The 144179-nt window shown below is 37.5% G+C and overlaps 2 protein-coding genes across 2 annotated transcripts; one reads left to right on the forward strand and one right to left on the reverse strand.

Annotated features, from left to right (window-relative positions):
• Positions 1-6236: 6236 nt before the first annotated feature.
• On the reverse strand, positions 6237-63196 carry LOC150084055 (uncharacterized). Its single transcript, XM_090376103.1, has 7 exons — positions 63141-63196; positions 36710-36962; positions 34540-34610; positions 31073-31142; positions 22021-22263; positions 13210-13284; positions 6237-6323 (listed from the first exon to the last, which is right to left on the reverse strand). Exons 1-7 carry the CDS (start codon positions 63194-63196, stop codon positions 6237-6239), a joined length of 855 nt encoding a protein of 284 aa, XP_090232229.1.
• A 5728-nt stretch (positions 63197-68924) lies between these two features.
• On the forward strand, positions 68925-87495 carry LOC150084056 (uncharacterized). Its single transcript, XM_090375874.1, has 3 exons — positions 68925-69114; positions 81394-81690; positions 86467-87495. The coding sequence occupies exons 2-3, from the start codon at positions 81474-81476 to the stop codon at positions 87291-87293; spliced, it is 1044 nt and encodes a 347-aa protein (XP_090232000.1). The 5' UTR covers positions 68925-69114; positions 81394-81473; the 3' UTR covers positions 87294-87495.
• The last annotated feature ends 56684 nt before the right edge of the window (positions 87496-144179 follow it).

A 144179-nucleotide genomic window follows, 5' to 3' on the forward strand; every position in this document is an offset into this window, starting at 1 on the left:
CAGTTTAAACTGTCATGAGTAGTTTACTTCCCAGTTCCATGAATTTGGTCTAACTGGCTGTTACATAATTCCAAGTCCATTTATCTTTTAAAAAAATAATAAAAAATACCACATGAGGTTACTTCAGGACTAAACATTCTATCTCAGTAGGTTCAAAGGATTTCCAGGTTCCATTCATACTCAGGTAGGTTTTAATTTTATTTCAATTCTTTAATTTAACATTTTCAAATCATTTAAATGATTGTTATCTATATTAACATGTTAGAGAATGTACTAGGGACAAGAATATTCTGGACTTGATTATCATCTTTGATTCTGATAGTACAGGAATCTTTAGTGGGGATGGATTATGGAGTTGATGTGGACAATAACAAGTGACGGTGCAGTTGTTAAAGTTAAGTGCAGAGGTTTTTAATTTCAGGAACAGGGACTATGAAAATCTAAGATGCTACATGCCCTATGTCAACTGGGAAGACAGTGTGAGGAAGGAGAATACAGTTGAATCATGAAATAACTTTAGAGCTACTGTAACACAAGTTAGAATGCAGTACGAAAATATAGTATAGGGAAAATGCTGAGGTGGATGAATAAGGAACTGGCTAGTTTAATAGAACAACAAAAGTTAGTATGGTGGAAAGTTGGGCTGTAATAATTACCGCATAAATGGCTAGGCTGGCAAATGCTGAGTATGACAAGTTCTTACAAAGGAAAATGCAAAGAAGATAAAGAGCAAATTAGTTCCCCACAAATTAATGGAAACTCACTGATGATCCAACCGATAAGTTAAACAGGTACTGTGAATTAATCTTCACAGTGCGGAGAAACTGCACTGCTGGACCGGAGTACAACAAAATCAGTGATGCGAAAATGCAAGTAAGAACCCTGGATATATTTGTATATATTCAGTTATTTTAAAGGAATTGGAAAAGAAATGTATCCAACCATTACAGTTATAATCACTTAAGGCTTCATTAGATTTTGGAGTGATTCCCTTGGACTGGAAGAGGGCCAATGTATTGCCAGTATATAAAGGTGTACGAAGTGGTTAATTACAGACCAATCAATCAATCTGAATCCACTAGTAGAGAAAATGGAGGCACTGATTAAGAATGTAATACATGGTTATCGAGATACAAATGAATATCTCAAGGTAACAGTGTGATCTTTCTTAGGGAAATTTTGTTTAAACCAGGTATTATGCCGGCTTATTTGGACTTTCAACAAAACATTTGACTTAGACTTGTGATAAAGTGCTATATAAGCTAAAACATACAGGTTTTAGCTTATATAGCAGGCCAAGGTCATTAATATAGTGGTGGACAAAAAAACTGCATCACCTTAAAAAAAAATGTAACATTTGTAATGAAACGTATAAGATATTGTTTGATTACAGTCATTTTGTTTGTCACAAAGCAAATATATTGCATCAGATAACGTTTCTATTGCATCAGACAGTAATTGCAAGGTATTGTGTCAGCCGTTTCTATAAATAGTGTTGGAAAGGGTATACATGCTCATTAGTATCCTGTTTTGCGGAGGTGTAAGCATGGCTCCATATGTTCAGTTGACACTGAGAAAAAAAAGTGTAGCTGTTGCTCTGTCCCAGGAAGGGTTTTCTACGCGTTGCTATTGCTGATAAAATAGGCTGCCACCAGTCAACAGTATCCTGAGTACTGAAATTAAAGCATGAAACCGGTGACGAGAACACCTGGATCAGGCCGTAAGAGAATGACTGTGATCTCAAGATCAATATTTGAAATGGCTATGCCTTCGTAATCGCCATGCTAGTGCTCCTGATCTAAAACTGGACTTTGAGATGGCCTCTGGTGTTGAAAAAGTGCACGAACTATCCAAAGATGGCTTTCTTTCATGCCTATCAGCCCAAGAAGAAGCCTTTGTTGACCCAATAAATGAGGAAGAAGCGACTTGCTTGGGCTAAAACTCATGTTTCATGGATAAAAGAGAGCAGTGGGACACCATCTTTTCTGGTGAATTAAAATTCAACCTGCATGGCTTGGATGGGAAGCGATATGCCAGAAGGCGAAAATCAGAGGCATACCATCCTGACTGCATAACACAGACTGTAAAGTTCTCCGCCTACCTGTCAGATGGTCTGGGGATGCATAACAAGCGAAGGGGTGGGGTGAATTAAGTTTATTAACAGAACAGTGAATGCAGAAACCTACACTGCTATCTTGGAGGAGTGCCCAAATATCACCACACAAACATCCAAAACTGCATTTTTTCAACAAAGACTCACCACCATCATTTAATGATGAGTTTGCCTTCTTGTCTCACAAGGCTTAAACATACTTACACCAATGTTTTCCCCCATCTTTCTCCCTTAAGGTGCAGTCATAGCTCAGAAATGCTGGCATTACAGTGTTGGACTGGCTCGGCAACAAGACAGATGTGAACCCTATTGAAAATTACTGGTACATAATGTCATCTAAAATTGCTCAAAAGAAGCCAACAAGTAAGATTCAGCTGCAGGAAAGCATTGTAAGGGGATGGTACCACGAAATTGGACAACCGTATATCCGGAAGTTGATTAACTCTATGCCAGATCGTTGCAAGGCTGTAATTGCAGCTCGAGGAGGAACAACAAAATATTGAGGACTTATTTTGCTGATTTACAGTACATAATACTATTACGTTAACTTGTCATTTCAGTTTGTACACGTAAATGGAATAAAATGTATGTTTGGTTGTCATGATTGCCATTTGCATGATTTCTCATATTTCCATTAATTACGTATTTTACCCTTTGGGAAGATATTTATGGCAATTAGGTATAACAGGTGGAGCCTTTGTATTGGATTTCATTCACAGAGATATATATTCCATCTAACAAATGCATTTTGAACATTTCTGCAACCCACAATGCAGTGCAAAACACATTATTTGCAAAATTCACAGGTGATGCAGTTTTTTTGTCAGCCACAGTAGTTGCCTTCGGAATGAGCTAGGGTTAAAATTGGAGTCCCGGGATAAGTGCTTCAACCACACCTATTCCTAATTTCTTAAACGAGCTTCACAAAGGAAAACGGTGTGATATATAAATTTAAAAATGTGAAAATTGGTTAATGACCACTGTCAAGTAGCATTCTTTAAGGATGACTGCTGGATAGATTTCAAGGATTGCGAGATAATTGACAACTGTTTTAATGCAAAATAATGTATAGTTGGAGAGGATTAATTAAAAAAAGTATATTTGTTGGTCAGTGTTACCAAAAGAAGCTTTGAAATTCAAAAAAGTTTGTGAACACTTTTTTTAGGAACAACAGTGCAGACAACTATAAAATCTTGAATGAAAATTTATTAAAAGCCTCCCATAATCTTTTTTTTAGGAACAACAGTGCAGACAGCTATAAAATCTTGAATGAAAATTTATTAAAAGCCTCCCATAATCTCGATTGCAATGTCTCTAAAATACACTCCACTTAGAATTTTTCATAGATAACCTTAGACATGTCAGTGGGGAACATTTTCACCAAGTTGGTGGAGTGTTACCAGGGAAGGTGGAAACCGAGTATGCTGTCACAGACTACTGCTAGACAATGATCAGAGAGGTTCCTAGTGATTACCAAGAAAAAAGCAAATGAAAAAAAATTTACTATATTTTTACTCTATTATAATAATCATTGAAATTTTAACCTTCCATTGCTAACGCGGTGTCTGACAAGTGCCACTTTTTTTTTTTTTTTTTTTTTTTTTCAAATTTATTTTTAAAAATTTCTAAATAAAATGATCCTTCCATGGACCTTTGCCCACCGATATTCTTTAACTGGTTATACAGGGTTTTTTGTTTTCATTTCAATATACTGAATTACAAGACAATTTTTTGTTTGTCATTTAACAGACACCAGCACTAACTTTCTTCTAAGCAACTCACATTCTCATGTGGCATCTGTGAGATACCAGCAACATGCGTGTAATTTTGACAAGGGGTTCAAATTGCGCTGGCTAAAAATAAATAGCTGACAAAATTACAGATATTCATGTTGCATCTGCCTGATGCCATGCAAGTGTCTGGGTTTCAATCTGGGGAGATCTACAACATTAAATTCTAAAAAATATATAAAAACTTTACTGTTATTTGTTTATTTTCATTTGATATTTTTAAAATTGTTTTAGCAAATTTGGAAAGATCACCGTTTCTGATTTAGTAAAAAAAAAAGCTAAAATTAATTTGTTATAATTAAATAGATGCTATATCATACAGATACCATTAAAATTGAGGGCATGAGTGATGGAAAGCTAATGAAATTTTAACAAGCGTAACCTGCATTTCTCTTTAAATCTTGTGGGTGCTAGGCAATCTATGAATCCAACTCATCAAAATCTGCATTTTAATTGAAATTAATTGAAAAGATTGATCTGTAAGCCTCTGTCAGAAAATCAAGTATGCAACATGATACAGCAGTTTAAGGTGGTGGATTGGTTTTTCCATCTCCATGGCAGAGGAGGGCAACCAGTTTTTGAGAATGTTATTGATGAGATTGCAGTTACTACACAACTGAACCTTTCATAGCCAATTGCTCCACAGGGTTCTGTGAACTGTACTACACTAGTACCCACATAAACTGCATGTCGTGCAGCAGCTAACTCCAAGTGATCCTCAGAAACATTTATATTTTGCTCCAGTTCTGATTAGGATGAAGATGGACAGTACAGGTAGCATTGTTAACTGATTAAGGCACACTTTCAATTGAATGATAATTAACACCCATAATTGTCGTATATATAGCAAACGTCATAGCTATGGGTAACCAGATAATTCCACTACAAGATCCTGTAGCATGTACAATAGACTTTCAGAATAACGGCACCACTGGGGATTCAAGGTGCCATTATTTAGATTTTTTTGTTACCTAGAAAGTTTTATTTTTAATATATTTAATGCAGAAATAATGAGGATAAATAAGAAATAGAGATTAAGAATGCAATTTTATTAACTGCACATAAAAAACAAACACATTGATAATCCAATGTTATATTCTGCCATTAATACACTCCTACTTACACCCTGTTCTATTCTTTATTATATCAAGTTTAGTCCACCCAGTAGCACAGTGATATCGTCACTGACCTCCCTACACCGGGTGGAAAAGGCCAGAGTTCGAATCCCATCGATGACACAAACTTTTATGGGCTTTTTTTCACTCTGTGGCTGAGTTAGTCAGTCTTGGGCATAGATAGCAAGGTTTTTTTCCCTCCATAAGCAGTAAGTGATGGAGCACCATCACTTATTGCTCATCCAGTAACATTACACAATTAACATTTGTTTCCAACCAATGAGAATTTTTTGCCTTTTCCCACTGCTTAGCCAACTCACCCACTTAACCCATAGAGTTTCTGGTTGTTGGTTTCTTTGAAAGACAAAGTATACCAGATTAATGCTGAAACACTGACAGGTATAAAGGAGAATATAACAAAGCATGTTGGGAGGAAAAGTGGTTCAGAGTCCAGTATATTATTGACATCACATTGAATAGTTTGACGTACATGTTGCATAGCCGTGTGCCATTTCTGTTCATCAACATCTAAGTATGGTGCAATAATTGCTCACATACAGACTTTCATTCATGCTAACCACTGACAATTCATAGGCTTGCAAGCAATGTCAGCATATTATATAGCACTTGCCAATCCATACCCCACCAATGATTTGGGTATGCAATGAGTCATATAAATGAATCAATTTAAGAAGTCTGGAATTTGTTTTTAAAATTACTGGAACAGCGATTTTTTTTTTTTTTTTTTTTTTTTTATGAAAACCCCAAACACGAGAGGTATTAGAACCTATAGTACTTAGTACCATGCATGGGTTGGAGGTTAAGATTAAATCACTTTCTTATTTAACTAAAGATGATTCTGTATTACAAGATAGCTGAAAATGTCAGAATATTGGGCAAGTAAATTTAATTCTAATTTAAAAATCATGAAATCCTTAATTTTCTGCACCTTGAAACTCTCTTTGAAAGGTAAAAACATGAATTCCATAGTTTTTTTATTTATTCTCTGTATTTATTCTCTTTTGTAAAGATATGCTACTAGAAATTATAATAGTAAGTATTAATTATTTAAAGTCTCATTTTCATGGAATTTGAATTAGCCCTCAGTGCTGTAATTTAGTGATAAATAAAAAGAAGAAAATAGGTTTCATAACTTAGAATTTTTATATTTGAAATAAAACTGAGAAATATACAAGTATAAAAAATGTACAATCAACCTTAATCACCACCACTTTCTTTATTTGTATAGACCTTCATTTCTTGATCATATCTTTCTTTTTCTTTTTCATACATATCATAGTAAATCTAAAAAAAAAACAAACAAAAATTTATTATTGGGACATTCCAACACTTAAAATTACAATTATATATTTTAATACTTTTTCTATGATGGACCTAATAAAGTTTATTTTATTTTTATTTAAAAAGCTTTTTTAAATAAAACTAATATAAATAAACCATTTTATATAAAAAAAAAAAAAATTTAAATTAACTTCATTTATATTTTGATGTTATTTCTCATTTCATGTCACAAAATTGGATATTATATGGATATTCAGTATACATTTCATGTATACTGAATATCCATATGTCAAAATCTAAAATGTTTTGCAAAGTGTATATGATACAGTATTTAATTTATTTCTTTGACAAGTAACTGCATGCTTTCAGTCCTGTATGACAATATAGTGGCATTAGTGCTTGTCACTCATTTGAAGATACCTGGATTTGAATCTCACTAGAGGAATTTTTAAGGGCCTCTTCAATTGGGAATGTTAGCCACTCTAAGTATTGGGGATCCCCCCCCCACATTATTCCAGGTTTTTGCAGCCCACACAATATGAAAATCATCATCTTTAACACATGTGTACAAACATAATATGCATGGTAAAGATAATGCCAATATCTTTACCTCTAATATTGATAGTACAGTAAACCCTCCATTTAACGGACCCCAATATTTCAGATTTAACGGACCAGACAAATAATAACACATTAATGTACATATTAATCTCGACCATATTATTTTTTTTTAGGTTATACAAAACTTCAGTGTTATTATTAATTAAAAATTAATAATAATTACTTATTTCCATTATTGTTTTGACAATTACCTACTTTTATTTTTACAATCAAATTTAGGAAATTGTTTTTTATTCTTCCTGAAAATGTGTTCAGATAGCTGTTTTCCCAGATAACAGATAAGAGCAGGCAGGGACTTATGAGCTGAACATGACTCGGGACATTAAACTGCAGGTCTACCAACTGGCTTTGTTTCGGTCCCGGTTTGCATCAACCTGTCGTGTGGTCAGGTCGTATACAGAGTGTTTCTGTGATCTCTGAATTGTGACTTTATTTATTAAATAATTTGGCATTCCTTACAATTTAAAATGGCATCAAGTGTGATAGAGGAGTTAAAAGAAAGTGTGTGAACTTAAATGAGGCAGAGAAATTAGAACTTAAGCGTTTGTGAAATTTACGGCATTAAAAAACAAACGGTTTCTGATATCTGTAAACCAAAAGCCAAATTGCAACATAATTTTATATTGTACAGTACTGTATATTGTATTAAAGCTTTTTTTTTTTTTCCCTTAAGAACAATAAAAAATGCCCCCCCCCCCAGGTTACATTCGATTTAACGGACTTTCGGCGTTAAGGACACCCCCTTCTCCCCTATTAGTCCGTTAAATCGAGGGTTTACTGTACTTAAATCCCCAGAAAGGATTTTTTTGTTTTATACAGGTAATAATAAAGCGGTATTTATACTGCTCATCATAGAATGGACCACAATAGTTGTCATTAAATACAAATAATAAATATGATAACTTTGAAAAAAGATACATACATTCTAAGCAATAAACTAGTATTTAAAATTACAATAATATGATTCCTGTCTTGGAACTTAGCTCAGTGATGTTAAACACATATGATTCCTGGTGATGGCCAGATATGATTGCTGTCTTGGAACTTACCTCAGTGATGTTAAACTTTAGTTTTAAATAAAAACTAAACTTTAGTAACTAATCTATTTATCAATTTTTTCTAAGAATAAGAAGGAATGCATTTTTCACAAAAACGATATTACTTTGTTATTAAAAGGCATTATCGTGCCTTTTAATGATGATTTAACTGGTGACTATGTTACATTGGTAGAAATATTGGGATGCAGACTTCGAATACAGTGACTATAACGTGTGTAGAACATACATAACAGGAAAGGGTGGGGTGATGCTTTTGGTTAAGTAGCCCACAGACTCTAAAACAGTGCGAACAGTATAGACACAGATTTACAGTGTGGCATTCCTTTATATATTTATTGTAATGCCTTTTAATGACCATATTAAGCTGGTAGAAATATTGGGAATGCAGAATTCAATTATTCAAGAAACACAAAATCTAAGGCAGTGCATCCAGTTGACATTGGTGGACAATGCACTGTTGAGTCAGTTTGGTGTGAGATAAGCACTGCGAAAGGAAAAATAAGAGTAGGAGTGTGTTATAGGCCTAATGATTCTGATAAGTACAACAAACAATTGTACAGAGAAATAGAATGGGCCAGTACATCACAATGTCTTATAATGGGGGGTTTTAACTTCCCAGGTATTGACTGGAACTTGGGGTTGGTCACTCGCACACTAGCAAGATTTTGTGGATTTACTGGATGATTGTTTTCTACAGCAGAATGCTCTAAAGGCAACAAAAGAGAGTAATACTTTTGACCTGATTATCAGCAGTGATTATTCATGCATTAAGATTTTGCAGGTAGGTGGCAGTGATCACAGTGTACAGTGTGGGAGTTACTTAAAGATGTAACTACCATCAGGGGTAAAGGGAAGGGTTTTTGCTTCCGTAAAGACGACTACAGTAGTCTCAGACAGTTTTTAAATTCCATACAGTTGGACCAACTGATGATGTTACCAAGAGCAAATTCTAAATGGAACCATTCAAGGAAGTAACCTTGGAAGCCACTAGGCTTTTTGTTCCAACTAAGAAATACTGTTTAAGGTTTAGGCCTAAATAGATATCAGATGAACTACTGTGACTCGAGGCAGAGAAGAAAAATGCATGGGATGCATATACATTATTACAAGACAGAAGCCTATGGTAGATATAAGCAAGTCTGTAATCAAGTCACAAAGGAGGTTAGGCAAGTGAAGACAGATTACAAGAAATCTTTAGAAAATGATGCAAAGAAAAACAGCAAAGACTTCTTTACTTATGTAAACTTTAGAAGGAAGGGAACGAATCAGATTGGTCCACTATCAATGGTTCTACTGTTAATGATCCTGCTCAGGTAGCTAACAAACTAAATGCATTTAGTTTGTTAGCTACCTGAGCATCTACATTCACACATGAGGAATTCTGTAGGGATGTGGAGACCAGAAGCTTATCAAACTCTAACAGGGAGCTAAATGATTTTGTAATAAATTAAAGCAAAGTGGAGGATAAATTGTTGAAGTTAAACAAAAGAAAGGCACTTGAGTGGATGGGATCTATCCAGTTATATTAAAGGAAGTAAGCAAACCACAATCCAATCCACAAAGGGGAATCAAAAGGTGACACGTGTAATTACAGACCCGTTAGTTTAATCTGTGCTGGGGAAAATAATGGGAGTCACTGGAGGATCATCTAGACAAGACTGCAGCAATAATTCAGACACAGCATGAGTTTATTAAGAGGAAGTCTTGTCTGACCAATTTGATTGAATACGATGAGGTAGTCACAAAGGAACTGGATGCAAAAAATAATTTTGATATCATATACAGGCATACCTCGGTTAACATTACCTCTGATAACGAAGCTTCGATATAACGAAGTCGGCAATTTCAAGCCCCATTTAACATAAAAAAATATTCCAGTTTAATCACATGAAATCTAAACAAACTGAAGAAATTACGGAAACCTTTGGGGCTTCTCGTGGTTGGTTTGAGAAATTTAAAAAACGGGCCAGGATTCATAGTGTAAAATTAACAGGAGAAGCTGCAAATAAGTTTCCAGAAAAACTAAAGGAAATAACTGAACGTGAAAATTTTCCAAATTTGGTGTTCAATGTTGACGAAAGCAGTTTGTTCTGGAAACGGCTACCAACAAAAAGCTTCATTTCTATTGAAGAAAAATCAGTTGCTGGGTTCAAAGCAGCCAAAGACCGTTTAACGTTACCCTTTGGATCAAATGCCTCTGGCGATTATAAATTAAAATTGTTATTAGTTTACCATTCAGAAAATCCGAGGGCGTTAAAAGGTAACATAAAAATGAATTTACCTGTAATATGGAAAGCAAATAGAAAAGCATGGATTACCAAGGAGTTATTTACTGATTGGTTTGTTAACCACTTTTGTCCTGAAGTAAAACGGTATTGTCAAAAAAAACAACTTTGAAGAAAAAGCTCTTTTGTTGTTAGACAATGCTCTGGGACATCCTACTGATCTTAACACGTTGGACACATGCATTCCTGTCAAAGTTGTGTTTCTTCTAGCAAACACAACTTCCCTGATTCAACCATTGGATCAGGGAGTAATAGCATCATTTAAAGCTTATTATCTGCATCGAACTTAACTGAACTACAGGATAAAGAGGAAATGACAGTTAAAACTTTTTGGAAAAACTACACCATTAAAATCGCAATTGAAAACATTGATAGTTCTTGGAAAGAAGTCACTAAGAAATGCTTAAATGGAGTTTGGCGCAAAATATGGCCAGAAGTTGTACTAGAAGAAGAAAATAACATCCAAGAAATTAGAAATGAAGTTATCCAGATGGCTCAATCAATAGGTTTTGAAAATGTCGATGAAGAGGATGTTAGGAATTTATTGAATGCAGAAGATGATGGTCTTTCAGTGGAAGATTTAGAAAACCTTGTTAGCAACGAAGACAAAGATAATGAAGACGAAGTTAAAGAAGTTCCTGCCGAAAAAGTGTTAACAACCAAAGATTTAAAAAGGTGCTTAAATGAATTTTTTTAGTTTTTGTTAAATGAAAGAGGAAAAAAGCATAAACAATCAACTTTAGACTCATATTTTAAAATGTGATTTCACTTTGTATGTAAGTTGACTGTTTATTTAATAAAACTTTTCTTTGTTCGAAAAAAAAGCTTTTCATTTTCTTTACGTAGGAACGTATCCCTAATTCTGGCCATAGTATTTTTACCTCTGAAAACGAAGTAATTTCGTGGAACGCATCCTATTCGTTATTCGAGGTATGCCTGTACTTTGATTTCAGGAAAGATTTTGATATTGTTACACTTGGAAGACTACTGTACAAATTGGAGCAGTATGGCATTTAAGGGCAAGTTGCCACAATGGATAAAAGGATGGTTGAGTGGGAGAAGGCAGAGTGGTAATCAATGGACACTGCTCTTCGTGGGCTAATGTTATTAGTGGGATCCCACAGGGTTCGGTGTTTGGGCCATTGCTGTTTTGGATATATTTATCAATGATACTGATGAAGGCTTAATATCTAAGTCTGCAGATGATACAAAGGTTGGCAGGGTTGTTATAATAGCAAAATTCTTGTATATCATTGACAAGACACCATGACTTGCTCTGGCAGTTTGTCTGCATTGCTCAGAAAACTTCATATCTGACTGCACAATTACCCCCAGATCTTTTTCATTCTCCACTACCCTGAATGTAGTACTGCACAGTTAGTATATTAGTCTGGGGTTATTGCTACCCATATGCAGTACTTTATATTTGTCAATGTTAAATTTCAGTTGTCACTTCTCGGCCCATCTGCTAGAAGGGATATGGAAGTGATTATCCCCTTGTATAAGGCAGTTGTCAGGCCACACCTTGAATACTGTGCACAGGTCTGGAGGCCTCATTTTAGGAAGGATATAGAGTTGCTAGAATGAGTATAGAGAAGGGGAACAAAGGGTTTCTCTTACCAAGAATGACTTAAGATCTGCAAATTGCAAAATCTGGAGACTAGACATCTGTGAGATGATCTGATTGTGGTGTATAAGGCCTTGAATGGTTTGAGCAGGCCCAATGCTGATGGCATTCTTGCCGACCGGGCTAGCCGAGTGGGTAAAGTACCTGCCCGGCAACCCAAAGGTCGCGGGTTCGATTCCCGCCTCGGGCTTGGATCAAAGTACTGCAAAAACCTTGGGAGGTGCAATATGGCCACAGAAGCCGATGCGCCAACAACTACCAAACCAAAAAAAAAAAAAAAAAAAAAAAGATGGCATTCTTCCTCTCGCTCAGATTTCCAACCAGGGGGGCATAAACTCAAATTGAGGAAAGAGAGTTGTAGACTAGATGTGTGGAAATTTGCATTTAGCCAGTGAGTAGTTGATTGCTGGAACAAACTTCCATCTGTCATTGTGGAAGTTTGTAATTTAAATAAAGTCAAGGAAGAACTGGACAAACTTTTGGAGCAAATGAGAAGTGGGGTTTTTTTTTTTTGGCTAATGCTGTATAAGCTTGCTTTCTTACATCATATGCTTCTTCTAATGCTAATAACATAGCAAGTGCATTTTTACTCAAAAAGAGAGCCTTAAGAAATTTTTTACAGCTGTTCTCCAGTGAAAAAAGTATTAGTGATGCGAATGTCAGAGGGAGCTCTTACTGTACTTGAGGAATACTGAAATTTTGACTTTTTTTTTCAAAAATTCACAAGTTTTTCTCAGTTGGTTGATACCTTACACCCACTCATTTTTAAGAAAATGAATACTTGAAGTAAGCTTAAATTAAACTGAAAACTATCAAACAGCAATGCCTTACCAAAGCTATTATACACAAGCTATGAATGCCATGTATGTTTGTGAGCTAAGAGATTATCTCTTTTAGAGATAATCAACTAAGTCAATGCTTTTTGGTTGACTGTGCCATCACTAGACCAGGTATTAATTTAAAATATGGTTCTGCAAAAGATAGTCATTTAAATATTTAAATAAAACTTACCAATCTAAAGGAACGAGTAGTGATGATAATTATAACATCAACAAAAGAAAACATTCGTCACTATAACTATTTCAAACCTAAATCAATACAAGATTCTCTCTATCGTTAAGTTGTACTAAATTTTATGTGAAAATCAAATGTTTTCATAAATCATAAATTACTTACAGACATCCTTGCAGGCTGCATCATAAAGAGAAAGAAAATTCAAGTTATTTTTAATATGATGTTGATTAAAGTAAATATTAAAATAATATCAAAGGCAAATTTCTAAAATAAGTGTATCATACCTTTTTATCTTCAGTTGATAAACTATTCCAGTTTTTGGCTAAGGTCTTTGTTAACTCTTGATGTGATACCTCCTCCTTAGGGGAGAAAAAAAAAATGTGTAAAAAATGTTAACTAATGTAAATATCAGAAGATAAAATAATACGCCACTTAGAAGATAAAATAATACGCCACTTAACAATTTAAAATAAATGGCATTAATATTAGCCATGTGGTGCAAGGGAGCCAAGCCTTTGCTGCATCAGAAAAAAAAAAAAAAAAAAAAAAAAAAATGCTATTCCCTCCTTCCATAGTTTTGAAGGAGGAAACAGTGGCTGGCCTTTGAATTTCCTCAAGAAATGATGGAAGATTAACTAAAATTGTGTTCACAAATTAACCAGTCTTAATAAGTCAGTCTCAAGAAGACTGATAAGCATTAGAGAAAAGAGGACTTGTTCTGACTGATCAGCAAGAATGGAAGATGCTAATCTAGAATAACTGATTTTTATCACATTGACTTGTGCATCCATTGGTTATAACAAATTCAATTATTTCAATTTTTTAATAAGCTGCAGCTTTACCTGAGTATGGCAGCAAGTTGCCATACTAAATGTATGGTTTAACATACAAGGTTTGATAAAAGAGTTTTGCAAATGTTGCAAAAAAAAAAAAAAAAAAAATATATATATATATATATACTAAATTTTATTCAAAGATAAACAGTTACACTGTTAACATTCTTCAATATGTAATCTGCAATCACACACTTGTTCCATCATGCCTGCCACTGATCTACAAAACAATTTTAGAAGCCTTTCATTGATGTTTTAGGTTGAAAGTGATTTAAAATCCACATCACTTGTGGATTTCAAATCACTTTCATGTCCCATTGGGAATAGCCAAAAGTCACATGGAACCAAATCAGGTAAATAAGATGGATACAGCATGATACAAATGTTTTTTGTTGTTTGAAAACTCGTGGACAGCATGTAATGTGTGACAGAGCATTGTTATGGTGAAGGAGCTAACCATTTTGCCTTTTTTCAGGTTGATTACAGTGGATTGCAACTCAACCATTTTAAAACTTCTGGGTAGTAGGTTCATTTACAATGACATCTCAAATCTCATCTCATCTCAAATCTGAAGCAGCTCACATGAAATGATTTATTCAAATTGTGTTATTTGCAGTACAAGTGACAAATGAAAAAACTTTATCAGACTACATGATCGGGATATAAATTCAAACTGAAGAAAGATGGTTGCAGGGTAGATGTGTGGAAGTTTGCCTTCAGCCAACACCAGATGGAAAAAACTTCCATCTGGTGTTGTGGGAGTGAGTTTGAATAAATTCAAGGAAGAACTAGACAAACTATTAAAAGGGATGGACAGGTGATGATATTGTTTTTTTTTTTTTTTTTTTTTTTGGCTAATATTGCATTGTTTGCTAATGCTAATACTAAATACTGAAAAAAGTATTCACTCAAAGCAGTTTTCTGCTGGGAAGTAACAAGTTAAAACTTGTTACTTCCTTGTGGTGTGTGTGCATGCTCAAAAATGCCATTGTAAAGCTTGTTTTAGCTATTGTTATGTGACTGAGGATTATAACATTCACTTAACTTTTTGATCAAATCTTGTACATAATAAATGAATGAAAATGCATAAAACAAAACAAAATGCTATTATTCATCAAACTCAGCTGTTAGAGAAGGAAAACTCAGAATATTTAATAAGTAAACAAAATACACATAAGGAATTGGTAAGCAAGTAATTATGTTTGGCAAAATGAATGGTAGTTCCATATATAAAAAAAAAAAAAAAAAAACAGATGTAGCACAAGAAATTTCAAGTAGTGGGCAACAGGATAAATTTTCCAATTTAACAATAAAATGCTAAAATATTATTTTTTGATAAAAAAAAAAAAAAAAACCCAACTCTAATAGATGGTTGCAAGTAAATATAAATACTGGAAGGTTTGGTTAAAATAATGCTCAATGCCAAATGCAGAAGTATAGAAAAGATCAAGTGTAGTAAAGAACAGGAGTTCACAACTATCAAATGGAAGGCTGAAAACCAAAAAAAAAAAGTAACTACAGCCACTCCCCGACTTACATAAGGTTGTATTCTGTGGAACTCTACATAAGTTGGAATTTTATGTAAGTCAGAATTTCCCTAAATGCTTATGCAGCACTCACAAATTTGATTGAAGCAAAAAAGAAATGTTCAACGAACATGTAAATAGAACTATTCATTCAATTTTTTTATCTCATGCACAGGAAAAATTACAAAAGTACAAAATTATTACAAAAAGAGGGGAGAGAGGCATAACGTCAGCAAGTTTTACCTTTCGAGCATTGTTGCCAGAATTAACTCTTTAGCTGATAAGCACACCACTGCAGAAGTTGAGGGCTGTGGAGATTTAGAAGGAGTTTTTTCCAACACATCACAAAATTTCTCTGCAGCTGCAGAATCGGCACTGGCAACTTCACCACATACTTTAATGTTTTGGAAACTAGCACGATGCTTGAACCACCCATTGCTTGCCATGAACTTGGCTTGGGGTTTGCCGTACTTATCCTTAATATCTTCATAAATACTTCTTGCTTTTGCTTGAATAGCCATTGGACTTGGGTACTTGCTTCTGAATCTGATTTTCCATCCATATTATTAATAGCTTTTCCATCTTCGATATAGCACCTGAATGCTGTTTTGTGATCACTGGTGATCTTAAATGCTTTGATCCTTCTACACATTCTTTTATACACGCACTGTCCCTTAAAATAGTATTCAATGTTGAAGCAGCGAGACCTAATTCCGTGCAATACACGACAAACTTTGTCCTACTTCATACTTCTTAATTAATCATCTTCATTTCTAAATCAATTTTGTTTCCTAGCACTGCCAGCACTTGCACTTTCCGTTGGTCCCTTCACCATTGTAATAAGTAAATAGGAATGAAGAGAAGATTCTGAAAATGTTTTTTATATGATTGAAGATTTCAGTGAAGGAACTCATTTCACCATAATACCGTAACGTAAAAACCCACACGATTCAAGTTATCGGTATTATCGCAAATGCATAAGATCGAGTTTACTACCCGTTTATAATAGATTGTGCTAACAGAAAAGCCCAATAAACCGGAAAGTGCAAATTGTTTTATGGTAGTTACCTCCAGAAATGTGTTTTAGAAAAATATCACAAAGGCATTCAAAATTGATTCTTATAATGGAACATATGATAACGATGAAAGTGTAGTGCAATTTCCATTATAAAAATGACCTTTTAGAAAGATAAATAGCTTAGTTATATAGCAAAAATTTCAACTTTAAAGGTCTTGGAACGAATTACCAAAAAAAAAATGTGTTATTGGGTTCACATTACAATATTTTCAAGATGCCTCCATTTATTACTACAGGATGCAAAATACGTTTCCACGATTTTTTTAAGTTTGCACCAGCCGGCAAAAATTAACATAAAGTCAAGTATTACGTAAGACGGGGAGTGGCTGTATTTTCTCTGTTACTTAATTTGCAATTTTTGTTATACGCTGAGCCTTTCATTTTGAAAGAAATATAAGAAATAAATGTGGAGTGATATTAATTTATGTCCTCAAAGCATTTTTAGATCTTGATATTAATACAAAAAAAATTCTATTAAACCATATATAAACAAGTTTATTGAACAGTTACAAGAAAACAATAACAATATTAGGTAGTAGGAGACCGGAGGAATTACTTAACAAGTACAGATCACTGTTGAAAAAAGCCGTGAATTAGGGTTGAATTTGAAAGTGTCTGCAATTCTGCTCAGACACGATAGGGGGGAGTATATGATGAGAGCCTTGTCGATCAATTCGGCCCAGGAAAGATTGTACAAGGCTCAAGGGGTAGAATTTTTTTCAGCCTAGTCTGTACTTGTTAACAGGAGAGACTGCTTCTACAGGGATGGGATACACTTAAATAGAAAGGGTGCAAGAATATTTGCTGATGCTATCGAGGCAGTGTTAGGTGGGTCGGAAAACTGCCAGCTTGGGGGGGGGATACAGGGACTGATACATTAACAGTAGCCACTGGCAGAGGTGAAAGTGATTCTTGCACTGCTTCTATTGGAATGAGCAGCAGCCTGGAAAACAAGATGCAGGATATTTCAGCGACTGCTGGGAGTCATTGTAGTACAAGTAAACACATGGGTTGTGTTAGGGTAGCTAAGAATAGGAACAAGTGCATGTATACTTGCATGTACACCAATGCTAGGAGTTTGGTAAATAAATTTGAGTTATTGCTCAAAACATCTAAGGCGGATATTGTTGGGATATCAGAGATGTGGTGTCACACAGATATAAGGAATGCAGAAATGGAATTTGGGGAGTACAATGTGTACAGAAAGGATAGGAAGGGAGGAGGGGTTATTTAAGAAACACATAAAATCCAAGGAAGTGAAGCCAGTCGACATCGCTGGACAGTGCAGTGTCGAGTCAGTTTGGTGTGACATAAGCATTGGGAGATCAAAATTGAGCGTAGGACTGTGCTATAGGCCTAATGACTCTGATGAGTATAATAAGAAACGGTACAGAGAAATAGAGTGGGAAGAGAATCTTATAATGGGAGATTTTAATTTCCCAGATATTGACTAGAATTTGTGGGTTGGTCACTCATATGCTAGCAAGGCTTTTGTGGATTTATTGGATGATTGTTTTCTACATCAGCATGTTCGGGAGGCAACTAGAGAGAGTAATACTCTTGATCTGATTATCAGTAGTGATTCTTCATTCATTAAGAATCTGCAGATAAAGGAACCACTAGGTGGCAGTGATCACAGTGTGGTGAAGTGGGATTTACTCAAAGAGGTAACTACCATCAGAGGTAAAGGGAAGGGTTTATGCTTTTGTAAAGGCAACTACGATGGTCTGAGACAGTATTTAAATTCTATACGGTGTGACCAACTGATGATGTTACCAACGGAAAATTCAAAATGGGAAGCATTCAAAGAACTTATCTTGGAAGCTACTAGGCTTTACATACCAACTAAGAAATATTGTTCAAGGTTTAGGCCTAAATGGATTTCAGATGAACTAATAAGACATGGCAGAGAATAAAAATGCATGGGATACATATAAATTAACATGTGACACAGAAGCCTATGATAGATATAAGCTGGTTGTAACCAAGTTACAAAGGAGGTTAGGCAGACGAAGGCAGATTACGAGAAATCTTTGGCAAAGGATGCAAATAAAAACAGCAAAGAGTTCTTTACTTATGTAAACTCTAGAAGGAAGGGGATGAATCAGATTGGTCCACTTAATATCGATGGTTCAACTGTTGATGATCCTGCTCAGGTAGCTAAAAAACTAAATGCATATTTTGCATCGACATTCACACTTGAGAAGTTATTCAGCGAAGGAAATGCCAGAGGTGTATTCAACTCTGGCAGTAAGCTAGATAATCTTGTAATAACTGAGAGTAAAGTGGAGGAGAAATTGTTGAAGATAAACACAAGAAAGGCATCTGGAGTGGATGGGATCTATCCAGTTATATTAAAGGAGGCAGCAAAGGAAGTAAGCAAACCCTTAGCCATAATTATGAGAGCTTCCTTGGACTAAGGGGAGGTACCCATAGACTGGAGATGTGCAAATGTGACCCCAATTCACAAAGGAGGATCAAAGGCTGACACAAGTAATTATAGACCTGTGAGTTTAACTTCTGTTCCAGGAAAATTAATGGAGGCACTGGTTAAAGAAGCACTGCAGGATCATCTAGACAAGACTTAAGTTATAGCTCGGACACAGCATGGTTTTGTTAAGAGAAAGTCTTGCCTGACCAGGTTAATTGGATACTACAATGTGGTTACAAAAGAACTGGATGCAGGGAATAGCATTGCCTCCAACGTGGCATTGCCACATTGGAGGCAATGCCACACAGTGTGGCATTGGAGTCAAATTGCTGCTATGGATAAAGGGATGGTTGAGGGGGAGAAAGCAGAGAGTGGTAATCAATGGACACTGGTCTTCGTGGACTAATGTTAATAGTGGAGTCCCTCAGGGTTCAGTGTTGGGTCCATTATTGTTTTCTGTATTTATAAATGATATTGATGATGGTATATCAAGCTTAATGTCCAAGTCTGCAGACGATTAAAAGGTTTGCAGGGCTGTTAAGGACACTACTGATGCTATGCTGCTGGAAAGGTTGAGCAGATAGGCTGAGAGGTGGCAAATGAAGTATAACATTGACAAATATAAAGTACTACATATGGGAAACAGCAACCCCAGAGCAACATATCAACTCTGTGGTACTACACTGACAGTGGTAGAGATTGAAAAGGACCTGGGGGTAATTGTGCAGGCAGATATGAAGTTCTCTGAGCAGTGCAGACGGGCTGCAAGAGTAGCTCATGGTGTCTTGTCAATGATATACAGGAATTTTTCTAGCAGGGATAAGGAGGTGATTATTTCATTGTATAAGGCAATGGTCAGAGCCTCACCTTGAGTACTGTTTACAGGTCTGGAGGCCTCATTTCAAGAAGGATGTAGAGCTGCTGGAACGAGTACAGAGAAGGGCAACAAGATTAGTGAATGGAACAAAGGGTTGCTCTTACGAAGAGAGGCTTAAGTTTTGCAAATTACAGTGTCTGGAGACTAGGCACCGGCGAGGTGATCTGATAGAGGTGTATAAAGACTTGAATGGTTTGAGCATGCTCAATGCCGATGGGATTCTTCCTCTTGCTCAGAATAATCACCTGAGAGGGCATAAATTCAGATTTAGGAAAGACAGATGTAGGATAGATGTGCGGAAATTTGCCTATAGCCAGCAGGTAGTTGGTTGGTGGAACCGACTTCCATCCCTTGTTGTGGAAGTTGATAGCCTAAATAAATTTAATGCTCAGCTGGACAGGTATTTCGAATGAACGGAGGGGTGAAATGGAAGTGTTTTTTTTTTTTTTTTTTCTTTTTTGGCTGATGCTGCATAAGCTTGCTTTCTTGCATCATATGCCTCTACTAATGCTAATGTAATAAGGCAATGTTTTGAAACTCAACTGAACAATATCACTAAACCTGGGGGTGGGATGGATAAAGTTAGAATGAAAAATTACAATTTATAATAATAATAAATAATAAAATGAATTTAAAATTACAATATTGGGATGTAAATTATTAGTTCAACAGACATTTTAATAGAGAATAAAATGTTGCACTGTAAGTTAATAAAAAAATACTTTATAAAAGTGCAGTAATTGCAAAAATATTGAAGTTAAAGGTAAGCGTGGAAAAGTAGAAGTTGACAGTAATAGCTCTGGTTTTGGGTAATGTAAGAAGTGCCTGGAGTGAAGGGGGGGGGGGGCCTTGCATCAGGACTACACTGCAAGGAAGGTGTCAGAAGCTGTGGATGCAGGTAACACAGCTTTTTTGGATGTTGACCATGATGACCTCCTGAAAACAGCCTGAAGTATAACTGATCAACGTCTATTCCTTATTGATTATTGCCGAGTCTCTGGATGAAGAACACTTCTTTTAAAGTCCTTCTGTGATATGATGATGATTCAATTGAGAGGATAACTGCAATTTTGCAAGTCAAGTCCCACTGCAGCAGAGTGCATGGAATGTCATTTCTGACTTTACATCTTTGAAGTGTTCATCAACCCTGGTATGAAGCCACATATGTGGAGTTGCATAAGCAGTGCCAATATACTTATTGTAATGAATAGCCAACAGTGTATGGAAGCAAAACTTACAATGATATGCTGTTTGACTGTTATTAACAGTCAGTCTGGCATATATTTGCTAGTAGAGACTAACTGCCAGCTGATGAGAAGCCAGTAAGCTTCAAAACAGCTGTCCTGGCAGTATCTCAGATTTTTAACATATAGTAATTCACCTATTCTGGTGATTCTATATGATTTTAAAAATATTAGTAACTTAGACAAAACTGTGGAAAATGGTATTTGTCTCTAAGGTGAACATAAGCCCAGGCCTTAGCATGGAGAACTTGGTGTTTGGACTGCAGTGGGAGTGGAAAGTCTATCCACGAATGAAATAAAATGCAGTTAAAGCATTATGAAATTTGATTTGATTTCAGTTACTGGCTTAAAATACCCCTGCAATCCTATAGTACTACTGTACTGCATAAGGCAAACATGGCCCAATTCTAAAAAGTAAACGTAAATGGTTATGTTTTTAAATGGAAGTTTTCCTTCCATACAGCACTTGGCTACTCACTTAGACAAAATATATTTTTCACAGTTCAGCATATATTCATATTGATCTATATGAATATATGCTGAATATATGAATATATATTCGATCTTACTGGTCTCTCATCAGCTGATGAGAAACCAGTAAGATCAAAACAGCTGTCCTGGAAGTGTCTCATTTTTAAATGTATAGTTGATTCTCCTATTCTGTAATGTTATACAATTTAAAAAGATATTAATAACTTATGCAGGACCATGGATAACTCTCTAAGTTGAACATAAGTCAAGCCTTAGTGCTGAGGACTTCATGCTCATTCTCCACCTGATCAAAATTGAATGCATGTAAAGCATATGAATTCTAACTTGAATACACTATTTTATTCTGTATTAAAATACCTGTATTCAATTATAATGAATTTACATCTCGTTATTGTAAAATTTAAATTTATTTTGTTATTTATTATTTTAAATTGCAATTTTACATTCTAACTTTGTTATCCCTCCCCCTCTCAGGCTAGATGATTTACTTATTAAGTAAATTAAAAAGTTGTTAAGTATAGTGGTGATTACTGAATGTTAAGTGGGTTCCAATAAACATACTTAACATTCAGAGGTGGTTTTAATAGATCTTCCCCTGAACACAATTTCTTTACCTTCTGTTCCTGTCCAAATCTTTCCATTACTGAACTCCTCTGCTCTTGACAAAACAGAAAGAAAGGATTTGCAGGTCTTTTAGGTGCATTAGGATCTTTCTCTTTTTCCTGACGGATTTTCTTCTTTGTAGTTAAGCCTGTACTTGTTGCTACTGCATGCTTGGATTTAGTAGGAACTGTGCTACTTTGAGAGAGTTTAGATAAACACAGGGATCCACTTGAGTGTATTGCTGTACTATCTTCCTAAAAAGAAAAAAACAATTAAAAAGAATGATTGATGAGGAGCAGGTTTCAGTTATTAGCACACTTTCTATCACACTCAAATATATAGTAATTCAATATTTTTGTATTAATTTATGCAACAAGTTCATATAACTTTAATAATATGGGACTTGGAACTAATTCATAGATTAGAACTGTAATTCATAGATAAAAACCTCCAGTTTTTATCTATGAATTTGGTAATGAGATGACTAATCATCGCATATTAGAAACACTATGGTTATCAAGCTATGTGGAAAAACTGCAAAGTGATGCATTTATCTTGATCTTTGCTTAACAGAACTTAGTGAAAATTTTTATAATCATAAGTAATCCCTATGAATTAAATTTCTTACTTTAATTCTCACAAAAATTTCATAGCAGTCACATTCTAATATGTATACACTGACACACAAATAAAAATCTATTCCACAAGGAGCAGTATTTGGGAATGCCACTGAAAAGGTAGCTCCAATTGCTTTTTAAGATCTAAAAAAATAAGAAACACTTCAAAGTTCCTTCAAAATTTAATTCTTTTTGGCAGCATCCTTGATACTATAAATTTGAATTTGTCTATATAAAGAACTTCAGGTGATACACTTAACTTGAATTAGAGTGCTTGCAGTAAACATGGACAAAATTAAGTCTTATCTTCAAAGTTCATAACGTGTCATCAAAGCTGCTCTTGTATTTATTTCATTATAGGATTTTTGTGATGCTTGGAACTTTCAGAATATCATATTACAAACTGACCAGTTACTTACTTTTATATCTCAAACTTTGCAAATATTTCTGAATCACTGGATTTTTGAGCACTAGGTGATATTTTACAGTGGTTATCAGACTTTGGAAGCCTACTGAATCTTTAGAATACATATTTGTCAATAAAATGTTCCTTTTCTCAATTAAAAGTGAATTACTTTACCTTCAATTTGCCATTTCAGTTGAGTATTGCTACTAGATGGCCATTTTTAGGTTAGGTGATCCATTCAAAGCAGGTTAGGCTAGGGGGTGGATTGCATAATTCAAGGATAAGAGAAACTCAGTTGTGGCTTATTTGCACAATATGAGAGATAACAAAATGTATATACTTCTCGAGTTGTAAAGTCTCAAACAAAAAATTCAAATGATAGTAGTAATAATGGCAAATGATGCAAGAAAGCAAATTTATATAGCATGAGCAAAAAAAAAAAAAACCACATAGTTTGCCCATCCATACCCTCCAAGAATTTGTCTAGTTCTTCCTTCAATTTATCCAACCCATTAAAATTCCACAATAACTTGTGTATTAGCATTAGTAAAGGCATATGATGCAAGAAAGCAAGATTATACAGCATCAGCCGGCGGCGCCTCCGCAGCCAGGTGGGAAGGAGCAGCAGTGCGTAGCACACGCTTCTTGATTAGACCGGGGTTCGAGCCCGTCACCACCAAATATGGAGGATGTGGAAAGGTCAGGGAATGACCGCCGCATATCCCGGAGCAATATGGCCTTAGTTGTTAATGCTCATAAAAACCAAATAACAACAGCATCAGCCAAAAAAAAAAAAAAAAAAACCTTCTCATTTCACCCATCCACTCGCTCCAAATGTTTGTCTAGTTCTGCCTTGAATCTATTTAAGCTATCAACTTCTACAAAGACAGATGGAAGTTTCTTCCAGCAATCAACCAGCCGCTGGCTAAAGGCAAACTTCCGCACATATATCCTACAACTGTCTTTCCTCAATTTGAATTTATGCCCTCTCACGTGTTTTTTCTGAGCAAGAGGAAGAATCCCATCAGCATTGAGCATACTCAAACCATTCAAGGCCTTATACACCTCAATCAGATCACCTTGCAGGTGGTGCCTCCGTAGCCAGGTTGGCAGGAGCAGCAGTGCGTAACACACACTTCTTGATTAGACCGGGGTTCGAGCCCGTGACCACCAAATACGGAGGATGTTGGAAAGGTCAGGGAACGACCACCGCATATCCCCGGAGCAATATCGCCTTAGTTGCTAATGCTCCTAAAAACCAAATAACAAACAAACAAACAAACCTTGCAGGTGCCTAGTCTCCTGACACTGTAATTTGCAAAACTTAAGCCTATCTTCGTAAGAGCAACCCTTGGTTCCATTCACTAATCTTGTTGCCCTTCTCTGTACTCTTTCTTAAAATGAGGCCTCCGAACCTGTATACAGTACTCAGGTGTGGCTTGCCCATTGCCTTATACAAGAGGATAATCACCTCCTTATCCCTGCTAGAAAAATTTCTGTATATCATTGACAAGACACCATGAGCTACTCTTGCAGACCATCTGCACTGCTCAGAAAACTTCATATCTGACTGCACAATTACTCCAAGTTCCTTTTTGTTCTCTACCACCATCAGTACAGTACCACACAGTTCATATGTTACTCTGGGGTTACTGCTTCCCATATGCAGTACTTTACTTTTGTTAATGTTAACCTTCAATTGCCACCTCTCAGATCATCTGCTCAACTTTTCTAGATCCTGTTGCAGTAGCATATTGCAAACTTAGACATTAAGTATGATACACCATCATCGATATCATTAATAAATACAGAAAACAACAATGGACCCAACACTGAACCCTGGGGGAATCCACTAATAACATTAATCCACGAAGAGCAGTGTCCATTGATTACCACTCTCTGTCTTCTCCCACTCAACCAACCCTTAATCCACAGCAGCAATTTCCCACCAATGGAACACTGCTCCAATTTGTGCAGCATTCTTCCATGTGTAACAGTATCAAAAGCCATTCTAAGATCCAATTATATGATATCGAAATTATCCTTTGCATCCAGTTCCTTTGTGACCACATCATAGAATCCAATCAAATTGGTCAGACAAGACATCCCCATAACAAACCCATGCCGTGTCCGAGCTATAACTGAAGTCTTGTCTAGATGACCCTGCAGTGCTTCTTTAACCAGTGCCTCCATTAATTTCCCTGGAACCAATCAGTAATTACTTGTGTCGACATTTGATCCTCCTTTGTGAATTGGGGTCACATCTGCAGTCCACAGGTACCTCCCTTGAGTCCAAGGAAGCTCTCATAATTATGGCTAAAGTTTGTTTATTTCCTTTGCTGCCTCCTTTAATATAACTGGATAGATCCCATCCACCCCAGGTGCCTTTCTTATGTTAATCTTCAACAATTTCTCCTACACTTTGCTCTCAGTTGTTACAAAATCATCTAGTTCACTGCCACAGTTTAATACACCTCTGGAATTCCCCTCCCTGAATAATTAATCATGTGTGAATATAGATGCAAAATATTGATTTAGTTTGTTAGCTACCTGAGCAGGATCATCAACAGTAGAACCATCAATATCAAGTGGACCAATCTGGTTCATTCCCTTCCTTCTAGAGTTTACATAAGTAAAGAACTCTTTGCTGTTTTTCTTTGCATCCTTTGCCAAATATCTCTTGTAATCTGCCTTTGCCTGTCTAACCTCCTTTGTGACTTGGTTACAGACCAGCTTATATCTATCATAGGCTTCCGTGTCAGGTGTTAATTTATATGTATTCCATGCATTTTTCTTCTCTGCCACGTCTCATTAGTTCATCTGACATCCATTTAGGCCAAAACCTTGAACAATATTTCTAAATTAGTATGAAAAACCAAGTAGCTTCCAAGATTAATTCTTGGAATGCCTCCCATTTTGAATTTTCTGTTAGTAACATCATCAGTAGGTCTCACCGTATAGAATTTAAAAACTATCTCAGACCACCATAGTCACCTTTACAAAAGCAAAAACCCTTCCCTTTACTCCTGATGGTAGTTACCTTTTTGAGTAAATCCCACTTAAGCACACTGTGATCACTGCAACCTAGTGGTTCCTTTATTTGCAGATTCTTAATTCATGAAGAATCACTACTGATAATCAGATCAAGTGTAATACTCCCTCTAGTTGCCTCTCGAACATGCTGCTGTAGAAAACAATCATCCAATAAATCCACAAAAGCCTTGCTAGTGTATGAGTGACCAACCCACAAATTCTAGTCAATATCTGGGAAAATCTCCCATTATAAGATTCTCTGATTTACTGGCCCACTCTATTTCTCTGTACAGTTGTTTATTATACTCATCAGAGTCATTAGGCCTATAACACACTCCTACTCTCAATTTTGCTTTCCCAGTGCTTACATCACACCAAACTGACTCGCCACTGCACTGTCCACCCATGTCAACTGGATGCACTTCGTTAGATTTTATGTGCTTCTTAACTAACAGCATAACTCCTCCTCCCTTCTTATGCTGTCTATCCTTCCTGTATACATTGTACTCCCCAAATTCCATTTCTGCATTCCTTATATCTGTGTGACACCAAGTCTCTGATATCCCCACAATATCTACCTTTGATATTTTGACCAACACTTCAAATTCATCAAATTTATTTACCAAACTCCTAGCATTGGTGTACACGCAAATATACATGCACCTGTTCCTATTCTAAGCTACCCTAACACAGCCTATGTATTTTTACTTGCAAGTCTCTGCAATCCTCAGTACCTTGTTTTCCAGGTTGCTACTCATTCCAATAGAAGCAAGCAGTGCAAGGATCACTTTCACCTCTCACAGCGGTTGCTGTTAATCTATTAGTCCATTTATACCCCAAAGCTAGCAATTTTCCGATCCACCTATCACTGCCTCGATAGCATCAGCAAATATTCTTGCACCTTTTCTATTTAAGTGTATCCCATCCCTGTAGAAGTAGACTCTCCTGTTTCACAGATCAGGCTGAGAAAAATTCTACCTCTTGAACCTTGCACAATCTCTTCGGGGCCAAACTGATCGCAAGGCTCCTATCAGGTCTGGGCAAAATTGCAGACACTTTCAAATTCAACTCTAACTCACGGCTTTTTTTCTTTCAACATTGACTTGTAATTGTTAAGTAATTCCACCAGTCTCCTACTCTTAATATCATTAGTGCCAACTACGACAATATCACCTTTTGTATCTGCTCTATTATGTCATCAACCTTTGCCCCTGGCAGACATACCCTAGTCCTGTTCCACCTATCAATTAAACATACTTCACATTCAGAGGTAGTTTTAATAGATTTTCCCCTAAAAACAATTTCTTTATTTTCTGTTTCTGTCCAAATCTTTCCATTACTGAACTCCTGTGCTCTTGACAAAATAGAAAGAAGGGATTTGCATGTCTTCTAAGTGCATTGTACAAGTTAGTTTACACAACAAGAGAAATGGTCCACTGGATATTGATGGTTCAACAGTTGAGGATCCTGCTCAGGTGGCTAACAAACTAAACAAGTATTTTACATCTACATTCACACATGAGGAGTTATTCAGGAAGGGGAATGCCATAGGTGAAGTAAACTGTGGCAGTGAGCTAGATGATTTTGTAATAACTGAGAGAAAAGTGGAGGAGAAATTGTTGAGGATAAACATAAAAAAGGCACCTGGGGTGGATGGGATCTATCCAGTTATATTAAAGGAGGCAGCAAAGGAAATAAGCAAACTCTTAGCCATAATTATGAGAGCTTCTCTGGACTCAGGGGAGGTACCCATAGACTAGAGATGTGCAAATGTGACCCCAATTCAAAAAGGAGGATCAAAGGCAAGTAATTAACAAGTAATTATAGACCTGTGAGTGTAACTTCTGTTCCAGGAAAATTAATGGTGGCACTGGTTAAAGAAGCACTGCAGGATCATCTAGACAAGACTTCAGTTATAGCTCAGACACAGCATGGTTTTGTTAAGGGAAAGTCTTGCCTAACCAATTTGATTGGATACTATGATGCAGTCACAAAAGAACTGGATGCAGGGAATAACTTTGATTCATATATTTGGATCTTAGAAAGGCTTTTGATACTGTTGCACATGGAAGACGGCTGCACAAATTGGAGCAGTGTGGCATTGGAGGCAAATTGCTGCTATGGATAAAGGGACGGTTGAGGGGGAGAAGACAGAGAGTGGTAATCAATGGACACTGCTCATCGTGGACTAATGTTATTAGTGCAGACCCTCAGGATTCAGTGTTGAGTCCATTATTGTTTTCTGTATTTATAAATGATATTGATGATGGTATTTCAAGCTTAATGCCCAAGTTTGCAGATGATACAAAGGTTGGCATGGTTGTTAAGAAAACTACTGTCGCTATGCTGCTGCAACAGGATCTGGAAAGGTTGAGCAGATGGGCTGAGAGGTGGCAAATGAAGTTTAACATTGACAAATGTAAAGTACTACATATGGGAAACAGTAACCCCAGAGCAATGTATCAACTCTGTGGTACTACACTGACAGTGGTAGAGAATGAAAAGGACCTGGGGGTAATTTTGCAAGCAGATATGAAGTTCTCTGAGCAGTGCAGGCAGGCTGCAAGAGTAGCTCATTGTGTCTTGTCAATGATAGACGAGAATTTTCCTAGCAGGGATAAGGAGGTAATTATTCCCTTGTATAAGGCAATGGTCAGGCCATACCTTGAGTACTGTATACAGGTCTGAACGCCTCATTTTAAGAAGGATGTAGAGCTGTTGGAACAAGTACAGAGAAGGGCAACAAGATTAGTGAATGGAACAAAGGGTTGCTCTTACAAAGAAAGGCCTAAGTTTTGCAAATTACAGTGTCTGGAGACTAGGCACCGGCGAGGTGATCTGACAGAGGTGGATAAAGCCTTGAATGGTTTTAGCATGCTCAGTGCTGATGGGATTCTTCCTCTTGCTCAGAATAATCACCTGAGAGGGCATAAATTTAAACTGAAGAAAGACAGATGTAGGATAGATGTGCGGAAGTTTGCCTTTAGCCAGCGGGTAGTTGGTCGGTGGAACAGACTTCCATCCTTTGTTGTGGAAGTTGATAGCCTAAATAAATTTAAGGCTGAGCTGAACAGGTATTTGGAACGAATGGAGGGGTGAAATGGGAGTGTGTTTTTTTTTTTTTTTTTTTTTGGCTGCTGCTGTTACAATAAGCTTGCTTTCTTGCATCATATGACTCTACTAATGCTATTCAGCATAGAAAAGCATTTTTCTCAAACCATTTCTTGTGCATCAGTAAATGTGCACTGTACAAAGAATTAGTTACTGTGGACAGTACATTTTATCCAAATACAGTAAATAGCTCTAAAAGTATATACATTATCAATCCCTTCTCCAGAAAAATTCCTGCTCAAACACAGACTCAACAGTGCAAGTAGAAAGTTTAAACCAATATTATTCAATGAATTTTAACATTTTATAGCATTAAACGCATTATTTGAGTTTACTGCCATATTTTTCAAATAAGTAAATGAAAATTTTTTATGTAAAGCTATGCAAAATTTGTTACATTAAATTAGGTATGTCTAAATGCTCCCTCATATATATGAACTCTACAGCTGAAAATAGTTTAACAAATATAAAAACAGATAACAAAAGCAATTCCATGCACAAGAAATGTGAGCTTGAAGTGCTGCTTAAAGTCCCACATTCTCACTCTATCATGCCTCTGATTATAACTCATATTATATAATAATTATGAGTAATATTTCTATATTTAATATAATAAGTATTAATAGTAGCAAAGCAATACAAATAAGCAAACTTATACAGCATGAACAAAAAAAAAAAAAAAACACCATTTGCCCATTTTTTCTAATAATCTGTCCAATCTTTCTTTAAATTTATTCAAACTATTGACTTCCACAACACCAAGTAAAAATTTATTCCAACAACTAATTACTCTCTGGCTGAAAGCAAATTTACACACCAATTGGAAAAGGCTAGTTGCAAAATAGGTATCCTATAACTATCCTTTCCCAATTTAAATTTGCCTTCTTGTGCATTTTCCAAGAAAGAAGAGAGAGAGGATGCCATTGGCATTTAGCTTAGTCAACCCATTTTCCAAGAAAGAAGAGAGAGAGGATGCCATTGGCATTTAGCTTAGTCAACCCATTTAAAGATTTACACAACTGAAGTTCTTCTTCATAAGAGTTCCCTTTTGTACTCCTGTCTAATATAATATACCATTTCTATTCTTTACCCACACACTTGTCTCTGCATCTGTTCCAACATGTCTACATCCTTCCTAAAATGGGGCTTCATGCAAACCTAAGTTCTGACATCCTTTGTATAAAAGAAGTTTAACACAAAAAACATTGTTTTAGGTTATCCTAAATACAATTCTTCTGGTAACAGTTCGATCTCAGAAATTACAATGTTATTAAGACTTTTTATTCATTATTTAACAGCACATCAAGGTGTGTTCACAGTGATCTGTGTATTACCATCAACTAGAAATCTCAGTATGAGATTTCTATCATGGTGGCTGTCCAATTCTGCTTTGAACTTTATCACTCTCTACCTTTATCACAGTGGCAGGCAGTTTATTCCAATTATCTATAACACACTGCTCAAAGGTAAACCACAAGATACAGCCTTCTGTTACTCCTAAAAATTTCATATTCTTTACCCCTAGTTTTTGATTCTCCTACTAGTGAAAATATACCTCTCTCATTTGTTTTACTGATTCCCTTTATGACATATACCTCATATTCCCTTTATGGTATATACCTCAATCAGGTCCTTCAGGTGTCTACTAATTAATTATTACATTTCATTATATAATGAAGTTTTCTGCAAGTTATTATTGCCTAAAAAAAATTTAAACACATTTAATATTTAAAGCACTACCAGTTGCATAAATATGGAATTAAATGTTTGATTCAGCACTTAATTCTAATTTGATATCAAATTTGCATTTAATTCATTTCAAATTTAAATTTAATATAAAATGGAAGTTAAATTTAAACTACTCATTAAATATTATCAAAATGTTCATATACTCACTTCTGTGAAGAGAGTCAAAGGAACATTTCTATAATCATCACCATATTGATCTAGCCTCTCTATTAGGAACCTATATCAAAGAATATAATGATGATTTTTGGCAATAAAAACTTCTCATGGAAGTCAATTATTTCCTTATGAAACTGAAAGAATGTAATTTAATGCTAAATGATTCCAAGTAAATAATAGACATCCTCAAATTTATTCTTCTCCAGAGGATAATCAGAAGTAAATATGTCAGTATGGAAAAATATTTTTTAAAACTCTAGTTACAAAGCAATAAACGATTTCATTGGTAAAAAGGAAAATTTAAATGGATATTAAAGGTAAAATTATATAGCACAAATCTCTATAGGCAATCCCAATTTTACATAGGGGGATGCATTCCGAGAATTCGCATAAAGCAAATTTCCATGTTAAAAGGGGATATCATTTATTTTTTTTTTTCATGTCTTTTGACTGTTTTTATTGATTGATTTTTTCTTTTCTCATATTAATGCAGTGTACATAATTTCTTGAAACAAATCATTTTTATTCAAAATACATTGTTATTTGGTTATTTTATTTTTTTTTTTTTAGGAGCATTAGCACAACTAAGGCCATATTGCTCCGGGAAATGCGGCAGTCATTCCCTGACCTTTCCGCATCCTCCGTATTTGGTGGTGACGGGCTCGAACCTCGGTCTAATCAAGAAGCGTGTGCTACGCACTGCTGCTCCTTCCCACCTGGCTACGGAGGGGCCATTCATTCAAAATACAATGAAATAATACGAAACTTTTATTTAAAATACAAACTTTAATTATATACATATTGAAAGTCTTCAAAATGACTTAGAACAAAAATCACACAGAACTTATTCATATCGTAGCAGATTTATTTTATTTTTTTACAAAATACGAATCCAATGTGGTCTGCTTCACTTGCTTAAGTTTTATTCATAAAATTTGCTTATAACAGTCCATCATCTGATCGTACCTTGTCTAACTGCATCTACCCTTGCAAAATCACTGTCATGCTCCTCTAACAAATTCATGCATTGATCATGCAGTAATAAAGCTTTTTCTAGAATTTGAATTGACAATGATTTTTCTGGTGTTGATTCAGATGCTTTTTATATGAATGCTGCATTAAATTCTAGGTCTTGCAGCTCTTCATTTGTCAAAGGTTGACTGCAGGCATTTAGTAATTCATTCAGATCATCCGTTTTTTACATTGTCGATTCCTGCTTCAGTTGCCATGTTGCTAATCTCTTCGACAATTCCAGGACTTGCATCTGAGGGTGAACTCTCTTCATTTTCTGGGAATAATTTTTTCCATAATCCTTTTAAGCAAGATGTTGAAACTTCATTCCATGACTCATCTATGTTATGAATTGCCTGTAGGATGCTAAATTTTTTTCCACCACTCTCCACCTTGTCCTTGTCTTGACCATCAGTGTCTGCGATTAACTGTTGAAATATTTGCCTTAAATAGTATGCCCTGAACATGGCTATTACTTCTTGATCCATAGGCTGCAAAATTGATGTTGTGTTGGGAGGTAGGAATTCAATTTGAGTTGGAAAATCACTAAGTGATTCCAAATTAAGAGGATGACCAAGAGCGTTATCTAATAACAGTAAAGCTCAAGGTACAACACCAATTTTAGAGCAATAATCCTTAACTGATGGACAAAAATAATTTTGAACCACTCTTCAAAAATTGTTTGTGTCGCCCAAGCTCTGCAGTTGCTCTTTTGAATAAACTGTGTAAATCGGGGTTTACCTGTATCTTCAGTGTCTAACGATAATGTGTATGTGCCATCCCCCCCCTTACTCCACTTGTCTACAAAAAAATTATATTTTTTGTTTTATTTTACATTACAATATAAGGAAGAACAATGAATTAATAAAATTAATTAATTAAACAAAATTTTAGGACATAATTAATGTTGTAAAAGTAAAATACCTTATGATATGGTTGATATATTTTTATACGATCAAGATTTTATATCAAGTGGCTTATATCGAGCATAAATCATCCTTCTTTACCTATAGGCCCTTAACCTTAGAACTTGTGGATTTACTGTTCACATCAGTTGTGTAGTGATTGAATCACAACACTCATCAAAACAAACCAATTTCTCTATCCTCCACTCTCTCTCTCTAGTAGAAATCAGATACAAAAAGTAATCTTCAACTATATTAAGAGACAGTTTCTTTAACTGTCTCCCCCCCCCTTGCAATAGCTCCGGTTCACAGACATCTACTGGAGCACAATTCTTTCACCTAAGGTAAGATTTTGATGTGATTTTCTTTCATACAGAAAAATCTTGATGTAATCGAAAATTACCCTATGAATAAATTACAGTTGTTATACACAAAATTTAAACTGAATCATGCTTAATATCATCATATACATAGTAACTCTTTAATGTTTATTTATTTATTTTTTTCTGTTTGAACACATGTAAAAATATGGCATAATTCATTACTAAATCTATTTATAACATGTTTTGGATAGCAATATTATAGATATGTTGCATTTAAGCAAACTTCAATCAAACCATATACCCTTGCCAAGGTCACTATTACAAAATACATGAAAATAAAATAAATAATAAGTGAAAAAATTCTGGATGTGAAGCTGGCTTTGCTCGTCTGGAAAGGTCTAGTTTGATTCCCATCACAGACTTTCTAAAATCCTCTTCAACTGATACTGTAGTTAGCTGATTTCAGGAAGAGGGAGAAGGGTTTCCCGTGAGTTATTCTGGGTTTCTCAGCCTGTACAATTTGAAAATCAATTTGTGAACACACATTTGTACAGACATAATACACTGATGTAATATGATCTAAGTTGACAATGTAATGTAAAACCAACAACCAACCATGAAATGTTAAATAAAAGCAGGTGTGTACCCTGTACGCACAAAAGATGTTTTATGTGAAAACATCTTTGACAAAAATCAGAACCATTTTAAAATTGAACAGCTAGAACTAAAGTTATGAATGATGTAACGTTTTATGCTCATGCCCACTACTTACTGTACTGAATCAACATTAATGACTAGCATTATTTAGGAGGTGACATCATTTGCATCATTTCCATGACACAAATGATGTCACTCACATTTTCGTTACCAATCGGTTTTACTTTTAGTCTGAAATAATGATGTAACATTTTATGCTCATGCCCACTACTTACTCTACCGAATCAACATTAGTGACTGCATTAACTTCATTTAGGAGGTGATGTAATTTGTGTCATTTCCACTTCAAATTTTTGTGACAAATTGGTTTTACTTCAGTTCAAAATTTAGTGTGTACTGCTAAAGATGTTTTCACATAAAAAAAAAGTAGGTTCCCTCCAAAGATATTTTCCACTGTTTGTATCCATCAAAACCATATTAAGAGAGCTTCACTATATAAATAATATCAATAAATAAATAAATAACTCAGGATTATCTAAATTTAAAAAATTGCTTAATTTACCTCCTTTCTTTCTGAAGTCTTCTTCGAAGTTTCTTTACATGGTAGATTCTATTTACAAGTCGATCATTGCTCTGCATAAAAAACATAATATATTATTTTCATGCTTAATAAAAGATGGCATTTAAAAGTGCACTTGATATAAACAACATTAAGCATTACATTAGCCATAATTGTAAAGAGAGGTTTCCATTCTTTTGGATTTATTAATAGCTTGTTTAAAATTATTGCAAGTTTTGGTGTACTCAAAAAATAAATCTGGGAATTTCAATACAACCCAACATCAGAATGAGGAAATTCTACATTAGAATGTCAGTCAGGAGGAAATATCAGAGAAACTGGACATTCAAGAAATGCCACATACTGATACAAGTTCATTGTACATTTTTTCCCTCCTATGGGATAAAATTTTTGTAATGAAATTATTTTGTCCTGTTCCACTACTTTTCCACTTCTGCAACAATCCCTATATTGTCATGTATGAAATATAATGAAAAAGAACTACCATCATCTTCAGTAATATTTATAAATATGCTAATATCCAAAAGTTAAATTACATAAATGCATAAATTTTTAGATTAAATCTGACATCTTTATGTAATTTAACATAAGTCAATATATGAGGATCTAAACAAGACTATGCTCTGGAGCATACAAATATAAATTTTTAAGTGCAGTGGGTAGCTACTGGCAGGCAACAAGCTAAGCTGGCTCTCGCTCTCTCTACAAGAATAAGTTTCAAGGCAACTGTACATGAATGGAAAGAGGCTCTATGGCTGTCAGTCACTTAAACCAAGATCAATAGGTCAATATTTTATTTACAGATGAGTTCAGAATCAGTTATGAAATTGATGGAACCATCCATTTATTACAAAACTGATTTTTCCCATAACCAGTCTCTTTTGATGGAACAATCCATATCGAAAGGGACTGCTAGTGGGAAAAGAAACCACTGCTGTGTTAGTGGTCTGGAGGTAGCAGTATGATGTATGGTAGCACTAATCTCCATGTCACTGAGGAAAGTAGCTGAACTACTTGAGAGTATAGGAATAAGAACCCTACGTGAAACTTTTCAGAAGTGTCACAGAGCCTGAATTCATTTTGTTAGTCAACAAATTCCCTGAGGTCTTATTGTCAACACAGTATGAGAACTCAATGTAAGAGTTGTTTAACAACTGTGATCCCTATTACATTCCCTATTAAACAAATGAATTACGGGTACCTAAAGCTCATACCCTATTAAATGCCCCTGAATTATGGAGAAGTGGCCTCTCGACTTGGGGGTAGCCATGATTAGTGATTACAATTCATAAAAATAGGGCATATTTCTTTTCAAACTCAGAATAACTAGTCTTATAATAATACTTTTCCACAAAAGATATAACGGAAAGATTTAATAAAGGCACTTTTCCACATAAAGTAGAAATTTTAATTAGTTTAGGTATTTGAAAGACAACTGGTACAATTAGACCTACTTCAGATAGAATTCTTCAGTGTAGTACAACTCATCTCTCTAATGGTACAGTTTGGTTTCCTATGGTCAAATTTTAAAACTTAACTCCTCCCAAACCAAAAAATCCAGACCTAATGATCAGTAGCTTAGCCAGGATTTTTTTGTCAGCAGGTACATTCACAAAAAAAAAAAAAAAAAAAAAGGCGCTAATTGCCTAATTGTTTGTTTGTTTGTTTCGGGATTTATTGGGCGCATCGGCAACTATGACCATAGTGCGCCAACTAATTGCCTAATGCTAAAAAGCACCACAATACCAGATTTCAGCATCGGGGGTACAATGTACCTGCTGACCCTACCCACGTCAATGCTGATTATAATTTTGATACTGAAATCCGAAAGGTAGCCAATTTTATTTAGTTATTGGGATTGTTTTGGGGCCTAATTGTACCAAACCAATAAATAATATAGAAGTTACAGTTTCTCTCTTAAGATCATGGGGGAATTCTAATGTCAGAACCAATTAAACCAGGTTTCATTGGTTCTGAGAGAATTATATACAGGTGTATAATGTTTACACGTGTTAGAAAAACTTTTGATAATATATATATTTAATTTGTTTTTATATTTCCAAATATTAACGAACGGGTTGTTCATATTTTCTAGTTCAAACACCGCATACTACCATACTTAAAATCAGATTCATAAATTTAAATACCTTACCAACTGGATGTTTTCATATCGCCTAAGGAGAGCGTAATATTTCTTTTCATACGGATCAATAACTTCATTGGTTTCAGATTTGGATCCTTCCCCCTCAGTCTCTACAACTTCAACTTTGATTTCAAATTTCATATTAGTCATTCGACTATAATCAAACTTTTCAATCTCGGCTTCATCTGGAAGTTGAGGTTTGACATCCTGCAACTCTTCCTCTCCTGATTCCATCATGTTTTCACTAATACGATAGCGACACCTACATTAAGGTAAACACATAAATAGTAATCTGAAGCCTAAAACTCAAAACATCGGCGACCGTGATTAGTACAAGTGATTACAGCGCCTCTATCGGTACTATGAAGAGATATCAGACAGAAGTCAACTTCCCCTTAATGGCATCGCAGACGCTAGATACCCAATCAATGTTACTACTCAAACAAATTGAATGAATGCCGTTACTATTTCGCATTACTGTATTTAAATTTTTCGTTAAGATACTCTGTTAAAAAGTTCTCAAAACAATTACCACATGACTAAGTTTTCTTGGTGTATATTAGTATATCTTTGATGATTTGGCTTTGAATGGATTGAGTAATGCTGATGGTATCTTTACTCTTGTGCAAACAATACCCATGGGAGTGATAAATTTAAATTGAGGAAGGATAGTTCCAGGATAAATGTGCGAAAATTTGCTTTCAGCTAGCAGGTAGCTGATTGTTGGAACAAATTTCGATCTGATGTGTTATGAAAGTGGGTAGGTTGAACGAATTTAAGGAAGAACTAAACAAACTATTAGAGAAGGAAGCGGGGTTTTTTTTTGGCTAGTGCTGTATAAGCTTGCTTCTTTGCCTCATTTGTCATTGCTAATACCAATAATACTAAAAACATATTTACTGTTGCTTTTCTCGCTTTAGTTTGACTCCATAAAGGTATATATGAGTATTGAGGAATTTATTGTAGCTTAAACACAGAGCGTACAGATAAAGCAGAAATATATGAGCTTTCGGCTATATGGTAGCCTTCGTCAGAATTAAAATACATGAATGGCAGTTGGAATGAAGATGTGCACTGCCAGGTGCGTGAGACGCGAGGTTTAATTGTTTGTTGACGTCTGTGGCTGTGACGCATGATGACGTGGCCAGCGCTTGTCCAATGACAGAACTACTGACTCTGTGATCGGGTTGACTTGGTAACCACTGTTCCTGTTTAAGGATTTATCCGAAGATTTTATATTTAATGATTCCAACCAGGTACGCTTTAGGTAATGGTGGGATCTGTCTACCACCACGACATCGCGGTGTGGGTCGATGTCGTGGTGGGTTGTCCAGACATGTTCGGCGATAGCTGAGTGTTCTATATCCGCTAAACGGATCGCTCTTTTGTGCTCCGAGAGACGTTTCTCGAGTCGACGTCCAGTCTCTCCGAAGTAGCAGCTAGTGCAGTCACGGCAAGAGATGCGGTAGACTAAACCGCTCTGCAGAAGGGTGGGGACAGGTGTTTTCACGTTGGAAATGAAAGAATGCAGTTTCCTGCCTGGGAGCTGGATGCACTTTATTCCGTGCGTTCTCAGGATTCTGCCGATCTGTTGTGACAGGTTGGGGTAGTATGGGATGAATGCCCTTGTGGATGGCTCGTCACTGTTGGTGTTGTAGCTGGTCGTCACGATGTCACGTGTCTGTAGATCACACCTGTCGAGGACGTCAATGGGGTAGCCACACCTCGTAAGGTCTACTTTGACCCTAGTGACCTCTTTGCGTCTTTCATCAGCGGAGCTGGAGTGTGTCCAGGCGCGAGTAAGCAAGGTTCGGGCCGTGTTCGGGTCGTGACGACCAGCTACAACACCAACAGTGACGAGCCATCCACAAGGGCATTCATCCCATACTACCCCAACCTGTCACAACAGATCGGCAGAATCCTGAGAACGCACGGAATAAAGTGCATCCAGCTCCCAGGCAGGAAACTGCATTCTTTCCTTTCCAACGTGAAAACACCTGTCCCCACCCTTCTGCAGAGCGGTTTAGTCTACCGCATCTCTTGCCGTGACTGCACTAGCTGCTACTTCGGAGAGACTGGACGTCGACTCGAGAAACGTCTCTCGGAGCACAAAAGAGCGATCCGTTTAGCGGATATAGAACACTCAGCTATCGCCGAACATGTCTGGACAACCCACCACGACATCGACCCACACCGCGATGTCGTGGTGGTAGACAGATCCCACCATTACCTAAAGCGTACCTGGTTGGAATCATTAAATATAAAATCTTCGGATAAATCCTTAAACAGGAACAGTGGTTACCAAGTCAACCCGATCACAGAGTCAGTAGTTCTGTCATTGGACAAGCGCTGGCCACGTCATCATGCGTCACAGCCACAGACGTCAACAAACAATTAAACCTCGCGTCTCACGCACCTGGCAGTGCACATCTTCATTCCAACTGCCATTCATGTATTTTAATTCTGACGAAGGCTACCATATAGCCGAAAGCTCATATATTTCTGCTTTATCTGTACGCTCTGTGTTTAAGCTACAATAAATTCCTCAATGAATCCAGAGCGCGTAGGCCTGTTTCGTTATGTTCGTACTATTCTTGGCCAACCAGCATACGACATGGTCGTGAGACTACAGAAAGATTTTATCTTCATAGCCCGTAGTAGACAACACCTGAGGTTTGCGCATAGGTGCAAAGCTAACGAGATTATACCGAAAGGGTTTCGCTACAAACAACCGTTTTCTAATGAGCGCATGAGACGTGCCTGTCGGAACTTCGGCCTCAAAACCCTACGTATATGGATCGGCTGCCTCCATCATGACATACAACGTGCTTCAGCGAGCAAGGCAACCCTACTAGCCGACCTTAAGACTCTGATTCCCGATCCCGTTTACACCGATGTGGTCAACACTTTATGTCACCAGGCCATCAGAGAATCAGATCTTTATTGTACCCGACAGAAACGTAAGTTTTGTAATTTGATTAATGAATCCCGTCAATTGCGCAGCCAATGTAATACCCCTCTCACTAATTCCACGGACTTCGTATTGAACCTAAGCAGCAAACAGTTATCTGCGGACCAAGTAAACTTATTGACTCTTGGCATGACGTTTGCCGTTCTTCCTAAGCACCCGCCGATCACCGACATCGCCTTAGGTGTGGAAGCCAGCTTATCACGCCTCCCAGAAGATGTAGCCAACACAATCCGCTTGAAGACTGCAGCAGTTCTACACCGTGCTCGCCCCGTCTCTTCTAACCTCAACCGTACACAGTTCTCTGCCCTCAAGGCATTGAAACAGGATTCGTCCATCGTCATTCTACCGGCAGACAAAGGCCGCCGTACGGTTGTAATGGATCACACTGATTACATGGCGAAAGCGCTACTACTTTTACGGGATACTACTGTATACAAACCCCTGACCATCAACCCCAACAGAGTTTTAGAACGATGGGAATCAGAGGTGAATATCCTCGTCAACAGTTGGCTGAAACAAGGGAAGATCACACAGTCAACCCGTAATCACCTCCGTGCTTCCGGATGTCAGATCCCACGGTTTTACGGCCTACCGAAAGTGCACAAAGAAGACACACCACTGAGACCAATTGTATCCTGCTGTGGATCACCGACTTACGAGCTGTCTAAATTTGTCTCGAGACTTCTTTCTCCTCTGGTTGGCAAGACCACCCACACCGTTTCCAACAGTGTTGAATTCATAAAGAGGATTCGCACTGTATCCATCTCGCAGAATCAAGTTATGGCATCGTTCGACGTCATATCGCTCTTTACCTCCATCCCTGTGGAACTTGCCATTTCTTGTGCAAAACAACTCTTGGACAATGATAGAACCCTCAACGAAAGAACTGGTCTCACACCCGATGACATTTCCACCGCCCTCAGACTGTGCTTAACAGGGGGTGCGATCATATTTAATGACTCAGTCTACCAGCAGATACATGGCACGGCCATGGGTTCCCCGGTCAGCTCAGTCACAGCAAACATCGTGATGGAGGAGTTAGAGGGACGTGCGTTTGCACACGCACCTGATCACATCGCCTTTTGGTGTCGCTATGTTGACGATGTGTTCGTGGTCATCCCTAGAGACTCAGGTCAGCGACTTCTATCATACCTCAACTCACTATCGCCCTTCATAAAATTCACGATTGAGCTGGAGTCGAACAACTCTTTACCATACTTAGACACACTTGTCCGACGTGAAGGCACATACCTGAGGACTACAGTTTATCGTAAGCCCATGTGTGCTGGCCAGTTTACCAACTTCCGGTCAGCACACGCGCGAGGCCACCTCCTCTCCACGGCCCGAACCTTGCTTACTCGCGCCTGGACACACTCCAGCTCCGCTGATGAAAGACGCAAAGAGGTCACTAGGGTCAAAGTAGACCTTACGAGGTGTGGCTACCCCATTGACGTCCTCGACAGGTGTGATCTACAGACACGTGACATCGTGACGACCAGCTACAACACCAACAGTGACGAGCCATCCACAAGGGCATTCATCCCATACTACCCCAACCTGTCACAACAGATCGGCAGAATCCTGAGAACGCACGGAATAAAGTGCATCCAGCTCCCAGGCAGGAAACTGCATTCTTTCATTTCCAACGTGAAAACACCTGTCCCCACCCTTCTGCAGAGCGGTTTAGTCTACCGCATCTCTTGCCGTGACTGCACTAGCTGCTACTTCGGAGAGACTGGACGTCGACTCGAGAAACGTCTCTCGGAGCACAAAAGAGCGATCCGTTTAGCGGATATAGAACACTCAGCTATCGCCGAACATGTCTGGACAACCCACCACGACATCGACCCACACCGCGATGTCGTGGTGGTAGACAGATCCCACCATTACCTAAAGCGTACCTGGTTGGAATCATTAAATATAAAATCTTCGGATAAATCCTTAAACAGGAACAGTGGTTACCAAGTCAACCCGATCACAGAGTCAGTAGTTCTGTCATTGGACAAGCGCTGGCCACGTCATCATGCGTCACAGCCACAGACGTCAACAAACAATTAAACCTCGCGTCTCACGCACCTGGCAGTGCACATCTTCATTCCAACTGCCATTCATGTATTTTAATTCTGACGAAGGCTACCATATAGCCGAAAGCTCATATATTTCTGCTTTATCTGTACGCTCTGTGTTTAAGCTACAATAAATTCCTCAATGAATCCAGAGCGCGTAGGCCTGTTTCGTTATGTTCGTACTATTCTTGGCCAACCAGCATACGACATGGTCGTGAGACTACAGAAAGATTTTATCTTCATAGCCCGTAGTAGACAACACCTGAGGTTTGCGCATAGGTGCAAAGCTAACGAGATTATACCGAAAGGGTTTCGCTACAAACAACCGTTTTCTAATGAGCGCATGAGACGTGCCTGTCGGAACTTCGGCCTCAAAACCCTACGTATATGGATCGGCTGCCTCCATCATGACATACAACGTGCTTCAGCGAGCAAGGCAACCCTACTAGCCGACCTTAAGACTCTGATTCCCGATCCCGTTTACACCGATGTGGTCAACACTTTATGTCACCAGGCCATCAGAGAATCAGATCTTTATTGTACCCGACAGAAACGTAAGTTTTGTAATTTGATTAATGAATCCCGTCAATTGCGCAGCCAATGTAATACCCCTCTCACTAATTCCACGGACTTCGTATTGAACCTAAGCAGCAAACAGTTATCTGCGGACCAAGTAAACTTATTGACTCTTGGCATGACGTTTGCCGTTCTTCCTAAGCACCCGCCGATCACCGACATCGCCTTAGGTGTGGAAGCCAGCTTATCACGCCTCCCAGAAGATGTAGCCAACACAATCCGCTTGAAGACTGCAGCAGTTCTACACCGTGCTCGCCCCGTCTCTTCTAACCTCAACCGTACACAGTTCTCTGCCCTCAAGGCATTGAAACAGGATTCGTCCATCGTCATTCTACCGGCAGACAAAGGCCGCCGTACGGTTGTAATGGATCACACTGATTACATGGCGAAAGCGCTACTACTTTTACGGGATACTACTGTATACAAACCCCTGACCATCAACCCCAACAGAGTTTTAGAACGATGGGAATCAGAGGTGAATATCCTCGTCAACAGTTGGCTGAAACAAGGGAAGATCACACAGTCAACCCGTAATCACCTCCGTGCTTCCGGATGTCAGATCCCACGGTTTTAAGGCCTACCGAAAGTGCACAAAGAAGACACACCACTGAGACCAATTGTATCCTGCTGTGGATCACCGACTTACGAGCTGTCTAAATTTGTCTCGAGACTTCTTTCTCCTCTGGTTGGCAAGACCACCCACACCGTTTCCAACAGTGTTGAATTCATAAAGAGGATTCGCACTGTATCCATCTCGCAGAATCAAGTTATGGCATCGTTCGACGTCATATCGCTCTTTACCTCCATCCCTGTGGAACTTGCCATTTCTTGTGCAAAACAACTCTTGGACAATGATAGAACCCTCAACGAAAGAACTGGTCTCACACCCGATGACATTTCCACCGCCCTCAGACTGTGCTTAACAGGGGGTGCGATCATATTTAATGACTCAGTCTACCAGCAGATACATGGCACGGCCATGGGTTCCCCGGTCAGCTCAGTCACAGCAAACATCGTGATGGAGGAGTTAGAGGGACGTGCGTTTGCACACGCACCTGATCACATCGCCTTTTGGTGTCGCTATGTTGACGATGTGTTCGTGGTCATCCCTAGAGACTCAGGTCAGCGACTTCTATCATACCTCAACTCACTATCGCCCTTCATAAAATTCACGATTGAGCTGGAGTCGAACAACTCTTTACCATACTTAGACACACTTGTCCGACGTGAAGGCACATACCTGAGGACTACAGTTTATCGTAAGCCCATGTGTGCTGGCCAGTTTACCAACTTCCGGTCAGCACACGCGCGAGGCCACCTCCTCTCCACGGCCCGAACCTTGCTTACTCGCGCCTGGACACACTCCAGCTCCGCTGATGAAAGACGCAAAGAGGTCACTAGGGTCAAAGTAGACCTTACGAGGTGTGGCTACCCCATTGACGTCCTCGACAGGTGTGATCTACAGACACGTGACATCGTGACGACCAGCTACAACACCAACAGTGACGAGCCATCCACAAGGGCATTCATCCCATACTACCCCAACCTGTCACAACAGATCGGCAGAATCCTGAGAACGCACGGAATAAAGTGCATCCAGCTCCCAGGCAGGAAACTGCATTCTTTCCTTTCCAACGTGAAAACACCTGTCCCCACCCTTCTGCAGAGCGGTTTAGTCTACCGCATCTCTTGCCGTGACTGCACTAGCTGCTACTTCGGAGGGACTGGACGTCGACTCGAGAAACGTCTCTCGGAGCACAAAAGAGCGATCCGTTTAGCGGATATAGAACACTCAGCTATCGCCGAACATGTCTGGACAACCCACCACGACATCGACCCACACCGCGATGTCGTGGTGGTAGACAGATCCCACCATTACCTAAAGCGTACCTGGTTGGAATCATTAAATATAAAATCTTCGGATAAATCCTTAAACAGGAACAGTGGTTACCAAGTCAACCCGATCACAGAGTCAGTAGTTCTGTCATTGGACAAGCGCTGGCCACGTCATCATGCGTCACAGCCACAGACGTCAACAAACAATTAAACCTCGCGTCTCACGCACCTGGCAGTGCACATCTTCATTCCAACTGCCATTCATGTATTTTAATTCTGACGAAGGCTACCATATAGCCGAAAGCTCATATATTTCTGCTTTATCTGTACGCTCTATGTTTAAGCTACAATAAATTCCTCAATGAATCCAGAGCGCGTAGGCCTGTTTCGTTATATATGAGTATTAGTACTATTAGTAAAATTATGTAAAAAAGACAAATTTTACAGCAAAAACCCCAAAAAAAATAAATAAATAAAACGAAATAATAATAATAATAAAATAAAAATAAATAACTTTTACTCACTTAATTCCCCATTTCTTCTAATATTTTTTTTTATTCATTCTATAAGTGTGTTCACACTTCCTACCGTCACGACAATAGGTGGAAGCTTATTCCAACGACTAATTCAGTGGCATGACATCATTAGCTTGAGCCATGGTGAAATATAATTTATATTTTTTATGTATCTTTCTTCCTTCCCCAATTAAGTCCAGGTCAACTTCACCATAACATGATGTGCTACTGAACCAGTTACACTCTGATAGAAGACAAACAACAAATTCACACACACACACACACACACACACACACACACACACACACACACACACACACACACACACACGCACGCACGCACCTATTTTTTCAACCATTCTTTTTCAATTTAAATTTACACTCAGAGATCGCTAAATTGTGACCATCCCATCCGTAATGGACTATGCTGCATAGCTCACAATATAAAAAGCCAAACAGCTTCATACGCTAGAGCAGTGACAATTTTCATCTAGTCGTGTAAGTCAAAGTGATAAAGAAGTAGTTGTGAAACGTATCATGCAGTTTCAAAATGGCAAGATTGCAGGAGCGCGTGCATTGGGTGCTTCCATATCGGAAATAGCACGTCTTGTCGGTCGCTCAAAGCCCACTGTGCTTAAAGTGTTGAATGAGCCAAACCACCTGTTGCTGACAAAACTGAAAAGGATTATGCAAGATGGATGTTACGACAGTTGACATTGCAATGCAAATTGGAGAATCCAGGAATAATGTCCCAAATGACGATGCTCCATACACTCAGATGTATGGGATTCCACAGCAGACCCAAGAGACACTCTCTGCTCGCCACTGATCATCATCCACAGCGAATTCTCTGGTGTCAACAATATGGTGGTTGGACACTGGAGAACTAGAAACGAGGGAGTTGATCGGATGAGTCCAAATATCTGGTGCAACACGCTGAAGAACGCCGTCGCAAAGGGAGAAAACAACAGGAGGCCATTGATTTAACGTGCATGGTGCCTACTGTTCAAGGAGGTGGCTGTGGTTGCTTAATAGGGGCATGATCTTCTGGCAAGAACTAGGATCCATGGTGCTTTGAGACCATCGTTTCAATGGTGATGTCTACCAGCAGCTCTTATGAGACCATGTGTTCCCTGACATGTTGCATTTTTTTTCTCGGACAGAAATGGGAACTTTCAAGATGATAATGCACTGTGTTATCGGGCCCACAGTGTGAACGAGTGGTTCGAGGAACACAGTGAAGAATCGGCCATCTTGATTGGCCTAAATTCACTTGACGTCATCTTATTGAACACCTGAGGGATGTTTTGGAACTGGGAGTGAGGCGTATATGGAGGTGCAACCGTCATCTGTACTGACACTGCGGAAAGCCTTGCAGAGCATCATGGCTGCAGATCCCTACAGACGTCTTCAGACATCTGGATTCAATGCCTAAGAGAACAGTAGCTGTTATCTGTGTGAATAATGGCCCAACACAGTATTAGGTAGGTGGTAAAATTCAGTGAGCACTGAGCGTGTATTCTCTATTGTGAGCCTATACAGGGTGATTCACTACCAGTGCGACAAACTTGCAGGAGATGTAGGGGGCACAAAGACGAATCGGAATCACATAGCATTGCAGGTTCCGAAATGCCTTCGTCATGCAGTAGAGGACGTTGAACGGGAGGTCGAGTGAACAGCGATCCCGCTGGAAGTCAGCATTTGCGAACCGGTTCCCGAGGCAGTAGGATGGACGAGTATTCAAACGTTGAACTGGACGACATGCACCTCGCGTATGGAGCTGTAGACTGTAACGGGCGCGCCGCTCTGCGCTTGTACCAGGAACGTTTCCCCAACAGGCGTGCTCCTTATCAAAAGATTTTCGCACGTGTGCACAGAAGGTTACGTGAGACTGGTTGTTTCACGAGAGGTACCATGAATCGAGAGCGAATGACAAGGACGCCAGACAATGAGGAGAATGTCTTACGTCTTGCAGAAGGCAATCCGAGTACGAGTACTCGAGCGATAGGCCAACGATTGGGTATTTCCCAATCCACTGTATGGAGGGTACTGTCAACAAACCAAATGAGTTCATACCATCTGAAACGCGTCCAATCATTGGAGCCTGTGGATTATCCACTCCGGAGGACTTTTGCTACTTGGTTTCTTCAACATAGTGTGGCCGACAGCGCATTTGCTGCGTCCGTATTGTTCACGGATGAGGTAAGTTTCACAAGAGAGGAAACCTTCAATCAACATAACGCCCATTTGGGGGCTTTGGAGAACCCCATGGTACGTGAACACGTGCAACTCAACGCCTTTTCTCTGTCAATGTTTGGGCCGGCATTGTTGGAGACCACCTCATTGGACCATACCTTCTGCCCCCTCGTCTGGACGGTAGGGCATACTTGATCTTTCTACAGCAAGTCCTGCCCGAATTTATTGAAGAAGCACATGTTCCTCAGTCGTTGCGCCGCTCAATGTGGTTCCAGCATGATGGGGCTCCCCCACATTACACCAATGACGTCCGCTAACACCTAAACGTTACATTTGGACAGCATTGGATAGGTCGTGGTGGTCTGGTTCATTGGCCTGCTAGATCGGCGGACCCATCATCCCTGGACTTCTTCTGCTTGGGTCAAATGAAGACATTGGTGTACGAGACCCGTTGCCTGTTTTTGCCCCCCAGAAAAAACCCCAGTTTCTGGGGGGACCTTGCTATCTACACCTGAGACCGACTAACTCAGCCACTGAGTGAAAAACCAACTAAAGTTTCTCGCGTCATCGACGGCATTCGAACGCGGGCCTTTTCCACCCGGTGTGTAGAGGATGGTGACAATGCCACTGTGTTACCCACGCAGACTCTGAAATGGAAACAGATGATGTTAAGATATCCAGAACAGAAGTGGAGTAGAAGAAGGCTTAACAGAATTCGATGGAATGAAACACACAAAGACCCACGCCGTACCAAATCAGAGACCAAATAGGATCCTGTGGCAAGTCGCAGACCACCTCAATCCGCAAGAAAATATATATAACATTATCTCGACAACAACTGCTCAACGCTAGAGGCCATCCACACAGCAATAACAGCCACTAGAATAAATAGAAGAGAAATGAGAGACAAGTAGAAACAAAAAACAACAAAAAAAAAAAGGAACAGGCCGCTTGGGAAAGAAGGCTTCAGTATAAAATGGAAGAATTAAGAGTCAAGATAGGCCAATTGACCCAGTATCAACAGAATAGCAGGAGTAAGGAGTTTATTGGAAAAGTGAAGAGCATCTCCAAGAAAGACAACGTCCAAAGCAAACCGAGACCAAAAATCAGAGAACAGGAGAATATTAGACACATTACACCAAAACCTCTGATGAGACTATGCCGATACAAAGAGAGCTCTGAGAGGAAAATAAACAACCGAATCTTCGATGAAAATCAAAGAGCCTTTACAGGAGTAGGGTGTAGAGTGTAGAGTGTGTTTAGTGTCAAACGGCACAAGGGGTTGCCCCCATCTCTGCGTAGTATACATTGTGGGTGGGGAACAGAACACTGTCAATGCCAGAGGTTTAAAAGTGTATGGGTTTTGTAGATGTGTAATGTCGTGTACCGTTGTTCCTCTGGTCATTTAGCCGCTGGGCCCCTAATGTGTTCCAACGTTGTCCACACTCTTCCCCTTGGAGGCAGACCAGGTACACCACTATTATAGTTATTTACTCTGGCAGGTCCTGCCACCTAATTTCCTGAGATTTCAGTGGCTAGGACCTAAAAAAAAAAAAAAAAAAACGCTACAGATAGGGGTCAGCCAAAAGGATTAGTAATTATGCAACTGTTTTTGGGTGTAGGACTCAGGCAATTTAGAGATGGTTCAGACGCTGGTTATAAGTTAGAGAAGGGAGAGGGAGACTGAAGGCTGGGGGAAAAGACAGAGATAAGGAGTACAAAGAGAAGATGACCCCCCAAATCAGTGGAGCAGGCCCATGCTCCACCAGAGGGAAAAGAGGGATAGTGAGGGGGCAGGCAACCAGGGGTAACCTCCCCCCCTGCCTGGGTGGTGGAGAAAAAGAACCACGCAAGAGAGCGTGGCAAAGAAAGCTTAATGGCAGCAGCTGAGCTGTGCTTTGGAGTGTCATAGCTGGGACGAAGGTCCCATCCCATCTAGTCTTCTTTTTCAGAGTCTGGCAAGGCTGTCACACTTGGGACTGTATGTAATGTGTCCCGCCCGATGTATACTTGTCACTACGAAGCTTTCAGGAAGTCTGGTCGTCAAGTGTGTGGTTATCACTAGACTGTGTCACTAGTATGGGTCTCACCGCGGATTTGTCCCTTTTGTTAAGTCAAAATTAGAGATGTATGTTCACTGCAGTCTGACTTGGGGGCGTTTTCAGGGCTTCTGTCCATTTGGTCACTGGGTCAGCAGAGCTGCATAATATCACAATTTGTAAGGAGTCTAAATCAGGAAGGTCCAAAACAGTGTTGTCATTCATGGAACAGAGGTCCCATTTTAATTTGTAAAGAGTCTAAATCAGGAAGGTCCAAAACAGTGTTGTCATTCATGGAACAGAGGTCCCGTCCCAATAACAATGGTAGTCAATGACTGTCCAGCTTGAAATTGATTCAGCAGAGCTGCGTAATATCACAGTTTGTAAAGAGACTAAATCAGGAAGGTCCGAAACAGTGTTGTCGTTCATGGAACAGAGGTCCTATCCCATTAACGATGGTAGTCGTTGACAGTCCAACTTGAATTTGGGAAAGTCGAGTTAATCAGGTGTACGTTCGTTCCAGCGGTAGGGATTTTCTTCTTGTGAAGAGCTCCTGGCAGTATTGCGAAAAGGCCTTGTACTCTCTGTCGCTGTCCATCAAGTAATGTTCCTGGAGTTTTGGATTGAAGTCAATTCTGGTAATTAGAATGCAGCGAAGGTCCTCATACAAAGGGCAGTCATACATTAGGTGAGACCAACTCTCCAGCTCTCCACAATGGCAGAGGGAATCATCAATAATTCCAAGACTCGAGAGTTTGGCTCTGACGGATCCGTGACCTGTTAGCATGAAAGTTGTGTACAGGCTGGGAGAGAACTATGAAGGAGACTTGGGATATACATTGTTGATATGTGGAATAAATTTCCTAGTGATATCTCCTTTAGTAGAGTTAGTCCATCTATTTTGCCATATCTGCTGTAAATGGAGGCTAAGGCGCTTCTTTTCAGCAATCAAGTTATTAGTGGGATCAATGGTAAAGTGTAAAGTGTATCTAGGGTTAAACGGCACCAGGGGTTTCCCCCATCTCCGCGTAGTTTACTTTGTGTGGTGCTACAGTTCACTGTAAAGGCCAGAGATTTAAAAGTTATGGATCTTGAAATGTGTGGTGTCATGTACGTTGTTCTTCTGGCCATTTAGCAGCCAGGCCCCTGCTGAGGCCCGACTTTGCCCCACTTTCGCCCCGTGAAGGCAGACCAGGTACCTAGTAATTTGCATTTACTCTGGCAGGTCCTGCCACCTATTTTCCTGAAATTTCAATGGCAAGAACCTAAAAAAATAAAAAATAAAAATAAAATAAAAATGAAATAAATAAATTAATTAAAACATAAATAAATAAAATAAAATAAAATAATTTTTGTACATTGTATGTTGATCACATACATGTTTCCCTGTTTGAAGGGGTTGCGTATGAGAATTAATGCCGAGGAGAGGGAGAAAAATAATTTAATGAAGCTGAAATTTTGGTGTGGGTCTTGCGCTGGCATACAGATAGCGAGGGGAGGAGACTGAAGGCTAGGGGGAGAATAGCTAGGAAAGACTGAGGTCAATAGAGTAGACTACCCCAGCATGTACCAGTGGTGTGGGATCAATGGTGTGGTCCATGAACGTCACCCATGTGCCTTTTGACAATTGGTAGAGGAGCCCGCAACGTATCACCTCCAGGTCCAAATGGTGCCTGCCAGCACTTGAAGGGCATGGGTGCTCACAGTACGACAGGCACTGGTAATGGTGAGGAGGATAAATCTTTGAATAGTTTCGAGCTTCTTTCTGTTTACTGCTATTTTTGTTCTCGGATACCATATCCCTGTAGCGTATGTAATCGCCGGTAGAAATACTGCTTTGTAGAACAGCGAGAGAGTGCGGCGGTTGAGGCCCCAATCCGACGCGTAACTCTGGCGACCAAGGCAGTATAGTTCCTTAACTTTGTCTGCAGGTGTTTCAAATGCGGGAGGAATGTAAATCCTGAGTCCAGGATTATTCCTAGATATTTCAGTTCAGTAGTGAAACATATTGTGGTCTCGTTTATCTTGATTTGTGGACGTCTTCTGAGGGACCCTTTCAGTAAGATGGAATTAGCCTTCATTAAAGAGATTTGAAGATTATGATCCCTTGCCCAGTTTTGTAATATCAAGAGAGCCTGATTTGCAGAATTTTCTAGCTGCGCTCTGCAGTCTGCAGACACGGCCAGGATCAGATCATCTGCATAGGCCTGGGAGATAACTTCATTCAGGTTAGTGTTGAGGAAGTCATCAAGTACAACATTCCAAAAGAGCGGCCCCAGCACCGAGCCCTGGGGACAACCCCTGTAAACCTGGCGTTTGACTCTGCAGTATGGTGCATTGACAATTATTTCTCTGGCTATGAGTAGCTTCTTATGGTGTTATAAAGGTTTCCGGGAAGACAGGCACGTCTTAGTCGGCTGAGGACGCTCGGCCACCAGAGTGAGTCGAACGCCCCAGAAAAGTCTATGGCAATAAGGAATAATCAGGAAATATTTTCTATTGGAGTTTGTGGCAGTTGTAGGGATATTCTGGAGTGCGTCAACTGTAGAGCATCCTTGTTTGAAACCATATTGACTTGTAGAGGATAAATTTGCTGCATTATAATGTACTGTAATTCTACTGTGTAGTAGGTATTCAAAAAGCTGGCTTAGCACAGAAAACAAGGCAATCGGTCTATAAGAATATGGGATTTCTGGAGACTTGGGTTTTTCAGAATCAGGCGTATGTTAGCTATCTTCCAATCGGGCCAGGTACACAGTGGCTGCCCTCAGGGCTCTGTACTGGGTCCCCTCCTATGGAACTACGTGCTGGATGAGTTCCTCTCTCTTGAATTCGGGGGACGTGCAAGCGCTCGCATACGCAGATGACCTCTCCCTAATCCTCTCTGCTGTTTCAAGAGCACAACTGGAAACGCTTGCCAACTCAGCACTTCCTACACTAAGAGAGTGGACTGAAACTCATCGCCTTAATATCTCTGCCACCAAAACCCAATCTATCCTACTAAAGGGATATCTAACTCCTACCAGACCACCGCAGATAAAAATCTACAACAGAACGATCAAGTTGGCCACAGAACTCAAGTACCTAGAGGTGATCCTGGACCGAAATTATCATTTACACCCCACTTAAAACACATCCAGAAGAAAATGAAAAACTATGCTGCCATGCTTGCCAGGATTACCCCCGCGACTGGGGGCTGAAAAGAAGAACCCTAGCAATACTTTACAAAGCAGCCATTATCCCTGCGATTGCATGTGCTTCTGGTGTCTGGCATCATTAGGCCTCTACAGCGGTAAATCGTCGGCTACTCAACATCATTCACCGACCGATTTTATTAACCCTCACCAGAGCATGCCGCACTGTACTTGCAGCGCATCTACTCATGCGCTGCAAGTACTCACTGGGATCCTCCCTCTTGATGTTGAAGTGATTCGCCTAGGTATGTTACAGCAGCTTAGACGCGGAAATCCAACTACCTTCCAGGATCACACCACAGAGTCAACTGCAAATCGGACAGTGGAGAAGAAAAGACTCCAGATCTATTTGCGATCAATATGGCAGCAGCAGCAGCACTGGACGACCTCCACAAAAGGGGAAGTCACGCGGAGGTTCCTCCCCGATCTACAACAAATATACCTACAGTATCCGGTATGGCTTTGCCCTGGATTGTACAGAACATATCTCCTAACAGGACATGGAGCGATTCGCCACAAATTACACCTTCTCGGACTCGAAAACAACCCAATGTGTGCATGCGGCTCTGTGGAGACCTGGAGAAACCAGATGTATGACTGCGAATTTTATGAAGATCTTCGTGTTGAATTAATCATTCAAGTGCGCCTTAATCCCAAAAACCGGGAACACTACTTACTGGAAGATGAAGCCTCATATATAGCATTCACCAAGTTTGCCCAGAACCTGTATGCTAGACGCTTGACCATTCCTCTGCCTGCAAACTTCGAATAGATGTGTCAAACAAAGCTTCTCAGAGACCCCCAACCAGATGTCAGGTTTCACTGCTTGATCCTTCATGCAAGACAAAACTGGAACTCTTATGAGAAGTGACAAAACTCCACTTCCCAGAACATTGACTAACGGACGGGACAACAGTCCCATGATTGACTCCCATCTGTGACATTTTGCACAACCTATTCAGCCAAACCAACATTGGATCGCCTCTGCTGGGCCTCAAGTTTTTCTGGATGGTATGGACCTGACCCTACGGTCTGGTTTGCTCCCACTCATGCACACAGGCCACATTGGCAACCTGAGTCAGCTCCCTTGTTTGGCTCACTGTCTTACCTGTTCCTGGCAGAGTGGGGAGGGGACAGTTTGCTGTCCCCTTCTCCCCTGCCACCCTATTTCTTCCCTCTGGTGGGGCATGCCCATGCCCCACCAGAAAACTGGTGTAAACTGGAGTTGCCTTCCTTTCGGCTCCATATTTCTGCCTATCTGCCCCCCCCCCCAGTCTTCAGCCTTCACCCCACTCTATCTGACAGCAACGTCAACATGCCCCAGACAATCTAAAATCGCCAATCTAAATTAATTTTGCCCAACATTTTGGACTTCTAGCACTCCCCGCGACGCGTACGCGATTTTTTTTTTATATTTTTTATTTATTTTTTATATTTTAGGTCCTAGCCACTGAAATCTCAGGAAATTAGGTGGCAGGACCTGCCAGAGTGAACTATATACTAGTGAGTACCTGGTCTGCCTCCACGGGGCGAAAGTGGGACAACGTCGGGCCTCAGTAGGGGTCTGGCGGCTAAATGACCAGAGAACAACGGTACAAGGCATCACACATATACAAAGTCCATACACTTTTGAATCTCTGGCTTTTCCAGTCAACTGGTTCACCCACAAAGTAAATTACGCGGAGATGGGGGAAACCCCTGGTGCCACTTGACCCTAAACACACTTTACACTTTATCTTCCAATCGGATGGGAAGACTCCTGTCTGCAGGCAGTGATTGAACAGGTCGAGGATGAGGTATGGGGAATGCTCCACAGTCTTCCTTATAATCTCTGGTTCGAGTAGGTCCGGTCCTGGACATTTATTGTTGCGGAGTCTATCAGTTGCGGTGTGTAGCTCCTCAATAGTGAAGGGCGGCTCTTGATGTTCTGGACTGTATACAGGAGTATTGGACAGAACGGAACCGGATCACCCGAGCAGAAGGCGATCGAGTTCTTGGGCAACATATGGAGCAATAAAGTAAGACATAACAGCCCAGCACCGTGCATAGAACTAGAATGGAGGAAAGAAAACCAAGGAAGTACAGGAGATGACAGAATGGGAGACTCGGGGACGGGGGGGGGGGGATTACAACAGTCGATCAGGAAATCCCACAACTGGCGAACCCTCCCAGGAAGAGATAACATCCACAACTAATGCTACAAGCTCACTTGCACACACACACACACACACACACACACACACACACACACACACACACACACACACACACACACACACACACACACACACACACACACACACACAAGCACCTAGAAAAGCAGTTCATCTGAAAGATAAGTCATCCAGAGTCAATCACAATGTTTCTCATTCAAAGAATCATATCTTGTACCTGAAAGCTAAGTAACAAAATACAGAAACCCGCGAAAAACAGGCCGATCACCTGTCTCCCAACAATGTATGAGATCCTGACCCGTTGCATAACTAAGAAGATATCAGATCAATTGGAGAGCCAGAATATCATGACCAAACAGCAGAAGGAATGCAAGCAGGTGTGCAAAAATGAAAGGAGCGGTTAATCATTGATGCCACAGTTATAGAGCAAGCCTACAAGATGCACTCCAATCTGTACACGGCTGAAATCGATCGCCGCCGCAAGGCCTTTGACTCCGAGCCCCAGGCGCCGGCTAACAGAGACGTTGAAGATCTACAAAGTCAATCCGAGAGTGGCAAACTTTCTGGAAGCAAACATGGAAAAATGGAGTGCCACGATGAAGGTCAGGAACATCACAACCAGACCGATTCCCTTCAGGATAGGAATCTTTCAGGAAGATGCCCTGAATCCACTATGGTTATGTCTAGAACTCAACCCCCGGGCTCTCTCGTCGGTAGCACAGTTGGAAGAATCGTTGTCCTCACACACACACACCAGGTGGAAAAGATCTGAGTTTGAGTCCTGTCGATGACGTGAGGAATTTTTATAGGCCTTTGGTACAACGTGGCTGTTAGTCGGTCTCACGCGAGGTTAGCATGGTTCTTTCTCCAGGAAACTCGGGTTTTCGTCCAGAAACAGAAAATCGACTTCAGGACATGGAATAATAATATATGTACGATGTTCCTAAAATCCTACAACAACAACAACAACCATCATGCTATTACTCCGTTTGAAGTTTTCATAGACCGCAATGATAACCACATGTAGGCATATATTATTATTATTATTATTATTATTATTATTATTATTATCCATACCGTGCAAGGAAGATTGAGGCTTATGCTGCACCAGCCAAAAAAAAAAAAAAAAAAACCATTTTTGAAAATCCCCGAGAAAGAGAGAGAGAAGTAGAAGGGAATCACCAAGAGAAGAATGATGATATCCAGCTTGGGACCCTGGATGTGCCAAGCCCATACTCACTAGATGTGAGCCCATGGGGAATCAAATACAGATAGACGAAACCTCAGAAAAGGAGGAATCGTACCACTAATGTTGGTGTGACATTGTTGTTTCAGATGCATCAGCGATTTAGATCATATTCACGATATTACATTAATACACCAACCATTGAATTAAAATAATAATAATGATACTTAAGGATATGCTGCGCAAGTATTATTTCTTGTTGGGAAAGGAGGCGGACACCGAAAGCTACAATTGTACAGTTTTATTAGTTTTAACACTTTTAATTTTATATTTTATCGTATTTTCAAATTTTGTATTTTATTTTGTTTTTAGACTTTATTTATAATCAGTTATCGTAAGTAGATTATGTTACAGTATCCTTATATAATGTACAGTATTAAATTATTTTAATTCAATGGTTGGTGTATTAATGTAATATCGTGAATATGAACTTTCTCAACCTCAGAGGCCTTTTTGAAGATTTAGATCATGTTACACTATATGTGTCTATAAACTGGGCGTTCTATGGTCGATTTGTCTGTTTGTTGGATGAAGAACCCGAGTTTCCAGGAGAAAAAACATCAACCACCTCCGAGACCAGCTAACTCAACCACACGAAAACAGCTCATAAGAATTCTTAGCGTTATTGACGGGTTTCGAAACTGGGCCTTTTCCACCTAGTGTGAGGAGGACGATGTTTATATGCACTGTGATACCCGGAAAGGCAGGGTGACTGAGTTAGTCGGTCTCAGTTGAGGACAGCATGGTTCTTTCTTCCCGAAACTCGGGTTTTTTGTCCAGCAAACTGACCACAGAACACACGCAATTTGTAAACATATTACTGTATATACGGCGCAGTACAAAACAGCTACACTAGCACGTAACAGATTAATCATTCACTTCGTAATCATCAAAACGTTCACCCTGGTGACTAGGTGACTATTTTTTAACTATTTTTGTTTTTCATATAAATCTCTTCCGCATCCTCTCAAGAATATACCTGCCAAATTTGGTTGTGTTTATATTGCACTTCATAAAGTTCTAAATAGGGAGCCTTTGATTGTAATCGGTAATGTATATAAACAAGCACTATCAAGCTCGGCAAATACATGTTTTGTTTTGTTTTTTTCAGTCCCTTTTCTTTCTACCTGAAATGTTCTTTCAGAACGAGAACGTTTTATATTCCATTCTATTTATATTGTGTACATTATAACGAAGAATAGCAACAAAGTATCCATCAATCTTGTATTGAAAATAAATAAAATAATGTACAATATAAAACCGAATATATGTACAATGAAAAAATGTACCGTTGATCACATAGAAAAGTAATCAAGGCAAGAAGAGCATACAGAAAGAAACGCAAAGCAATTTTGTTTTTGTGTATGTTCTGTGTACGTATGTTTACTGTTGATTAAAATTTATATTTGTAGTCTTGATCTAATCACTTCATCACTTCGCAAGGTCAGCTTTTCATTGGCCAACATCTGAATAAGAGATAAAATCGAGTTTAAAGCACACACTCGATTACATCTTTAAAGAAATTTAAGGGTTGTTTTTTTTTTTTTTTTCTGAGAGATTTCGAGACGTTGCGACATTCGGGAAATAGAGGTCACTGATCTACGACTATTCACAAAAACCGGTTCAGCTTTGAGATGATCGTTCAGGCATTGCAGATGCTAATTTAATTCAGATATTTCACGAAACAGGTTACTCAAATAGGTCAGGTGCTTAATTGGCTCCTAGAAATTTAGGACATAATCGCTACTATGTTATCGAAAAGCGATTTAAATTTCAAATTTAAATCGAAGGATTTATTAATCTAACTAAATAAATGCATTTTTTACCATTTTCGAATCTCATTTTGTGATACAACGAACTGCTTAGTCATTTCTAAAACATGCTCCACAGGAAATACTGTATGTTTAATTTTGGGGTCTTAATTTTCATTTTAAATTCAGCGTGACCAGAACTTTATAATCACGGGATTTCTCGTAATAATTTTCAGGATTTGTACATGCTTTAGTAAGATAAAACTAGAGAAATACAGAAATAACGTTTTCTCTCTCTCTCTCTCTCTCTCTTTTTTTTTTTAACACTATTCTGCCTCTGCCTAAAAGTATTATTAGGTCTCATGCTAGTCTTAAGGGAATGCAAACCAGTCAGGATAAACTGGCTATAAAACAGGTACATTTTTGTTCCTGTTTTTTTTTTATCCTTTCGGTGAGTGGGCGGGCATGTACACTATGTTGTTCATGCGTTCGCAAAAAAAACAAATACGTTTTTTTTCCCCCGAACTAAAAGATTGTATTCATCATTTCCTTCAAAAGACAAAGTTTCTCAAAACTAAATATTTAATTTGAAAATAATAACAGAAAAAAAAAAAATAGCAGGTCAAAACAATATTAATTAATAAATTTTTACATATAGATAAATAAATGAAATACGTTGAAATACAAATAAAAAGCAATGAAATAAACAAAATTATATGCAGAGTCGGCCCTAGGTCTATCAGCGCCCTTTGAGAGATTTTTTGATGCGCCCTCTCCAACTTCCTATTAAGTTTATGCATTATACTTTTACTGTTAACTGAAAAATACTTACTTTTTTATTTTAAAAAAGAAACAATGTATGAGAGCCTCTGAAGGATAGAAGAATAAATATATTATTTATTCAATCGAATTGCTTGAATCGAAACGTAAGATTGACTTCATATCACGACTTGAGATTTACAGCCAATCAGTGAATTTGCGGGGTATTTTGAGTCCCTTAAATTTTGGAGCCCTGTGCGGCTGCACAGCTCGATCGCCCCTGATTATATGTAGTAATCGGGCAGTGCATATATATTAGCTTAGCAAATACTTTTAAAGATGAAAAATATAAACACTTATTATAAGACTTTTTAACATTTAAGTTATTAATATTCCATATAATGGAATATTAATAACTTAAATCCTTTACTTAATATATTAGGGGGGAAAACTTACTTCTGTAGATCAGTGGTACTCCACATACTGGAAGGCAGGGGGTTATTGTTATTTTGGTTTTTAGGAGCATTAGCAACTAAGGCCATATTGCTCCGGTATATGCGGTGGTCATTCCCTGACCTTTCCGCATCCTCCATATTTGGTGGTAACGGGCTCGAACCCCGGTCTAATCAAGAAGCGTGAGCTACGCACTGCTGCTCCTTCCCACCTGGCTACGGAGGCGCCGGAAGGCAGGGGGAACCGATTAGAAAATGCGTTAGGGTATTAACATCTAGAAAGTATGTCACCTGCTTTTAGGGAACCAGGACCTATACGCAGTTTATCGTGTAAGTTAATGAGAGCGCACACAATAAAAGCATGTCAGAACGGGTCAGTGCTGGTTGTTAATCTGCCTGCTTATCAGAATAAAATGCAGTAGTAATAATCGCCATCCTTTCACACCAGGTAAAAAAAAGGTCTAAGTTCGAACCCGTCGATGATGCTAGGAATTTTTATGGACTTTTTTCACAACGTGACTGAATTAGTCGGTCTCATACAAGATAGCATGGCCTTTTGGCCTCTTAGAAACTAAGCGTTTTTGCCCAGGAAATAGCAAACTGACTGGAGAATACACCCAATTATACGTGTAATATAATGGTCATTCCCTGACCTTTCCGCATCCTCCATATTTGGTGGTGACAGGCTCGAACCCCGGTCTAATCAAGAAGCGTGGGCTACGCATTGCTGCTCCTTCCCACCTGGGAAGGTGGGAAGGAGTAGCAGTGCGTAGCCCACGTGACGTCGCTGAATACACTGACGCCTCATAACCTTAGTTGCTTTGGCGCTTAACACACACACAAATCACCAGAATGCATTTTAGAATGCATGCTGATTGTCAGCGCCACTTGTTAAGTTTGAAACATGAACATTGAAGCTTTCGTTTCAAATATTTATGTAAAACACACAATATGGGACAAAACACACAAACAACTTCAAATGAATAGCCTACAAAAATGATGACAATAAAAAAGCATTTAATACTATTCGTTTTATTTTATTAATTTTATTTAATACTATTCATTTTATTGTTTCAAAATAACAACAAGCCTTTTGGCTTGTCTTGTTGGTGATTTGCCAGTTGACCAGTGCTTTTTTTTTTTTAATAGCAACAAAATTAATCATGTCTGACATCAGTCATGTTTCTGCAGTGTTTAAAAAACCGAATGCTCCTGAAATGTAATGCAATGTGTACACTACAGAACTTGTTTAATAATTACAGTATATGATAAAGTCTACTTATTAATTATAGTCGATATTTTTTCACAAGAATTGTTAAATCTTTCTTTTAGCTTATTTTTGGCAGGCATGCCAGACAAACTGTGACTTCGCTGAAAACTGTTTTCCTTAAATAAATATTATTATCATGGATAAGAAGTATTATATATATATATATTATATTTGTTTAAAAATTATATTTTATATATATTTATTTTTAAGCAGAGGGCAGTTATCACTTTATAATTTAAATAAAAATAAGCAATCACAGAAATAGCACGTTTCTAGCCCATGCTTACAGTTTATTATTCTCTTAGCCAATTCCCTTCTAAAGTGCATAAAATGAAATCGTTCTGCACAATATAAGCTGCAATCAAATTATACAAAAAGCTGCTTATTTAGTCACTATAAAGATGAAATGACTTTGGAAGGAATGACAATTTTCTCTAACCAATAAATTAATTAAAATATTTTAAGCAGAAATCACTTTTATCTAAGATGAAAAAGTGTTGGTAATATCTGCACTTTTACCTGTGTTTGATTATTAACATTCCACCAAAAATATTCTTTAAATAGTGTGCTTTATTTTAACTGCATGTACATAATATAAATTTAAAAAAATACGTAAAAAGCTAAATACAGTATATTTCATTATTCATCATGATATCAAGCTCAGGACCATGAGTATGCATGGTGAATATGGGCTGGGACACTTGGATCCTGAGCTGATATCATTATTCTTCTATTTCTTGGTGATTCCCTTCTACTTCTCTCTCTCTCTCTCTCTCTCTCACTCTCTCTCTCTCTCTCTCTCTCTCTCTGTCAGGATAATTAAGAAATTTGGCTGGTGCAGCATAAGCCTCAGACTTCCTTGCACCATATGGCTAATGATAATAATTTTACTTTCAAAAGATAATGCTTTATTGAAGTCGCGGAAAAGTTCGTAGGATCAAAATTTAATCGACTGTTTTATATTAGTAGATGCTCACACAATTTTAGTTTATCAATACTAAGACACGTCAGAAGCAAACTGGTGTTTCGCAATATTTAACTCAGTGGTGCAATTCAGTTGTAGTTTGTGAGTCATCAATCTGAAGATTACCTGCAGCCTGCAGGATTTACAAAAATCGGCTGGCTATGGCGCAATAGGTATTTGTGTTTGATAATGACTGATAATTACTTCCATAATAATATAACATGAATTATATTATTTTACTATATGATTATTATATTGTGTGTCGATAATAACTAAAAACATCATATGGAACATTTAATGGCTTTCAGAAACAAAAAAAAAAAAAAAAAAAAAGAAGTGTAGCTGTGTGCAACTAAATTATAACCCTGCAGTAAAACCTTAGCACAAGTACATCTTTGCGTGCTAGTTTATCCTTGTGGATACCATAACTACCTGATGGGGAAACCAATTTTAGACAAGTGTCAAATACCAAATGTATAGTCTAAAATCCGTTTTTCCTTTGTGTGTTTATTTGATTTAATTTAATTTAATATGTAAAATAAACAGATTTCTTTATTTTGCACATCATATCCAAATGAAAATGATACTTTTTTTTGTTTTTTAAGCTGATTTTACTACTTTACTGCATATTTTATTATTTGTTAGTGTTTTATTTTATTTGATAATTACTGTTTCGCCCTGAGATTTATCTGCAAAGGATTTGCTCCAAGATCCATCTTTCCTCCCTTTTTTTTTATTCAATTCGTTTTCGTAATGAATTCGAAGGTTTGCTAAAGTTTAAAGCGGAATAGAATGACAAGGTATGAATGATAGAAAATTGTCTCTCTTTTTTTTTTTTTTTGACAGATACAGAAAAATTTGTCCTCGTGGGTAGCACAGTTGGTATAATCCTCCTTTCCCCCGTCCTTTCCCCCAGCGTGAAAAATACTGAGTTCGAATCCCGTTAATGACGCAAGGAATTTTTATGGGTATTTTTTTCACAATGTGGCTGAGTTAGTCAGTCTCAAGAAAGGATAGAATTTCTCTCCCAGCAATGGATTTTTTGCCCAACAAAACAGAAAATCGACTACAGCACATACTCAGTTTACAGATATATGTATTATGTACGGTGTAATATGGTCTAAGTTGCTGATGCGCCTAAAATCCTACAACAACCAACCGAAAAATGCCGCTTATTTGCATCATTTAATTTTTATAATATTAATGGGAATACTAAATCCGCTACTGAGTAGAATAGAGAAAAATATCGATTGGGAAAAATTGAGCAGTTGCTGTACGGCCTGTGGCAAAACTACCATATCGCGAACTTCCTGGGGAGTTCCCAGAAATCAGAGGGCTCTACAACTGGTTGGGGTTTATTGTTAAAATATAGCCTTCAGGCCGTTCAACAGGCTGATAGGTGAACAGAATTTATAATTTCACCTCTGTCTAGCGCTCCATTATCTGAAGGGTAATGTGCATTCATTATCATTTTACCATTATTTGTTATTTGGGATGATAACGATTATTATTATCATTGTTGCAAAGTTTCAGCTGAATATATGTGTGCCAAACAATAACCAGACCTGCTGATCAAAACGCCTGCCATCTCTTATAAGATACTTTTACTCTCACTGATTTAAGAGCTCTCTCTCTTTCAAAGCAGTCCGAACACGTGCCTCAACTGGTCAACATCCTTTTACAGTCCAACTTTTTAACTCACGGAACCAACTTTTCTTCTTCCCCATTTATTCATTCAACTTCCTTTTCTGGAACAAATTTCCTCCATTCGTATTTCCTAAAAATTACAATCTACAGAAGTTCAAGTCTAATCAACAAATATCTTCTTTAGTCTTCTCAATCTCCAACCCATGCACGGTACTAAGTACTATAGGTTCTTATACCTCTCGTGTTTGGAGTTATAATGATAAAAAAAATACTGTTACTGTGAAATTGATAGGAAACTCTAGCCATGTCAACAAAGCACACAATATACTTTCTATTACAGTATTTTTTTTTAATTTTCGCTTTTTTTTTCTTTTTTTTTTTTTTATCTTGAGTTATTTTCATCTTTATTAATATCACTTCAATTTTCACTTCTGTGAATTGCGTATGTTCTTTGGTCGATTTTTTGTTTGTTTCCGGGGTAAAAGAAAATATGCTACCTTCGCCTGAGACCAACTCAGTCTTAGGCCATGACGAGCCAGTAGCAACTTTACTTATTTATCTACATTGTATTCATCTAGTTGCAATAAAGACTCTCTCTCTCTCTCTCTCTGTTTTCCACCTGGTGTGGGGAGGATGACGGTTCTACCAACTGCTACCCATGAGGGCTATAGAAGACTAACATTTTAAAAAATACAATTTTTGTGTAATTGGAGGAAGCAACTTAATAAAATTAATGTATTATTTCAGTAATGGGAATGTGCTAAGAGCAGTGAGTAGAAATTACACGTTACCAAGAACTTGTATTGCAAAATATCCTGCTAAACCTTCCAATGACGTCATCGTGCGCAAGCAATTGTTCGTTGTAAACATACAGTCGTTATAGAATCTGCCCTAACAACTTAATACTGCTACTCCAAGGGACAATGTATACAATTTCATGCATAGGTGGAGAAAACGAACTTCAATACTCTGATTCTGGTAGCAAACTTACGGAGAAGCAAAGCTGAATTGGAAAGTAATTTAGACTCAGTAAAGTCAGGAAAAGTAGTTCATCTTTATAAATTATGTTAGGTTTAAATAGATTTATGAATTTATTTCATTTTCGTAAGACTATACTGTATTTCATATTTCAATCTGAACAACAAAAAACTTGTCGATTACTTTTGCATACTGTAGCCTTCTAACTTTTTTGCCATCCGAAAATGAATGTTGTTAACTTACTGTTTGGCGTCTTGGCTGAGACAATTAAAACCATGAAACTTCAGCATATATTATATGTACATTGAATGTGTGTTCTGTGGTCGGTTTGCCCCTTTTGTTTGTTGAAAAAACCAGTTTCTAGTCAGAAAAAATCAATACAACCTTCGTGGGGGAAGGTTGTATTGATTTTATTGGTTTTTGCACAACTCGGTTGAGATGAAAAAAAAAAAATCCATAAGGATCTCTCCAGCCTGATTTATTAATTATTGCATTATGATGGGGATAGAAGTCAGGCCTTTTTAACGTGTGTGGAAGAATAACGATCCTGAGGAGTTTTTTACAAACATAATGCAGGAGAATTTGCTTGCCATTTAGATTTACCATTTTACATAGAACCATTTACATAGAATTTGCTTAAGAACTGCGTCACTATGGTCTCAGCAGTCGATGGGCCAAAAAATTCCCAGTAACCCACAATACGAGTATATCACCAGAAAATTATCTTCAAAAAATGCAAAGAAAAGAAGTTTTTAGGCATTCCTGGAATTTTAAGAACTGTTATGGAGTTATACCACATAGAACTTCTGTTAAATCATCTTCGTTATTATATCATATTAAATCATCTTCGTTATTGGAAACGCTTACAAATGCTTTAACCTACTAGAATTTAAATAAAAAGATCAAGCGCCGATTTTTAATTTATTAATATTTCTAAAAAAAAATTCATTATCTAAATTCCTAGTTTGATATGCTGATTTTGTGATATACTTAATTCTAACTACATAGCGGTTACGTAGAAAGAATCAATATACTCTAGTGTTACCAGGCGATGGTATACATGCCAATATGGTTGTTTGACTAATCATTCATATTAACGTGTAGATCACATTACAGAAAAGTGAATAACAGACTATTAACGTACTGCGACATCAAACCATTACAGAATGACAGAGCATGGAAGCCCTCGACGGTAGCACAATGGTTATGATCACCGTTCTAAGGGATCATATGGAAAAGGCGATTTCTTTTCTTCATTTCCTTGGTCGGATTACTGTTTCAAAACTTCTGATGTCAACGTTTGCTCAGATCGTGTCAGTGAAATTATTCTTGCAGGAATGGAATCCTTTATTCCACACTCCACTTTAAAATCTCGTCCTTTATCTAAACCTTGGTTTTCTAATAAATGTGCTAGAGCTGTTCAAGAGAAGAACGTTGCATATCGTAATTGGCTTGTTTATAATTCTTCAGTTTCATTTTCTGCCTACACCAAAGTTCGCAACAATTGTAAAGCAGTTATTAATCAGTCCAAACTAGAGTTTGAACAGGCTAAGAGTAGAATACTTGCTTGTTGCAGTAATGGTAGCCGAGCATTCTGGTCTCTTGCCAAAGCTATTGGCCGCAACTTTTGCCCATCTCTGCTCCCACCTCTGTCCAAACCAGATGGTTCTGTTGTCACTTCAGCCAAGGATAAAGCTGACCTGCTAGCATCCCATTATTTCTTCCAACTCGTGTATTAATGATCTTGGTAAAACACTTCCCAACACACTCCATTCAATGACTCCTGGTCTTCCGTCAAAAGGATGTCAGAAGGATTTTGACGAATCTTGATGTTCAGAAAGCCCCAGGTCCCGATGGTATTTCTCCACTTGTTCTCAAAACATGTGCTCCTGAATTTATTCCTGTTCTTTGCTGCCTTTTTTCACTTTCTTATTCCAAAGGTATTTTTCCTTCTGCTTGGAAATTTGCTCATATCCAGCTAGTTCAGTTCCTAAAAAGGAGGACAAATTCCTCCCATCCAATTATCGTCCCATTGCAATTACTTCTACTCTTCCTAAAGTAATGGAGAAATCAATTAACCGCCAACTCTTAAACTACCTAGAAACCTTCCGTCTGATCAACGATCGCCAATATAGATTCCGTCAGTGCCGATCCACTGGTGATATTCTGGCTTATGTTACCCATTTATGGACTAATTCCATGGAAAAGTTCGGTGAAACACAAGCAATTGCTCTTGACATCTCAAAGGCTTTTAATCGTGTTTGACATAAAGGTCTTCAAAACAAGCTTCCATCTTATGGTTGCCAACTGTTTTTTTTTAATTGATTAGCCACTTTTCTCTCTGACTGCTCACTGAGTGTGATGACTCTCTATCTTCTAGCTTCTCCGCTAATGCTGGTGTCCCCCAAGGTTCAGTTCATTCCCTCACTCTTTTCCTCTTGCATATTAATGACCTTCTTCCATTCACTGGAAATCCTATCCATAGTTTTACTGATGATATCACATTTCATTCCACTTTCCAGTTTGAGAAACCTTGCCCTGCTCAATCAGCTTCAACTTCTCGAATATCCGCTACCAATTCCTTAATGCCGATCTCCAGGTAATTCTCCAGTGGGGCAAAGACAACTTAGTTGATTTCAAACCTTCTAAAACTCTGTTTTGTCTTATATCTCGCAAAAAGGATTCTTCTGCCCCTATGCTTATCTTTGGTGACCCTCCGATTTCTGGGCAAAATGATGTATCTCTTTTGGGGATTACCCTGACTTCTAATCTCTCTTGGCACAAGCACATTACAAATATTGCTTCCTCTGCATCTAAAAAACTTGTTTTTCCTTTCGCTCTTGGAGTTACTTTTCTTCCAAACAGCTATTCACTCTGTACAATCGCAAATCCGCCCTACCATGGAATATTGTTCCCACAACTGGGGTTGGTGCCCCAAAACCTCTCTCAGGCTTCTTCATTCCGTTCAGAAGAGGGCAGTTAGTTAATTAATGATTCATCTCTAACAGAGTCTCTCCACTGCTCTCTTCGCTGTCTCATAGACGTACTTTTTCTGCTGCATGCCTCTTCTACACATATTTCCATGGGCACTGTTCTTCTGAATTGGCTTCTATAATTCTCGCTCTCTGTTTCAAAACAGTCCGTATATGTGGCGCAACCAGCCAACATCCATTTACTGTCCAACTTCAAACTCACAGAACCAACTTTCCATCTTCCTCGTTTATTCATCCAACTGCCGTTTTCTGGAACAATCTTCCTTTATACGTATTTCCTGAAAATTACTGTCTACAGAAGTTCAAGTCCAGTGTCAACAAATATCTTCTTTGGTCTTCTCAACCTCCAACTCAAGCACGATATACTAAGTACTATAGGTTCTAATACCTCTCGTGTTTGGGGTCTACATAAAAAAAAAAAAAAAAAAAAAAAAAAGGTGTCAGTCAACCAATCCACAGACATGGTTTGCGTTTTTCGAGATGGCAATAGTAGTCGTAGCGAATGGTGTGCTCATCAATTCTTACTTTTCATATCAGATTGGAACTACAATGAGATTGATTCAAAGTCTCGTTTGGCATTTACTGCATTCATCAAATTGATATCTCTCTCCTTAGTACAATTAAAGTGCCCAGTTCCACCAAGGAGATAGAGATAATTAGCTGGAAGTTTCTCGATGGATTTTGTTGTGTAGAGTCGATAATACTCCAATGGATGCTTAACATGCACATTCTAAAAATTTTGGTCAAGGAAATCTCTTAATTTTCAGGCAAGTTTGATTCTAATTAGTGCTGAGTTGCAGCTCAGCACTATTTAATGTATACAAGACCGAACTCACTGAGATGCAGCGCCCAGTAGCTTCAGGGTACCAAGGTTGCAGCGCTCACCAGACCAATAAAATTGCTGTTCGTCCAGTGCTTTATACTACTTTATTTCTAGGACGTCTACAAATGTCTGCCTCAGGGCCTGAGAGAATAGTTAAATCCAGCAGCGAATGTACCAGCAAGCATTAGAGGAGACTGCTTGATTAAACCATACTAATTACATGAGCACTTCGACACTAAACAAATATCTTGAGATTTTGAAGACAATGTTTCTCGCATTATTATTAGTAAAGTTAGCATTAATAGTGGAAAATGGCACAAGAAAGCAAGTTAATGCAGCATCACCCCTCCCAAAAAAAAAAAAAAAAAAAATATATATATCCGTTGTCGCTAATAATTTTCTTCCCACCCACTTCCACAACACCATATAATTGTCTGTCCTGACGATCAAACACTCTCTGGACAAAATCAAATTTCTGCACATGATATCCTAATAAAAACGCATTTGAAGAGGGGATTCAAGATGAGTAATTATATATTTTCAAAACTGGTAACAGGAAGTTGCGCTTGGATAGCCAGGCCCAAGCCATGACCTATGCGTAAATCGGCTCTGCTTGTTTAAAACACAGCGCTCATGATTGGGTGACAATATTTAAACTTGAAGCACATGGCTTTTACAGTTGTCCATCAGTTCCCTGAACAAAATATTGCATCTATTTTGCAACAGGCAAAAGTGTGTATCCTAGCTGATCGTGTTAATTTCGCTGTGTACCTACCGCACTCCAAACAGGATACGTTGAATTTATTAAAGTTGATGTTCTAAACAACGTTCATTTCGTTTGTTGCTTATCATTACACCAGTGTGGGAGGACGGTTATAATCACCGTCCTCCCACACTGGGTGTGTGACCTGACGCGAGAAATTTTTATGGGCTTTTATAGTACTTTTATATACAATTAATTATACATAAAAGTAATGATGTGATATAAAATTATATATTGTATAGTTTTACATCATAAAACACATATAAAATACATTTTAAATAAATTATTTAAAATTTGGTTAATTTTTACCCACGAGAAGTGAACCCTGCATCCGGATCCGCTTGCTCTCTCAGACACCCATATTCTGACACTGAGCATCCATAAATCCGTCCTTGCGATCACCTAAATATATTTATGAACATGTCCAATTTTAGCCCCCTCTTTTTCTTATTTATTTATTTTTTTGTTACAGATGACGGCTGGCAATCTTGATAATGTACAGCCTCTTTGATATAAATAAACTGAATTTATTATTGTTATCCCCTCCCACTTTACTTTTTTTAGATGCGCTACTGGGCGCTGTTAAATTGGATACTTCAACTGCAACATTGTATAACCATTCTTTTGAATACTATTTTATAAATTCATGTAGTTTCTGCTCTGTTGGCAACTTCCTTTACTAACATAAATCGCTCTGTTTTTTAATAACTTAATACTTATTTGAGTTGTACTTCAAAATTCCCATTTTTTTTTGGTTACTGATTTTTCAATTTTCATTGGTTATGCTGTTTTAACCCTAGAGGTAGACAGTGGAATGTTGATGTCCTCTGACGTCATTTTCTGATGCAATAACCACATAACACATAATGTTCTTCCACATAGTGAAGTAGTGAGCATATATTTTAGTTACTTGCGCCTAATGTTTAATGTTTTTTTCAAAATATATGATGTTTTCATTTAATTGTAATTAAATAATGTTATCTTACGTTTTATCTCTTTACCCATTTGCAGATCCAGCGTGCGGAAGAATATATACCTTGCAGATTTCTTCGAAGCATTACAAGGCAAATACGCCACATTCTCAATGTCTGAAGAAAGAGTGAGGTTAACTATTTTCTCTCTGCGGGTATTGTTATTGACAATGGATTAGCTTTAAAAAGCCGTGCACCGCAAGGTGCTCTTACAAACTATTCAAAATGGCGTAAGTATTTTTCTGTTTTTAAAATCGTATATCTGCTTTATTTTTCTATTGGCGCGTGTTGTGAAAGCGTGAGAAATCTTGCCATTTTCTAACAAAATGTAAGAATGTGAGCTTCGCATTATCGAAACCACGTTTCTCTCGTGGTTCCCACATTGTGAAACTTTACAGACTAATTTACTGTTTACATTAAAAATTACACCTACGTTATAAAAAAATATATTTTTAATATTTTTAGTAAATTTTAAAACATTTAAAATTAAAATGCAATTTTTTTATTTTTCGAATGGTCATAATGCATTTAACGGGGCAACATGGCCGCCAAATTTAAATTTAAATCCCTTCCTCCAGCTTTATGAGTAGGGATTTTGCATATTATGCTAAATTGCGTTTTCGTGATCATGCTTTTGGAATTAGTCTTCTTTTGTTAAGAATCGGAGGGAGGGAAGCGAAATTGTGTACCTGTACAGCTACTTATTTTGCATCCTTCTGATCATTATGCATTCCCACATTTAAAACTACCCTTTAATTATGGAGACAAAATTATAGAGAGATCAAGACCTGCCTCTAAAGGTGAAACTGAGAATCATGAGTTCATTAATTTTTCCAGTTGCCACTTATGGATATGAAGGATGGAATCTGAAGAGTTGGCAGGAAGATAATTGAGGCATTTGAAATGTGTTAACGGGAGGATACTGCGTATTTTTTATTTGGATTGAAGAACAAATTGTATTTCTTACTCAAAGAACAAATGAGTGGGTATTGAATAAAATTGGCAGGCCTAAAATTCTTCATAGCATCAACAAAAGAAAACTCAAGTTTTTTGGTCATATAGTAAGAGGGGAAAACTTTCTGTTGAAGAATATAATGCAAGGAAAAATCGAGGGGCAGAGGGAGACCTGAAACTAGGTGGAAGGATGGGATCGGTGAACTTCTGGGGATGACACTTTGTGATGCTGCTCGTAGAGCACATAATTGATACAGTCGGAGGAGTTTGTTGGTGGCCACAACAGCTCCTCAGGGAGCTATGTGACTGGAAGAAGCCATCTTAAACACAATAAAACATATTAGTGTACAATTGTTTTCATATAAATTAGTACAGTCAGCTCAACAGTTCTCATTTCTTGAAACTGTTCATTGAAAAGTTCATGTTATTCAATGAAATTTTTAACCAACCACGTTGTATAAAATCAAAGTTTAGAAAGAATTCTATCAACATTTTACAGTGACCTTTTCCATTCCTCAGATGTGCAGTGTTAGTGTTTCCTGTCTGCTGTACCCATATAAGAGGGAAGGCCAGTCAAATCTGCCCATGCAGTTGACATTGGTTTTGGAGCAACATTGGCATTATTGTAACTTTGTATTGCTGCAACTTGATCACTGTACTAATTTGAAACGGATGTGTGGGCAAAAAAAAACTTGTAACCTAAAAGAAAATGTAAGAAAAAAGCACAAAAACAGTATAAAATGCAAGAAAAAATTATAAAACCAGAATGAGAGCAGACTGAATGAGGATTATGAGTGGATAAAATAGTCTGCCTCCCCCCCACTGGATGGATGATGGGCAGATGGCCATAGTGGCCCCCCTGCTGCCTATCAAAGCAGACACTATGCTATTGCTAGTTAGACAACGTGGTGTGGGACACTTAACACAGGCCAGCAGGGCTTGCCCAATGTGAGATAGAGCACCAATACAGGTGCTCCAACATAGGGACTTTTTATAATCCTTTATTCCTACCATCTGAGTTGTATATTCTCACTTCCCCAACCTGGTGGCCGTCCGCTTTGCCTGGTGGGTAACTCCACTGTTACCTGTCAACTCCCACCCCAGGGCAGGATGGGCATTCTACCCTCTTCTGTTTGCCCCTTCAACTAGGCAGGTGCCTTTACTACTCTTCCCCCCCTCTTTCTCTCTACAACTTTAACCCCCTCCCACTTTCTGTCTTACCTTACAAAAATCACCTGTGGTTTTTGTGTGAAAACACAGGCCACTAGGCTAAGAGTTTGGTCACAACCCCACACTAATACTATGTGAAAACTCACTAACTTACATAAATCTGGCCTTTACAGAGTTTTTTGTATTCATCACGTTGTGTGAAGTGGAGTTGCTCGTGATGCGTGCTGGGGGAACCCATGGAGCTGCTTTACAACTAACACTATACAATATGTACTAATTGAAATAGCATGACACTAGTTAGGTTAACCTGTAGTCATTATAACCATTTAATTTGGTGTCAATGTAGAAATTTGAATTGGTAAACCAAAAGAATGTCAATTTTCCAATTTTATACTTTACATTTTTTAACATTTACATTTTTATTAACAAGCGGCCCCTAGCTAGAAACTAGCAAATCTGCTATTTACATACATACATATTATATTATATACAGATTCAAAGTCATTAATTAAAATGTCAAAGTGATATGAACATAACATGTCCAGACAATAAATCACATTACATATTAGAACAAGTCAGAATTATGAATTGTAGCACAAGGAACCACAATACATGCACATGGTACAATGAGGCATATGACATGAATAAGACACAAGGAGCCACCGATCTTACAAAGTCGATATGAGATGAAGACAAATAGCAGTATGGTCTGTAACAAGTAACTACATAAATTGTCCAATGAGATTATCCTGTTTACAAAGGATCATGATTATCATCAACTAAAAGGTCAATTACATTACACAGTTTATTTCATCATCTTAAACTGTTACACAGAATTCATGTCAATAGTCTATAAGCCTGCTACTGTTCTTTCCTGTAGTTCAAGCAGCACTGATCTTCTCAGGAATAATTTCTTGGAAAATTTTTGAAAAGCCTGAAAATCTTCTTCAGTCTTAATTAATTGAGCCTCATCGCCCCAGTCAGGTGACCAAGATTAGGATTCAAATAAAAATTCATTTCTGAGATCCGAGTGCTTACTTGTGACAATAATATAAAACATGACTCCATGTCTCCAAAACCATGCAGTGGCACTGCAACCTTTCTGAAACACCCAGCTGATTCAGCTTTGCTAAAAATTAGCATGACCGATTAATAAAAACGGTTTGTAGATTATGCACAAGCCATTTTTCTGGTGGAACACCAACAGAGGGAAAGAACCTAAGAGTTGTTTCACCTTTATTTGAGTTAGCCCATCTAACATATCTAAGATACGCTTGGCCTCGTTAGTAAAGGCATACGATGCAAGAAAGCAAGCTTAAGTAGCATCAGCCAAAAAAAACCCCTCCCACTTCACCCCTCCATTTGTTCCAAATGCCTGTCCAGCTCAGCCTTAAATTTATTTAGGCTATCAACCTCCACAACAAAAGATGGAAGTCTGTTCCACTAATCAACTACCCGCTGGCTAAAGGCAAATTTCTGCACATTGTTCTACAACTGTCTTTCCTCAATTTGAAACTGTGCCTCCTCAGGTTCTTAATCTGAGCCAGAAGAAGATTGTTATCACCATTCAGCTTGCTCAACCCGTTCAAGGCCTTATACACCTCGATCAGATCACCTCACAGGTGCCTAGTGTCCAGGTGCTGCAACTTGCAGAACTTAAGCCTTTCTTCGTAAGAGCACCCCTTTGTTCCTCTCACCAATCTTGTTGCCCTTCTCTGTACTTGTTCTAGCAACTCTTACATCCTTCGTAAAATAAGACCTACAGACCTGTACACAGTACTCTAATTGCTACCCATATGCAGTATTGACAAAAAGCAAATGTTAAACTTCAGTTGCCACTTCTCAGCCCATTTGCCCAACTTATCTAGATTCAGTTGGAGTAGCATACTGTCTTTACTGTCGTTAACAACCCTGCCAACCTTTGTATCATCTGCAAACTTGGACATAAACAAGAACATATTTAATATTCTTAACAGGCTTTAAACATTCGCATCTAATCAGCACGTTAGGTTCTCTATGAACAGATAGGTTCCCCTTTAGCAATAATATTTTTGTTTTTGACCTGGATATTGTTAATTTATGGAAGTCACACCAAGCATTCAAATCTTTTATTATTTCATTAGATCATTGTTCAATTTTTAACTGTGAAGAGCCTTCAACTAAGATTATCGGGTCATCTGCATATGCAATCATATGAACATGACTTCCTTCTGTAACCAATCCTCTAATATCGATTTCCACATTAGTGGCCCAAAAACAGATCCCTACTGACATCCTCGAATAGCAGATCTAGTTACAGAATTTTAACTGTAAAAGATCTTTCCTTAAAATAAGCCACTACAATGCTGTAACGCTGATTTTACGAGGTGAAGCATCAATAACACATTGTCCCAAGCGATATTATCAAAAGCCCCTTCAAAATCAACGAAAATGCCAAGAACATATTTTGCATTTGAATCTCTAATCAATCTAACCGAAGATTTTAAAGCATCCTCTGTACCACGACCAGGGGTAAAGCCATATTGTTTATTTGAGAACCCCAAATTTTATTGTGTATATTGCAATATTTGCTGTGAAAGCATGCGTTCATAGACCTTACCCAAACCCTGAGGAGGAGCAGTTGGAGGATACAAGATTACTATCCTTCCATATTTTGTTCGTAAAGTAGTAATGGACGTTTATAGGCCTAAGTGAATGTTTCAGATTTTATATAAGGACATATGGGAAAAAATAAAACACCGGCACCCCATGTCATGTTAATGTATTTGAAAGAGATGACCAGATATGATTTATCATTTGAATACCAAAATCACAACCTAAAGAAATCAGTTGTTGGGTTTTATACATAGGAATGTGAGGGAACATAATGGTTTGTTTAGGGACATAACATGTTAAACAATAAATAATCTAATGTAACCAAAAGAGGTATACAATGTCGATTTTAGTAAGTCTTCAGGTGTTAAGATGCATGGTTTCTTTTTATATACTTTCCAATTTTCAGACAGCAAGTTTTGGGAAAAGTGCATTCATCACCATATGCCCTTGCATAAAAATTGGAAACTGCTCACTTAGGTTACATCTGCATTCAAGTAACTTAGTCGATTCATCTGCTCCTATGCTCATCTTTGATGACACTCCGATTTCTAGGCAAGATCATATCTCCATTGGGGATTACCCTGACTTCTAATCTCTCTTGGCATAAGCACATTACAAATATTGCTTCTTCTGCATCCAAAAACTGGGTTTTCTCTTTTGCTCTCGGAGTTACTTTTCTTCCAAACAGTTCACTCTGTGCCAGTTGCATATTAGCCTTACCGTGATATATTGTTCTCACATCTGGGGTGGTGCTCCAAAACCTCTCTCAGATTTCTAGATGCCATTTCAAAAGAGGGCAGTTAGGTTAATTAATGAGTCATCTCTAACAGCCTCTCCACTGTCTCATAGACATTCTGTTTCTGCTGCATGCCTTTTCTATAGATACTTCCATGGGCACTTCTTTCGTTTCTTCTGAATGGGCTTCTATAATTCCTGCTCTTTCTTTCAAAGCAGTCCAGACACTTGCCACAATCAGTCGCCATCCTTTTACTGTCCAACTTCTGGATACTGGACAAATGCCAATGCAGTGTTTGTTTTTGGTTATTTGTTTTCTTCTTTGGCTAGTTCAATAAGGTTCAGTAGATGACTAATTCATCTACATCCTTATTCTAGTTTGTGAAAGATTTTTGATGTGAAACATATTTGGTGGCACCTACTAAATTTTTTGGACTGATGTAAAACCGATTGGTAATGAAAATGGAAGACGATGCTAACTCAGTCATTAACGTTGATTTGTATAGTGGGCATGAGCATAAAATGTTACATAGTTTGTAACTTCAGTTCTAGCTGTTCGATTTTAAAAATTTAAACGGTTTTGATTTTTGTCAGATGTTTTTCACATAAAATAAAACTTTTCGTACAGGGTACACATGCATGATTTTTTTTTTTCTGCAGAATAAAGACAAAATCTGACATTTCCTCCAAATGGCTGTTACACTGCAGGAAGCAAGATAAGTAGTTTCAAATTTCATGCACAGTTGAAGTGTGCTAAATTTGAAATAAACTTGAAAGTGGAAGTAACTAATACACTACTCGACAAAATTTAACAGAACATGTAGAAAATGTATAATTCTTGCAGCTTGCAATGAAGTGGGGCAAAATTTGGTATAGTAGTGTACCATAAAATAACAAAATGAGGAGACGGTGAAACTTCGGACAGGTATAATGGATGTTTATCGGGTTGTATCATTGGACATTTATAAGAGTTGTTACCAAACAGGTCATTATTACAGAAGTGAATACAAGATGCTTCAAAATATGGTCACATGACATCAGTACATCGATCCCCTCCAGTGAAACAGGCTTGATATAAGGGTGTATATGATTCTGTGGGAACAAATCTCATTCTTCCACCAGTGCAGACCATAGCTCATCAAGTGACTAAGGAGTTGGCTGTTTGTGTGTAATGCAATGCCCAAGGCATCCCACATGTTTCATTGGATTTAAGTCTTGTGATCGTGCTGGTCACAGCAGTTGTTGGATATCTTCGGTTTCAAGATATTCCTTCACCACTTGAGCTTCATGTGTAGTGGTGTTGTTGTGCATGAAAAGAAAATCTGGGCCAACTGCAACTAACTCCTAAAAAGTTGCACATAGGGTTAGAAGAGCTGTTCTCATACCTCTGCAATTATGGTACCCCTATTGATCCTGTGTATTGGAGATGTGGCTAATCCAACCAAGCAAGCCAAAAAACAGGAATGAAGCAATGTCGTCAAAACCTGTGTTTTTATAGGCATGAATAATTTGCATAATGTTTGAAATTTAATGCACCTAATGGTCTTTCAACACATTCATTGCTTCTGTGGCTTTGGATTTTAGTACAATTGGAGGGTGAACCACCCTACTATCAGAACTTTTCTTCCAGTTTGACGGAAGGAAGAACTGGATATTCTAGTCAAGCAACCTTCACTAGGGACTGATTATTTCAGTGATGTTTCTATTTTATGCGCAAAACTTTTTCTTTTTTTTTAAGTTTCAGCAAATTTTTTTTATTATTTTTTTATTTTATTTTTTTATTGAAACTTAAAATACAATACCAGTGAACCTGTTAGGTGACCTGCCACTATTTTTGAATGAAATGAAATAGAGCTAGAGAGCTCGAAAGCACCATCAGGGATGCAACTGTGCTTGTGAACTCCAAAAGGGGCCATATTTCAGTCTTTACTGAAATATAATCAAATGTCAAATTTTTTGTGCTATGACTATCACCCACCGTATGTAGATTAAATAAGCAAACAAATTTATTTTATTAGGTTATTTTGTTATTCAGGTAGCAGAATTGTACCCTGCCAAAGTATAACTCTAATTTTAGCATTAATTTATCACAAAATGTAAGTTGTTTCTTTTTTACAGTAGTCTTCAATACCTTAAGTTTTGAACAGGAGCTGTTGCTATTTTGAGGTTATACAAGCAATATAAATTGGTAATATAGTCTGACTAAACCTATTTAATAAGAGATTTCTATCTAGGCCTTCTTGGTGGTAGTGTTCTAGTGTAAACAGTACATTTGTGGCTTGATACTGGTGCTTTCATCACCCCTTGGGTACTGTTAAACTTTTGGAGTATATTTTTTAAGACCAGATTCTTCCATTACTGCTACATCCAGATTGATAATGGAATTTTCCAAAATGACATTGCCAGTGTGTACAGGGCAAGGAGGGTTTGAAGAGAGCACACTCCAAATATATTTGATAGTATGAACCAGAGCTGTAATGCTCAATATGTTTTATGTTGATATCAGTATTTCTAAAATAATTTACCTCTTGTTGAGGTAAACTCTTATTTTTTACAAACTCCAAATATATGCACACTTCTGACAGTGCCTAGATTTTAATCAAATTGAGAACCGGTGGGATCATTTTGATGGAAAGATGATTAGAGAGAAAGCATCTGCCAATTGAAAGTAATGCTGTTGATTGACATCATTGCTAGAGAATTTTTTTTCTATAAACAAGTTTTTTTTTTTTTTAATCACTTGGAAGTTTTTTGTAGATAATTCAGAAAGTAATTCTTCAAAGTGTAAAAGCTTGCAGTTTCATACAAGCAGCTCTGCTATTGGAAGATGGTTTTTTTTTTTTATGTGAAACCCCCAAACATCAGAGGTATTAGAACTTGTAGTACTTAGTACTGTGCTTGGGTTGGAGGTTGAGAAGACGAAAGAAGATATTTGTTGACATTAGACTTGAACTTCTGTAGACTAATTTTCAGGAAATACATATGAAGGAAGGTTGTTCCAGAAGACTGCAGTTGATTGAATAAACAAGGAAGATGAAAAGTTGGTTCTGTGAGTTTGGAATTGGACATAAATGTGTGTTGCTGGTGGCAGCATGTGTTTGGACTCTTTTGAAAGAGAGTGGGAATTATAGAAGCCAATTCAGAAGAACAGTGCTTATGAAAGTATCTGTAGAAAAGGCATGCAGCAGAAACAGTACATCTATGAGACAGCGAGTGGAGAGACTCTGTTAGAGATGAGTCATTAATTAACCTAACTGCCCTCTTCTGGATGGAATCTAGAAGCCTCAGAAGTTTTGGGGGCACCGCTCCAGATGTGGGAACAATATTCTACGGTAGGGCAGATTTTTGATTTGTACAGAGTGAACAGCTGTTTGGAAGAAAACTGGAAGTAACACTGAAAGCGAAAGAAAACAAATTTTTTTTTTTTTTTTTGGTTTGTTTTTTTTTTAGATGCAGAGGAAGCAATATTCGTAATGTGTTTGTGCCAAGAGAGATTAGAAGTCAGGGTGATCCCCAAAAGAGATATCATATTGCTTAGAAATTGGAATGTTACCAAAGATAAGCATAGGAGCAGAAGAATCCTTTTTGCGAGATATAAGACAAGACTGAGTTGTCTTTGCCCCACTGGAGATCGGCATTTAAGGAATTGGTAGTGGATATTTGAGCAAGTTTAAGCTGATTGAGCAGTACAAAGTTTCTCAAACTGGAAAGTGGAATGCAATGTGCTATCATCAATAAAACTATGGATAGGATTTCCAGTCAATGGAAGGTTATTAATATACAAGAGGAAAAGAGTGGGGGGAAAAAACTGAACCTTGGGGGACACCAGCGTTCAGTGGAGAAGTTAAAGATAGTCATCACCCTCAGTGAGTGGTCAGAGAGAAAACTGGATAACCAATTACAAAAAAACAGTTGGCAAGCCATAAGATGAAAGCTGGTTTAGAAGGCCTTTATGCCAAACATGATCGAAAACCTTTGAGATGTCAAGAGCAACTGCTTGTTTCCCCGAAATTTTCCATTGAATTTGTCCATAAATGGGTAACATAAGCCAGAATATTACCAGTGGATCGACACTGACTGAATCCATACTGGCGATCGTTGATCAGATGGAAGGTTTCTATATAGTTTAAGAGTTGGTGGTTAATTGATTTCTCCATTACTTTAGAAAGAGTAGAAGTAATTGCAGTGGGACGACAATTGGATGGGAGGGATTTGTCACCCTTTTTTAGGAACTGGCTGGATATGAGCAAATTTCCAAGGAGAAGGAAAAACACCTTTGGAATAAGAAAGTGAAAAAAAGGCAGAAAAGAACAGGAGTAAGTTAAGGACAACAGGTTTTGAGAACAAGTGGAGAAATACCATCAGGACCTGCAGCTTTCTTAGTATCAAGATTTTTCAGATTCCTTCTGACATCCTTTTGCGGGAAAAGCACAGGAGGCATTTTATTGAGAGTGTTGGGAATGGTGGGAGGTGTTTTATCAAGATCATTAATACATGAGTTGGAAGAAAAATGGGATGCTAGCAGGTCAGTTTTATCCTTGGCTGAAGTGACAATAGAACCATCTGGTTTTTACAGGGGTGGGAGCAGAGATGGGCAAAAGTTGCAGCCAATAGCTTTGGCAAGAGACCAGAATGCTCGGCTACCATTAGGGCAAGAAGCAAATTTTCTACTCTTAATCTGTTCAAAATCTAGTTTGGACTGATTAATAACTGCTTTACAATTATTGCGAGCTCTGGTGTAGGCAGAAAATAAAACTGAAGAATTGGAAACAAGCCAATTATGATATGCAACATTCTTCTCTTGAATAGCTTTAGCACACATTTATTGGAAAACCAAGGTTTACATAGAGGATGAGATTTTAAAGTGGAGTGTGGAATAAAGGATTTCATTCCTACAAGAATAATTTCACTGCCACGATCTGAGCAAACGTCGACATCAGTAGTTTTGAAACTGACCAAGGAAAAGAAAAGAAGTCTTGCAGATCTCGCAGGAAAAAAAATCTCTTAGGTTGATTTAAGGCAGTGGCTTGCATTGAGTGCTTTGTTCTTATGCATACACAAATAGTTTTAAGAGCAAGTCTGAAGCATCTTTAATACTGTTTATAGGTAATAAATTAACCATTAATTACAAAGTGATTTTGCCAGGTGCTTCCATTCAGTGGGGTCCAGAGCAGTTTACAGTTAATCATTTTGACATTGAATACAATCGTTAACTCTATTTAACAGTCATGTGGGCTTGAACCTTGGTCTACTCAAATGTGTATGTGTAGTACACTCTTGCTTGACCATTTGGGTATGTTGGGCAGCTCATATTTGATTCACCTTAAATCATACTTGTAATAGTTTTTCATTGTTAATTATAACGTTTGGACAAAGGGTTAAAGTTGTGCCTAGGCTCCCAGAATGGCTGAATCTGCTGTTGGGTGGATCCTGTGTGCTTTGTGCACCCACTGTAAGGTTGCTATGGAATAAAAAAAAAAAAAAAAAAAAAAACTCCTTGTTATTAATACCATAATGGGCGAAATGAAAACTGTGCTGTGTTGATGTTTGGATTCGATACCCGAGCCAACCAGTATCTTCCCTGTATGCAAATTAAGATTATAGGATAACTTAAATTTGGCGATATTTAAGATAACTTAAATATCATCAAATTTAAATTATCCTTGTTTTATGTTATGAAAAATGGGGTTAATCTGAGAATGCACTTTCAGACTGGAAAGCCAGGCAGAGATGAGCTGGAAGCCCAACACTTAGGATACAACAGCTGCCATCCTTTGAAATGGATTGAACCGGAAGCATAGTCCAATATCAATATATAAAGGTCCTAAGGCTTCCATAGTTAAGTTGTCAGGAGCGGGTATGCAGTAGAACACGCTCTTTGAGTAAACTGGGGTTTGAGCCTCTGACTACTAAATACAGTCGATCTGCCAACCCGCACTGGACTAGTGTGGCAGATTATGGTCCATTTCCCACAACATGAATTGTTGTGGGATGTGGCTTCCATCCTGCAGTGGGTTGATAATGGCTACAGTTTTACATCTGAGTGGTAAGTCGTGTAGAGACAGCTGAGTGAGGCTGGAAATTCTCTGAGCTGGGTAGACAGGCAACAAGGAAGGCCCATGGCATCCTTTATACAATTTATTTATCAAACATTTGCTTTTAGAGATAGGGAGGTTGTAATCACACTTTAAAAGCCTATTACAAGATCACATTGGAATACTGTGTTCAAGCATGTAGGCTGCACAACCTCCATTCTAAACATGCTAAAAAACTGTACCCTGTATGCATGAAAGATGTTTTATTTTATGTGAAAACATCTTTGATCAAAATCAGAACTGTTTAAATTTTTAAAATCGAACAACTAGAACTGGAGGGAGGGAGGGAGGGAGAGAGAGAGAGAGAGAGAGAGAGAGAGAGAGAGAGAGAGAGAGAGAGAGAGAGAGAGAGAGATCTGTCAACAAAAAACCCCCTTCAATTTTAAAACTGCCCATGCCCCTCCCTTATCCTCTTGATTTCTATCTTTATTGGGACCCCAAATTAAAAATTATTGTTCTTACTAATTAAACAATAATTGACAACTGTTTTTAGTTCCTTTCACTTGTAGATTTTAAAATCTATCTGCATTATATAATTGCTTATCTTGTCATTCTAGAAAATACTAGAGGGGAAAAGTCACAACTTGCCTCTAAGAATTACTGTGACAGATGAGTATCTTCAAGATCATGGCACACGTAATGAATATAAAATTCATTCTCATGGACTCTTGAAGTCTGTAGGCCATTCCTTTTTTAAGTTTTTACATTTCCTGTATTCTTAGTCCACCAAAAAATACAGGGAAGGTGCAGGGTCATAACATATTTCTGCTTGAAATTAACTTTTTCAATTGACTGAATGCTCAGAGTTGGCCAATGTTAAAATTTTACATTTGATCATTTTCTTCTGGTAGGTGTAATTAGTTTAGATAAGAGATATCAGCAAAATTGTAGTTACTCTTTTGTTCTTAGTCTATAAAATATTCAATAAAATTTAACTGATGGGCAACAAATTATTTTCAGGTTTTCCCAAGTTTTTTTCTCTACTCTTCCTGCCATTCCTTTGGCTGTTTTACACCAAGAATTTACAGGCTTCAGCAGAGATGACCATGGCAAATGTACCAGATCTTCTGGTTTCAGGGAGTTGGGGCTTGGATCCCATCCCTTCCATTTATAATGAAATTGGAGTAAGAGAAGATGCATTAGATCTTGGAGCATTCCATTATGATGGGCAATCATGGAAGGTGGAGTTGCCCAAAACTCCAGAATCCATTGATGAAAAGACAGACGGTGAAAATGAAGGTGCTCTAACAACCTTTGGTAAGTGTAAATCATCAGATTTCTTTTAGTTTAAATATAAGCAATTTGTCAGACAACAAAAGTTTTATTTGAAGGTATTTTAATTAGGCTTGATGAGCAAGTAGAGCATAACCTCATTTTGTACATAATGAGCAAACTAAATTTATTTAATTCATGAGCTCATCATGGAGGCACTTGCAATGCTTTGGCATTACATTACTCTAAATAATAAACACTGCTCCAATGAACTAACCATTAGCCATATTTGTGCTCATTAGTGGCTTAGTAGGCACTCTGAAGACTTGAACAGCCCACTGATGCTAACCACGATATGAGATGGCATAGCAGTTAAACTCTGCTAAATTTAGGGGGAAAGCTTCAAGCCACTGGAGCCACCCTCTTCATAACTTCATACATAGCACATTGAAGGTGTATTTTAGACTAGTGCAATACTGAGACAGCTTATGAAGTGTGCCTCCGCAACAATGAAGTTAATCCATTGACCATCTAGCTGGCACATACCTAAAGTCATTCTATCTGTTGCGTGTGAGCCTTCCTTGATACTATGGAAATGTTTGGAATAAAAGCAATAAATGATTTTAAAATTCAGCACTTCTTAATGTATTCATTATCTGGACAGTATAGTGAATACAAGAAAATAAATTTTTAATAATGATTTTATTAAATGACATTTAAACTAAGATTTAAAAATCATAAACTAGATATTCTCATAAACATAAATGCACACAGATATCCTGTGGAATATCTTTTAAGTATATATGGCAAAAAATCTGTTTTTAGACTTATTTTTAAAGTTTTTAAAATAAAAGTACAAGAATAAAAACTTTCAAATAAGTCTTTAAGTTTTTTAATATGTGCTTTTAAAATATTTATAAAAATTTAAAAAAATTTTAAATCAAAGAATTAGGTTCCAATTTGATTCCACCACTTTCCTGTGTTTGATTGAATTTCCATAGTCAAGCATATATTGTATGCTGATGTAATAATAAAAGTTTTTATTATTTTAGTTTAGTGTTGTGGACAATACCGATGACCACATATGGAATTGAAATGCTAATGCATTTGGAAATTGCATGATATCAGTAGCTCATTAGTGACTGCTGTAATTGGCATGCCAAGCTGTGCTAGCTGAACACTATACTAAAAATAGCAAGAGGACTTATTAAAATAAGAATTTCACTAATAACAGCTAACAAAACACTGACCAAAAGTGTTTTGGTCCAAAAGTACTGGCAAATTATAATCCAATTAACATGCTTTAAACTGCAAGTGACATGTATGAAATCAAAAAAATTAATACATCTATGTCCCTCGAGAAGTAATTTTTTCCAACCTATGATTTTCAATTTTATTACAAACATAAGGCCTTTCTCCAAAAATGCTACTATTACATGAACTGGTGCATAGGGTATGCAGAATGCCTAAAACTGAATTTGATTTTTTAGACTTGCTTCTCAATTCCAACAAATTTGGGGATGCCGATAAAAAGTCAAAACTATAGTAAAGGAAAATTTAAAATTCGTGCTTGCATCACCTTGATGGCAATACAATTTTTTATTTTTTTGTATTTCGCATGTTGCTTGTTTGTTTGTTATTTGGTTTTTAGGAGCATTAGCAACTAAGGCCATATTGCTCCGGGATATGCGGTGGTCATTCCCTGAATGACCTTTCCGCATCCTCTGTATTTGGTGGTGACGGGCTCGAACCCCGGTCTAATCAAGAAGCATGTGCTACGCACTGCTGCTCCTTCCCACCTGGCTACGGAGGCGCCCTTGTATTTTGCATGTGCAATCACTGCATTAAGTAACAGACCCAGTGTTTTCACTGCATTGAGAAAACTGGGTTTTGTCTTGAATTTACTTGTTTAACCCAGTTGGAAGTGCAGGCATTTTTCAAAACTAGAAGCACAGGGAAAGTACCCCCCCCTCCTGTGGGGGAAAAATATTTATTATTTTATTTTATTTATTTATTTATTTTAAATTGGCATCTGTCAGGTGCCATATTAGCAGTGGAAGGTTAACAAGGTTCCAAAACTGGTGAGTGTAGTATTTTATTTCTTCAGACGATGATTTTAATTTGAAGGCCAGTTGTGATTGTAGAACCAGGTTTAAAGAGTTTTTTTTTTTAAATTAATCTGAGCTAATGTCTTTTTAGTCATCAAAGTTTGTTTAAATAAATATGGGCATAAATGTATGTATAAAATATAGGTTTAACACAAAAACATGTTTATGCACAGTCACTTCTATAAAAAAAAAAAAAAAAAGTAAGCTAAGTTTATATAAACTGCATTCTTACTATAAGATCTCATATTGTGAAATCCTACAGTTTCCTGGTCTTGCACTTCAAATAAGTAACACTTCCCAGAAAGAGAGGACTACCTATACAAAATATTAAGAATGCTATTTTTGCAGACTGTTTGCTTTCTTATTGAATTGACTGTATTGTAAGCATAATTGGTTTTTTAGATTTTTATTTAAAAATGAAGTGATTATATTTCATATTTTTGAATGATTTTACTGATCTGATGAAAAAATTTAATGAAAATTATACTTCATCTGCAACACAAGTCAACCTTTAGGAAAACAATGGAGAAAAACAGTGGTTTAACTTTAATCATCAGAGCATTTTAGAGATATGAGGGGACAGTCAAGAAATTATCTACCTAAGGTTACTTCCCATAGTTATATTTCAGTGATTCACAATTTATCATGTTCCTACCTACCTATCTCATACTAATTTTGATCCCACTATATTTTTAGGTTGTGCTGCTGTAACAGAAAGAAGGAAGACACCTTTATCGAATTATGGATTTGCTGAAATTGGACTCATTAAGTCAAGTTTCTCTCCAAAGAAGGAAATGGGCTGTGTTTGGCAACAGGGCACCTTCAGAGTATCAGGTGAAATTCTGGTCAAAACAGTTCAAGTGGGGAGAGTCCATTGAAGATGATCCAGAAGGCCTGTGATAGTGACCACTCTGGAAATGTGCCAAGGTATGGAAGCCCTTGTGCTGAATAACAGAAGTTTAAAGGTGTCTCAAATCTCTAGGGATTGACATATCTTAGAGAACAGTTATAACCATCCTCCCTGAACATTTTGGGATAACTACTGTCAGTGAAAGGTGGGTCCCCAGATTTCTGACCCCCGTGCAGAAGAAATTCAGAGTGTAGTGTTGAGGAGAATTTAGAGTTTTTATGGAAAGGATCCTGAAACTTTCTCCAGAATTGTGTGATGAAGCAACGATCAATGCAATGGAAGCACAAAGGTTCTCCCCCACCCAAAACATTTCGGACAACCTTCGGCTGACAAAATTATGACGACCATTTTTTGGGATGCTGAGTGAATTTTGTACATTTACTACTTGGAACACAAGCAGACAGTCACTGGGGAGTCATGTGCATCCCTACTGTACAACCTAAGGGATGTCATAAAAGAAAAATGCTGTGGAAAACTTTTCAGGGGCGTGCTGCTTTGAGAGACTGAATTTCAGGACTTAACCCATACACCTTACAGACCGGATATTTATATAAGTCCGGATCTGTTCTCCAATGGCTTTACTGTTTTGACACCCCAAGAAAAATGTACATGGACATCACTTTGCAGATATTAATGAACTGAAGTCTGCTGTTTCTGCATTCTTTGATGGACAGGACAAAATTTTATTTGTCTGGTATTTCCTCATTGCCAACAAAATGGAATAAATGTATTGAAGTTCAGGGGAGTTACACTGGGGGGGGGGAAGATTTTTGCTTCTATCTCATTTCCTTCATAAATAGGTAGATAATTTATTGAATGCCCCTCATAGCATGTAAAAGCATTCCTTTCCAAAAGGATATTTATATAAGTTGCAAAAGGTCAGGACATATTTACAAAGTATTCAATTATTGAAGTTTTGGTTTTTTTTTTAAATTGTGACCCCCCTTCCCCCTCTGGTTATAGTGTTTGGTGCATATAAGCATTCAGTGGTACCCCAAGTGCTGTGCTGTAATGCATAGTGTTGTGGCACTGCACCCAGCTGCCAGAATATATACAGGTAGTCATTCTCAAGCAGTCAGTATACAAATGGTATAAAAGAAAAGGCATGTAAAGTGAACAGCTTGATTCTGTCACTGATTTAGCCCTGGGTTATTAGTGTCAACGATTTGTTTGTTTGTAGCTTAGTACGTTTTGTTTTGCTTGCATAGAAGTTCATTATTTACAATGAATACACTTTCAATAAAATATTAGTTTTGTTTTGATTTTTGTGACTTGGCCCAAAAGTAAGTGTTTGCTTTTAGCTATGAATTGCTGTTTTACTGTTCAAACATTATTTTCGGATTGTTATTTTTGAACATTCCAAAAATCACAGCACGTTGAATACTCTCTCTCAAATGCAGGTGCCAGCAACCGTATTAACCTGTCCTGGGGTATTGCCCTTCTTACTATTATTAATATCTGAATAAAAGAATTTTTTGTACATTATGACCAGTTTACTAATAAGCAGTTTGTACAATTTAAATCTTGACTTCAATTTTGTGCTCATATTATAGTACTTTATTAATGTTATATTTAGTGATGATATTTAAATGATAACTCAGACTGTTTTGGGGTAATTTAGTTTTCAGTTAATTCCATGTCTCCATGGTAAACTGACATGTGGCCTGTCTTGTACATATGGTAGTAATGTTAATGGAATGCTTATATAAGTTCATATATTCTGTTTATCATAATGTATGATGACAAGGTGATTGTTGTATTACTAATCTTTTTTTTTTTTTTTTCCTCCAACTTTCTTTCAAGGTTCCATTACTGACTGGGTGGATGAAACAATGGGCATGTCCATCCTGGATTCAGTAGAGGGTTGGTTTGATTCCCTGGATGACCATTCAGCAATAGATGGGGATGCAACTGCTCTCTTAAATTCCATGATGGACATAGACCCCACCTTATTGGATTCTTCACTATACATTTTACCTGAGAATTCATTAAACAGCACAACTGTGAAATTGGAATCATCAAGTTCTCCAGATGAAAACATTTCAAAAATGCTTTTGAATAATTTGTCACCACCTGATTCACCTACTGAGTTATCAACTCCTTCTACACCTGCAAGTGGTGTAACTGATACTGATTGTGATCCTTTGTCTGTTAATATTAGCTCACCAGATTACACTAATTCATATACTGAATCAGAAACCATTGTGCTGCCTAATGAATCATCACCAATATTTATTGAAGTACATCCAGAGTTCATTACAGATTCAGCAAATGAAACCAAAGAAAATATTATTCTATGCTTTCAGCCACTTGAATTTCCAGAGAAATCAGAGTCTTCTCTGCTGCAATCTGTAAAATTGAAAACCAAATCGGTTTCCTGTTCTAAACCTAAAAAACCAAAGAGATTAAAGGAATCTAAACGAGAAAGAAAAAAGGTGCAGAATAAAGAAGCTGCTGCACGATACAGATTAAAGAAGAGGACAGAAGAGCAAGCACTCCAAGGTGAGGTTGATGGTATGCTAGGTGAGAACAGGAAACTGAAAAAGAAAGTTCAGCAGCTCAGTAGTGAGATATCTTACTTGAAAAAATTAATGAGAGAACTGTTTAAGACAAAAGGCATTCTTAAGTAATAAGCACAATATTTCTGTTACTGTTTTTAGATTAATGTAGTAGAGCTGCTGGATTCGGTACTTTTTAGTAAAAGTAATTTTGGCATCGTTTGTCGTTCTTCATCTTTATATGATTATTAATATATATATATATATCTGTGCATTGTTTATTAATTATGTAATGTACATACTGCACTTTGGTTAATAAAAGGTGTTGCACATATCACAGAATTGTTAGTCCATTACTGGATGGTTTTACAAATGTAATAATTTAAAATTCACTTCATTAACATTACCCCAGGCTAATGAAAAATGTCTCTTTTGTTGTTCTGTTTCAGGTTGTATGTGATGCTTCAGCAGACGTGACGATTTCCACAACACTTGTGGTCGTGCAGGGTTGAAAATTGTTCCAAAAAAACTAAAATCTGTTATAGTATAGCTCTCTGTCTGTCTGTGTAAACATGAAGGTATATTTATACAGGGTGTCTTAAAAATATTGGTACAAACGTTTGGGGGAGGTAGGTAACATCTAAAGGAATGTGAATCGCATAGGAACCCATAACTGGAAATGTCATGGGAAAGTAGTAGCAGAGGCACAAGAAGCAGAAATGACACAAGGAAGTAATTAGTGGCAAACATTTATTTGACATAATATTAACAATGGAGTACGAGATGGATGCATTTCATGATGTTACAACAGATGCTCGAAAGTTCTACCATGAGACGCGATGCACGCGTGACACCGACGCAGCATGGATTGGCGGACGTGGTTGAACACACCTGGAGTTTTTGACAGTAGAAGCATAGACGAGTCTTGCCACGAGATCCATTTCCATCTCCACAGGCGATTCATACATGATAGATTTGAGGGCCCCACGCAGAAAGAAATCAAGGCTCAATAAATCAGGTGAGCATGGGGGCCAGGCAACGGGTCCACCATGGCCAATCCATCGACGCCCAAAATGCCTGTTCAAATGGTCACAAACACCTTCCATAATGGGCAGGCGCCCCGTCATGTTGAAACCAAATGTTGCGTCTCACATTTGCTGGAACATTGTCAAGTAACCCTGGTAGAACTTGTTCAAGAAAGATCCGATGTTTAGTGGAGTTCATACTGGATGGTAACAGGTATGGGCCGACTAAGCAGTCACCGACCATACCTGCCCACACATTGCGAAGCGATATTGTGCCGCATGGGGCCGTGCACACTGTGGGTTGTCGTGAGCCCACACATGAGCATTGTGCTGATTGAATAAGCCTTCCCGAGTGAAATAAGCCTCATCCATGACCAAAATATAGGCTGGAAAATTCGTCTTGAATGTTTTCTTGGAGAAACCACTGCAAAAAAGCCACACATGCAGGATGATCTTGGGGGGGGGAGGACAGTAACTGAACCCTTTGGAGATGAAAGGGGTGTAAAGAATCGTGCCAGCCACGCTGTACACTGCAACGAGACACTCTTAAGGCAGAGGCAACAGCATGTGCTGGTAGTAGGATTATTCAAAACACTTTCTTCCACGGCGGGAGTTAGTGTTGAACGTGGTCTGCCCGCACTACTCCTGTTACCTCTAAATGACCCATAATCGCACAAATTTTGATGCACATGCGCAAACAAACGATGGTCCGGTACATGTCTGTCTGGGAAGCGTTCTCCATAAATTCGTTGAGGTGCCGGTCCATTGCACTCTGCTAATTCATACACTAGGTGCATGTCTGCCAGCTCACAGTTCGTATATCGATGCATACTCTTTGTGCAGCGACTACTGCTTGAATGAGTGAACCAGGAATTTTCCCTCTCGCGAACTGATGAACAGTGCCGTGTACCGGCTTACGGTGACGTTTGCAGTTATGGGTTCCTGTGCGATTCACATTCCATTAGATGTTACCTACTTCCCCTAAATGTTCATACCAATATTTTTGAGACACCCTGTATATCTGAATTACAGAATTTAGGCTTTTGTAAGGCAAAATTAGAAACACATGGCATATACTAGAAAAATTAAATCAGTTTGGAAATGAAGGCATGTTATTTGAAATGATCCCCAAGAAAATTTGGAATAGTGTTCTTTCCAGAGTCCACACATGAAATTCATAGAGGATCAGACTAAATGCCAAAATTTCTTTAGTCTGATCAAAAAATTTCAGTAGCCATTCCATTCAAAAAGGTATCTTATACTATACTTTTCCTTGGCACCAACCCCATTCATAAAAATGTTGAAGGTCTTGCATAGCTCTAATCTTGACCTTCATCATTGTTTTTGGACACTGGATTAAAAAAAGTTTTCAACCCAAATTCCATGTATCTAAAGCAGGGGTGCCAAACTTTTTCACATTGTGGACTACTTTTTATTTAGGATTTGTTCTGTGGCGTACTGAATTTTTCTTTTCTTTAAATAAGAAACCTTATTCATGTTTAAAATACCATGACAATGTCATGATTTCAAGTAAAACGAACAATTTTTGTAAACAATTTATTGATGCAAATTTATACATGCATTTCATAAAATATTACATATTTTTATTTTGTTTATGAACACTTGCATATTACTAGCTACGATAATTTGATGTGTAATTAAGTTGCTGAAAGACAGTCTTTCAGATGTTTGTTAGCATATTTCGAGTTTTGATTTTATTATATTCATACTGGAAAACAGATTCACACATACATTGAAGGAAAATATGCATGTACAATCAAAGCTGCATTTTTTACTTGTCGGAATTTTTCATTTGGAACAAGACTCCTAAAGTTTGTATATTGGTTTCTTATTTTTAATTGTATCTCATTTTGTAGCATCATTGTCATCGGCTGAATCCATATTATACATCTATCTTCATAGAAACTTCTTGAATATCAGCTTGGCTGAAAGGAAATTAAAAAAAAAAAAAAAAAAAAAATGCAGCAATTGGTTCAAGTTGCTTAAAGTCGTGAAATAGGTCATCAAATTCCATGTTTAATTTTTCCAGGATATCAATATATGAGTGTCTGATTTAGCTGATAGTATCTGTCTGTTTAGTTTGTTTGCTAATCTCAATTGTAGATATTTTTGAATTTTTTTTTCCTTGTGAAATAGTATTGCGTTTGCTTTTAAAAGCATTCATGAGACATATGCCACCCCAACATTTTCGTTACAAAAATTGGTATTAGCAACAGGACTAGCACTCCAGGGTGAAGTCCTTGTGTTAAAAATAGTGTTACAGTTGCTAACCTGCCAAATGCTGGCCTGTCCATACTATTCATAGTTCAACAAATCAGAAATTTTAAGAAGTAGCCATGGTGATTTTTACCTTGTTAGAGGATGACTGGTAGCCTGAATGCATCCCTGATCTAAAGAGTACGCAATGTTCATGTGTTTGTTCCCATCTCACTTCAAATGTCTGCGATTTTCACTGGGAAATGCTGGCCATGTTTGGGCATTTACAAGAAGTTTGTCTTTTTAGGTGGACTCTGATTGCCTTATGCACTCTAAACTTTTCTATCCCTACAACTGGTTAATCAGCAGGCATGATGGTTTCTCCATGCTGGATGTCTGTAGTAGATGGAGAAGACGTCTGGATCATAATCCCTTCCTCCATTTTTAATTCAATCCCTTGAGTGGAATAATTTTTTGCATTTTGCAGCATTAAAACATTGTTTATCCGAATCTTGATGCCTACCCAAGTAATACTAAAGAATGCTGTATCTCTTCTGTATCTCTTCACCAGTATCATTCAAGAATATCAGAAACGGCAGTGGTCCCAACACCAATCCCCAACAACACCACGTCTAGCTCATTTTGAAGAATAACAGTTGTAGTCATATTGTACTTCATTTGAGGATATTTCCCCTAGATTCCAGTATGTCCTGGCAATTATGTGAATTTAGAAAATGAAGTTTGAGAAAAACATTCATTAAATTATTCATCAGAAAAAAATAAATCGGTATGATTTAATAACTTGATTACTGTGTATTTTGGCATTAAACTTTTCTATCCCTACAACTGCTCTATCCCCTTATTTATTATTATTTTTTATCATTTTTCAATTATTTTTACTTTTTTTAGTATATGTTGTGATATTTTATTATAGTGCACTGTACCGAAGGATACTGTACACATATAACGTACTCCCTTGTGTAGAAGGTTATGAAACTGAAACCTAGGCATGGGTGCCCATGTGACATTGCCCTTATTAATTACTATATGTGTATATGGGAAGCTTTTATTATATAGTTGAGCCACAAACGGGCAACTGTATTGCCTGTTTAGTACTGTGAACAATGCCTCATGGAAACATTTTCTGTAAGAAATCAAGACAACCTCTCAAGTTCTCTTTATACTCGGTATATTAGTTGACCTTAAAAGTTTTTTTTTTTTTTTCAGCTTTCAAAAGCTGATTTGGACACCAGTGTTTAGCAAAGAAAAACTGAAAGATGGTAATGTTCAAAACTTCAAGACAAATCACTGAGATGTGCCATTACAAACATATGTGGTCTTTTATTCATATATTGCAGAACCCAAAAGAACATTTTAAAATAAATATCATTGAATATGATTCATGTATTTGAGGTGCACCTTTAGATTTTATGATTACTTGATTGCATAATCCAGTAGTGGCCCTTGTGGGTAGCACAATTGGTAGGATTGCTATCCCCACACCAGGCAGAAAAGATTAGTCCCGTCGATGACATGAGGAATTTTTATAGGTCTTTTTCACAATGTGGCTGAGTTCATAAGTCTCAGGCAAGGGTTTCATGGTTTTTTCCTCTTGAAGGCTAGGATTTTTTTTTCCAACAAAAAGAAAATTTACCTCAGGAAATGCAATTTAACAATGTGTATGGAGTAATATGGCCTTAGTCACTAATGCTTCTGAAAAACAATCTTATAGTGAAAGAACATTTTAATTACTGTTGGTTGTTTGGTATGAATTTTTTAATTACTCTGCAGATTACCAGGTTAATGAAGATTTTTCCTTTACAACACTGCTGTATCCTTAAGAAAATTTTATGTTTCACTTTAAATTGATGCACCCGTGGCTTTCTCAACCATTGAAGTCGAGACTGGTCACTGTAGTCAACTGGTGTCCTTAGATCCCTTCTAGCCTCAATAAAGCTCTTATGAAAAGTTTTAGCAGCTAGATGCATCCCTTCATTTTTATCTAAAAAAATGTATATGCAGTATACCTCAAACCCTTAGTTGCATTCTAGCTTAAAAGTACCACTGATCCGATTTCGGTGCTAAAATTCCCTCGAGTAGCACGGTTGACACTATAACATCAGGAGGAGGGTGATTATGTAAAGAACAATTCATATCTCTCAAATCTCGAACAGACAGAATCATCTTACCCCACGTGACCTGCGGTTGCAGAACAACCTCTACTGAGCTCTTCAAGTACTCACTGGAAATCTTCCCTTAGATCTTTGTGCTGTTTTCCTGGGTTTAATTTATTGTGTTTGCAAAATTCAAGTTGCCTCCTTCCTTGGTATTCAAACACAGGTAGACCGACATCAAAGCAGAGCGAAAACGCATTTGGTCGGAGCTCGTCTACATCTGACAGACGGTCAACTGGGGGACAAGGGTCTTATTAAGAGGAAGTCTCTTCCCTTGGTCTTTTCCATATAGCCCCTTCAATGGTTTACACCAAATCTAGAAACATATCTCTTAACTGGACATGGCTCCATCAAGAAAAAGCTCCACGAGCCAGGTCTTTCTGAACATAATCTGTTTCTATGGAGAAAGTGAAGACTGGGAACACTTCATCTCTTTCTTTGCACCATCTATCTTAACCCCTGGCAATGACCATTCACAAATCCTAACCTGACTACTGCACAACCTTTAAGTGCACTAATCAGTTCCAAATAGGCTTTTACAGCTTTTCCCACATTTGCTACTTCTCTCTTCAAGAGAAGATGCCACATTCTGGCATCAACTCTACAATAAACCAATGTTGGTTTATTGTAGAGTTGAGGCGATCCAATGTTGGTTTCAGCCAAACCAACATTGGATTGCCTCTGCTGGGCCTCAAGTTTTTCTGGATGGTCTGCTCCCACTCATGCACACAGGCCACATTGGCAACTTGAGCCAGCTCACTTGTTTGGTTCACTGTCTTACCTATTCCTGGCAGTCAGAGTGTAAAGTGTGTTTAGGGTCAAGCGGCACCAGGGGTTTCCCCCATCTCCACGTAGTTTACATTGTGGGTGAACCAGTTGACTGGAAAAGCCAGAGATTTAAAAGTGTATGGACTTTGGATATATTTGATGCCTTGTACCGTTGTTCATCTGGTCATTTAGCCGCCAGACCCCTACTGAGACCTGACGTTGTCCCACTTTAGCCCCGTGGAAGCAGACCAGGTACTCACTAGTATATAGTTCACTCTGGCAGGTCCTACCACCTAATTTCCTAAGATTTCAGTGGCTAGGACCTTAAAAAAAAAAAAGTCAGAGTATAATGGACAACCTGGCTCACTTTCCAGCGGTTTGTGGTGGGAAACGTAGAGGCCCTGTGGCCAAGTAGCCAGAGATAAAAACTGCAGCCATTATCAACCCACTGCAGAATGGAAGCCAGTGGCGTAGCTACCATGTAGGCAGGAAAAGCAATTGCCTCCGGGCCCTTTAAGGGGCCGGCGTCTTTGGTTGTCTCCTGTTTTTGCAATTTTCATTAATTGAGTAGGGGCCTGAACATGCTCTTTGCCTCCGGGCCTGGAAAAGGGTAGCTACGCTACTGATGGACGCTTCCTCAACAATTCATATTGAGGGAAATGGACCATAATCTTCCACCCTGGTCCAGTGTGGGTTGGCAGATCGACCGTATTTAGCAGTCAGGGGCTTGTACCGGTCTACTCAAGGAGCGTGTGCTACTGCACTCCCGCTCATGACCACTCAGCTATGGTAGCCAACAACAACAACAGAAAATAACACTATTCTGACACAAACCAGACATTACACTTTTTCTGGCTTTTACAGAGGTTCTTTACTTTTTCACAAAACACTATGCCCTGGAACATGGCTTATCCCGTCCTGAACTGCTTTAGCCCTCCCTTTGGAAAGTCCCGGGACCGCTACTGACCACGAGAATGAAACTGGAACATTTCTGCAGAGAACAAATACAAAACTGCAGAACTGCTCGAAAATTGATTTTAAAAAAGAATATTTAAATATAACCGCAAAATTCTGAATTTCAAATGGTTGCAAAAACTCCATTGTCTAAAGAGAATATGGAGTTTTCGCGACATTCGAAAGTCATAGAATCTACAAAAAGGCTTAAATATGTGCACTCAGATAACCACTGAAAAATCTTTAGGGAAGTAGAACTGCCGCAAACAACACAGTAATACTCATTGTCTTTAGCATTAGCATTAGCATTAGTAGAGGCATATGATGCAAGAAAGCAAGCTTATTCAGCATCAGCCAAAAAAAAAAAAAAAAAAAAAAACTCTCTCCCATTTCACCCCTCCGTTCGTTCGAAATACCTGTCCAGTTGAGCTTTAAATTTGTTTAGGCTATCAACTTCAACAACAAGTGATGGAAGTCGGTTCCACCAACCAACCACCCGCTGGCCAAAGGCAAATTTCCGCACATCTGTCCGACATCCGTCCTTCCTCAATTTGAATTTATGCCCTCTGAGGTGATTATTCTGAGAAAGATGAAGAATCCCATTGGCATTGAGCATGCTCAAACCATTCAAAGCCTTATACACCTCTATCAGATCACCTCGCCGGTGCCTAGTCTCCAGACTCTGTAATTTGCAAAACTTAAGCCTTTCTTCGTAAGAGCAACCCTTTGTTCCATTTACTAATCTTGTTGCCCTTCTCTGTACCCGTTCCAGCAGCTCTACATCCTTCTTGAAATGAGGCCTCCAGACCTGTATACAGTACTCAAGATGTGGCCTAACCATTGCCTTATACAAGGGAATAATCACCTCCTTATCCCTGCTAGAAAAATTCCTGTATATCATTGACAAGACACCATGAGCTACTCTTGCAGCTCGTCTGCACTGCTCAGAGAACTTCATATCTGCCTGCACAATTACCCCCAGGTCCTTTTCATTCTCCACCACTGTCAGTGTAGTACCGCAGAGTTGATACATTGCTCTGGGGTTACTGTTACCCATATGTAGTACTTTACATTTGTCAATGTTAAACTTCATTTGCCACCTCTCAGCCCATCTGTTCAACCTTTCCAGATCCTGTTGCAGCAGCATAGCGTCAGTAGTGTCCTTAACGACCCTGCCAACCTTTGTATCATCTGCAAACTTAGACATTAAACTTGATATCCCATCATCAATATCATTCATAAACATCGAAAACAACAATGGACCCAACACTGAACCTTGAGGAACTCCACTAATAACATTAGTCCACGTTGAGCAGTGTCCATTGATTACCACTCTCTGTCTTCTGCCACTCAACCATCCCCTTATCCATAGCAGCAATTTGCCTCCAATGCCACACTGCTCCAATTTGTGCAGCAGTCTTCCATGTGCAACAGTATCAAAAGCCTTTCTAAGATCCAAATATATAATAACAAAGTTATTCCCTGCATCCAGTTCTTTTGTGACTACATCATAGTATCCAATCAAATTGGTCAGGCAAGACCTGCCCTTAACAAAACCATGCTGCGTCTGAGCTATAACTGAATTCTTGTCTAGATGATCCTGCAGTGCTTCTTTAACCAGTGCCTCCATTAATTTACCTGGAACAGAAGTTAAACTAACAGGTCTATAATAACTTGTGTCAGCCTTTGATCCTCCTTTGTGAATTGGGGTTACATTTGCACATCTCCAGTCTATGGGTACCTCCCCTGAGTCCAAAGAAGCTCTCATAATTATGGCTAGGGGTTTGCATACTTCCTTTGCTGCCTCCTTTAATATAACTGGATAGATCCCATCCACCCCAGGTGCCTTTTTTATGTTTATCCTCAACAATCTCTCCTCCACTTTCCTCTCAGTTATTACAAAGTCATCCAGCTCACTGCCAATGTTTACTTTACCTACATCATTCTCCTTCCTGAATAACTCCTCATGCGTGAATGTAGATGCAAAATACTCGTTTAGATTGTTAGCCACCTGAGCAGGATCCTCAACTGTTGAACCATCAATATCGAGTGGACCAATCTGATTCATCCCTTTCCTTCTCGAGTTCAAGTATGTAAAGAACTCCTTTCTGTTTTTCTTTGCATCCTTTGCCAAGGATTTTTCGTAGTCTGCCTTTGCCTGCCTAATCTCCTTTGTGACTTGGTTACAGACCAACTTATATCTATCATAGGCTTCCATGTCACCCATTAATTTGTATGTATCCCATGCATTTTTCTTCTCTGCCACATGTCTCATTAGTTCATCTGACAACCATTTAGTCCTAAACCTTGAACAATATTTCTTAGTTGGTATGTAAAGCCTGGTAGTCACCAAGATTAGTTCCTTGAATGCTTCCCATTTTGAGTTTGCTGTTGGTAACATCATCAGTTGGTCCCACTGTATAGAATTTAAATACTGTCTCAGACCATCATAGTCGCCTTTACGAAAACAAAAACCCTTCCCTTTACCTCTGATGGTAGTTTCCTCCTTGAGTAAATCCCACTTCAACACACTGTGATCACTGCCACCTAGTGGTTCATTTATCTGCAGGTTCTTAATGCATGAAGAATCACTACTGATAATCAGATCAAGAGTATTGCTCCCTCTTGTTGCCTCCCGAACATGCTGATGTAGAAAACAATCATCCAATAAATCCACAAAAGCCTTGCTAGTGTGCGAGTGACCAACCCACAAATTCCAGTCAATATCTGGGAAATTAAAATCCCCCATTATAAGACTCTCTGATTTACTGGCCCCCTCTATTTCCCTGTACAATATATTATTATACTCATCAGAGTCATTAGGCCTATAGCACACTCCTACTCTCAATTTTGATTTCCCTATGCTTATGTCACACCAAACTGACTCGACACTGCCCTGTCCATCGATGTCAACTGGCTTCACTTCCTTTGACTTTATGTGTTTTTTAATTAATAGCATAACCCCTCCTCCCCTCCTGTCCTGTCTATCCTTTCTATATACATTGTATTCCCCAAATTCCAGTTCCGCATTACTTATATCTGTGTGACACCACGTCTCTGATATCCCAACAATATCTGCCTTTGATGTTTTGAGCAATACCTCAAATTCATCAAATTTATTTACCAAACTCCTAGCATTGGTGTACACGCAGGTATACATGCACCTGTTTCTATTCTTAGCTACCCTAACACAACCCATGTGTTTACTTGTAACGCAATGACTACCAGCAGTCTCTGAAATATCCTGCATCTTGTTTTTCAGACTTCTGCTCATTTGAATAGAAGCAGTGCAAGAATCACTTCCACCTCTGCCAGTGGCTACTGTTAATCTATTAGTCCTTGTATCCCCCCCAACTAGCAGTTTTCCGACCCACCTAACACTGCCTCGACAGCATCAGCAAAAATTCTTGCACCCTTTCTATTTAAGTGTATCCCATCCCTGTAGAAGCAATCTCTCCTGTTAACAAGTACAGTCCAGGCTGAAAAAAATTCTACCCCTTGAGCCTTGCACAATCCCTCCAGGGCCGAATTGATCGACAAGGCTCTCATCATATACTCCCTCCTATCGTGTCTGGGCAGAATTGCAGACACTTTCAAGTTCAACCCTAATTCACGGCTTTTTTTCAACAGTGACCTGTACTTGCTAAGTAATTCCGCCGGTCTCCTACTCTTAATATCATTAGTGCCAACATGTACAACTTTCCCATACTAAGTTGTAGAGTTCTGAGTTCGAATCCATCAATGATGTTAGGAATTTTTATATGCTTTTTTCACAGCATGGCTGAATTTATCAGTCTCAGGAGATGATATCATGTTTTTTTTTTTTTTTTTGTCTATCCTGGAAACTGCCAAGCAATCAGACAAAAGAATGCACACAATTACTGATGCAATATATCAATACCTCGTACCCTCAGTTGCTTTGCGTTTAATGTACACACCTGATCTAAACTGTTGAAGAACAACTGCACAGCAAAAAACCCATCGTATACGATGGGTTTTTTGCTGACAGTGTCTGTTCTTAAGGAAGTACATTGGGTGTGCCCTCATTGGTAGCACATTTGGTAAAATCACCATCCTCTCCCCACTGGGTGGAAAAAATCCTGATTAGGCTCTGTGGGTAGAACAGTTAGTGTAATCACGGTCCTCCCACACTAGTGGAAAAGACCTGAGTTCGAATCCCAAGAATATCGCAAGGAATTTTTATGGGTATCTTCCACAACGTGGCTGAGTTAGTGGGTCTCTCTCTCAAGCGAGGGTAGCATGGTTTTTCTCCCTAAACATTTTTCTCCCTTTCTTCCTTAAGAACAGACAGTGTCTGTTCTTAAGGAAGTACATTGGGTGTGCCCTCATTGGTAGCACATTTGGTAAAATCACCATCCTCTCCCCACTGGGTGGAAAAAATCCTGATTAGGCTCTGTGGGTAGAACAGTTAGTGTAATCACGGTCCTCCCACACTAGTGGAAAAGACCTGAGTTCGAATCCCAAGAATATCGCAAGGAATTTTTATGGGTATCTTCCACAACGTGGCTGAGTTAGTGGGTCTCTCTCTCAAGCGAGGGTAGCATGGTTTTTCTCCCTAAAACTCAAAATTTTCTTCCAGAAAACAATCACAGAACGCAATTAACGGACATATTATACGGTAGAATACGGCCTAAGCTGCTGATCTACATAAAACCCTACAACAACCAATCAGCACTGTGTGTACTGCATCTGCCCCAAGACTGAAAAGTGCACCAAATCCAAACTAAGGGGCAGGGAAAGGTATCCACAGTTTAAACATGGAGAAGTACTTTCTGTCCTTTCAACCAACAATATTTGTCACAACGGGGAACCCGAAATTCTAGGATTGGGCCATTCTGTAGCCAAATTAACAGACCGTTTTTTTTTTTTTTTTTTGTTTTGTTTTTTTACCGTTATTGTGCTCAGAATAATATTTCAGCAGGAGATTTCAACAATGCCTTTGGAAGAGGCAGATGAAGATACGGGGGCAGAAACAATAGTTTACACTCAAGAAGATGGAATTGATATAGATCAACCAAAAGTAAAAAAAAAAGATTCAGTTGGGACAGCAGTTTCATATGGAAAAGGGAAAGTATTTCAGTTCGTCTCTGTTGAAATATGCTAGCTTGGTGGGATACACGAATTAAGAGATTAACAGTAGCCACTGGCAGAGGTGAAAGTGATTCTTGCACTGTTTCTATTCGAATGAGCAGCAGCCTGGTAAACAAGGTGCAGGGGATTTCAGAGATGGCTGGAAGTCATTGTGAAACAAGTAAATACATGGGCTGTGTTAGGGTAGCTCAGAAAAGGAATGGGTGCATGTATACTTGCGAGTACACCAATGCTATGAGGTTGGTAAATAAATTTGATGAATTTGAGGTGTTCGTCAAAATATCAAAGGCAGATATTGTTGGGACATCACAGACGGTGTCACACAGATATAAGAAATGCAGAAATGGAATTTGGGGTGTACAGGAAGGATAGACAGAATAGGAAGGAAGGAGGAGTTATGCTGTCAGTTAAGAAGCACATAAAATCTAATGAAATGCATCCAGTTGACATGGGCGGGCGGTGCAATTTCGCGTCAGTTTGGTGTGACATAAGAGTTTCGTGTGACGCAAATTTGAGAGTAAGAGTGTGTTATAAGCCTTATGACTCTGATGACTATAATAAACAACTGTACAGAGAAATAGTGAGCTAGTAAATCAGAGTGTCTTATAATGGGAGATTTTAATTTCCCAGATATTGACTAGAATTTGTGGAGTGGCCACTCACACACCAGAAAGGCTTTTGTGGATTTATTGGACGATTGTTTTCTACAGCAGCATATTCGGGAGACAACTAGTGGGAGTAATACTCTTCATCTGATTATCAGTAATGATTCTTCATGCATTAATAAACTGTAGATAAAGGAACCACTAAGTGGCAGTGATCACAGTGTGCTGAAGTGGGATTTACAAAGAGGTAACTACCATCAGGGGTTTTTGCTTTCGTAAAGGTGACTACGGTGGTCTGAGACAGTATTGAAATTCTATGCGGTGGGACCAACTGATGATGTTATCATTTTAAATTTGCTGTTTAAAATGGGAAGCATTCAAAGAATTAATCTTGGAAGCTGCTTAGCTTTTCATACCAACTTAGAAATATTGTTCAAGGTTTAGGCCTAAATGGATGTCAGATGAACTAATGAGGCGTGGCAGAGAAGAAAAGTGCATGGGATACATATAAATTAACACGTGACACAGAAGCCTATGATAGATATAAGCTGGTACCAAGTCACAAAGAAAGGAGGTTAGGCAGGCAAAGGCAGATTACAAGAGATTGACAAAGGATACAAAGAAAATCAGCAAAGAGTTCTTTACTTATGTAAACTTTAGAAGAAAGGGGATGAATCAGATTGGTCCACTTGATATCGAAGGTTCAACAGTTGATGATCCTGTTCAGGCAGCTAACAACTAAATGAGTAAATCAACATTCACATATGAGGAATTATTCAGGGAGGAAAATGCCAAAGGTGAATTAAACTCTGGCAGCGAGCTAGATGATTTTGTAATAACTAAGTGCAAAGTGGAGGAGAAATTGTTGAACGTAAATATAGGAAAGACACCTGGGGTGGATGGGATCTATCTTGTTATATTAAAATAGGCAGCAAAGGAAGTAAGCAAACTTTAGCCATAATTTTGAGAGCTTTCTTGGACTCAGGGAAGGTACTCATGGACCTAGAGATGTGCAAATGTGACCCAATTCACAAAGCAGGATCAAAGGGCGACACAAGTAATTACTGATCTGTTAGTTTAACTTCTGTTCCAGGAAAAATTAATGGAGTCACTGGTGAAAGAAGCACTACAGGGTCATCTAGACAAGATTTCAGTTATAGCTCGGACACAGCATGGGTTTGTTAAGGCAAAGTCTTCTTTGACCAATTTGACTGGATACTATGATGTGGTTACAAAGCAACTGGATGCAAAGAATAATTTTGATATCATGTATTGGGATCCTAGAAAGCTTTTGATACTGTTGCACCAGTAGCGGATTAAGGTCGGTTGAGGCCCCGGGCGCAGAAGAAAATATTGGGCCCCTTAAAAAAGAGAGAGAGACAGTGAAAATAAAAATACATGTTAACCATTTTTTAAAATAAATATAAAATATTATATACTATTAATGTTTTATTTCCAATAAAATTTGAATATAATATATGTATAATGTAATTAATATTAGCATAATAATAATCACAAAGTTTTGAATTAATAGTTGAACATATTAGTTCATCTAATTTGTTGGGGTTTTGCGTGGGCCCTTCATAAGTCGGGGCCCAGGGCGCGCGCCCGGTGCGCCCGCCGTTAAATCCGCCTCTGTGTTGCACATGGAAGACTGCTGCACAAATTGGAGCAGTGTTCCATTGGTGGGAAATTGCTGCTATGGATAAAGGGATGGTTGAGTGGGAGAAGACAGAGAGTGGTAATCAATGGACACTGCTCTTCGTGGACTAATGTTATTAGTGGAGTTCCCCAGGGTTCAGTGTTGGATCCATTGTTGTTTTCTGTATTTATTAATGATATTGATGATCGCATATCAGGCTTAATGTGCAAGTTTGCAGACAGTACGAAGATTGCCTCCGTAGCCGAGTGGTCAGGAGCGGGAGTGCAGTAGCACACGCTCTTTGAGTAGACCGGGGTTCAAGCCCCTGACTGCTGAATACGGTCGATCTGCCAACCCGCACTGGACCAGCGTGGCAGATTATGGTCCATTTCCCTCAGCATGAATTGTTGAGGAGGCTTCCATCCTGCAGTGGGTTGATAATGGCTGCACTTTACCTATTTACGAAGGCTAGCAGGGTTGTTAATGACACTAATGACAATAAGCTGCTGCAACAGGATTTAGAAAATTTCAGCAGATGGACTGAGAGGTGGCAAGTGAAGTTTAACCTTGACAAATGAAAAGTACTGCATATGGGAAGCAGTAACCCCGGAGTAACATATCAACTTTGTGATACTACCTACACTGACAGTGGTAGACAATTGAAAGGACCTCGGGATAATTGTACAGACAGATATGAAGTTTTCTGAGCAGTGCAGACAGTCTGCAAGAGTGGCTCATGGTGTCCTTTCAATGATATACAGGAATTTTTCTAGCATGGATAAGGAGGTGATTATCCCCTTGTATAGGGCAATGGTTAGGCCACACTTTGAGTACTGTATACAAGTCTGGAGGCTTCATTTTAAGGAGAAGTACAGAGAAGGGCAACAAGATTAGTGAATGGAACAAAGGGTTGCTCTTACGAAGCAAGGCTTAAATTTTTCAAATTACAGTGTCTGGAGACTAGGCACCTGCGCGGTGATCTGATTGAGCTGTATAAAGCTTTGAATGGTTTGAGCATGCTCAATGCTAATGGGACTCTTCTTCTTGCTCAGAACAATCACCTGAGAGGGTATAAATTCAAATTGAGGAAAGACAGTTGCAGGACAGATGTGCGGAAGTTTGCCTTTAGCAAACTTTTAAATATAATGCTGTTTATTTATGCTTCCTTGCATCATTTTGCCAATACTAATGTTTCCTTGTCTCACGGACATAAGTTTTATACCCGTGAGACAACGAAACTTTTGAAGAAATTCTCAATCTTGATTAATTTGAACGATAATACTGTTGATGGCGTTTTTTCTCTTGCTGAAATTACACACATGAGAGGGCATAAGCTCAACCCTTTTTTGAGTTTATGCCCTCTCATGTGTTGAGGAAGGATGGTTTCTGTACAGACGTGCGAAAGTTTGATTTCGACTAGCGGGCGGTTAATTGCTGGAGCACACTACTATCTGTTGTTGTGGAGTGCATAGTTTGATCTTGGAGGGGAAGGACAGGTGAGGTGGGTATTTTTTTTTTTGGCTGATGTTCTATAACAGTGACTTTCAACCTTTTTTTAATAACGGCACCCCTAAGTAATTTATTTTATTTTGCGGCACCCCTACTCAGTTTTCTGCCTGTTAGATCCGATTCTCTCTCTCTCTCTCTCTCTCTCTCTCTCTCTCTCTCTCTCTCTCTCTCTATATATATATATATATATATATATATATATATACGGATGATATATATATATATATGTTATATGATATTTATTACAATAACATAATTATAAAAATTACATTACATAATACAAATTATACATATACATTATATAATTTAATTCTTTATATAGAGGTAGTAGTAGTAGTAGTAGTGGCATGTGATGCAAGAAAGCAAGTGTATGAGCTTATGCAGCCAAAAAAAAAAAAAAAAAAACACCATTCCCTCCAAATGCCTGTCCCGTTCCTCCTTAAATTTATTCAACCTATCAACTTCCACAATGACAGATGGAAGTTTGTTCCAGCAATTAACCACCCGCTGGCTAAAGGCAAATTTCCGCACATCTATTCTACATCTGTCTTTTCTTAATTTGAATTTATGCCCCCTTAGGTTCGTAATCTGAACAGGTGGAAGGATCCCATCAGGTACTAAGTAAACATCAATTATAGATCACCGCAACATTAAAAAGATACCGTACACCTTTTTAAAATGAAATAAACATATAAATTAAAAAATAATAATAAGTTTAAGTAACTTAAACCCAAATTACATGGCACCCCTGGAATGTTGTTGCGGTACCCGGTTGACAACCACTGTTCTATAAGCTTGCTACCTTGCCTCATTTGCCACTTGTAGTACTAATAACGCTGTAATAATGCTTAAAGCATAGCTGAATTTTTGCATTTCCCAATGGGAAACTAGAGGTATTATTATTATTACTATTAGTCATATAGAGCAAGGAAGCCTGAGGCTTATGCTGCAACAGCCAAAAAAAAAAAAAAAAAATTCTGAATTAACCTGTGTGTGTGTGAGAGAGAGAGAGAGAGAGAGAGAGAGAGAGAGAGAGAGAGAGAGAGAGAGAGAGAGAGAGAGAGAGAGAGAGAGAAGTAGAAGGGAATCACCAAGAAAGAGAAGAATGATGATATCCAGCTCAGGACCCTGGGTGTGCCAAGCCCATATGATGAATTCAGCCCCTTGGGTTTAATTGATCAACTTATCTTCGAAAATGATTGAAAATAAAACAAATCAAAGGAATTAAAGAAGTTATTATTTCTAAAGTAAAAGTAGGAAACTAAGATAGAGATCTAAAATAGGATTATCTTTTCTTGTTTTTCTTCGTATAATGCTATCGGTTTCTGGTCTTTAGCATGCCACGTTTTGGATTTGATCATTGTACTTGTTATTCGCAGCAGAACCTGTTAAGAACGTTAGGAAGAGTTTTTGAAGGGACTGTATACTCTACTTCTCAGGCACGTGCATCAGGCTCATTATTCGCTTAGGCCCTAGTGCAGCAGTTCTTCATTGACCCACAAAGTCGTTTCATTTTTCTTTTGGGTATCTAGGGTTCAGGTGCAGATACACCATTGAACAGGCCATTTTTCAACATGCTCTGGTGGCAATAACTTGGTTTCACCTTCATGTCGTTAGCAAACTTGTTCTTCTTAGCTCACCTGCTAAGTTTTTTCTCCTGAAAACTCCCGATTTTCTTCCTGGAAAATTCGAATCTTATGGGCGAGGTCGTTTGACAGAGTTTAACTGGTGTTCAAAAGTCACTCTACATAAGATACTATACATGTCTACATGAGCGAGGTTCGTCCATGAGATGGGTATTCTAACAATGTAGACCCCCTTAATCTCATAGCCGTTAGTCCCTCTCTTGTCGTGCAGCATGAGATAGGAGGGGAATCTGATGCAGATTAATGATATAGCATTATTCTACCTCAGAAAACACTGCTTATTCAAAAGCTCTGGCTATTTGTTCAAAATAGATGTCTCAAGTGATATTTTGCCATCCTGCAAAGGCCAATTACTAGTTATCTTTTGGTTGTGCGTCACCGTGTAGAATGATTCCATTAAATAAAAAAAAAAGAGTTAGAGAAAAAGGTCAGAGTAAGCTTTCCTGCAAGCAGGAGCAATCCTGGATATGCATCCACCACGTGAATATTAATTAAATATCCTACTTAATTATCTTGTCAGTAAGCTTTCTCCAACGTCTCCTGGACAATTTTCCTAACTGCACACAAAATTCAATCATACATTTTGCCTTAAAGCATATATTAAACATCTCTTTCATTCACAATACCTAAACGTAATTTTACTAATTTAGGTCTTATATGATTGCAAAATTGCAGTCAACTACATTTAATAGGAACTTCTATCTACTAACTCAATTCTGCTACTATACGACATGACTGCCGTCTCTTATAGTGCTCAAGTGTGACCAGTATTAGAACTTTCCTAATTCTTCTGAAATTATTTTATTATTATTATTATTATTAGCCATATGGTGCAAGGAAGCCTCAGGCTTATGTTGCACCAGCCAAAAAAAAAAAAAAAAAAAAAAATTCCCCAAGTTACCCTGAGAGAGAGAGAGAGAGAGAGAGAGTCAGAAGTAGAAAGAAAGAGAGAGAGAGTCAGAAGTAGAAAGGAATCACCAATAAAGAGAAGAATGATGATATCCAGCTCAGGACCCTGGGTTTGCCAAACCCATACTCACCAGATGTGAGCCCCTAGGGTTATATATAGGAAAATAAATCAATAAATAAAATAAAGTTCTCTCAGCGTATATCGCTGCTAAAAACAACTTTGCTTGTAAATAAACCTAATGCATACCGATACATACGCCGATCTAATTATGACCTAGTTTCCAGAATAGTGGTATGATCGCTGTCCCTTTACACATTGTAAAAAGCGAGCCTGGTTCCAGTCCTTTCTAGGTTGTTCGAAAATTCGGGTTTTTATCTCTCAAACGTGAAAAGCCGAATTTTACAGATAGAATGTATTGGCACTTATGGCCTTGGTTACACAATTACAAATGACAAACAAGATTATTTGCTTGGACAGCATCCTTTGTTCATTTTTCTCAAAAGAATAAAAATGCGAATTATAAGAAAAACTGAACGCGCACGATTGATATTCATTCACAGACATATTTTTGAAGTTTTCTTTTTCTTTACATTTAATTTAAAAACATTTTCTTTCTCTCCCTCCTCACATATCTTTCCAATTAATATTTCCTGTCACATTGCATAGATATTTTACCCTAGAAAATTTTGGATCACTATATTCAGCGGTTGTTGAGAAATATACCATTGCAGTGGCATAGCTATCATGTAGACAGGCAAGGCAATTGCTTCCGAACCCCTTTAGGGGCACGACGTCTTTGGCTGTCTCCTGTTTTTGCAATTTTCATTAATTAAATAGGGGCCCGAACATGTTCTTTGTTTCGGGGCCAAAAAAGGGTAGCTACAGTACTGTACCATTGCCTCATTAATATTTGTTTATTGAAATCGATAAAAATGAGAGATGGAAAAGAATAAATCATTCTAAATAAAGACTGATGGCAGAAGCGGATTAAGGTCGGCTGAGGCCCCGGGCGCAGAAGAAAATATTGGGCCCCTTAAAAAAAAAAAGAGAGAGACAGGGAAAATAAAAATACATGTTAACCATTTTTTTAAATAAATAAAAAATATTATGTACTATTAATGTTTTATTTTCAATAAAAATTTAATATATGTATTATATTATATTCGCGTCTTTTTTTAATTTGTCTTTTTTCAGCCCCTGATAGATGTTTCATTTTTCTAGCTACCATTGGTAGCCTATCATTGAAAAGAAAAATATAAAATTTAATAGTTTGATGATTAGAATACTAGAGAAGAGATTTTTCGTTATAGTGCAATAAATTAATGATTAATTAAAATTCAAAGATTATTCATAAACTACGAAAATTCAGGCGCTGATGTAACAACAGGAATTAATTTTATCTTAATATAATTTCGACAATATATTTTGTAAGTACAAAGGAGCAGATACGATTCTATTCCTCTGATGAGCGGTAGCGCAGCCGCGCGGGGCCTATGCAGCGTAGTAAGTGTATAGAATGCAGCGTAGTAAGTGTATAGAATGCAGCGTAGTAATGAAATAATGAAAATAAGCGAATATAAACATACTATCAGGTTTTACCGCCGATTGTAAACTTGTACGTAATTAAAATTGCACATATGAAGTCAAACTTTGTGTCATTAGAAAAAAGTGTAAATTTGGGGTTTTTAGGGCCCTTCAGAAGTCGGGGCCCAGGGCGCGCGCCCGGTGCGCCTGCCGTTAAATCCGCCTCTGACTGATGGGGTTTTTGCTTTTACAGTGGCGGACAAAAAAACTGCATCACCTAAAAAAAAGTAACATTTGTAGTGAAACGTATAACATATTGTTTGATTACAGTCATTTTGTTTGTCGCAAAGCAAAAGTATTCCGTCAGATGACGCTTCTATTGCATCAGAAAGTAACTGCAAGGTATTGCATCGGCTGTTTCTATAAATACGGCGTTGAGAGGGTATACACGCTCATTAGTATCCTGATTTGCGGATGTGTAAGCATGGCTTACACATCCGCAAATCAGGTTGACATCAAGAAAAAAAAAGTGTAGCAGTTGCTCTGTCCCAGGAAGGGCTTTGTACGTGTGCTATCGCTGATAAAATATGCTGCCACCAGTCAACAGTATCCTGGGTGCTGAAATTAGAGCATGAAACCAGTGATGTGAAGAGAAGACCTGGATCAGGCCGTAAGAGAGTGACTACGCCTTCCCAAAATCGATATTTGAAATGGCTATGCCTTTGTAATCGCCATGCTAGTGCTCCTGATCTAAAATTGGACTTTGAGGTGGCCTCTGGTGTTAAACAAGTGCAGAACTGTCCAAAGACGGCTTTCGGAATGTGATCCAAGAAGAAGCCTTTGTTGACCCACCAAATGAAGAAGAAGCGACTTGCTTGGGCTAAAACATATGTTTCATGGACAAAAGAGAGCAATGGGACACCGTCATCTTTTCTGACGAATCGAAATTCAACCTGGATGGCTCGGATGGGAAGCGATATATCAGAAGACGAAAATCGGAGGCATACCACACTGGCTGCAAAGCACCAACTGTAGAGTTCCCCACCCGCCCGTCCGATGGTCTGGGGATGCATAACAAGCAAAGCGGTGGGGCGAATTAAGTTTATTAACGGAATAGTGAATGCAGACACCTACACTGCTATCTTGAAGGATTGCCTGAAACCGGTTATTAAGGATCACCACACAGATGTCCAAAACTGCATTTTTCAATAGGACTCAGCACCTTTACACACATCAAAATTGGTAAGTTTTATGCTATTTAGATTTAATGATGAGTTTGTGCTCTTGTCTCACAAGGCTTAAAACATACTTACACCAATGTTTTTCTCCCTTAAGGTGCAGTTATAGCTCAAAAATGCTGACATTACAATGTTGGACTGGATCGGCAACAAGACAGATGTGAACTCTATTGAAAATTGCTGGTACATAATGTCGTCTAAAACTGCTCAGAATGTCGTCTAAAACTGCCGTTAAATCCGCCTCTGACTGATGGGGTTTTTGCTTTTACAGTGGCGGACAAAAAAACTGCATCACCTTAAAAAAAGTAACATTTGTAGTGAAACGTATAACATATTGTTTGATTACAGTCATTTTGTTTGTCGCAAAGCAAAAGTATTCCGTCAGATGACACTTCTATTGCATCAGAAAGTAACTGCAAGGTATTGCATCGGCTGTTTCTATAAATACGGCGTTGAGAGGGTATACACGCTCATTAGTATCCTGATTTGCGGATGTGTAAGCATGGCTTACACATCCGCAAATCAGGTTGACATCAAGAAAAAAAAAGTGTAGCAGTTGCTCTGTCCCAGGAAGGGCTTTGTACGTGTGCTATCGCTGATAAAATATGCTGTCAACAAGTAAGATTCAGTTGCAGGAGAGCATTGTAAGCGTGTGGTACCATGAAATTGGGCAACCGTATATCCAGAAGTTGATTAACTCTATGCCAGATCGTTGCAAGGCTGTAATTGCAGCTCAAGGAGGAACAACAAAATATTGAGGACTTATTTTGCTGATTTACAGTACATAATACAATTACGTTAACTTGTCATTTCAGTTTGTACCGTAAATGCAATAAAATGTATGTTTGTTGTCATGATTGCAATTTGCACGATTTCTCATATTTTCTTTAATTACGTATTTTACCCTTTGGGAAGATATTTATGGCAGTTAGGTATATCAGGTGGCAGAGGCGGATTTAACGGCGGGCGCGCGCCCTGGGCCCCGACTTCTAAAGGGCCCACGCAAAACCCCAACAAATTAGTTGAACATATTAGTTCAAAACTTTGTGATTATTATTATGCTATTATTAATTATATTATACATATATTATATTCAAATTTTATTGGAAATAAAACATTAATAGTACATAATATTTTTTACTTATTTAAAAAAATGGTTAACATGTATTTTTATTTTCCCTGTCTCTCTCTTTTTTTAAGGGGCCCAATATTTTCTTCTGCGCCCGGGCCCTCAACCGAACTTAATCGGCTCCTGTCAGGTGGAGTCTTTTTATTGGATTTCATTAACATAGATATATATATCCCATCTAAGAAATGCATTTCAAACATTTCTGCAACCACAATGCAGAGCAAAACACATTATTTGCGATATTCACAAGTGATGCAGTTTTTTGTCCGCCCCTGTACGCCCAAGTATGTTCTTGATTTCTTGATGGTTAAAAAGACTACGTCATTACACGCAATAGCTGCAGTTTTTCGTAACGTGAAATTTCATCAGATTGCGTCATCGGTAGTAACTGTACAAACGAAAGCCTACTTTTTCAGTTTATTTTGTAAACGAATTATATGCAAATTTAAGATTAGAGAGTTCATTAATTTTGTTGTTTTTATATCGTAGTTATTATTTTAATTTAATTTCTATTTAATGTCATAAATAGAACCTAAGGATATTTTACCTCCAGGAGAACAAAGGTGTGTTTTCATTTGTAGTTACGTTACTGGGTTGGAGAAGTTTGGTTTGAGTATTTAAATGGATGAAAGCAGTCCAGAGATAATATCTGAGGCGAAAACCCTTAGAATTATTAGGATAAATTTATTTGTTTCTCAAGTGTAAACTTGAATATTTTAATAATAGAATATTTTTAAATACTCCTAAACTATTATGTAAACGAAGGTGAACGTTATTAGAACGTATAAGCTCGTCACTTGTGTATAAGAGACCCAATTAACTCAAAATTTTGCATATCTTACTCAATAAATGAATGATTACAGCATTAAATTTAGGAGGTAGACAGCATGTATTAAACAAATTGCATACTTCCAGTTAAACAAAATACATTGCTTGCAATGGATGCACTTTGAGCATTTAACCAGCATTTTATGTTTGGAACTGCAAACTTTGCTGCTATTTGGGCAGTTAAGGTTTAAAGGAAAATATTGGGAATGATATTCTTCATAATTCCTGTTTTTCATTGACTTGTTAGGGAATTCTATGTTTAAGCCAGATTTCTGTGTTATTTACCTTTTACCCCATTTTATTAGTTTTTTTATTCCGAGTTTGAAATAGTTTTTAATTAATATAATGACGCTCATTTGAATTGATATTATAATGCAAGGATAATAATTTGAAACTGAGCAACACTGTCCAAACTTTTAGGTTATTATTTTTTTTAGAAAGAGAGAGAGAAAGCTACACTACAGATAATTGTTTGAAATCATATACAAGATATTGCCACTTCGAGGGTTATTTTAACTCTATTAAACCAATTTTTAATGTAGAAATTTGCAAGAACAAACATGGAATTCAAAATTACCCAATGCTACCAACAGTGGGTCAAGAACTTCATTGCTGGAAGTAATGACAGTTACTTCTCCTTTATGATAGAGCCCAGATCTTGCACTAACTGACTATCAAACTTTTTGGACCATTCAAAGAAATATTAAATGGGCAATGATTTTCAAGTGATAAAATGTCTCTATAGGCAAATCAGCTCATGAAAAAATAAAATAAAAAATTGTGCTTACCTGGGATCAAGCTCGATGAATACATTCTTTGTGGGGGATGTGATATAACAGGGGCTCACATCTGGTGAGTATGGGCTTGGCACACCCAGGGTCCTGAGCTGGATATCATTCTTCTCTTTCTTGGTTTCCTTCTACTGCTCTCTATCTCTCTCTCTCTCTTAGGGTTACTCAACTTTTTTTTTTTTTTTTTTTAGCCTTGTGCAGCATAAGCCTCAGGCTTCTTTGCACCATATGGCTAATAATAATAACAACAGGTATCTTGGAAAGGAACGAAATTATATCGAAAGATAACTATAGAGACTTTGGATTTTTCTCTCTCTCTCTCTCTCTCTTCCCTCTGCCCCCATTACTACATTTATAACTAATATTAACTGCTAATGAAAAAAAGCTTTATAAGAATATTATAATCTCTGTTTCCTCAAGATGTTGGTTGCCATGATGGGATATTGTGTTTTTAATTCTGCACTTCACAATAAAGATTTATTTATAAAAACCATAAAGGCAGTATGACCTCTAACAAAAAAAATATATATATTGAGGAAATTGGCTAAGAAAAATTTCCAGTGGAATTCCTCTTAGGTACCAGCAATAATAGTTGTATAATAGATCACAAAAAACACAATGCTTTATTGAACTTAACCCATTTTTGTTTCCATTTCTTTTTCCATATTCTGCCTTTTCTGAGTAATAATATTGATATTAATATGTATTGTGACAAATCCAAAATACCGTGATTTTATTTATAATGAAACTACAATTTTTGCCTTCATCATATAATGCTTCTCACATTACTGCTCAATTATTATTATTAGCCATATGGTGCAAAGAAGCCTGAGGCTTATGCTGCACCAGCCAAAAAAAAAAAAAATTTCTGAGTTACCTTGAGAGAGAGAGAGAGAGAGAGAGAGAGAGAGAGAAAAGTAGAAGGAAATCACCAAGAAAGAGAAGAATGATGATATCCAGCTCAGGACCCTGGGTGTGCCAAGTCCATACTCACCAGATGTGAGCCAATTGTCATATCTAATTTAAGGTGCCAGCAACTGCTAAAAGTGAGAATTTAAAAATGCTATGCTGTTTGATAATTTTATTTATGATTAATTAACCACTAATCAATGGCAATTGAGTGGTGTGGTATTCTGCCACTTGTTTGGAGAGGTCTGAGTTCAGTTCCTGTCTGTGATGAAGAAATTCTTTTAAGACTTACATTTGATCTCAATCAGAGGGGATAGTGTTTTCCCTGTCAGTTATTCTAGGTTTTTCCACCAGCGCCTGTTCCAACTATAGACTAATTAGCTCATGAAAACTTAGTACCTCTATTAGGAATAGTCACGCAATATGAAGGAAAGTGAAGGGGTGAAGATAACTATGGAAGGAAGCAAATTATTTCCCTGCTGACAGCTACATTTGTGTCCCTATAAATGTAAGCAAAAGAAAAAATATGGAATTAGAATAAGAACAAAAGAGTAATAAAATAATTTTTATGAGAATTTGAAAAGACCATAGTGGCAAAGGAAATAAGAGATAAAATTTTTGAAAGTTACGTAGTGTATGTGTTGCTATTCCAGGGCATGTTGTTATATGGGTATTCCAAATTTTCATTGAAATTATTTTATTGTTCCCATAAAAGAATTTTGCCACTGACTGATAATATAGAACTGTTATGAAATTAAGAGATTTTTTTGTTACTATTGTTTCAGAGATATAATTACAAATTCTTGCCCCTCCAAGAGATTTTTGAACCCTGGGGGATTCAAAAGGGGGAGTCATTATTTTAAAATATCACAAATTTTTCATACCTTGAAGGAATTGGAGGGAGGAATGCCAGCTATTCTGCCCGCATGAAAATTTTCTTTGAAACTGACCTTGATAATTACTGGTGGAACTTTCATTATAAAGGAGTGAAATTTACATGGTGAATACTTCGGATATATTGGATTTTTTTTTTTTTTTTTTGTTGTTAGAGGGGAAGAATGCTAGAATTGCAAAGTAAATACTGGCAGACTGAAATATTTCAAGTCCAGTGTCGACTAGACCATAACTAAGTGTTACTTCATAGGGGGGATATATTGCTTCAATCCCCTCTCAGAAATAACATAAATTGAAAATGAATAAGTAAATAATGGAATACTACCAAGTACTTATTACTCTCACTTGTTTTGGTATTTTAAAAGTAAAAAAAAAAACAACAATAATATTATATGATTACCTCCACCACAGCTATGGGCTAGGAAATATCCACTTTCTTTTGTTGTCATCTGTTACTTCACTCCTTCCCATATTGGTTTAATGCTGATAGGGCCATATATCCTTTGCCTGTGCAACATGTGTGTTCACAGGCTGATCTGCATATTGTGTAGGCAGGAAACACAGAGCAACTCACAGGGAAAGACACTGCTCCCCTCTCTCCATCTGAGATTGGTTAACTACAGCCCTGCTTGAAGAGGCCCCTCTCTCCATCTGAGATTGGTTAACTACAGCCCTGCTTGAAGAGACCCCTCTCCAAATGAGTGGCAGGCAGTGATGCAGCATTCTGATAGAGGACATACATATATTATTATTAGATATTAATTTGAACAAATGCGGAAATAAGAAAGTATAAAAATGGGAAAGTAGTCTTTTCCTCTTTCCTTATACTTTATATATATATATTATTTTTTTAAACTTATATATAAGTTTAAAAAAAATATATATATATATTAATATCAGAATTAATATATCTTAAATCGTATGTTTTGCTCCCTGGTTTTGATGCACCAAGGGGCAAGTGCCTTGCTTGCCCCCCTCACTAGTTACATCTGTGGTGTTGACAAATATCATCTTTCTCGTTATTGTTGTTGTTATTTGGATTTTAGGAGCATTAGCAACTAAGGCCATATTGCTCCGGGGATATGTGGTGGTCATTCCCTGACCTTTCCACATCCTCCGTATTTGGTGGTCACGGGCTTGAACCCCGGTCTAATCAAGAAGCATATGCTACGCACTGCTGCACCTGGCTACGGAGGCACCTTCATCTTTCTTCTTAATCCATAGAGAGTACTAGAGTGATATAGGTTATAACAACTTGTATATTGACTTTACAAAAAATAGAAAAAAAATTATATTGGAAATCTTTACAAGCAAAATTTCAAGAGGTATTTGAATGAACATAAAAACATGTCTTCAGAATGTAATGCTGATTATGAAATAAATTAATGAAATTAAATTCAGTTAAAAAGGGAAATCTGAAAATATTTTTAATAATAAAATTGACTGATGATATTTTAAGGAGTCCTTATGTACTGTGATGTAATAAAAATTTTAAAACTAAGCTAAGCTATATCCACGATCTAATAATAAAATTGTTATTAAACTTATTGTAATGCTATGTAATTCTGATATTTGTATTTATAATAACAAGATTGGCACAATTCTCTCAACAGATTATTATTATTTACTAAACCACCAAATTATTGTCATGTTATTTTGGCTATAGTATTTAATTAGATAAACTTGCTGTGCCAACTTATGGGATCTGGAGTTTTGTTTCTATAAGTCTGCAGACTGATGAATTATATTGACTGCATTATTTTTTTACAGGATAAATGAATTTTGAGAATATAAATTTTATTTAATTATCATTATTCATTACTGCATTATTATAAGTAAAATTAATACTGCGAGTGGTAAAATTTGTTCCTCAGAACAAATGGTTCTGAATCAGTGATATATATATATATATATATATATACATGTCCTTGACTTAATTTCTAATTTCACCATTCTGCAAAAATTGGATAAAAAAATTTAAAATAAAAATATTAGATACTGTTATGTTTCAAATTTCACCAGACCGCCAAATTATTGCCATGTTATTTTGGCTAAAGCATTTAATTAATAGATAATCTCATTGCCAAATTATTTTCATGTTATTTTGGCTAGAATATTTAATTAATAGAGAATTTTGCTAGTACCAACTTATGGGATGTCAGTCCTTGAAATAGCACTGGAGTTTTATGCCTGTAAGTCTGCAGACTGGTGAAAGTTTGGCAGCTGCTGTTATAAGGGATGTTGTGGTAATTTTAAATGCAAAGAAAACTTGACATATAAACAATTTGCTTACTTTTCACACATGGCTAATAAGGAAATGTTTTGAATTACTTATAGTTTTAATAAATTAATTATCTAGCTTTATCTGTGAAATTATGAATCTAAAATGAATTTATTTCTAATTTCAGAACTTGCTGAAACTTTCCCTATAAATAGTTTCAGCAAAAGGAAAGTTTAACAATGTCTACTTGTTGACTTTACAAAACTGCTTAAATCAACAGCAGAAAAGAAGCATCCATATCAATTTTTATAAAAAAAAAATTGAGATTTCTGTGGTTAGTTAATGTGATTAATATGGCTACACCTCAAATTCGAATTAAGGAAGAAGTAACAAGTGATAATGAAGAGGTGGCAGTCCCTGTAGAACCAGAACTTGACATAATTGTTCCAGATAGACTTACCGTAGATGAAGAATCAAATAGTGCCTTCCTTATTTCCAACTCTTCATTAAAAATTGAAAACTGTAGTGATTCTGAAAGTGCAACAGATGGCATAAATCCATGTAAACATTCAAGTTTTTGTCAGATAGAGTCTTGTTCTTTTGGCATACAAGTGGAATCTTCAGATAATTCTGTATTACTAGAAAGAGAGTTCTCTTCTGGGGACTCTGTTGCGCATTTTCCATCAGATATTTCGGCACGAAAACAACCACGGAGAAGAATACAAAATAGAGAAGCAGCTGCACGCTACAGGGTGAAAAGAAGAACTGAGATCACAGTGCTTCAGGAAGAAATTCAGAAGTTAGAGACTCGTAATAAAATGCTGAAGGCTAAAATTGTGTCCCTAAATGGCCTAATAAAGCATACAAAATGTCGTCTGAAAGAATTTTTTTGCCAGAAAGAGATTGCTTCTTTTGAGGCACAGGGGCCTTCTGATTTAAAATCGAACGATGAAGAATGTTCTTCTCAAGGCTCACGGGAATGCTCACAAGCTTTTGATAAGAATCGTTGGCGGAGAAAGAAACCTGAAAGAACAGCACAAAATCGAGTAGCAGCTGCACGTTATAGAGAAAGAAAAAAGAGTGAAATCAGTGCATTACAAAAGGAAATAGACAAACTTGAGAACCATAATATAATGCTTAAAGAGAAAATTGAATCACTGAATTACTTAATAAAAAAGACAAGGGACTTTTTAAAAGATATATTTGTAAATAGCTAATTCCAAAAAATTAGGATACTTCACATTAACCCCAGGGACTCACATCTGGTGAGTATGGGCTTGGCACACCCAGGGTCCTGAGCTGGATATCATCATTCTTCTCTTTCTTGGTGATTCCCTTCTACTTCTGACTCTCTCTCTCTCTCAGAAATTTTTTTTTAGCTGGTGCAGCATAAGCCTCAGGCTTTCTTGCACAATATGGCTAGTAATAATAATAATTTCCCTAGCATTGATAGAATATCATGGTACACAGAATTTTTTTTTTTTTTTTTAAAGAGGGCTATTATCTCATTCTCTAGGAAATTCTAATCATCCATTTTTAAACATACTGTACTGCAAAAATGGCAGCATGTTTTACTTCCTCATTCATTTTCTAATTATTTTATGAAAAAACTCTATTTGAGTTTCCATCTGCTGATCCATCAAGTTTCCATTTGAGTTTGCAAATTTAATGCATGTTATAAAAATATTTTTATGATATTGGATATTATGTAAATTCTTGATAGCCGTATCAAGCAAGTTTTTTCCTACCAGTGATAACAGTATCTTACAAATACAGTTCCTAGATCTCTAAATCCAGTAGGTAGCAGATTTTGAGACCAGTATTAATATCTTGAATGCAATTGTTTCATTGTAAAAGCCATATTACTAGTTTTAGCTATTCATCCCTTTTGGCACAGACCTGTGTATTTACAGTACCTTTAAAAAGTTCTTTTACATTTGCAAATTTGATAAGTGTATTTCTAATTAAGAGGCATACTCAATTAAAGTTGTATTTGGATACTGTTTCTGCATCTGGTGCTGTTAACCTACTTCAAGGCGATGCAAAGGTACTTGAGGGGGGGGGGCCTCATTTATTTATGTTGAGACTTTGATGGTTTCCTTGATTGGGGGCCTGGTGTGGTGCATTGCACCTTCCATTTGCATGGCCCTGACTAATTTAATACATAACTAGATCTGAAATAAGTATTATAGTACCATTCCAGCGGTTCTGGGATAACATCTATGACCAACGGTGTGCATGTTGGTAGATTGAGCACCAGGGAGCGGCTCATTCATATAGGCCAACTAGGCAGTTGCCTATGGAAACAGAAAAATCTCAGTATATTTTTTTCCTCTCAAATTTTTGGGGTTCCTATTGCATAGGTTGTCTAGGATGCCAGTTGGCTTCAAGTCTAGGGCCATTTCTGTCAATGACATTCATTGCCATAAAAGATGTTCAGCCCACTGTTAACTATACCAATAGTAGAAAGGAATAGCGAAAGCTTAAAAAGCGGTACTCACCTTGAAATTAATCTGCGATGGTTTACTTAGGAAGCGTGGTTAATGTTTAAGTTGAATTGTTGAATTGAAAATTAAAAGGGAGGGAAGTAGATAAAAGTTGACTGAGTTAAATAGGCGCAAGGAAATAGAAGTGTACACATCCAATCCTTGGTTGTCATCGAAATAAAGAGAAGAAGGAATGATTAAAAACTATGTAAGTGAATCCGATGAAGCCAATAGTCTTTACGAGGACTTTCGTTAGTTAGAGAACGTCTTCAGTTGGCAATGTGTGGGGAGAGAACGCGCGTGATATTTTAAGAATAAAAAATTATACTCTTGTGATGCCTTTTTTGACATGTGGGAACTTTAATCTCGAGAGGTTCCAAATTGGGGAAAGATTGAAGGGGAGTTTAGAATTTAGAATTTTGAGGTTAGAGTGGTGCTTGTACCATTCAATAACTAGGGCTTCATATTGGAGTATTCTGTAACTGGATTTTAGTTTAATGATTGAAATGGCAGAGTCGATGAGCGGGTTGTGGTTGTGAGTCTGGGCATGAGTTGTAAGTTCTGTGACAGATTGGTTGGACATGAGACTATGAAAATGGTAGTATGCACGGGTATTGGATGTTTTTGATGAGCCAAATTTAGTAGTGGTACTTCCGATATAACATGTGTTGCAGTTTGGTTGACAATTGATGAGGTATATAATATTATTAAGGTCGTTTGTAGGATATTTGTATGAGTCTTTATAGGTGCTGAAGAAGGATCCTAATTTGTTGTAGGTGGAAAAAACAAGGGAGATATCAGTGTTGTTAAATAGGCGTCGGAACTGTCCTGCTAGTTCATTGTGGTAAGGGAGGACTATGCGGATGTTTGTTTTATTTTTGTCTTTGGTTGGGGTGTTAGATTTAATTTTATTTTTAGCGTTAAGGATTGTATTTAAAATAAGTTGGTGGGGGTAACCTCTGGATATAAATTTGTCGGTGATATACTGTATTTCATTGTGAAGGTCAGTGGGTAAGGAACTGTACTTTAGTGCATTGTGAATTTGGTTATATAAAACTGCCTTTTTAGTGTTTAGAGGGTGATGAGAAGCAAAATGTAAGTATTTACCGGTGTTTGTATTTTTCCTGAAAATTTTCGTATTTAATTTTGTGCCTGTTATATAGATAGTAAGATTAAGGAAATTAATCTGATTATTTTGTCCAATTTCAAGGGTGAATTTAAGTCTATCGTGTACAGAGTTAAGTTTTATGAAGAGGTTATCAATAATGGATCTGTTGCCTATTACAAGAATGTCGTCGGCATAGCGCATGTATAGTTTTAGTTCAGGGGGAAAGGGGTGTAGAATTTGGCTTTCAATGGCGGCTAGGTAGATTTCAGATAATGGGGCTGAAATCCCTAGTCCCATTGGTAAGCCAAATATTTGTTGAAAGATTTTTTTGTTGAATCTAAAAAATCTTGCTTCTAATAGAAGGGTGGTGAGTTCAAGGATATGGTCTATAGAAAGGGAGGTACGTTTTGTTAAGGTATCGTCTGTTTCTAAGAATTTGCGTAGGGCTTGTAAAGTAAATGGGATATGGACATTCGTGTAAAGAGAAGTAACGTCATAGGAAGCTAGGATGTCTGTATCGGATATTGTGATATTATTAATTTTTTGAAAAGCTTGATTGGTGTTATTGATCTTGAATGTGGAAAATTTAGTAAGGGGGGTTATGATTTTAACCAGGAAGGAGGATAAATTAGCGAAAGCTGAATTGCTGTATGATACAATTGGTCTTAAAGGGTGGTCAGCTTTGTGTAACTTGATAATCCCAAACATGTGGGGGAGGATGTTATTGCGAATTCCAATTTGCTGTAGTGTGGAAAGGTTGATTTCCTTATTTTGCCTGAGTTTCCTGAGAATTATATCGAGTTTATTTTTGAGTCTTGTGATGTTATGGTTATTAACATTTATGTATGTGTTTGGGTCTGCTAAGATGGATTCTAATTTTTCGGTGTAGATGTCTTTATCTATTATAACGATCGTATCACCTTTATCAGCTTTTTGAATAATAACGTTAGAATTTTTACTGAGTTTGTGTAAATCCATAAGCTGTTGTTTTTTTATATTAGAGCAGGAAGAAAGTTTGGTATTAATAATACTATTTGTTTGGTGCATTAGGCGCCATTTATCGGGATGATGTTCGAGTTTGGACTGGAGTTCAACGATGCAGTCTTTTATAGGGTAATGTTGATTTTTGATGGCAAAATTAAAGCCATATTCCAGGCCAGAAAGTTCAGCGGGTGTAAAGGATTTGGAAGAGAGGTTAACAGTGGTGATTTTTGTGGGGGAACGAGTCGTAAGGGAATTCCATTTTTTATTATGTCTTTGTGTTATTTCTTGGTTGGTAGCATTAATACGTATATTGTTTTTGTTGGTGAACTCGATCCAGGCATGAGGGGTCATTTCTTTTTTAAGGTAAAATCTGAGTTGGTGTATACTATTTAAAAGGCTATATTTTTTGTTATATCTCTTCCTGATTTCTTCACGGATGATCATAATAGATGTGCGGTGTATGATATGGGGATATTTTTTGCAATTATTTTTAGGAAAAATGCGGGCAAATTTAGGGATGATATTGTGGTGGAGGCATTTTTGTAAAAAGGCAATGTGTAACTTATTGGAAAAATATTTGATGAGTATACTGGTTAGTTGAGTTTTTTTATGATTATTAGACATGTCTAAAGGCATCAGAGAGAATAAAGAATGTGAAAAAATTAAAATTGGAGGGGCGGTGCAGATAAGGTGTCGGTTATTACCGTTAAAAATATCTTATTAAATTTGACAATACGAAATTTTTAGAAATCTTCAAGTACCGTGTTAATGGACTAGAAAGGAATAGCGAAAGCTTAAAAAGCGGTACTCACCTTGAAATTAATCTGCGATGGTTTACTTAGGAAGCGTGGTTAATGTTTAAGTTGAATTGTTGAATTGAAAATTAAAAGGGAGGGAAGTAGATAAAAGTTGACTGAGTTAAATAGGCGCAAGGAAATAGAAGTGTACACATCCAATCCTTGGTTGTCATCGAAATAAAGAGAAGAAGGAATGATTAAAAACTATGTAAGTGAATCCGATGAAGCCAATAGTCTTTACGAGGACTTTCGTTAGTTAGAGAACGTCTTCAGTTGGCAATGTGTGGGGAGAGAACGCGCGTGATATTTTAAGAATAAAAAATTATACTCTCGTGATGCCTTTTTTGACATGTGGGAACTTTAATCTCGAGAGGTTCCAAATTGGGGAAAGATTGAAGGGGAGTTTAGAATTTAGAATTTTGAGGTTAGAGTGGTGCTTGTACCATTCAATAACTAGGGCTTCATATTGGAGTATTCTGTAACTGGATTTTAGTTTAATGATTGAAATGGCAGAGTCGATGAGCGGGTTGTGGTTGTGAGTCTGGGCATGAGTTGTAAGTTCTGTGACAGATTGGTTGGACATGAGACTATGAAAATGGTAGTATGCACGGGTATTGGATGTTTTTGATGAGCCAAATTTAGTAGTGGTACTTCCGATATAACATGTGTTGCAGTTTGGTTGACAATTGATGAGGTATATAATATTATTAAGGTCGTTTGTAGGATATTTGTATGAGTCTTTATAGGTGCTGAAGAAGGATCCTAATTTGTTGTAGGTGGAAAAAACAAGGGAGATATCAGTGTTGTTAAATAGGCGTCGGAACTGTCCTGCTAGTTCATTGTGGTAAGGGAGGACTATGCGGATGTTTGTTTTATTTTTGTCTTTGGTTGGGGTGTTAGATTTAATTTTATTTTTAGCGTTAAGGATTGTATTTAAAATAAGTTGGTGGGGGTAACCTCTGGATATAAATTTGTCGGTGATATACTGTATTTCATTGTGAAGGTCAGTGGGTAAGGAACTGTACTTTAGTGCATTGTGAATTTGGTTATATAAAACTGCCTTTTTAGTGTTTAGAGGGTGATGAGAAGCAAAATGTAAGTATTTACCGGTGTTTGTATTTTTCCTGAAAATTTTCGTATTTAATTTTGTGCCTGTTATATAGATAGTAAGATTAAGGAAATTAATCTGATTATTTTGTCCAATTTCAAGGGTGAATTTAAGTCTATCGTGTACAGAGTTAAGTTTTATGAAGAGGTTATCAATAATGGATCTGTTGCCTATTACAAGAATGTCGTCGGCATAGCGCATGTATAGTTTTAGTTCAGGGGGAAAGGGGTGTAGAATTTGGCTTTCAATGGCGGCTAGGTAGATTTCAGATAATGGGGCTGAAATCCCTAGTCCCATTGGTAAGCCAAATATTTGTTGAAAGATTTTTTTGTTGAATCTAAAAAATCTTGCTTCTAATAGAAGGGTGGTGAGTTCAAGGATATGGTCTATAGAAAGGGAGGTACGTTTTGTTAAGGTATCGTCTGTTTCTAAGAATTTGCGTAGGGCTTGTAAAGTAAATGGGATATGGACATTCGTGTAAAGAGAAGTAACGTCATAGGAAGCTAGGATGTCTGTATCGGATATTGTGATATTATTAATTTTTTGAAAAGCTTGATTGGTGTTATTGATCTTGAATGTGGAAAATTTAGTAAGGGGGGTTATGATTTTAACCAGGAAGGAGGATAAATTAGCGAAAGCTGAATTGCTGTATGATACAATTGGTCTTAAAGGGTGGTCAGCTTTGTGTAACTTGATAATCCCAAACATGTGGGGGAGGATGTTATTGCGAATTCCAATTTGCTGTAGTGTGGAAAGGTTGATTTCCTTATTTTGCCTGAGTTTCCTGAGAATTATATCGAGTTTATTTTTGAGTCTTGTGATGTTATGGTTATTAACATTTATGTATGTGTTTGGGTCTGCTAAGATGGATTCTAATTTTTCGGTGTAGATGTCTTTATCTATTATAACGATCGTATCACCTTTATCAGCTTTTTGAATAATAACGTTAGAATTTTTACTGAGTTTGTGTAAATCCATAAGCTGTTGTTTTTTTATATTAGAGCAGGAAGAAAGTTTGGTATTAATAATACTATTTGTTTGGTGCATTAGGCGCCATTTATCGGGATGATGTTCGAGTTTGGACTGGAGTTCAACGATGCAGTCTTTTATAGGGTAATGTTGATTTTTGATGGCAAAATTAAAGCCATATTCCAGGCCAGAAAGTTCAGCGGGTGTAAAGGATTTGGAAGAGAGGTTAACAGTGGTGATTTTTGTGGGGGAACGAGTCGTAAGGGAATTCCATTTTTTATTATGTCTTTGTGTTATTTCTTGGTTGGTAGCATTAATACGTATATTGTTTTTGTTGGTGAACTCGATCCAGGCATGAGGGGTCATTTCTTTTTTAAGGTAAAATCTGAGTTGGTGTATACTATTTAAAAGGCTATATTTTTTGTTATATCTCTTCCTGATTTCTTCACGGATGATCATAATAGATGTGCGGTGTATGATATGGGGATATTTTTTGCAATTATTTTTAGGAAAAATGCGGGCAAATTTAGGGATGATATTGTGGTGGAGGCATTTTTGTAAAAAGGCAATGTGTAACTTATTGGAAAAATATTTGATGAGTATACTGGTTAGTTGAGTTTTTTTTATGATTATTAGACATGTCTAAAGGCATCAGAGAGAATAAAGAATGTGAAAAAATTAAAATTGGAGGGGCGGTGCAGATAAGGTGTCGGTTATTACCGTTAAAAATATCTTATTAAATTTGACAATACGAAATTTTTAGAAATCTTCAAGTACCGTGTTAATGGACTAGAAAGGAATAGCGAAAGCTTAAAAAGCGGTACTCACCTTGAAATTAATCTGCGATGGTTTACTTAGGAAGCGTGGTTAATGTTTAAGTTGAATTGTTGAATTGAAAATTAAAAGGGAGGGAAGTAGATAAAAGTTGACTGAGTTAAATAGGCTTTTAAGCTTTCGCTATTCCTTTCTAGTCCATTAACACGGTACTTGAAGATTTCTAAAAATTTCGTATTGTCAAATTTAATAAGATATTTTTAACGGTAATAACCGACACCTTATCTGCACCGCCCCTCCAATTTTAATTTTTTCACATTCTTTATTCTCTCTGATGCCTTTAGACATGTCTAATAATCATAAAAAAACTCAACTAACCAGTATACTCATCAAATATTTTTCCAATAAGTTACACATTGCCTTTTTACAAAAATGCCTCCACCACAATATCATCCCTAAATTTGCCCGCATTTTTCCTAAAAATAATTGCAAAAAATATCCCCATATCATACACCGCACATCTATTATGATCATCCGTGAAGAAATCAGGAAGAGATATAACAAAAAATATAGCCTTTTAAATAGTATACACCAACTCAGATTTTACCTTAAAAAAGAAATGACCCCTCATGCCTGGATCGAGTTCACCAACAAAAACAATATACGTATTAATGCTACCAACCAAGAAATAACACAAAGACATAATAAAAAATGGAATTCCCTTACGACTCGTTCCCCCACAAAAATCACCACTGTTAACCTCTCTTCCAAATCCTTTACACCCGCTGAACTTTCTGGCCTGGAATATGGCTTTAATTTTGCCATCAAAAATCAACATTACCCTATAAAAGACTGCATCGTTGAACTCCAGTCCAAACTCGAACATCATCCCGATAAATGGCGCCTAATGCACCAAACAAATAGTATTATTAATACCAAACTTTCTTCCTGCTCTAATATAAAAAAACAACAGCTTATGGATTTACACAAACTCAGTAAAAATTCTAACGTTATTATTCAAAAAGCTGATAAAGGTGATACGATCGTTATAATAGATAAAGACATCTACACCGAAAAATTAGAATCCATCTTAGCAGACCCAAACACATACATAAATGTTAATAACCATAACATCACAAGACTCAAAAATAAACTCGATATAATTCTCAGGAAACTCAGGCAAAATAAGGAAATCAACCTTTCCACACTACAGCAAATTGGAATTCGCAATAACATCCTCCCCCACATGTTTGGGATTATCAAGTTACACAAAGCTGACCACCCTTTAAGACCAATTGTATCATACAGCAATTCAGCTTTCGCTAATTTATCCTCCTTCCTGGTTAAAATCATAACCCCCCTTACTAAATTTTCCACATTCAAGATCAATAACACCAATCAAGCTTTTCAAAAAATTAATAATATCACAATATCCGATACAGACATCCTAGCTTCCTATGACGTTACTTCTCTTTACACGAATGTCCATATCCCATTTACTTTACAAGCCCTACGCAAATTCTTAGAAACAGACGATACCTTAACAAAACGTACCTCCCTTTCTATAGACCATATCCTTGAACTCACCACCCTTCTATTAGAAGCAAGATTTTTTAGATTCAACAAAAAAATCTTTCAACAAATATTTGGCTTACCAATGGGACTAGGGATTTCAGCCCCATTATCTGAAATCTACCTAGCCGCCATTGAAAGCCAAATTCTACACCCCTTTCCCCCTGAACTAAAACTATACATGCGCTATGCCGACGACATTCTTGTAATAGGCAACAGATCCATTATTGATAACCTCTTCATAAAACTTAACTCTGTACACGATAGACTTAAATTCACCCTTGAAATTGGACAAAATAATCAGATTAATTTCCTTAATCTTACTATCTATATAACAGGCACAAAATTAAATACGAAAATTTTCAGGAAAAATACAAACACCGGTAAATACTTACATTTTGCTTCTCATCACCCTCTAAACACTAAAAAGGCAGTTTTATATAACCAAATTCACAATGCACTAAAGTACAGTTCCTTACCCACTGACCTTCACAATGAAATACAGTATATCACCGACAAATTTATATCCAGAGGTTACCCCCACCAACTTATTTTAAATACAATCCTTAACGCTAAAAATAAAATTAAATCTAACACCCCAACCAAAGACAAAAATAAAACAAACATCCGCATAGTCCTCCCTTACCACAATGAACTAGCAGGACAGTTCCGACGCCTATTTAACAACACTGATATCTCCCTTGTTTTTTCCACCTACAACAAATTAGGATCCTTCTTCAGCACCTATAAAGACTCATACAAATATCCTACAAACGACCTTAATAATATTATATACCTCATCAATTGTCAACCAAACTGCAACACATGTTATATCGGAAGTACCACTACTAAATTTGGCTCATCAAAAACATCCAATACCCGTGCATACTACCATTTTCATAGTCTCATGTCCAACCAATCTGTCACAGAACTTACAACTCATGCCCAGACTCACAACCACAACCCGCTCATCGACTCTGCCATTTCAATCATTAAACTAAAATCCAGTTACAGAATACTCCAATATGAAGCCCTAGTTATTGAATGGTACAAGCACCACTCTAACCTCAAAATTCTAAATTCTAAACTCCCCTTCAATCTTTCCCCAATTTGGAACCTCTCGAGATTAAAGTTCCCACATGTCAAAAAAGGCATCACGAGAGTATAATTTTTTATTCTTAAAATATCACGCGCGTTCTCTCCCCACACATTGCCAACTGAAGACGTTCTCTAACTAACGAAAGTCCTCGTAAAGACTATTGGCTTCATCGGATTCACTTACATAGTTTTTAATCATTCCTTCTTCTCTTTATTTCGATGACAACCAAGGATTGGATGTGTACACTTCTATTTCCTTGCGCCTATTTAACTCAGTCAACTTTTATCTACTTCCCTCCCTTTTAATTTTCAATTCAACAATTCAACTTAAACATTAACCACGCTTCCTAAGTAAACCATCGCAGATTAATTTCAAGGTGAGTACCGCTTTTTAAGCTTTCGCTATTCCTTTCTAGTCCATTAACACGGTACTTGAAGATTTCTAAAAATTTCGTATTGTCAAATTTAATAAGATATTTTTAACGGTAATAACCGACACCTTATCTGCACCGCCCCTCCAATTTTAATTTTTTCACATTCTTTATTCTCTCTGATGCCTTTAGACATGTCTAATAATCATAAAAAAACTCAACTAACCAGTATACTCATCAAATATTTTTCCAATAAGTTACACATTGCCTTTTTACAAAAATGCCTCCACCACAATATCATCCCTAAATTTGCCCGCATTTTTCCTAAAAATAATTGCAAAAAATATCCCCATATCATACACCGCACATCTATTATGATCATCCGTGAAGAAATCAGGAAGAGATATAACAAAAAATATAGCCTTTTAAATAGTATACACCAACTCAGATTTTACCTTAAAAAAGAAATGACCCCTCATGCCTGGATCGAGTTCACCAACAAAAACAATATACGTATTAATGCTACCAACCAAGAAATAACACAAAGACATAATAAAAAATGGAATTCCCTTACGACTCGTTCCCCCACAAAAATCACCACTGTTAACCTCTCTTCCAAATCCTTTACACCCGCTGAACTTTCTGGCCTGGAATATGGCTTTAATTTTGCCATCAAAAATCAACATTACCCTATAAAAGACTGCATCGTTGAACTCCAGTCCAAACTCGAACATCATCCCGATAAATGGCGCCTAATGCACCAAACAAATAGTATTATTAATACCAAACTTTCTTCCTGCTCTAATATAAAAAAACAACAGCTTATGGATTTACACAAACTCAGTAAAAATTCTAACGTTATTATTCAAAAAGCTGATAAAGGTGATACGATCGTTATAATAGATAAAGACATCTACACCGAAAAATTAGAATCCATCTTAGCAGACCCAAACACATACATAAATGTTAATAACCATAACATCACAAGACTCAAAAATAAACTCGATATAATTCTCAGGAAACTCAGGCAAAATAAGGAAATCAACCTTTCCACACTACAGCAAATTGGAATTCGCAATAACATCCTCCCCCACATGTTTGGGATTATCAAGTTACACAAAGCTGACCACCCTTTAAGACCAATTGTATCATACAGCAATTCAGCTTTCGCTAATTTATCCTCCTTCCTGGTTAAAATCATAACCCCCCTTACTAAATTTTCCACATTCAAGATCAATAACACCAATCAAGCTTTTCAAAAAATTAATAATATCACAATATCCGATACAGACATCCTAGCTTCCTATGACGTTACTTCTCTTTACACGAATGTCCATATCCCATTTACTTTACAAGCCCTACGCAAATTCTTAGAAACAGACGATACCTTAACAAAACGTACCTCCCTTTCTATAGACCATATCCTTGAACTCACCACCCTTCTATTAGAAGCAAGATTTTTTAGATTCAACAAAAAAATCTTTCAACAAATATTTGGCTTACCAATGGGACTAGGGATTTCAGCCCCATTATCTGAAATCTACCTAGCCGCCATTGAAAGCCAAATTCTACACCCCTTTCCCCCTGAACTAAAACTATACATGCGCTATGCCGACGACATTCTTGTAATAGGCAACAGATCCATTATTGATAACCTCTTCATAAAACTTAACTCTGTACACGATAGACTTAAATTCACCCTTGAAATTGGACAAAATAATCAGATTAATTTCCTTAATCTTACTATCTATATAACAGGCACAAAATTAAATACGAAAATTTTCAGGAAAAATACAAACACCGGTAAATACTTACATTTTGCTTCTCGTCACCCTCTAAACACTAAAAAGGCAGTTTTATATAACCAAATTCACAATGCACTAAAGTACAGTTCCTTACCCACTGACCTTCACAATGAAATACAGTATATCACCGACAAATTTATATCCAGAGGTTACCCCCACCAACTTATTTTAAATACAATCCTTAACGCTAAAAATAAAATTAAATCTAACACCCCAACCAAAGACAAAAATAAAACAAACATCCGCATAGTCCTCCCTTACCACAATGAACTAGCAGGACAGTTCCGACGCCTATTTAACAACACTGATATCTCCCTTGTTTTTTCCACCTACAACAAATTAGGATCCTTCTTCAGCACCTATAAAGACTCATACAAATATCCTACAAACGACCTTAATAATATTATATACCTCATCAATTGTCAACCAAACTGCAACACATGTTATATCGGAAGTACCACTACTAAATTTGGCTCATCAAAAACATCCAATACCCGTGCATACTACCATTTTCATAGTCTCATGTCCAACCAATCTGTCACAGAACTTACAACTCATGCCCAGACTCACAACCACAACCCGCTCATCGACTCTGCCATTTCAATCATTAAACTAAAATCCAGTTACAGAATACTCCAATATGAAGCCCTAGTTATTGAATGGTACAAGCACCACTCTAACCTCAAAATTCTAAATTCTAAACTCCCCTTCAATCTTTCCCCAATTTGGAACCTCTCGAGATTAAAGTTCCCACATGTCAAAAAAGGCATCACGAGAGTATAATTTTTTATTCTTAAAATATCACGCGCGTTCTCTCCCCACACATTGCCAACTGAAGACGTTCTCTAACTAACGAAAGTCCTCGTAAAGACTATTGGCTTCATCGGATTCACTTACATAGTTTTTAATCATTCCTTCTTCTCTTTATTTCGATGACAACCAAGGATTGGATGTGTACACTTCTATTTCCTTGCGCCTATTTAACTCAGTCAACTTTTATCTACTTCCCTCCCTTTTAATTTTCAATTCAACAATTCAACTTAAACATTAACCACGCTTCCTAAGTAAACCATCGCAGATTAATTTCAAGGTGAGTACCGCTTTTTAAGCTTTCGCTATTCCTTTCTAGTCCATTAACACGGTACTTGAAGATTTCTAAAAATTTCGTACTATACCAATAGTATATTGGCAGCTAAAGGAAAAGTTACAGTAAAGATGAAAATATCTTTATCCATATTAACTGCATTAAAATATAAAAAGAATTTTGTTTTGATTTCAGGCTAGTGCTTCGGTTTTCAGACTTTAATGAATAGAAAACTTAAGGGCCATTCACAGATTACATGGTATGTTTTTTAGGTTCTTGTACTCCTCTTTCATTAAAAAAAAAAAAAAAAAAAAAAAAAACCTTTAACTCCCTCCCACCAAGTGTAAACTAGAATATATCTGAGCTATTATTGACATCATTGGCACTAGAGGCTCATGCAAAATTTTATACAGTAAAGTCAAAACTGTTGACTTTTATATGCTTTTCTGTCAAATTTGTTACTTGTTTCTATGTAAAATTACCTATATTACTTGCTTTTATATTGATACATTTGCTGTATTTTATGTAATATGAAATCACAGCATGTTTATAACTTACATTCATTACTTAATTTCATACAATACAATAGATAAACAATTAATTCTTATAAATCAGTGCTTTTCAAACATTTTGGCTGTGATACCCTTTTGAAATCTAAATCTTCCATGGAACCCCTATATCTTTAAAAACAGTAAGTGTGTGTGCAAATGAAATTAAAAAAAAAAAAATTATATATAAATTAAAGGACATTAACAAAACCTTGGGGGTTCAGCAGAATACTTTGAAAACCACTGTCCTGGATGACTCTGAATCTTGAATATTTCTTAATTCATATTAAAATATTGTTAATATATCTTAAAACGTCTTATTCCATGTTATCTGCTACAGAAGAGCAGATAACATTTTTCTGTTATCTGCTCTTCTTTCATTAAAAAAATTAAAGTTGAAAAAATCATGTTGTGGAATCTCAACAAGCTCTCACTGAATCCATTTTGGAAAACCTACATTGTAAACAATCCCCTCCCCATATGTTTATTTGCTATTAATCTAGCTACATACCCTAGAAGTGGCATCTTTGTAGATGTAATAAACTTGCAGTTGAATGGCTGTTTTGATTCACTCCTTAATTTTATTCCCTAATGGGTTATCTGATTGCATTTACAACATGCATCTATGAAGAGCTTCTGCCACATATATGTTGCTACAGTTAGTGGCATCAGGGAAAACAACTCGCTCTCCATTCCCTTTTGTAGGTTTTAAATAATAACTAAGACCTAAACCCGGACCAGCTTATCCCTCCTCCTTGTCGGCATCAATGTCTACAATAATAAATAACGGTGAATAAGCACAGAACTGAATGCCATTATTTTTGTTCCATTACTTACATGATGTCATTTGGCATCATATAAGTAACATCATTAAAGTTTTATGTTAGAACTTGAAGTTTCTTATAATTTTACTAAATCAGCACTGGTAAGATTTTCCTTATAACAGTTTCACACATTTTTCAAAAAAGAAAATTGTGGATAGACTTCACCTTTGGCATGCACTGTGGATTCCTGAATGCTTTGAGTGATATTCACTATTCTTTAGTTGGATATTTGGTTAATATATTCAGTATAAACCAAATCAGACTGTCCTATCAATGATGGTCTTAATTGTGCTGAACATTTTTTTATGCATCCAGCAGTAATGTCAAAATACTTGCATCAGTGTACTTGTATGCCATTCAACTTTTTGTGGTGAAGGTAAGCTATGGTTAAAAATTGAACTTATCATACTTATATCTGATTTTAACAAATTGGATATAAGTATGAATAATATAGAAGGGCTACTCTGAAAGTAATACTTCCAAACCTTTTTTCCACATGTGATTACATACAGAATGTAATGGCATCAGGTGGAAATTTAAATGTTGCTGCTGATAGGCAGCAACATTTAAATTTTCCATATTACATGCAAGATATTTCTTGCAAGTAATGTGTGAAGATAGAAGATAACATTTATGTGTGTATAACACTTGTGATGTGTTATTGAGTTTCTGAATGCAGAGAACATTGCACCCATTGAGATTTGTCAAAGTTTAAAGAACATTTATGGGGACATGACAGTTGATGCGCACACACATTTGAATGGTGGACTACAATCATGTCTACAATGTAGTGATTGTAGGCATGATTGTAGTGGTTTGAAGGATTTGCCAAGGTCAGGTGTTGCTGCACTGCACTGACAGCAGAAAATGAGAAGAATGGGTAAACTGATTTGCAAAATACATCGAGGTTTGGGAAATAGTGTGAGAGTAGGAATCTGCTTTAATCCATTGAAAATAATTCTGAAAATTGTATGCCAAGTTCCATGAATGCAAGCCATTCATGAAACCAACCAAATCAAAAGGAGCAGAGAGTGGAGGCTTACATCAATCTTCTGGAACAGTATGAAAACTTATATTTTTCTTGACAGCATCATCACCAAAGGTACACCGCTATGAACTTGAGTCAAAGTGGCAGTCTGTGGAGTAGTGACAGAAGGGTTTTCCAATAAAGAAATTCAATGCTCAGTTGAAATAATCATGTATTCTGTTTTTTGAGACAAGAGAGGGGGTTATCCTTTTGATTTCCTGTAATGGGGGAACATTATCCGTTCTGCTTTCTACGTGGAAACACTGAAGAAAAATTTTCTCCAGCACAATGACGCCAGACCCCATACTCTCATCCTGACAAAGGAGAATATTGCAGAATTCAAGACTACAGTCACATCAAAGAAAAGTATCCAATAAAAAAATTTGGAGGTATTAGTTATATCCTTGTATATATTTTTAAAATTTTATCAGCCTTGTTCTCAGATAATTAACACATGTACAATCAATTTAAGGTAGAGGACATTCTAATATATGAATGCTGATATATTTATTGTGTAGTAATATAAATTCTTCCTAGATTCTTTAAGGCAGTAATGCAACAACTTAAATATAGTACATAAAGTATTTTTACTTGAAATTGGGCTTTACTGGATCCTTGCCCTCCATCTATTTGGAATCAGGTCTTATAATCTGTGTCACTCAAAGGAAGGAAATTGATAAGACAGTAATGCATAAACTTAAATATAGTACCTGAAGTATTTTTACTTAAAATTGGTGCCCTCGTGGATAACACAGTTGGTAGGATTACCGTACTTCCCACACCGGGTAGAAAAGACCTGAGTTAGAGTCCCATCAGTGACTGGAGGAATTTTTATGGGCCTTTTGCACAACATAGCTGAGTTAGTCAGGTGAAGGTAGCATGGTTTTTTCTCCTGGAAACTTGAGTTTTTCATCCAGAAAACAGAAAATCATGTAATTTCAGACAATATACATGGAGTAACGTGGCCTTAGTCACCAATGCTCCTAAAACCCTACTACAACAACAACTTAAAATTGGCTTTTACTGGATCCTTGTACTCCAACTATTTGGGATCAGGTCTTATAATCTGTCATTCAAAGAAAGGAAATTGATAATTTCCTTTCTATCTTCTCTATTCCTTTGTACCACAAACCAGTGATGTATTCATAGATAATGTACTTGCTACTCTGGTCATGAATATTTCTAGTCCTCTTTTGTTAGCCTTTTAGTTCCATTTTTAGCACTCTGTAAGAACCTATGTAACTGGCTAGAAATGTCTACATTCTGTACTATGTACTTTTGGTCAGAATAAAGTTGTTTCATTATTAATGTAAGGTGTTATTCAAGTCATCTCAAAATTTTTCTACATACTGCACATCAAAAGTCTATCTTCCATTTATTTTAATTTTTTCAGCAAACTCTACATCATTTTATATCCTAGTAAGTTTACTTATGATGGCAGCTTAAAAATTTGTTTAGAGCTTTATGTTTACTTCATTCAGCTATTTTGTGCAGAGATGATTTCATTCAGGACTAACATTAACCTGAATGTGCTGTGGTTGAGAAGCTTTAAGTGTTATTGGTGCCGAGAGAGAGAGAGAGACTAGAAGATTTTTCAGTTCCTCCAGCACCTATATTTGCTAAAAAAAAAAGGAAAAAAAAATGCAAGTATTTTATTTTTACTGACTTTCTCTTAATTTTGAAAGTCCCCATCTGATAGTCCCATAGAGTGAACTGCTCACATCACCTTCTGATGAGGTGATGACTCCTGTTTTAGATTAGATTTTGGTGCCTGTAATCACTTTCATTTACTGTGAATAAAAATTTTCTAAACTAAGATCATCTGTTAATAATCAACTTATAATCATGTACTTGTCATTAAAAAATCCATAAAAAAGAAAATAAAGTAAGCCTCTGAATGAAGTAGCACTTTCATGGTTTGTTATTTTAGTAGATTGTGAAACTTTGAACATGTTTCTTGTAATATAATATCCATATACCACAGGTGATAAACTGATCTGGTTATGGTGAATGTAAATCAGTAATGCTTTGTCAGGTCAGTTTTATTTGCTATATAATTTGATTGTAAACCAACTGTCCAGAATGTGTAGACAAGTAATTTTTAATTTATTTGATCAAGACAGTATTATATAATTTTACTGTTGTTCTTGTTTGTATATATGTAATGTTGTCCAATAAACTGGTTTTATTATTATTGATAATTCAAATTTATTTAAAGAAAAATCCCATTTAGGGTTTTTTTTTTTTTTTTTTTTTTTCTGGTTATATGGCTCTTTGGTCCATATCACAGGCAGAACTTTGAACCACACTTTTTTCTTATTTATTTTATTTTTTTATTTTTTGAGCCATAACTTCTTCCTAATTTTTTCCTTATACCCTTTGATAGTTTTGTATCATTAGTCATTACCCATACATAATAATAAATGGAATAAGTTTACTTACAATGTCACATAAACTAATATAACATTGTAAGGGTGCATAGACACAGATGCCCCTAAGCATGTGCTTAGGGGCATCTATGTCTATGCAAATATGTAAAATTTTTTTGAAATAGGGTCTCCAAAATACCACAGTCCATTAGGACTCCAGCTTATCTAAATGCACTATTATCTATCATATCGGTATGAAAGGTACTATGCTTGAGAAAGTCACAATAATGTTTCTTTGGTGTGGAACCAATAACCCACAACCTATGATGGCACACCAAGTCATGTTACAACTTGGCATTGTGACTGTCCTTCTTCCAGTCTCCTGATGAATTATGACATTTTTAGGTGCTTCCCAACTATAACTGACAGGTGTGTTGCAGTGTAGTTTTTGAATGAAATGTGCTTGCAACGTAGAATATTTAACAAAACCGCCACACGTTTGAATTTGCATGTTCTCAGCTTGCATATATTGGAGTACTTAGCAACCTATGTTTGCATGTCAGTCTGTATGTGCTGTCACTGTGGTTATAATGTCTGTTGATACTATAGTGATTCCCTAATTCTTTTAACCAATGTATTTAAACTACTTTTGAGTGGGGAATGCCAATGAAGAGCAGTGTACTTCTATATCCTGTGTGAATAGGACAGTCGATTTCACTATTCTATTTACACTACATAGTAAAGGATTCACTAAGTAATAAAGATTTCAAATAAGACATTTCAATGCAAAGTATTTTTAATTAGTTTATTGGTATTGAGCATATCTCAATGTGATACAGTTTAGTCTCCCATAGTCAAGTTTTTGAACTCCTCCCAAGCCCAAAAACCTAGCCCTGAAGATAGATTTCGATACTGAAATTCAAAATGTAGCTAATTTTATTAAGTTCTTGGGACGTTTTGGATCTAATTGTACCAATTTTGACACACTTTAAAGAACAATTGACAATTTTTTAAGTATTGATGCAGAAAAGTGTTTTTTAAATCTTTTTTAAAAGATTTACTTCTGATTGTAGGTATAGTTCAAGCCAGATACAACTTCATCATTCTCTGTTCATTGTACAGGAGAGGTATGGCATTTTATGTAATGCATAAATCCCTTGATCGTGAATGTTATCTCCAGTCACAGCCATACCCCCAAGATTCACCACCAATAATGGTGGAAGAAGCAGCAAAGAGTGGGTCAACAGATTGGGCACGAGGTTATCAACGTGTTGGCCAAGATTTTTGCAACTCCTGCGATTGCTAAATTTTTATTTATATCTAGTGATTTTATTGACTTAATTGTTCTACTAAATTATTTTCTATAAGTAGCTTTATAGTTCTGGTCAAGCTCCGTGGTTTATTTTGAATTTAGATAGCAATTTTGAAAGTTAATACTTAATGTCCATAGATTTTACTGTTCATAACTTGCCACCATTTTTATACGATATGGAATAGTGAAATACATAGCATTGTATTAGAAATCTGTTAGATTAGTATAGTATTATCAATTAATCTGTAAATTTATTAATCTTATTAAATTTCATTGTTAATTAAATTATACTTAAAAGGAATCATGACCCAGTCTAGAGCAGCAAAACAACAGGCACAAAGTAACAGGAGTGCTGTGGCTTGGGGGAGAACCGAAGGGGGCGATTCTCCAATGCATCACAGTCTAAAAAATGTGTGAAATGTTTGCAGACCTTTCTAGAACAGGACAGGACATGATCTAGCCAAGGAGGATGTCTTTGTGTGTGCTAGGTGCAAAGAGTGTGAAGAAATTAGCAGAAACTCAGCATTCTAATGGGCATCTATGAGAGTTTGAGGTGTAGGGTACTTGCCCTCGAAATTAATAGGAGGGGGGCCCATCAAGCTCTCAGCTGCAGAACTCACTCCTGTGCATTAGGCAACACAGTGGCAATCTCCAAAGCAGAATGTGCTGGTCCCACAGGAACTGGTTATTGCTGGTGATTCTATTGTCAGGGAGACGGGGCATATATGCAAAAAGGACAGGTGGAACAGGACCAAGGTATGTCTACCAGGGGCAAAAGTTGATGACGTTGTAGGGCAGATATCTTTTAAGGGCACAAAAGGTTGTACACGTTGGCACTAATGACCTTAAGAGAAAGATTTGCAGATTTAACAAGTACAGTCAATGCTGCAAGAAAGTTGCAAGTTAGGGTTAAAATTGGTGGGAGTATATGATGAAGCCTTGACAATCAATTCGGCCCTGGAGAGATTCTGCCAGGGGGTAGAATTTTTTTCAGTGTGGCCTGTGCTTGCTAACAGGAAACACTGCTTCTACAGGGATGGGATACACTTAACCAGGGTGCAAGAATATTTACTGATGATACTGAAGCAGTGTTAGGTGGGTCAGAAAACTACTAGCTTGGGAGGGGGATTCACAGACTAAATGAATAACAGTAGCCGCAGGTAGTGGCAAAAGTGATTCTTGCACTAGTATTGTAATGAGAAGCAGCCTAGAGAGCAAGTTGCTGGGGATTTGAAGATCTTCTGGGAGTCATCATGGAACAAGTAAATACATGGGCTGTGTTAGGGTAACTAAGAGTAAGAAAATGTGCATGTATGCTTGTATGTACACCAATAGTATAAGTGTAGTAAATAAATTTAATGAACTCGAAATGCTGACCAAGACATCAAAGGCAGATATTGTTGGGATATCAGAGATGGTCTCACACAGATATAAGCAGTGCAGAATTGGAATTTGGGGAGTACAATGTGTACAGAAGGATAGGGTAGGAAGGGAGGAGGTGTTATGCTGTTAGTTAAGAACCACATAAAATCTAAAGAAGTGCATCCAGTTGACATGGGTGGACAATGCAATGTTGAGTTTGTTTGTTGTGACATAAACACTGGGAAAGAGAAAATGAGAGTAGTAGTGTGTTATAGGCCTAATGACTCTGATGAGTACAACGAATAGCTGTGCAGAGAAAGAGAGTGGGCCAGAAAATCAGAATGTCTTGCAATCGGGGATTTTAACTTTCCAGATATCGACTGGAACTTGTGATTTGGTCACTCGCACGCTAGCAAGACTTTTGTGGATTTATTGGAGGATTGTGTTCTACAGCAACGTGCCCGAGGGGCAATCAGAGGGAGTAATATGCTTGATCTGATTATCAGCAGTGATTACCCATGCATTAAGAATTTGCCGATAAAGGAACCACTAGCTGGCAGTGAATACAGTGTACTGATGAGGGATTTACTTAAAGATGGTCTCAGACATTTTTTAAATTCCATACAGTGGGATCAACTACTGATGTTACCAACGGTGAATTCTAAATGGGAAGCCTTCAGTGTACTTAATCTTGGAAGCTACAAGGCTTTTCATATCAACTAACAAATACTGTTCAAGGTTCAGGCCTAAATAGATGTCACGTGAATTAATGAGGCACGTGGCAGAGAAGAAAAATGCATGGGATGCATATAACTTATCAGGCAACACAGAAGGCTATGTCAGATATAAGCTAGTCTGTAATAAAATCACAAAGGAGGTCAGGCAAGCAAAGGCAGATTACGAGAAATCCTTGGCAAAGGATGCCAAAAAAAAAAAAAAACAGCAATGAGTTCTTTACTTATGTAAACTCTAGAAGGAAGGGGTTGAATCATATTGGTCCTCTTAAAATAGGTGGTTCGACTGTTGATGATCCTGCTCAAGTTGCTGATAAACTGAATGAGTATTTTGCATCTACATTCACACATGAGGAGTTATTCAAAGTGGGGAATGCCAGAAGTTTATCAAACTAACAGGGAGCTAAGTGATTTTATAATAACTGAGAGTAAATTGTTGAAATTAAACATAAAAAAAGGCACCTGGGCAGATGTAATCTCTCCAGTTATATTGAAGGAGGCAGCAAGGGAAATAAGCAAACCCTTAGCCGTAATTATGAGAGCATCCTTAGATTCAGGGGAGGTCCCCATGGACTGGAGATGTGCAAATGTATCCCCAATTCACAAAGGGGTGCAAAGGGTGACACAAATAATTATAGACCTGTTAGTTTAACTTCTGCGCCGAGGAAAATAATGGAGTCACGGTTAAAGAGGTGATACAGGATCACCTAGACAAGACTGCAGCAATAGTTCAGACACAGCATGGGTTTGTTAAGGGGAAGTCTTAAGTGGACTAATGTTATTAGTGTAGTCCCCCAGGGTTCGGTGCTGGGCCCATTGTTCTTTTGTGTATTTATCAGTGATATCGATGAAGGTATATCAGACTTCATGTCCAAGTTTGCAGATGATACAAAGGTTGGCGGGGTTGTTAATGACACTAACGACAGTATGCTACTGCAACAGGATCTAGAAAAGTTAGGCAGATGGGTTGAGAATTACCAACTGAAGTTTAACATAGAGTAAAAAATGTGGAGGGACCTTCACATTTTTTACTCTATGTTAAACTTCAGTTTATTTTACTTTATTTTAAACTTTATTTTACTCTAAACTTTATAAGACAGTTGGATAGACAACTTGAGTAGTCGAGACACGCTAATTATCGGGTCTCGACTACTCAAGTTGTCTGTTCAACTGAAGTTTAACATTGACATATGCAAAGTACTGCATATGGGCAGCTGTAACCCAAGGGAAATGTACAAGCTGTGTGGTACCACACTCAGGGAGGCGGATAATGAGAAAGATCTAGGGATAATTGTGCAATCAGATATGAAGTTCTCAGAGCAGTGCAGACGGGCTGCCAGAGCAGTCATGGAGTTTTGTCAGTGATATAGGAATTTTGCTAGCAGAGACGAGGAGGAAATTATGCCTTTGTATAAGACAATACAAATATAAGTTCTGCAAGTCGCAGCACCTGGAAACTAGGCACCAGCGATGTGATCTGATTGATGTGTATAAGGCCTTGAATGGTTTGAGCAGGCTCAATGCCGATGGGAAACTTCCGCTTGCTCAGATTAAGAACATAAGGGGGCATAGATTGAAGTTGAGTAAAGACAGTTGTAGAATAGATGTGCGGATGTTTGCCTTTAGCCAGCGGGTAGTTGATTGCTGGAACAGACTTCCATCTGTTGTTGTGGAAGTTGATAGCTTATATAAATTCAAGGCTGAACTAGACAAACATTTGAAGTGACCAGATGGGTGAAAGGGCTTTTTTTTTCTTTTTTTGACTGATGCTGTATAAGCTGGCTTTCTTGCATCATATGCCTCAACTAATGCTATTGCTAAACAGTCAATACATGCAAGAACTCACTGAATAGACCCTCAGTGAGGATGCTTAGCACAACTCGGGCTGAAATGAGTAGCATTCCTAAATCTTGTGTTAAAATTGATTGACATAAAAGAAAGCAATTTGACTAGTGCTTTGCAGGTTAAATATCGATCCCTCCTGGTCCGATCACAATCATGAGAGACCGAATCATTGATTTTTTTAGCTTAAGGAAGACCAGAATGATGATCATCTTTGATGAATAAGGTTCACTTTAAACTTTGCGAGCCACTGAAAAGTCTGAACAACACATAGCACCTCCGAAAGCTGTATTCAATATTTCGCGAGTTTCTGTTGAACGTTCCCCTAATTTGAAACAAAATGTAATGCAAATCCTCTACTCAGTAAAATCGTCCAATTTAAAATGCAGCGAAACAGCTATTCAACACACTAATTCATACTGGCCACAGATAAACGGGTGATTCATGCATTACTTTGTCTAGATGAGTCACAGAATATTTTGGGATAAGTCACAACTCTCCATGACACTACATTTCAAGATACAAATCGGTTACCAAACTTTTTAGTCACGCTTCATAGTTTATCTAGGTAAATGTTAAAATTACTCATTAAAGGTAACCATAACTCCTGAGCAGATACACGTGTATCTGCTTAATGCATATGTTCTAATAAAAAAAATATAAAAATTTTACAACCTGCGTATTTTATTTAAGATCCACGTGTAAAAAAATCGTGGTGGATGGATCATACGGTGGAAAAGATTGGTATCTCTATCAAAATGTGTATTGCTGCTATTGAAGTTTAGTTGTTCACCATTGATTCTCCTTTGTCTCACCAATAAGATCGAGTTATTCACTTTCCTAAAGTGAGTTATCTATTAATAACTGAACCAAAGTTAAGATTTTTTTCATTGTTATAATCTGCTTACAAGGTGTGATATCAGTATATTCCTTAAAAACATAGCGGTTTCCGCCCAACATCTAGTTTAACTATCTCAAGGCCCAGTTCTCCATGCCTACTCATCGGGACCGAGGACCATATCTGTGAAACATAAAGTGAAATTGGAGTAACATATTTTACTCTATACTTGATAATTACATCGGAGTACTTGAGACCAGTAAGCACCTCTCTAGTGATCCAGAATTTTTATGCTTCTTAACTCTCGCGAGAGCACAGTGGAAGTAACCACTATCCTCCCTAAACTGGGCCGAAACAACCTTCGTTTAAATGAAGTAAAGAATTTTTAGAGGCTTATTTCACGATGTGTCTGAGTTAGTCGGTCTCTAGAGGGGTTGCTTGGTTTTATTTACAGGAAGCCTGGATTTTTCATCCAGTAAATGCAAATCAGCTGCAAAATGCAATTTACAGACAATATACTGATGCCTCATAGCTTTAGTTGCGTTGGCTTTTGCAAGCTTTCTTTCTTACATTGTATATTTAAGCACCGGTCCACACGCGAGTGAACTTTTTGGGTGTAGTGCCATTTACAAAAATTGTAATTTAATTTTTCCTTCTTTTGTTGGTGAAAACCTTTAGCGCAATTTTCCTTCAATTTAGCTACAAGTCAATGCTTTCTTATCAGTTTTACAGTTTATTTGTTGTAGCTATTACTTGCTTCCTCAATACATGAAATGCTGTTTCTGGCTCCTTTCAGGTAACAAAAAATTTGATAACAACTGAATAGAAATTGCTGTCCTATTTCCACTAATTATTGTGGTTTGTTTTTCCTAGAGGATGTTGGCGATACTTCCCGTTCTGTGAAAGAACTCCTTCAGTGCTGCTATCAGCGCTCAGTATAAAAAAGGTTTTTCATTAAATTTTTGTAGTTGATTTTCGTGGAAAAACAGAATGAAGCACACGGAGCCCTCCCCATAGAAATGCTGATTGTTTTGGGAAAGAGATTTGACTACTTGATTGTTAGTAGTTTCTCTTGGCATCTTAAGGCCACTTCTATATCCTGCTTCCCGCTAATGTTTTCTTCACTATTAATCTGATTCTTTTTTTTTTTTTTTTAGCTTTTATAGTCTCATGTTGTTGTTGTTGTCATTTCACCTGGATAAAACGCACCTCGCGTTTATACTCTACTTGATCAATTCATATTTGGTTATTTTCCATTTTCTGTATAGGTTTTGTTTACGGGTCATCCGAAAAATATTAACCCCAGGGGCTCACATCTTGTGAGTATGGGATTGACACACACAGGGTCCTGAGCTGGATATCATCATTCTTCTCTTTTTTGGTGATTCCCTTTGTCTCTCTAGTTGGTAGGATTGCCGTCTTTCCCATACCGGGTGGAAAATACCTGAGTTCGAGTCCCATCGATGAGATTAGGAATTTTTATGGGCCTTTTTCACAATGTGGCTGAGTTAGTCAGTCTCAGGCGAGGGTAGCATGGTTTTTCGTCAAGCAAACAGAAAATCAACCTCAGAACACAAGCAATTTACAGACAGTATACATGGAGCAATATGACCTTAGTCGCTGATGCTCCTAAAACCCAACAACAACCCTTATACACTGCCCTACCACTAATATCTGGACACCACTCCATGGATGGGAAACAGGTCCTATGCATGCAACACGTCACAGAACCTACTATAAATATGTATGCTGGGCTTTGAACAGACAATTGCAAAAGTGGGCATGCAAGATGACACGTTTAACAGAATTACCTCAACAGTTCAACAGAATTGATCACCTCAATAAATGCTAGACGCCGATTAACATGGTGTAAGGAGCGCGAATCCTGGATTGTAGAGCAGTGGTAAACAGTCCTATGAACAGACGAGTCGAGGTTCACACACTCTACCAGTCTGACGTCCGTTCCTGGGTGTGGCGAATGCCAAGGGAACAGTTCCTTCCTGATTGTATCCCCCCCAACAATGAAGTTTAGTGGAGGCAGTGTCATGGTATGGGGCTCCTTTCATGGTTTGGCTTGGGCTCATTAGTCGTTATCGACAAAACCATGAATGCTGTGCAATACCAGGACAGCCTGGACAATTATGCACTTCCAACATTATGGCAATACTTTGGGGAAGATACATATCTGTATCAGCAAGATAACGCGCCATGCCATATTGGTGTGGAAAAATTGGATTGGTCAGCCCAGAGCGCTGATCTGAACCCTATCGAGCATATTTGGGATGTATTGGATCGTCGAGATCGCCCAAAGAACAAGGCCGAACTGGTGGCTCCGTTAAAGGCCGAGTGGAAGAATATATCACCTGCCATTTATAAAAAGCTGGTTGAGAGTATGCCGCGAAGACACAATAAAACCTCTTTTTTTGTTCAAAGGCAGGTGTCCGGATATTAATGGTAGGGCGGTGTATATGCTGTTTGAGCTAGAGTAAGGATGCCACAACATTTAGCATATTCAATTTATTGAAAGCTTTATAATACCTCACTCCGATCTTCTCACAAGTGCCTAGTTTCTAGAAGCAGAAATTTACACAACTGAAGTCTTTCTTGGTAAGGATATTCTTTTGTTCCCCCCCCCCCACTAAATTCGTTTCTCTTTTCTGCACTCCATATCCAACATATCTACATCCTTCCTAATATGAGACCTCCAAACCCGTGTGCAATACCGAAGATGTAGCGTTATCATCGTCTTATACAGTGGAATAATTATCTCCTTATCCTTCTGGCTAAATTCCTGTATATCGTTGACAAAACCCAATGAGATGATCTATCCCATCTACACTACTCAGAGAGCTTTATGTCTGACTGCACAATTACCGCCAAGTCTTTTTTGTTCTGCACTATCATCAGTGTGGTACTACACAGTTGAAAATAGTAAAGAACGAATAAGCCCTTGGGGTAAAATTTGGAGCCATGTCTAGAAAATGGGAGGGTTGTTGGGCTTGAACGATTCTGTGTTTGGCCAAAGAACTCTGTACAAGTAGCAACTAATGGAACGGCACTTATAGTGCTGAAGCAATCAGTCTTTGGAGTTCCATCTTTCCTGTCTTTTTGTTCGAACTGCTTCATGAAGGCGTCTCAGAACTTCAGTAGAACTCTGATAATAGTTTATCTCTCTGGAGCGTATCCATGGTGGACGACACTCTCGTTCAAAAAATACTCATTCAAGCAGTATGTCCTTGTTTTTACTGCATACTGGTTTCCTCTTTTGGGTCATGGGAAGGAGTCATCTCAGTCTTCCGCTGACATGACTGCTGTATAGTTTCAGGATCACATGAGTTTCATCTTTAGTAATAATGCGTTTGGAAAATGTTGCACATAAAAGACCTCTGAACAAACTGAAGCAATGTGGCGTTAAGAGCAAGTTACTGCTATGTAACAGGCACGTTTTATCTATGTTACTACTATGTTAGCAGGGTATTGGTATTGTGGTGTATAATCTGGTATTGTGGCGTTTTTTTTAGAAAGAAAATGGCGCCTTTTTTAAAAATTGAACTTGGCGCCTTTTTTGTGAATGTACTTGCTGCCAAAAAATCCTGGCTACTCCACTCGATAAAGGGATGGTTTAGTGGGAAAAGAAGTAGTAATCAATGGGCATTGCTCTTTGTTATTAGTGGAGTAATGATATTAGTGGAGTTCCCCAGCGTTAAGTGCTGGGCCCATTGTTGTTTTTAATATTTGTCAATGATATTGATGAAATATATCAGGCTTAATGTCTAATTTTGCAGATGATACAAAGGTTGGCAGTGGGGTTAAGGACAGTTATCAGGGTGAGCTACTGCAACAAGATCTTGTAAAATTGGGTCAATGGGCTGAATGACAGTTGGAATTTAACGTTTAACAACCAGTTGTG

This window comes from Mastigoproctus giganteus, chromosome 6 (genome assembly GCF_048544385.1).
Source record: "Mastigoproctus giganteus isolate SK-2022 chromosome 6, ASM4854438v1, whole genome shotgun sequence".
Classification (NCBI taxonomy): Eukaryota; Metazoa; Arthropoda; class Arachnida; order Uropygi; family Thelyphonidae; genus Mastigoproctus; species Mastigoproctus giganteus.

What these genes read in the sequence shown, in the direction of transcription:
- LOC150084055 (XM_090376103.1), bottom strand. Translation starts at nt 63,196, where the DNA reads ATGACGTCATTGGAAGGTTTAGCAGGATATTTTGCAATACAAGTTCTT. An exon ending in AGACTTCAGAAAGAAAGGAG is followed by an intron (nt 31,143 to 34,539) that starts GTAAATTAAGCA and finishes TCTTTGATATAG; the next exon opens with GTTCCTAATAGAGAGGCTAG. An exon ending in CTTTGACTCTCTTCACAGAA is followed by an intron (nt 22,264 to 31,072) that starts GTGAGTATATGA and finishes TTTTCTTTTTAG; the next exon opens with GAAGATAGTACAGCAATACA.
- LOC150084056 (XM_090375874.1), top strand. Translation starts at nt 81,474, where the DNA reads ATGACCATGGCAAATGTACCAGATCTTCTGGTTTCAGGGAGTTGGGGC. An exon ending in AGGTGCTCTAACAACCTTTG is followed by an intron (nt 81,691 to 86,466) that starts GTAAGTGTAAAT and finishes CTTTCTTTCAAG; the next exon opens with GTTCCATTACTGACTGGGTG.